This window comes from Dendrobates tinctorius, unplaced genomic scaffold (genome assembly GCF_039654945.1).
Source record: "Dendrobates tinctorius isolate UK_male_01 unplaced genomic scaffold, ASM3965494v1 ptg000152l, whole genome shotgun sequence".
In the NCBI taxonomy this organism is placed as follows: domain Eukaryota; kingdom Metazoa; phylum Chordata; class Amphibia; order Anura; family Dendrobatidae; genus Dendrobates; species Dendrobates tinctorius.
The window spans coordinates 2,792,421-2,933,262 of NW_027361819.1; the positions used below are offsets into that span (position 1 = coordinate 2,792,421).

Here is a 140,842-nt window from a genome sequence, read left to right on the forward strand (position 1 = left end):
CGGGGCGAGAGACAGGCAGGATCTGGGGTCAGCATCTGTTAGTGCCGGGTGCTGTATGGAGCGCTCACTGGGGAGGGATTGTTGTCATATCATAAGTGTATGAGCTGGTGTCCATGATGACAGGTGACTCCCTCCCGCCTCCCGCGCCCCTGCTCCGTCAGGTTTAACCATTGTGTTACTTTTCCTCACAGCGATGGCCCAGAACTGACAAGAAACTGTCCTGTGCTTCTCAGGGTTATACCGTCCACACACCGTGCCTGCCAGCTATATACAACCGTCCACACACCGTGCCAGCTATGTACAACCGTCCACACACCGTGCCAGCTTTATACAACCGTCCACACACCGTGCCAGCTATGTACAACCGTCCACACACCGTGCCAGCTTTATACAACCGTCCACACACCGTGCCAGCTTTATACAATCGTCCACACACCGTGCCAGCTATGTACAACCGTCCACACACCGTGCCAGCTATATACAACCGTCCACACACCGTGCCAGCTTTATACAACCGTCCACACACCGTGCCAGCTATGTACAACCGTCCACACACCGTGCCAGCTTTATACAACCGTCCACACACCGTGCCAGCTATGTACAACCGTCCACACACCGTGCCAGCTTTATACAATCGTCCACACACCGTGCCAGCTATATACAACCGTCCACACACCATGCCAGCTATGTACAACCGTCCACACACCGTGCCAGCTATGTACAACCGTCCACACACCGTGCCAGCTATGTACAACCGTCCACACACCGTGCCAGCTATATACAACCGTCCACACACCGTGCCAGCTATGTACAAGCGTCCACACACCGTGCCAGCTTTATACAACCGTCCACACACCGTGCCAGCTATATACAACCGTCCACACCGTGCCAGCTATGTACAACCGTCCATACACCGTGCCAGCTATGTTCAACCATCCACACACCGTGCCAGCTTTATACAAACGTCCACACACCGTGCCAGCTATATACAACCGTCCACACACCGTGCCAGCTATATACAACCGTCCACACACCGTGCCAGCTATATACAACCGTCCACACACCGTGCCAGCTATATGCAACCGTCCACACACCGAGCCAGCTATAATAATAATAATAATCTTTATTTTTATATAGCGCTAACATATTCCGCAGCGCTTTACAGTTTTGCACATATTATCATCACTGTCCCCGATGGGGCTCACAATCTAAATTCCCTATCAGTATGTCTTTATATATACAACCGTCCACACTCCGTGCCAGCTATATACAACCGTCCACAAACCGTGCCAGCTATGTACAACCGTCCACACACCGTGCCAGCTATATACAATCGTCCACACACCATGCCAGCTAAATACAACCGTCCACACACCGTGCCAGCTATATACAACCGTCCACACACCGTGCCAGCTATATACAACCGTCCACACACCGTGCCAGCTATATGCAACCGTCCACACACCGAGCCAGCTATATACAACCGTCCACACACCGTGCCAGCTTTATACAACCGTCCACACACCGTGCCAGCTACATACAACCGTCCACACACCGTGCCAGCTATATACAACCGTCCACACACCGTGCCAGCTATATACAACCGTCCACACACCGTGCCAGCTATATACAACCGTCCACACACCGTGCCAGCTATGTACAACCGTCCACACACCGTGCCAGCTATGTTCAACCATCCACACACAGTGCCAGCTATATACAACCGTCCACACACCGTGCCAGCTATGTACAACCGTCCACACACCGTGCCAGCTATGTACAACCGTCCACACACCGTGCCAGCTAAATACAACCATCCACACACCGTGCCAGCTATATACAACCGTCCACACACCGAGCCAGCTATATACAACCGTCCACACACCGTGCCAGCTTTATACTACCGTCCACACACCGTGCCAGCTATATACAACCGTCCACACACCGTGCCAGCTATATACAACCGTCCACACACCGTGCCAGCTATATACAACCGTCCTCACACCGTGCCAGCTATATACAACCGTCCACACACCATGCCAGCTATATACAACTGTCCACACACATAATTTTTTTTTCTTTTCTGTTTATAATTATTGTTTATGAAACAGTGTGATCAGCAGTGCTAAATGGGTGTGGTTGGGGTGTGGATATGGGTGTGACTACTAAAATGGGCGTGGTTAGGGGGTGTGGCCTAAAATTTGCCGCTACGCGCGCCGCAGTCTCTGTCCCTCTTTCCCTTCTTCAAAAGTTGGGAGGTATGTAATAAGGGGTTAATGTCACTTTTGTATTGTCCGGTGATATCAAGCCCAAGGCTTAGTAATGGAGAAGCGTCTGTAAGACACCCATCCATTACTGATCCTATAGTGATATGGTAAATAAAGACACAGAATAAAGTATTTATGAGAAATATATCAAAACACGCTTTTCCATTTTTATTTCAAAATAACAATCACCGATATACTCACCGAACGCTGAATTCCACCGAAGCACGAACAAGAAACAATCTGAGGGGCTGACAAGGGGGAAATACTGACATCGACAGTGTCAGAGCAGCTCCAAAATGTCAGCTCTTGTGGGGGGTCTCCGGTATACAGAGGTGGGGTGTTACTGCTATATGGAAGGTCTTGTGGGGTGTTCCCGGTATATGGAGGGTCTTGTAGGGTGTTCTTGGTATACAGAGGTGGGGTGTTACTGCTATATGGAAGGTCTTCTGGGGTGTTTCCAGTATACGGAGGGTCTTGTGGGGTGTTCCCGGTATATGGAGGGTCTTCTTGGGTGTTCCCAGTATACGGAGGGCCTTGTGGGGTATTCCCAGTATATGGAGGGTCTTGTGGGGTGTTCCCGGTATATAGAGGGTCTTGTGGGGTGTTCCCGGTATATAGAGAGTCTTGTGGGGTATTCCCAGTATATGGAGGGTCTTGTGGGGTGTTCCCGGTATATAGAGGGTCTTGTGGGGTATTCCCGGTATATGGAGGGTCTTCTTGGGTGTTCCCAGTATACGGAGGGTCTTGTGAGGTGTTCCCGGTATATGGAGGGTCTTGTGGGGTGTTCCCGGTATATGGAGGGTCTTGTGGGGTGTTCCCGGTATATGGAGGGTCTTGTGGGGTGTTCCCGCTATATAGAGGGTCTTGTGGGGTATTCCCAGTATATGGAGGGTCTTGTGGGGTGTTCCCGGTATATAGAGGGTCTTGTGGGGTATTCCCAGTATATGGAGGGTCTTGTGGGGTGTTCCCGGTATATAGAGGGTCTTGTGGGGTATTCCCAGTATATGGAGGGTCTTGTGGGGTGTTCCCAGTATATGGAGGGTCTTGTGGGGTGTTTCCGGTATATAGAGGGTCTTGTGGGGTGTTCCCGGTATATAGAGGGTCTTGTGGGGTATTCCCAGTATATGGAGGGTCTTGTGGGGTGTTCCCGGTATATAGAGGGTCTTGTGGGGTATTCCCAGTATATGGAGGGTCTTGTGGGGTGTTCCCGGTATATGGAGGGTCTTGTGGGGTGTTCCCGCTATATGGAGGGTCTTGTGGGGTATTCCCAGTATATGGAGGGTCTTGTGGGGTGTTCCCGGTATATAGAGGGTCTTGTGGGGTATTCCCAGTATATGGAGGGTCTTGTGGGGTGTTCCTAGTATATGGAAGGTCTTGTGGGGTGTTCCCGCTATATGGAGGGTCTTGTGGGGTATTCCCAGTATATGGAGGGTCTTGTGGGGTGTTCCCGGCATATGGAGGGTCTTGTGGGGTGTTCCCGGTATACGGAGGGTATTGTGGGGTGTTCCTGGTATATGGAGGGTCTTGTGTGGTGTTCCCGGTATACGGAGGGTCTTGTGGGGTATTCCCGGTATACGGAGGGTCTTGTGGGGTATTCCCGGTATATGGAGGGTCTTGTGGGGTGTTCCCGGTATACGGAGGGTCTTGTGGGGTGTCCCCGGTATATGGAGGGTCTTGTGGGGTGTTCCCGGTATACGGAGGGTCTTGTGGGGTGTTCCTGGTATATGGAGGGTCTTGTGGGGTGTTCCTGGTATAAGGAAGGTCTTGTGGGATGTTCCCGGTTTATGGAGCGTCTTGTGCGGTGTTCCCGGTATACGGAGGGTCTTGTGCAGTGTTCCCGGTATATGGAGGGTCTTGTGGGGTGTTCCTGGTATATGGAGGGTCTTGTGGGGTGTTCCCGGTATACGGAGGGTCTTGTGCAGTGTTCCCGGTATATGGAGGGTCTTGTGGGGTATTCCCGGTATACAGAGGGTCTTGTGGGATGTTCCCGGTATATGGAGGGTCTTGTGGGGTATTCCTGGTATACAGAGGGTCTTGTGGGATGTTCCCGGTATATGGAGGGTCTTGTGGGGTGTTTCTGGTTTTCGGAGGTTCTTGTGGGGTGTTCCCAGTATATGGAGGGTCTTGTGTGGTGTTCCCGGTATATGGAGGGTCTTGTGGGATGTCCCCGGTATATGGAGGGTCTTGTGGGGTGTTCCTGGTATACGGAGGGTATTGTGGGGTGTTCCTGGTATATGGAGGGTTTTGTGGGGTGTTCCCGGTATACGGAGGGTCTTGTGGGGTGTTCCTGGTATAAGGAGGGTCTTGTGGGATGTTCCCCAGTTTATGGAGGGTCTTGTGCGGTGTTCCTGGTATATGGAGGGTCTTGTGGGGTGTTCCTGGTATACGGAGGGTCTTGTGCAGTGTTCCCGGTATACGGAGGGTATTGTGGGGTATTCCCGGTATACGGAGGGTCTTGTGGGGTTTCCTCGGTATACGGTCTTGTGGGGTGTCCCCAGTATACGGAGGGTCTTGTGGGGTGTCCCTGGTATAAGGAGGGTCTTGTGCGGTGTTCCTGGTATATGGAGGGTTTTGTGGGATGTTCCCGGTATATGGAGGGTCTTGTGGGGTTTCCTCGGTATACGGAGGGTCTTGTGAGGTGTCCCCAGTATACGGAGGGTCTTGTGGGGTGTCCCTGGTATAAGGAGGGTGTTGTGCGGTGTTCCCGTTATATGGCGGGTCTTGTAGGGTGTCCCCGGTATACGGAAGGTCTTGTGGGTGTTCCCAGTATATGGAGCGTCTTGTGGGGTGTCCTCAGTATTCGGAGGGTCTTGTCGGGTGTCTCCGGTATATGGAGGGTCTTGTGGGGTGTTCCCGGTATACGGAGGGTCTTGTGGGGTGTCCTCAGTATACGGAGGGTCTTGTGGGGTGTCCCCGGTATACGGAGGGTCTTGTGGGGTGTCCTCAGTAAACGGAGGGTCTTGTGGGGTGTCCCCGGTATATGTAGTCTTGTGGGGTGTCCTCGGTATACGGAGGGTCTTGTGGGGTGTCCCCGGTATACGGCAGGTCTTGTGGGGTGTCCCCGGTATATGGAGGGCCTTGTGGGGCGTCCCCAGTATAAGGATGGTCTTGTGGGGTGTCCTCAGTATACGGGGGTCTTGTAGGGTGTTCCTGGTATACTCAGGGTCTTGTGGGTTGTCCCCGGTATACGGAGGGTCTTGTGGTGTGTCCCCGGTATATGGAGTGTCTTGTCGGGTGTCCTCAGTATACGGAGGGTCTTGTGGGGGTGTCCTCAGTATACGGAGGGTCTTGTGGGGGGTGTCCTCAGTATACAGAGGGTCTTGTGGGGTGTTCTCATTATAAAGTGTTTATTACCCACGAAAAGTTTCCAAGAACAGAGAAATGATGAAGCAGCGATCTGGTCATGGGCTGATCGATGTGTGAGGAGTAAAGGTGTATCTTAGAGAAGTGTCTGTTCCCCAAATTACTGACAAATGTGTCAGGACCCGCAGAGCATCGCAGCTATAATAGAAATGTGTCAGGACACGCAGAGCATCACAGCTGTGATAGAAAGGTGTCAGGACCGGCAGAGCATCGCAGCTGTGATAGAAATGTGTCAGGACACGCAGAGCATCACAGCTATGATAGAAAGGTGTCAGGACCGGCAGAGCATCACAGCTATGATAGAATGGAGTCAGGATACGCAGAGCATCGCAGCTGATAGAAATGTGTCAGGACCCGCAGAGCATCGCAGCTGTGATAGAAAGGTGTCAGGACCCGCAGAGCATCGCAGCTGTGATAGAAAGGTGTCAGGACCCGCAGAGCATCGCAGCTGTGAGAAATGTGTCAGGACCCGCAGAGCATCGCAGCTGTGATAGAAAGGTGTCAGGACCCGCAGAGCATCGCAGCTGTGATAGAAAGGTGTCAGGACCCGCAGAGCATCGCAGCTGTGATAGAAAGGTGTCAGGACCCGCAGAGCATCGCAGCTGTGAGAAATGTGTCAGGACCCGCAGAGCATCGCAGCTGTGATAGAAAGGTGTCAGGACCCGCAGAGCATCGCAGCTATGACTGAAATGTGTCAGAACCCGCAGAGCATCGCAGCTGTGATGGAAAGGTTCTTATAACGGGCACACAAGCATTAGCACTGGACCGTGAGGACATCGGGCCGGTTTTCTGCATCACCTGTGACCATGGTATTAGGCAGCTGGTTTTATTGTTATGGCTGATGGGTTTATGACCGCCGGGCGTGCGGCAGATAAATCTTTATTTGCATTTCAGGAGGAGCAGACGATGATTCGGGATTTGTGTTTATGATGAAAGACGAGGAAGCTGGGAGTATAATTAGACGGAGGATCGCGGTCGGTGCCGGCCTGGAGTTATGGAAGTGATGACATCACCAGCGCCGTCGTCTCATCTGTGACCTCATAACGTTCAAGCAGCCGCCTCACTGCAGAACAAGGGTGGGAGCCCCCCGATTTGTCAGCCAGCTTGGCTCCGGGCGGTAGGAGCAGTATCTGATGTGCAGCAGCCATTTTTTGGGCGCTGTCATATTTTCACAGTCACTCGGACTTTGTAGGAGCGCACGGCCCCCACTGCGGTCAGTGTAATCTCTCATCTATGGAAGAGAGGGCACAAAAGGGAGAAACCGCAGGTTCATTACTACAAGGGACACCACAGAATGGAGGACCGGACCTGGATTCCCCCTTTAAAGTTTAATGGCTCCAGGTAGCCAGAGCCATGGGACATGACATTTCACCGATTACCCACCAGGTGGCGCTGCGTTACATACCAAATTGTGACTCCATAGTTTTGGGACTAGTCTGTGTGAGAGCTCCTCCTCATCGGCTCAGCACGCGGGCCCGCTTCCTACAACACCTGCCATAGGCCGGGAGCTGCCCCTCCAACCCAAATTAGATCTGGGACCCCATAAAAATAAGTGAGACGTGAGGTTCATCTACCTGCTTTATTGAGGTTTCACCAGCAGTGACACAAGTTTGACGTGACTCAGAGCCGAGGACAGAGACATGAGCGCACTCGCTCTCTGCACTCACCATTCACACCCTATGCACTGCCACCCATCCGCCAGCAGAGCGGCAACACTCCGCCGGCCTCTATCGTTTTCTCCAGCAATGGGAAGGTTAACCGTGTAATACTCTGCAGATGGGAACAGCAGTTAATGGCTAGAGGTGGGGGGTTCACACTACAATACACAGAAACAGCATCCAGTGACACCAACACGAAGAATGGAGGAGACGACGTCTAATAGGCATGGTTGGACACGAACAGAGACTCTCCAGCTGCGGCCCCTGCCTGGCCGGTGGACACGTACTTGCCTTGGCAAGCCAAGCTGTTAGCCTAAAAGAAAAGAAAAGTAAAGGCTAATTAGTGCAGGTCCAATCAGTAGGCTGCAGAATTGGGAGTGCAGCTCTGGAGGTGTGCTGGGCAGGAGACCCCTAGTGGACACATGCAGTACTGCAGCGGTGGACCCTTTCACGTACCAGTGCGCGCTTGGTGTACTCCTCTTGGGCGTTCTTGACGTTTTCCTTCTTGCCACCCCAGGCTTTGAGGGCAGAGGCCTGCAGGGCGCGGCCGTAGGAGAAGGTCAGGGGCCAGGGCTTGTGCAGGGGGCACTTGTTGATGGCGTTCAGGTGAACTGTGGCTTCCTCCTCGCTCTGACCTCCAGACAGGAAAGTGATACCTGCACGAAGGGGACGCCATGACTCACGGCCAGGACCGCGTCATCGGATCACACGACCGCCTCTGCCATTTCCCCCCCCCCCCTTACCAGAGACGGCGGGCGGCACGGTGCGCCTCAGGGCGGTAACTGTTGCCATGGCGACCTCCTCGGGGCTGTACTTCTTGGTGCAGGCATGGCCGGGGGTCACCATGTTGGGCTTCAGCAGAGTTCCCTCCAGGTAGATGTGGTGGTCGCTGAGGGCTTTGTACACGGCAGCCAGGACCTAAAACCATACAGACGGCATTGAGACGTTGTGACGTCAGCCGCGGTTCCACCGCCCGCTCTGCCGCCACCGCGCTCACCTTCTCAGTGACGTACTGGCACCGCTTCAGATCGTGGTCACCATCGGGGAGGACCTCAGGCTCCACAATGGGGACAATGCCGTTCTATGGGAACAGGAAGAAGCTCACAGGTCCTGCACTGATAACGGGGGGGGAGACTCCGATAACCCTTTATAGGCCTATGTGGCGGTACCTGCTGGCAGATGCTGGCATAGCGGGCCAGGACGTTGGCATTCTCTAGGATCGCGAGATGGGAGGGCGTGTGATCGGAGATCTTCAGCACGCAGCGCCATTTGGCGAAGTCGGCGCCATCCTTCTTGTACTGTGCGCAGCGCTCCATAAGGCCGTCCAGTCCTGTAAGAATGACACTAGGTAAGATGCACGGGAGACCACCGGGGGGCGCTCAGTCTATGGGGCTGGTATTCCGATAATCACCGCACCTAGCGTGCCGGACGTCTCACCCAATGTCATCCGATTCAACAAAGCAAATTACAACTCTCCACAAGCCCGTGGTTGTCAGGGAATGCTGGGAGTTGTAGTTCTGCAACGGTTGGAGAGCGGCAGCGTGGAGGCTACCATCTTGAGCAGGCGGGATGCCATCTAGGGATCACCCGTGCCCTGGATGTTGCCGGTCGCACCGCTCCTTACCTTGTGTCGTGGTCTCTCCATTGGTTCCGGCGAGAGGGACAACACCTTTGTCCACCTGAAGAAGGAGAACAACCATGGATGACCCGGCCGTTGGAGGACTCGCTAGGCGTGCCGCCCGCGGGCCCCGCTTACCTTAATGCCTACGATCGCCCCCTTGTCCTTGATGACCTTGGTGAATGGCGTGCCGTCGTCCGTCTTGTGGTACAGCGTCTCGTGGAACAGGATGACGCCGCCGATGCAGGGGTTGACTCTCTCGTCAGCGGTGAAGAGCAGCTGGCGGTAGAAGCGGCGGTTCTCCTCCGTGTTCTCTGCTCCAATGGAGTTCAGGCGTTTGGCGATGCTTCCTGCGGAGAGAGGGCGGGGTCAGTCTGCGCCGTCACATGGGCGGAGTCTATGAGAACAAGGGGCGGAGCACTGGCAGCTCACTGCCAAACACGTTTTTTGGTGACTTTCTCCTTTAATGGGAATCCGTCAGCAGCTTTTTGCCACCTAAGAGCAGCATAAGGTCGGGGCAGAGACCCTGAAGACCTCGGCTCCCGGGAAGGCAGACCCTCATTAACCCTATATCTGCTAGTAAACAGCATTTTTTTTTGCACATGACTGTTTCCCTTTAAGGAAGGCCGACTCATTTCACGCCAGACTCCAATATGGCCAACTTTTGTTTGCGGTTGCTACGGTGATGGATTTAGAATAAACATTCCGTTAAAGTGGTTGTGGGAGATCAGAAATACACGGGCGTGGGGCGGCAGGCACGACACTCACCTGTGGACTCGTCGGCCGCAAGGATCCCCTTGCCGGTAGCCACGATGCGCTGGGCGATGTCATGGAGCTCCTTCTTCTGCTCAGCGGTGAAGGCGGGGTATTCGGTCGGCATGGTGATGCGTTCTGCAGAGACAGAGCGGAGGATGGGGGTTGTTGTCAGGGGATAGTCTTAAAGGGACAGTGCTCCCAATTCTTTAGCACCCGATTTCAGGCTGCACCAGTACAGATCACACGAGGAATGTTAACCCCAGCATCGCCAGGACATCGCACCTCAAGCACCAGGTTACTAGTCACACTAAAGAGTCACTGGAGTGGTAATATACTGCACCCCTCCCACATAAATGGAGGCCACAAGATACGCAAGACAAGAAGTGCCGCAGCAGCAGACGCCCTGACAGTGAAGGATACTTAGAGGACAAGCGGGGGAACAGCAGCACACGGGGGGTTAATGATGCCACCAGACAGGAAATGATAAAGCAAAAAAAGGTTGCAGAATCCCTGAGGTCTGTAAGGGAAACTGAGCGTCCAGCACTGTGCACACCGGCCTTCACCCCGCCGGGCCGCCCAGCATCCCTCACCTCTGGAGCACCTGCCCTGCAGCAGATGCGGACACAGGGCCCCATAGTGTTCACCCACCACGTGCCAGAAGCCCAGGCATGGACGCTGCGCCAACGCTGCCGAAGTCACATCACAGTACGGTGTACGTCCCACCAAACAGCCCCCCAGGACCCCCCTGCTCTACACGCCTGTCACCGTCACAGCAACACCCAAAACACATCCCCTGGATCCTTCTCGTCATCACCCTAGTCCCTTTCCAATGGCCCCTGACTCCTAGGATCCCCCCAAACTAGCCCCCTCATCATCAGCCCCCCAACCCCCAGAACCCCACCTCGCCATCCGCCTCCCAACCCCCTACAGTGTAAGGCCGACATCATCGGCCTCCAGAACACGACCATTGGCTCCCCAAGACCACCACCCCTCACCGTCAGCCCGACTATTACCCCCCCTCATCATCAGGCCCCAGGATCCAACCTCACCCTCCGCCCCACAGAACCCCAACCTTGCCATTGGGCTCCAAGACCCAACCGTTGACCCCCTCCAGTCCACCACCTCGCCATCAGCCCCTGGGACTCGGCCTTGCCTGCCTCCTTCCCCCCTCATCACTGGACCCCGGAACCCGACCTTGCCATCAGCCCCCTGGGGATCAACCATTGAACCCCACCCCACGAGCCTACCTCGCCATCGGCCCCCTCAACTCTCCCCCCTCATTATTGGAACCCACAATCCCACCTTGCCATTGGCCCCCCAACACCCCCCCCCCCCCCACCATTAGCCTCCAGGAATCAACCACTGGCCCGCAAATAGCCAGGACTCCACCATGCCATCGCTACCCCACCTTGATATCAGCCCACCAACCAAGCCCCCCTCACCATCGGCCTCTGGGATCTGAACATTAGCCCCCAAACTCCCTGGGTTCCCATTGGCTTTTGACCCTCATACGACCTTCCTGATCATCACCCCAACCTTACATCCCTTGGGCCTGTCTTGCCATCGCCCCTTCACCCCACAGCACTATGCGTTTCCTCGCCCTCCATCAGGGGCCTCCCCTCTCTGCAGCTCTACTCTCCCCAGCTCTCTCCTCTGCTCTCAACCCTCTCCGCAGCTCTATCCTCTGCTCTCTCCCCTCTCCGCAGCTCTCACCTCTCTGCTCTCTACCCTCTCCGCAGCTCTCACCTCTCTGCTCTCTCCCCTCTCAGCAGCTCTCACCTCTCTGCTCTCTCCCCTCTCAGCAGCTCTCACCTCTCTGCTCTCTCCCCTCTCCGCAGCTCTCACCTCTCTGCTCTCTCCCCTCTCCGCAGCTCTCACCTCTCTGCTCTCTCCCCTCTCCGCAGCTCTCACCTCTCTGCTCTCTCCCCTCTCCGCAGCTCTCACCTCTCCGCAGCTCTCCCCTCTCCGCAGCTCTCACCTCTCCGCAGCTCTCACCTCTCCGCAGCTCTCACCTCTCTGCAGCTCTCACCTCTCTGCTCTCTCCCCTCTCCGCAGCTCTCACCTCTCTGCTCTCTCCCCTCTCCGCAGCTCTCACCTCTCCGCAGCTCTCACCTCTCTGCTCTCTCCCCTCTCCGCAGCTCTCACCTCTCTGCTCTCTCCCCAGCTCTCACCTCTCTGCTCTCTCCCCTCTTCGCAGCTCTCACCTCTCCGCAGCTCTCACCTCTCTGCTCTCTCCCCTCTCCGCAGCTCTCACCTCTCTGCTCTCTCCCCTCTCCGCAGCTCTCCCCTCTCTGCTCTCTCCCCTCTCCGCAGCTCTCTCCCCTCTCCCCTCTCTGCTCTCTCCCCTCTCCGCAGCTCTCACCTCTCTGCTCTCTCCCCTCTCCGCAGCTCTCACCTCTCTGCTCTCTCCCCTCTCCGCAGCTCTCCCCTCTCTGCTCTCTCCCCTCTCCGCAGCTCTCACCTCTCTGCTCTCCTCCTGCGCACTGACACTCGGGGTTCTATGGTAGAACGTCAAGTAACAGGCTGAGGGCGGGGCTTCCACTTAAAGGCGCAGACACCGAGGCCTTCTCTGCAGAGGCGGAAGGTCAGGCAGGATGTGTGAAGCAGGCGCCGTCATCCTGCGGCTGGGGTGGGGCCGGCGCACATTCACCAGGGCTGGCTGTGACCTGTAGTCCCACCTAGAGCAGCAGACGAGGGCGGAGCATGGAGGGATGGAGACGTGACACAGATACAGCCAGTGGTGACGTCACCAGCCGTACGTGACAGCAGGGAGGAAACTCCAGTCATCTCCCCCCTCCCCCAACCTTCCGGTACCCGGAGACATCCCCCCTGCAGAGCATCTCACCGAGACAGCAGAGCATCTCACCGAGACAGCAGAGCATCTCACAGACAGCAGAGCATCTCACCGACAGCAGAGCGTCTCACCGAGACTGCGGAGCGTCTCACCGAGGCAGCAGAGCATCTCACAGACAGCAGAGCATCTCACCGAGACTGCAGAGCATCTCACCGAGACAGCAGTGCATCTCACCGAGGCAGCAGAGCATCTCACCGAGGCAGCAGAGCATCTCACCGAGGCAGCAGAGCATCTCACCGAGACAACAGAGCATCTCACCGAGGCAGCAGAGCATCTCACAGACAGCAGAGCGTCTCACCGAGACAACAGAGCATCTCACCGAGGCAGCAGAGCATCTCACAGACAGCAGAGCATCTCACAGACAGCAGAGCATCTCACCGAGACAGCAGAGCATCTCACCGAGGCAGCAGAGCATCTCACAGACAGCAGAGCATCTCACAGACAGCGGAGCGTCTCACCGAGACAGCAGAGCATCTCACAGACAGCAGAGCATCTCACCGAGACTGCAGTGCATCTCACAGACAGCAGAGCATCTCACCGAGACTGCAGTGCATCTCACCGAGACTGCAGAGCATCTCACCGAGGCAGCAGAGTATCTCACAGACAGCAGAGCATCTCACAGACAGCGGAGCGTCTCACCGAGACAGCGGAGCATCTCACAGAGACTGCAGAGCATCTCACAGACAGCAGAGCATCTCACCGAGACAGCAGAGCATCTCACCGAGACTGCAGAGCATCTCACCGAGGCAGCAGAGTATCTCACAGACAGTAGAGCATCTCACCGAGACAGCAGAGCATCTCACCGAGACAGCAGAGTATCTCACAGACAGTAGAGCATCTCACCGAGACTGCAGAGCATCTCACAGAGCATCTCACCGAGACTGCAGAGCATCTCACCGAGACTGCAGAGCATCTCACCGAGACTGCAGAGCATCTCACCGAGACTGCAGAGCATCTCACAGAGCATCTCACCGAGACAACAGAGCATCTCACCGAGACTGCAGAGCATCTCACCGAGACTGCAGAGCATCTCACAGAGCATCTCACCGAGACTGCAGAGCATCTCACCGAGGCAGCAGAGCATCTCACAGACAGCAGAGCATCTCACCGAGACAACAGAGCATCTCACCGAGACAACAGAGCATCTCACCGAGACTGCAGAGCATCTCACCGAGACTGCAGAGCATCTCACCGAGACTGCAGAGCATCTCACCGAGACAACAGAGCATCTCACAGACAGCAGAGCATCTCACCGAGACAGCGGAGCATCTCACCGAGACAGCGGAGCGTCTCACCGAGGCAGCGGAGCGTCTCACCGAGACTGCAGAGCGTCTCACCGAGACAGCGGAGCGTCTCACCGAGACTGCAGAGCGTCTCACCGAGGCAGCGGAGCTTCTCACCGAGACAGCGGAGCGTCTCACCGAGACTGCAGAGCGTCTCACCGAGGCAGCGGAGCATCTCACCGAGACTGCAGAGCATCTCACCGAGACTGCAGAGCATCTCACAGACAGCAGAGCATCTCACCGAGACAACAGAGCATCTCACAGACAGCAGAGCATCTCACCGAGACTGCAGAGCATCTCACCGAGACTGCAGAGCATCTCACCGAGGCAGCAGAGTATCTCACAGACAGTAGAGCATCTCACCGAGACTGCAGAGCATCTCACAGAGCATCTCACCGAGACTGCAGAGCATCTCACCGAGACAACAGAGCATCTCACTGAGACTGCAGAGCATCTCACCGAGACTGCAGAGCATCTCACAGAGCATCTCACCGAGACTGCAGAGCATCTCACCGAGGCAGCAGAGCATCTCACAGACAGCAGAGCATCTCACCAAGACTGCAGAGCATCTCACCGAGGCAGCAGAGCATCTCACCGAGACAACAGAGCATCTCACCGAGACAGCAGAGCGTCTCACCGAGACTGCAGAGCGTCTCACCGAGGCAGCGGAGCGTCTCACCGAGACTGCAGAGCATCTCACCGAGACTGCAGAGCATCTCACAGACAGCAGAGCATCTCACAGACAGCAGAGCATCTCACCGAGACTGCAGAGCATCTCACCGAGACAACAGAGCATCTCACAGACAGCAGAGCATCTCACCGAGACTGCAGAGCATCTCACCGAGACTGCAGAGCATCTCACCGAGGCAGCAGAGCATCTCACCGAGACAGCAGAGCATCTCACCGAGACAGCAGAGTATCTCACAGACAGTAGAGCATCTCACCGAGACTGCAGAGCATCTCACAGAGCATCTCACCGAGACTGCAGAGCATCTCACCGAGACAACAGAGCATCTCACCGAGACTGCAGAGCATCTCACCGAGACTGCAGAGCATCTCACAGAGCATCTCACCGAGACTGCAGAGCATCTCACCGAGGCAGCAGAGCATCTCACAGACAGCAGAGCATCTCACCAAGACTGCAGAGCATCTCACCGAGGCAGCAGAGCATCTCACCGAGACAACAGAGCATCTCACCGAGACAGCAGAGCATCTCACCGAGACAGCAGAGCATCTCACCGAGACAGCAGAGCATCTCACAGACTGCAGAGCATCTCACCAAGACTGCAGAGCATCTCACCGAGACAACAGAGCATCTCACCGAGACAGCAGAGCATCTCACCGAGACTGCAGAGCATCTCACCGAGACTGCAGAGCATCTCACCGAGGCAGCAGAGCATCTCACCGAGGCAGCAGAGCATCTCACCGAGACTGCAGAGCATCTCACCGAGACTGCAGAGCATCTCACAGACAGCAGAGCATCTCACAGACAGCAGAGCATCTCACCGAGACAGCAGAGCATCTCACAGACAGCAGAGCATCTCACCGAGACTGCAGAGCATCTCACCAAGACTGCAGAGCATCTCACCGAGGCAGCAGAGCATCTCACCGAGACAGCAGAGCGTCTCACCGAGACAGCAGAGCATCTCACAGACAGCAGAGCATCTCACCGAGGCAGCAGAGCATCTCACAGAGGAGCAGAGCATCTCACCGAGACTGCAGAGCATCTCACAGACAGCAGAGCATCTCACCGAGACTGCAGAGCATCTCACCAAGACTGCAGAGCATCTCACCGAGGCAGCAGAGCATCTCACCGAGACAGCAGAGCATCTCACCGAGACAGCAGAGCGTCTCACCGAGACAGCAGAGCGTCTCACAGACAGCAGAGCATCTCACAGACAGCAGAGCATCTCACCGAGACTGCAGAGCATCTCACAGACAGCAGAGCATCTCACAGACAGCAGAGCATCTCACCGAGACAGAGGAGCATCTCACCGAGACTGCAGAGCATCTCACAGACAGCAGAGCATCTCACCGAGACTGCAGAGCATCTCACCGAGACAACAGAGCATCTCACCGAGACAACAGAGCATCTCACCGAGACAGCAGAGCATCTCACCGAGACTGCAGAGCATCTCAACGAGGCAGCAGAGCATCTCACCGAGACAGCAGAGTATCTCACAGACAGTAGAGCATCTCACCGAGACTGCAGAGCATCTCACAGAGCATCTCACCGAGACTGCAGAGCATCTCACCGAGACAGCAGAGCATCTCACCGAGACTGCAGAGCATCTCACCGAGGCAGCAGAGCATCTCACCGAGGCAGCAGAGCATCTCACAGACAGCAGAGCATCTCACCAAGACTGCAGAGCATCTCACCGAGGCAGCAGAGCATCTCACCGAGGCAGCAGAGCATCTCACCGAGACAACAGAGCATCTCACAGACAGCAGAGCATCTCACCGAGACTGCAGAGCATCTCACAGACAGCAGAGCATCTCACCGAGACAGCAGAGCATCTCACCGAGACAGCAGAGCATCTCACCGAGACTGCAGAGCATATCACCAAGACTGCAGAGCATCTCACCAAGACTGCAGAGCATCTCACCAAGACTGCAGAGCATCTCACCGAGGCAGCAGAGCATCTCACCGAGGCAGCAGAGAATCTCACCGAGGCAGCAGAGAATCTCACCGAGGCAGCGGAGCATCTCACCGAGGCAGCGGAGCATCTCACCGAGACAGCGGAGCATCTCACCGAGACAGAGGAGCATCTCACCGAGACTGCAGAGCATCTCACCGAGACAACAGAGCATCTCACCGAGACAGCAGAGCATCTCACAGACAGCAGAGCATCTCACAGACGACAGAGCATCTCACCGAGACAGCAGAGCATCTCACAGACAGCAGAGCATCTCACCGAGACTGCAGAGCATCTCACCAAGACTGCAGAGCATCTCACCAAGACTGCAGAGCATCTCACCGAGACTGCAGAGCATCTCACCGAGACAGCAGAGCATCTCACCGAGACAGCAGAGCGTCTCACAGACAGCAGAGCATCTCACCGAGGCAGCAGAGCATCTCACAGAGGAGCAGAGCATCTCACCGAGACAGCAGAGCATCTCACCGAGGCAGCAGAGCATCTCACCGAGGCAGCAGAGCGTCTCACCGAGACTGCAGAGCGTCTCACCGAGACAGCAGAGCGTCTCACCGAGACTGCAGAGCGTCTCACCGAGGCAGCAGAGCGTCTCACCGAGACAACAGAGCATCTCACAGACAGCAGAGCATCTCACCGAGACTGCAGAGCATCTCACCGAGACTGCAGAGCATCTCACAGACAGCAGAGCATCTCACAGACAGCAGAGCATCTCACCGAGACAGAGGAGCATCTCACCGAGACTGCAGAGCATCTCACAGACAGCAGAGCATCTCACCGAGACTGCAGAGCATCTCACCGAGACAACAGAGCATCTCACAGACAGCAGAGCATCTCACCGAGACTGCAGAGCATCTCACCGAGGCAGCAGAGCATCTCACCGAGACAGCAGAGTATCTCACAGACAGTAGAGCATCTCACCGAGACTGCAGAGCATCTCACAGAGCATCTCACCGAGACTGCAGAGCATCTCACCGAGACAACAGAGCATCTCACAGACAGCAGAGCATCTCACAGACAGCAGAGCATCTCACCAAGACTGCAGAGCATCTCACCGAGACAACAGAGCATCTCACAGACAGCAGAGCATCTCACCGAGACAGCAGAGCATCTCACCGAGACTGCAGAGCATATCACCAAGACTGCAGAGCATCTCACCAAGACTGCAGAGCATCTCACCGAGGCAGCAGAGCATCTCACAGACAGCAGAGCATCTCACCGAGGCAGCAGAGCATCTCACCGAGACAGCGGAGCATCTCACCGAGACAGAGGAGCATCTCACCGAGACTGCAGAGCATCTCACCGAGACAACAGAGCATCTCACCGAGACAGCAGAGCATCTCACAGACAGCAGAGCATCTCACCGAGACAGCAGAGCATCTCACCGAGACAGCAGAGCATCTCACAGACAGCAGAGCATCTCACCGAGACTGCAGAGCATCTCACCGAGACTGCAGAGCATCTCACCAAGACTGCAGAGCATCTCACCGAGGCAGCAGAGCATCTCACCGAGACAGCAGAGCATCTCACCGAGACAGCAGAGCGTCTCACCGAGACAGCAGAGCATCTCACCGAGACAGCAGAGCATCTCACCGAGGCAGCAGAGCATCTCACAGAGGAGCAGAGCATCTCACCGAGACAGCAGAGCGTCTCACCGAGGCAGCAGAGCGTCTCACCGAGACTGCAGAGCGTCTCACCGAGGCAGCAGAGCGTCTCACCGAGACAGCAGAGCATCTCACCGAGACAGCAGAGCATCTCACCGACAGCAGAGCATCTCACCGAGGCAGCAGAGCATCTCACAGACAGCAGAGCATCTCACCGAGGCAGCAGAGCATCTCACAGAGGAGCAGAGCATCTCACCGAGACAGCAGAGCATCTCACCGAGGCAGCAGAGCTTCTCACCGAGACAGCAGAGCTTCTCACCGAGACTACAGAGCATCTCACAGAGGCAGCAGAGCATCTCACAGAGGCAGCAGAGCATCTCACAGAGGCAGCAGAGCATCTCACAGAGACTACAGAGCATCTCACCGAGACAGCAGAGCATCTCACAGAGACAGGAGAGCATCTCACAGAGACTGCAGAGCATCTCACAGAGGCAGCAGAGCATCTCACCAAGACTGCAGAACATCTCAGAGATGTGATCGGATTTCTCCATTGTATTCTTTGTTCTATTTATGACATTTCTTGTCCGTCTTTTATTTGTAACAAAAAAAAAAACATTTCTTGCGTTGGCCGGGAATCGAACCCGGGTCAACTGCTTGGAAGGCAGCTATGCTCACCACTATACCACCAACGCCTGATGCTGCTGCTCTCTTGCTCACGGTTTCCTCCAGCCGATGTGCTGTGACTGTGTTTCTATAGTCCGTGTTTGCTGTGGACATTTCTGCACCCAAAACACATCACTTATCAGGGAAAAAGCTGCATGAAATCCGCACGGGTTTATGTATTTCAGTTATTAGAACGGGTGAAAAATGCTGAAAGAATTGACAAATTGTAGAAAAGAAACTGCTTCATATTTGGGACGGAAAATGTTTATTTCCTGGAAAAAAAAAACGCAGCATGTGAACAGACCCCGAGTGTGTGGATACTAGAAAAGTGACCCCCAGGGCGTAAGAGGCCAGACCTGTGACCCCCAGGGTGTACGAGGCCAGCTCTCCGCTCCCTAGGCACAGTGACCCCCTGGGTGTAAGAGGCCAGACCTCCGCTCCCTAGGCACAGTGACCCCCAGGGTGTAAGAGGCCAGACCTCCGCTCCCTAGGCACAGTGACCCCCAGGGTGTAAGAGGCCAGACCTCCGCTCCCTAGGCACAGTGACCCCAGGGTGTAAGAGGCCAGACCTCTGCCCCCTAGGCACAGTGACCCCAGGGTGTAAGAGGCCAGATCTCCGCTCCCTAGGCACAGTGACCCCTGGATGTAAGAGGCCAGATCTCCGCTCCCTAGGCACAGTGACCCCAGGGTGTAAGAGGCCAGATCTCCGCTCCCTAGGCACAGTGACCCCAGGGTGTAAGAGGCCAGATCTCTGCCCCCTAGGCACAGTGACCCCCAGGGTGTAAGAGGCCAGACCTCCGCTCCCTAGGCACAGTGACCCCAGGGTGTAAGAGGCCAGACCTCTGCCCCCTAGGCACAGTGACCCCAGGGTGTAAGAGGCCAGATCTCCGCTCCCTAGGCACAGTGACCCCTGGATGTAAGAGGCCAGATCTCCGCTCCCTAGGCACAGTGACCCCAGGGTGTAAGAGGCCAGATCTCTGCTCCCTAGGCACAGTGACCCCAGGGTGTAAGAGGCCAGACCTCTGCCCCCTAGGCACAGTGACCCCAGGGTGTAAGAGGCCAGCTCTCCGCTCCCTAGGCACAGTGACCCCCTGGGTGTATGAGGCCAGATCTCCGCTCCCTAGGCACAGTGACCCCAGGGTGTAAGAGGCCAGATCTCCGCTCCCTAGGCACAGTGACCCCAGGGTGTAAGAGGCCAGACCTCCGCTCCCTAGGCACAGCGACCCCAGGGTGTAAGAGGCCAGACCTCTGCCCCCTAGGCACAGTGACCCCTGGGTGTAAGAGGCCAGACCTCTGCCCCCTAGGCACAGTGACCCCTGGGTGTAAGAGGCCAGATCTCAGCTCCCTAGGCACAGTGACCCCAGGGTGTAAGAGGCCAGACCTCCGCTCCCTAGGCACAGTGACCCCAGGGTGTAAGAGGCCAGACCTCCGCTCCCTAGGCACAGTGACCCCAGGGTGTAAGAGGCCAGACCTCCGCCCCCTAGGCACAGTGACCCCAGGGTGTAAGAGGCCAGATCTCCACCCCCTAGGCACAGTGACCCCTGGATGTAAGAGGCCAGATCTCCACCCTCTAGGCACAGTGACCCCAGGGTGTAAGAGGCCAGATCTCCGCTCCCTAGGCACAGTGACCCCAGGGTGTAAGAGGCCAGATCGCCCCCTAGGCACAGTGACCCCAGGGTGTAAGAGGCCAGATCTCCGCCCCCTAGGCACAGTGACCCCTGGATGTAAGAGGCCAGATCTCTGCCCCCTAGGCACAGTGACCCCAGGGTGTAAGAGGCAAGATCTCCGCTCCCTAGGCACAGTGACCCCAAAGTGTAAGAGGCCAGATCTCCGCCCCCTAGGCACAGTGACCCCAGGGTGTAAGAGGCCAGATCTCCGCCCCCTAGGCACAGTGACCCCAGGGTGTAAGAGGCCGGCCCCCCACCCCACAGGTAAAGTGTTTGACTGGAAATGTGACAACCTTATCTCTGAACACAGAACCTGTCATCAGGTTGTCAGTTCCCTTCCCCCGCTCAATGGTCATGAGATGGACTCGCTAATTAATAATGAATGGAGGGACACTCACTTTCCTTCCCAGACTTTACCTTTAAACTTAGTCCTGGAAGGGTCTTGTCTGAGAGGAGAGGGGCGACACAGCCCCCCGGCCAGGTCACAGGGATATGATGGATGCTGGGGGTCTGGACTTAGCAGCTGTCGGGTGACAGAACCTGAGCTCATCTCCAGGGCCCAGAAATAGCTGTGACCTTTAGAGAGCGGCAGCTGCCAGCCGGGGTCGTCCGGTGGGCGAGAGTGACACCACCCTGCCATGTCTGTGCTGTTAGGAGGACCTTAGCGGGGGCTTCAGGGGTCACTATACCAGCACGCAGACCCCCACCAGGGTGGGACAGAGAGACCCCCAGCCCCCTCGAAAATGCAGGCGCCCCCACAGGGAGAATGTAGTATTACAGAACAGGCCGCCTGGAGTGGCGGGGGGTCCGGTGCACCACCCCTGCCTGCAGGCCGTATGTTGTACTGCAGCTCTGCCCCAGTCACATGAACCGAGAAGACCCAAAATACAGACACAGGCCATAGTCAGGGCGGGCGCTGCGGGTGGAAGGAAGCCGCCATGTTCTCCTGATCGCAGACAATCCCTTTAAACGTCCCCTTCACCCCCCATACACTAGGTGCGGAGGCGAGCACAGCACCCTGGGGCGGTTTGTAAGGAGACAATACGAGTGGTCTGGACTTGTCCCCGCTGTTTTGTGCTGTGGGATTATAGGCCGAATGAGGAATTTGCCAGTCAGCGGGATAATGGGGGCAGGCGGGGGGCTCCTCCTGAGCAGCTGCACTGGTGGCGGGGGTCTGCCTGTGTGACAGCGCTCACGTAGGACCGGCACCGAGGAGGGGCACCAGGGGGCACCACTAAGACCGAGGAGGGGCACAACTAAGACCGAGGGGGGGCACCGGGGGGAACCACTAAGACCGAGGAGGGGCACCGGGGGGGCACAACTAAGATCGAGGAGGGGCGCCGGGGGGCACCACTAAGACCGAAGAGGGGCACCGAGGGGGCACAACTAAGACCGAGGAGGGGCACCGGGGGGGGCACAACTAAGACCAAGGAGGGGCACAACTAAGACTGAGGAGGGGCACCGGGGGCACAACTAAGACCGAGGAGGGGCACCGGGGGGCACAACTAAGACTGAGGAGGGGCACAACTAAGACCGAGGAGGGGCACAACTAAGACTGAGGAGGGGCACCGGGGGGCACAACTAAGACCGAGGAGGGGCACTGGGGGGCACCACTAAGACTGAAGGGGGGCACCACTAAGACTGAGGAGGGGCACCGGGGGGGAGGCACAACAAAGACTGAGGAGGGGCACCGGGGGGGGGCACGACAAAGACCGAGGAGGGGCACCGGGGGGGCACAACTAAGACCGAGGAGGGGCACCACTAAGACCGAGGAGGGGCACCGGGGGGGCACAACTAAGACTGAGGAGGGGCACCGGGGGGGCACAACTAAGACCGAGGAGGGGCACCGGGGGGGCACAACTAAGACCGAGGAGGGGCACAGGGGGGGCACAACTAAGACCGAGGAGGGGCACCGGGGAGGGGCACAACTAAGACTGAGCAACCACCACAACCTAGACCCGGCCCACGAATCCAAGCCGGGCACTCGCCCAAAAAGATAAAACTGGGCAGTGTAAACTCCTGGCATACAAACGGGCGACTGTGCCCACAACGCCCTGGCAGAGGCCGACGCAGCACTTTCTACAGTGTTATTAACCCATTATCCCCAGGAATTAGAGGGATGACCTTAAGCAGCCGACATCTGTACCTCACACCAGTCACCTGACCTCTGCAGCCAATCACTGCCCCAAGCGGTCACAATATGCTGAACATGCAAAAGTCACCACTGGGACCAGTGATTGGTTGCAGCGGTCATGTGACCCCAGAGCAGCAGGAAAGGCCGTGATAACACATGGATGACACACAGGGTGAAGGCCGCCATCATGGGCAACAGACTGGCATCGAGTCACTCGCGACATCAACAGAGAGGAAGTGACCGCGAGGAAACCGAGACATGGCGCAAAGAGGAAGGAGGCGGAAACAGGGAGACATTACCAAAGAGACAGCGGATGGAGAGAGAAAAAAGAGAGATAGAAATGAGGACCGATATAGATCACAATGTGACTGCTACAATTCCTGCAGGGTCAACATCCTCAGTGCTGCAATGTCCCCCGGCCCCCCACATCGTACTCTGTGCCCCCCCAGCCCTACACATCATACTCTGTGCCCCCCGGCCCCACACATCGTACTCTGTGCCCCCCCGGCCCCACACATCGTACTCTGTGCCCCCCCGGCCCCACACATCGTACTCTGTGCCCCCCCGGCCCCACACATCGTACTCTGTGCCCCCCCGGCCCCACACATCGTACTCTGTGCCCCCCCGGCCCCACACATCGTACTCTGTGCCCCCCGGCCCCACACATCGTACTCTGTGCCCCCCGGCCCTACACATCGTACCTTGTGCCCCTGGCCTCACACATCGTACTCTGTGCCCCCCGGCCCTACACATCGCACTCTGTGCCCCCCCGGCCCCACACATCGTACTCTGTGCCCCCCGGCCCCACACATCGTACTCTGTGCCCCCCGGCCCTACACATCGTACTCTGTGCCCCCCCAGCCTCACACGTCGTACTCTGTGCCCCCCCAGCCTCACACGTCGTACTCTGTGCCCCCGGCCCCACACATCGTACCTTGTGCCCCCGGCCTCACACATCGTACTCTGTGCCCCCGGCCTCACACATCGTACTCTGTGCCCCCCGGCCCCACACGTCGTACTCTGTGCCCCCGGCCTCACACGTCGTACTCTGTGCCCCCGGCCCCACACGTCGTACTCTGTGCCCCCGGCCCCACACATCGTACCTTGTGCCCCCGGCCCCACACATCGTACTCTGTGCCCCCGGCCCCACACGTCGTACTCTGTGCCCCCGGCCCCACACATCATAGTCTGTGCCCCCCACCTCTTACCTGGTGCTCTGGAGAAGCAGGCGGTTAGTCAGTGACTCGGCTCTGAGTGCCCGGCCGCTCCGCACTGGGTGGTTTATAAAGGCGGCCTCCTTGGTATGAAGAGTTTGTCACTGACCTTCGTGGATGACCCCTGACCTTTCCCACCCGAGTAAATATAGCCCGAGTCCTCGGCATGTGAAACCGGAGAGACGGTGACATTCACAGAAGGTGAAGAGGCTCCTCGTGGTGTCGGCCCGGGCATCGCAGTATGGCATCTGTGCCCTCATTGTTATGCCCAGGGCCGATCCAGAGCAGGGCAAAAGCCCCATGAGGTGGAGACCAACTGCCCCAACAAAGGTCATGGGCTCCAGACCACCCGGGACATCGGCCCAACATGGCCGAGGGGGTCACTGTGACACCCAAGGTCCTACATGCGGCTCAGGCGTCGAGACTCAAAGGCTTATCCACCATAAGTCCCACCACAGCAGGTCATTGCCCCAGACCACCAGGGAAAGGACATTAACCTCATCACTGCCTCGACCACCAGGGAAACTGACATTAACCCCATCACTGCCCCAGACCACCAGGGAAACTGACATTAACCCCATCACTGCCCCACACCACCAGGGAAACTGATATTAACCCCATCACTGCCCCACACCACCAGGGAAACGGACAATAACTCCATCACTGCCCCAGACCACCAGGGAAAAGACATTAACCTCATCACTGCCTCGACCACCAGGGAAACTGACATTAACCCCATCACTGCCCCAGACCACCAGGGAAACGGACAATAACTCCATCACTGCCCCAGACCACCAGGGAAAAGACATTAACCCCATCACTGCCCCAGACCACCAGGGAAACGGACAATAACCCCCACCACTGCCCCAGACCACCAGGGAAATGGACAATAACCCCCACCACTGCCCCAGACCACCAGGGAAACGGACAATAACCCCATCACTGCCCCAGACCACCAGGGAAAAGACATTAACCCCATCACTGCCCCAGACCACCAGGGAAACGGACAATAACCCCCACCACTGCCCCAGACCACCAGGGAAACGGACAATAACCCCATCACTGCCCCACACCACCAGGGAAACGGACATTAACTCCATCACTGCCCCAGACCACCAGGGAAAAGACATTAACCCCATCACTGCCCCACATCACCAGGGAAACGGACAATAACCCCCACCACTGCCCCAGACCACCAGGGAAACGGACAATAACCCCATCACTGCCCCAGACCACCAGGGAAACTGACATTAACCCCATCACTGCCCCAGACCACCAGGGACACGGACAATAACCCCCACCACTGCCCCAGACCACCAGGGAAACGGACAATAACTCCATCACTGCCCCAGACCACCAGGGAAAAGACATTAACCCCATCACTGCCCCACATCACCAGTGAAACGGATAATAACCCCATCACTTCCCCGACCACCAGGGAAAGGACATTAACCCCACCACTGCCCCAGACCACCAGGGAAACGGACAATAACCCCATCACTGCCCCAGACCACCAGTGAAACTGATATTAACCCCATCACTGCCCCAGACCACCAGTGAAACTGATATTAACCCCATCACTGCCCCACACCACCAGGGAAACGAACAATAACCCCATCACTGCCCCAGACCACCAGGGAAATGGACAATAACCCCATCACTGCCCCAGACCACCAGTGAAACTGATATTAACCCCATCACTGCCCCACACCACCAGGGAAACAAACAATAACCCCATCACTGCCCCAGACCACCAAGAAAATGGACAATAACCCCATCACTGCCCCGGGCCCCAAGGGAAACGGACAATAACCCATCACCGCCCCAGACCACCAGGGAAACTGACAATAACCCCATCACTGCCCCAGACCACCAGGGAAACTGACATTAACCCCATCAGTACCCCAGACCACCAGGGAAACTGACAATAACCCCATCAGTACCCCAGACCACCAGGGAAACTGACATTAACCCCATCACTGCTCCAGGCCATCAGGGAAATTGACATTAACCCCATCACTGCCCCGACCACCAGAGAAACTGACATTAACCCCATAATTGCCTCAGACCACCAGGGAAACTGACATTAACTCCATCAGTACCCCAGACCACCAGGGAAACTGACGTTCACCTGCCAGGGCTGTGGAGTCGGAGCCCATTTTGGTGGAGTCAGAGTCATGGAAATTGAGGAGTCGGAGGTTTGGCTTAACGACTCCACAGCCCTGGTTAGCCCCATCACTGCCCAAGACCACCAGGGAAATTGATTCTGTGTACTTGACTGCCAGGACTCTTGATAACAATTTCACTCCCCTAGATCACCAGGAACACTGACATTAACCCCTTTATTTCCACAGACCACCAGGGACCCTGTCCTGATATTAACCCCATCACTGCATGCTACGGTGTATCATAAACTGCTGAAGACCAAGTCTGTAGCATGGCATGAGCGGCTGGTTCCCCGTCGTCGGTGTCAGCGAGCGGCGGCTCCAGGGAGTCATTACCGCCAGCAGCTTCCGGCTAATTACATTACTGTACAGACTGCTCGCCCCGCGCCACGTCCTGGGGGGCGACATTACCCGGGCACCAGGGAGCCGCTTCCTGCCAGCACTAATAGAATATCTATTTATATCCGATCAATACATTCATGTAAGCAGGAGGCGGCGGGCGCTAAATATACCGGGGGAAAGGTCAGCCAAGGGTAGACCCCGGGCCGCTCGTAAAGGGTACACCCAGAATCTGAGGATATAGCGGGAAGATCTAAGACACAAGGCAGGAGACATTGGATTCTGCAGGATTGGTGGCAGTGGCCCTTTAAAAAAAAGTTATAGCTTGAATATTGGGGCCGACGAGCTTCTTCTGGGGGAGGAGGTATGTGCCCCGACCCTGTTACAGCCAGACTACCCCTTTAAAGTTTAGGGCCCCCCTGTACTCTAGTGCCACCTGCAGGTCACCAGTGCCCATCACTACCAGCACTGTAACATCAGGGTTGCAAACTTGAATTTTTCTCTACAAAATTTATGGACAAATTGGAAAACATTAAAGATAATTGTAACTTTTTTTTTTTTAGGAGGGGAAAAAAATGTAATAAAAGAGCAATAAGAAATATAAAAATCATGGATGTGAGTGTCATGGTCAGCCTCCTCTCTGCAGTGCCACCTGCAGGCAGCATAGGCTCACCACATCTCACCCTCCACCATAGTCAGTGGGCCTCTCTCCATCGCCACCTGCAGGCCGCCTGCTCTCATCACATCTCACTCTCTACCCTACAGGCAGTTCTCACTTTGGCGCCATCTGGAGGCCGCCTGTGTTCTTACATCTACTCATAGCCGCCATAATCAGTGTCAGCGATATGACGCAGATTACACCGTGTCGGTATAACGGGGAGACGCAGAGGCGCTGACGCGTCTCATAGACGAGGGCTCCGCCATGGAGGAGAATAAAAAAAAAAAAATATTTTGGAGCCGCCCGAACAGGGACTTGAACCCTGGACCCTCAGATTAAAAGTCTGATGCTCTACCGACTGAGCTATCCGGGCTCCTTAAGATCCTGCTGTCACTGACGCCCTACATGTGTGCAGCCCTGCCTGGTACACTGTGACAGAAGCCCAGTACTGTATGGTCAGGGCCAGCCAGGCATATCACACATGATGACAGCGATTCCCTGCTACAGGTGGGACACAGTGACGAGTCCGAGCAACAAACAGTTAAAATTAACTCTTTAATATACAAAAAAATAATATAAAAATAGACATGAAATATATATAAGACCCTCTGGAATAGAGGGGAGCCCGACACTGGACTGGGACCACCACAGCGCACAGGACTGCACGTAATAAGAGCACTGGGAGGGGGGATGAGCGTTACACTGCCCCCTACAGGGAGCCGGGCACACCGCAGGCACTGGAGGGTTGGGGGGGGACGCAGCCCCGCTCTCCTCACCGCATCTTGATCTCGCAGCAGATGCAGTTAATGATGCTGCAGTCCGGGGGCTGGTAAACGCAGGCGAAGCCGCAGGGGCATCCGGGGACGTCGCGGCATCTGGCGCAGCCCTGCAGAAGGGGGACAAGGGGGTCACTTACTTTACTGCATCAGATCCCACAATGCACTGCTCATTAAATAGAGACTGCAGCTCTGGAGGATAAGACACAATGTAACAGCAGAATAGTGAGTGCAGCTCTGGAGGATAAGACACAATGTAACAGCAGAATACTGAGTGCAGCTCTGGAGGTGACTGCAGGATAAGACAATGTAACAGCAGAATAGTGAGTGCAGCTCTGGAGGATAAGACACAATGTAACAGCAGAATACTGAGTGCAGCTCTGGAGGTGACTGCAGGATAAGACAATGTAACAGCAGAATAGTGAGTGCAGCTCTGGAGGATAAGACACAATGTAACAGCAGAATACTGAGTGCAGCTCTGGAGGTGACTGCAGGATAAGACAATGTAACAGCAGAATAGTGAGTGCAGCTCTGGAGGATAAGACACAATGTAACAGCAGAATACTGAGTGCAGCTCTGGAGGTGACTGCAGGATAAGACAATGTAACAGCAGAATAGTGAGTGCAGCTTTGGAGGATAAGACACAATGTAACAGCAGAATACTGAGTGCAGCTCTGGAGGTGACTGGAGCATGACACAATGTAACAGCAGAATACTGAGTGCAGCTCTGGAGGTGACTGGAGCATGACACAATGTAACAGCAGAATACTGAGTGCAGCTCTGGAGGTGACTGGAGGATAAGACAGGATGTAACAGCAGAATAGTGAGGGCAGCTCTGGAGGTGACTGGAGGATACGACACGATGTAACAGCAGAATAGTGACTGCAGCTCTGGAGGTGACTGGAGGATAAGACACAATGTAACAGCAGAATGGTGACTGGAGGATAAGACACAATGTAACAGCAGAATAGTGAGTGCAGCTCTGGAGGTGACTGCAGGATAAGACAATGTAACAGCAGAAGAGTGAGTGCAGCTCTGGAGGTGACTGGAGCATGACACGATGTAACAGCAGAATACTGAGTGCAGCTCTGGAGGTGACTGGAGGATAAGACAGGATGTAACAGCAGAATAGTGAGTGCAGCTCTGGAGGTGACTGGAGGGTAAAACAGTGTAACCGCAGAATAGTGAGGGCATCACTGGAGGATAAGACACCATGTAACAGCAGAATAGTGACTGCAGCTCTGGAGGTGACTGGAGGATAAGACACAATGTAACAGCAGAATGGTGACTGGAGGATAAGACACAATGTAACAGCAGAATAGTGAGTGCAGCTCAGCAGGTGACTGGAGGATAAGACAACGTAACAGCAGAATAGTGAGTGCAGCTCTGGAGGATAAGACACAATGTAACAGCAGAATGGTGAGTGCAGCTCAGCATGTGACTGGAGGATAGAGCACGCCCAGGAAGAGGAGGAGCATCTGTGCTGAGCGTCTGCAGGCTAGGGCCTTGCTAAGCTCCTGGGAAGGGAGGATTTTTCCTGCAAGGACTTTCCATCTGCCCCCTTCCCAGGAAAGAGGACTTTCCCTGGGACTGAGCGCCGGGGCTGTGCCCCTGGCTCCCATCCCCCGGCAAGCCAGCTGGGGGTGGGGGGCCTCAGCACCATCCGGAGGCCAGGGTGCAGCCAGCCAGTCCCAGGGAGATGGGGAAGAGACGGAGCCAGGAGAGAGGGGGTCGCAGGACCCAGGAGCCCCGGGACACCGGGCCCCCCGAAGCTGGTACCGTGGCGGCTCCTCCTCCCGGAGGAGTGGCGGCCCAGAGCAGAGGTGCAGTGGCAGAGCCCCCCAACATCTGGGGCTCCAGAGCTGAGGGAGAGCCATCTACCATCTACGCCTCCTGCATCCATGCGCACCTCTGCGAATATGAGGAGGCCGCCAAACAGCTGAGAAAACTCCGGGAGGAGTTAAGGGGAGCACGAGCGGTGGCTAAGAACCGGCTCCCCGCCTCGAGACGAGCTGAGGTCTCCGCCACGGTGGAGAGGCTGAAGGGGGCTATCAGGGCCTTGGAGGAGATACGGGCGGCTATCCTGAGTGGGAGCGGCCCCTTCGCAGAGAAACTGAAAAACGATGACCGGTTTAGAGCCATGACCGGAGGGTCTCCTGGGGGGTCGGGAGGCCCCTGCCAGGTGGAGGGCCAAGAGGAGGAGGAGGAGGATGGCGGAACATCTACGCCTGCCCCACCTGAAGGCCTGGTGAGCAGCGACACCCAGGTAACATGCAGCGGGGTGGCCCCTGAGCAAGTGGCTCTCCCACCGGACTCCAGTTACTCGGAGGAAAGTGGGGGCGAGGGGGAGGCTGGTGGGAGTGGGGACAGTAGTAGTGAGGGGGGCTGCCTCGTCCTACAGCAGGTGAGGCGGATCGAGTCCCCAGAGCGGTTTGGCACACTGCTCTTTGGGGATGAGGTCTGCCCTGAGGACGAGGCAACCGGAAAGAGGAAAAAGAAAAAAAACAAGCGCAAGCCAAAAAACACCGTGGCTGACAAACTTATGTTTGTCCCTCTTTCCGGGGCCCCTCTGTCCCGCTGTATGGAACCCGCTGCCCACCCCGGCTCGGGCCCTGTGGTGGGTCCGCAGCGGGGGCGCGGGCAGAGTGATGTGTGCCTGGGCCTTACCGTCACATCTGGTGGTGGCGGTGAGGGTTCAGGCAGCGACATGGAGGTCGGTGCTGGTGCCAGTGGTGTAACAGCCGCTGGCGGTATTGGCAGTAGTGGTGTCCGGGCTCAGTCCCCGGTGGCAGGGGGGGCTGGCCTGGCGCTCAGCACGGGTACAGCCAGGACCGCACCTCCGGCGGTGAGTGCTGGGGTCTCTGGATCCCCCACGCACGGGTCCGTTAAGTCTGGTCCACTTATGGGGGTCCAGAGACCTAGAAAGGGCGTGGAGGCTGCTGTGAAGCAGCAGCTAAAAAAATGCAAGGGGCTGGTAGCTCCTCTGACGGCGCCCGTGGCAAGAGCGGGGTCCCCGGCGCGTAGACCCAAAAAGGGGTCCGTGCTGGGGGCACCGCCGCCGCTGGGCGACGAGGGGGAGTGGCCAGCCCTGCCAACATCAAGTGGTGGGTTCAGGGGCGCAGTGACAGTCCGTGAGGGGGGCGTGGCCTCCCCGAGTGTTGCCCAGCCTGCAAAGGCTGCGGCATGCGGGGGGGGCGTGTCCTCCTCGGCCGCTGTCCCGCCTGCTGTGCCCGCGTCACCTGGGGAGGGCGTGGCCTCGCAAGGGGTCACTGCTCTGCCCGGGGTGGCTGCGGCCGGCGGGGGGGGCGTGGCCTTGGCGGGCCCACTGCCTCCTGTCCCGCCTACCCCCTCAAGCAGCATAGTGCCCCCAAAAGTCGGTAGGGAGTTGTCGGGGTCCCCAGCCCGCTTACCTCCATCTGGTGGTGCGGGGGCTCTGGCGCTCCTTGGGAAGCCGGCGGGGGCGAACAGCAGAGGGCAGGGTGCGGTGGCAGTGGCCGTCCCTGTCCTCAGTGCAAAGACACCGCAAAAAGAAAAAAAAGTGGAGCCAGAGAACCCAGGAGCTGCTGCTGCTCCCAGGCTCGGGCAGGGCGTACTGAGTGCGCTCTGCTCGGAGGTATTTAAAGGGGCAGCGGCACTCCTGGACAAGAGTTGGAGCAGTGCCAGCAGCTCCAAGGAGCAGAGCACTGGCCAGTCAGGGCCCCCAGCAGGCAGACAGGGGTACTGCAACACCAAGTCTGCTAATGTAAATAGTGGTCTATCTGGAAGTGAGAGTGGGAGTGAGATAGGAGATATTTTTGAAGAGCTGTTTGAGGACATAAATGGTGATGTGAGCGATATGGATGAGGGAGTGAGTGCGAGTGTGAATGTGGCAGTAAATGCTGGAGTGAGTGCCGGAGCGAGTGGAAATAATAAAAGAGTGAACGGGAGAGTGAATGAGGGTGCTGGCACAAGTGGTGGTAGTGGTGGGAGGGCTGGCCCGTCTGCCCCCCCAGCCGCGAGGCCCCAACGTAATTATGCGGGGGTCGCGGCTGGGGGTCGGGGTGGTTCCGGGGGGGTCTCCTCGCCTCCGGGCTCCGGGGACGGCGGTTTGCACCGCCGTTTCCTGGAGGCCCTCCAAAGGGGAGAAAGATCGATCATGGTAGAGGGGAGGACAGTGGACCTGTCTTTCTGGATAGAGAGACATGGCCTAGCAGCCTTCCAAAATCAAAGGGAGGGAGGGACTGTTTGGTCTCTCCCCACAGCCGGGCAGGGGCCGCCAAGAAGGAATGTGGTCCGTCTTAGGTGGGGGGGCAGTGAAGCTTGTCCACCTAGGAGCAAGGTGGTGGAGCTCCTACTTAAGATGGGCTTCGGGGCGAATGACATCTTTGCCCTGATACACCCTTCGGCGTCCCGCTTCTTCGACGTCAGCTTCGTGCGGCCAGAGGGGCTTGAGCTCTTCTGGTCAAACTACGAGCTGGTGCGAGAAGAGCCCGGATGGCGAGACTTCGTGGCTCAAGCGGTGTCTCGCCAAAATTCCGTCAAGCGAGTGACCGTGGTTACATGTAACGAGTCACTCGCAGGCGTGGACATCATGACGTGGCTTTCCCGTTACGGGGAGGTCACCGAGGTCCCAAAAAAGAACAGGGACGAGTTTGGCATCTGGTCGGGGGGCTGGACCTTCATGGTCAAATTGAAGGTTTCCGGCGGCACGGTCACCCACATCCCTTCCTCGGCGTTCCTGGGAAGGGACAGGATCCTGGTCTTCTTCCAGGGGCAACCGAAGGTCTGCCACAAGTGCGGCGACCCCACTCACTTCAGCGCCAACTGCAAGGTGCAGAAGTGCGCGTTGTGTGGTGGGGTAGGTCACCTGGCTGCCTTGTGCAAAGACATTCGGTGCCACCTGTGTGGTGACCTGGGTCACCCTCTCAGCCGCTGCCCTCGCTCTTTCTCTAATGCCGCCACAGGCCCGGTGGGGGGAGACCGCGGGGGGGCAACCCCCGGTGGCGCTGCTTCTGCTGTGGCAGGTGGTGGCGAAGGGGGAAGGGCTGAGGGGCCAGTGAGGAAGGGCAATGCTGCAAGGGGCCCCGCGTACCAGCGGAGGCAGGAAAAACGCCAGGGAGGTAAGGGACAGGTGGAGCCTCGGGCAACCGGGGTGATGCCTGCTCCTCCCTCCAGGCCCGTGGCCAAAGCCTCTGAGGCCCTGGGGGAGAGTGCGGTGAGTGAGGAGATCAGGAGGATGGAGAGAGAGGAGAAAGCGGCTGACTCGGACAATTCCTCTCAGTATGAAAGTGTTGATGAGGATGTCCAAGAGCAGCCTACAGCACCAGGTGGCAAAACCAGGCGTGCCAAGCGCAAAGCGGTGGGGAGGAAGGCTGACAAGCCTTCAAAGTCCCCCCCGCCCCCGACCACAAGGGTGCATACGGAAGGGCCCGCTGACCCCCCTCTGATCAGACTCTCCAACCGGTTCAGCGCCCTCGGGGGTTCAGATGATGAACCGCAAGACGAGGGTACTGGGCCGGGGGTAACACCGGAGGGTCCTTCGGGGGATGGCGGAGTCTGTCCCTCAGGGGGCATTGCTCCTCCTGAGGGGGGGACAGACCTGGAACCCGGGGGCGAGGACACCAGGGGGGGTGGGATGGACACGTCGGGAGCTTCCCTGAAAAGGAAGGTGTCTGACCCCTCCCCAGGAGGAGGTAATAGCGGGGTAGGGAAGAAATTGGCCATCCAACTCGATCACCCATGATGGCTGAACTCGCCCCGTTGACGCTGGCGTCTATTAATGTCGCCAGCATTAAGTCAGATGCGGCTCGCTTCACGGCCTTTGATTTTTTCTCCCGGATTGAGGCAGAAATTTTATTCTTGCAAGAGACCAGACTAACAGACATGGGGGCCATCTATAAAGCACGGAGGGAGTGGAGGTGCGGGCCCTCATACTGGTCTCTTGCGGCCGAGCCGTATAGCGGGGTGGCAGTCCTTTTTAAGACTGCAGCAGTTGAATGCCGACGGGTTACTGAGTTGGAAATGGGGAGGTGCCTGATCCTAGATGTCTTCATGAGGGGACAAGAGCTCCGGCTCATCAACATCTACGGCCCGCAGTCCAAGTGGGACCGCAAATGTCTCTTCCTGAGGATCAAGCCCTTTCTTTTTACGAGCCGACAGGTGGTCTTCGGTGGGGACTTCAACACCATTACGAGGTCCCGTGACCGGGGGGGTCCCGGAGATCGCCTGGCTTATGATAGCGTCGCGTTGAATAGCATAGCCAGTGAAGCTCGCCTGGTGGATGCCCACATCCGGCACACCCCAGGTCACGGAGGTTTCACCTACCATAGGGGTAGCTGTAGGTCTAGAATAGACAGGTTTTTTTTGAAGGAGGACGCCATCTTTTCTGCTGTGTCCGCCGTTGAGGTGGAGTTCTCCGATCACTGTCTAATTTTCTTTTCTCTGAATGTTGCAGAGACTCCTCGGATGGGAAGAGGGCTGTGGAAGCTCAATTCGTCCCTGCTGGAAGAAGCGGAGGTGAGACAATCCTTCGAGGATTTTCTTCAGAGCCAGGTACCGCTGTTGGATCTCTGTAGTAGTAAGTCAGAGTGGTGGGAGATCTTCAAAAAGCGGGTGGCGGGGTTCTTCCGTCAGCTCTCGAGCCTCAGGAGTCTGAACAGGCACCGCTTGTACCAGGCTCTGGGGAGGAAACTCGAGCAGCTTGTCTCGACTGGAGGTGACCGAGAGGAAATCTCCAGAGTGAAATCTTTGCTCAAGAGGTGTCAGTATGATAGGCACACATCTTTGGTTTTTGAGAGGGACTTCGGGAAGTACCGCTCGCCCGACCCTTACAGAAACTGTAAGATGTCAGTGAATTGTAAGATGGTGACAGGACTGATCGACAGTACGGGGTCCCTGAACAGATCCAAATCAGGGATCCTGGAGGTGGTCAGATCCTTCTACTCACACCTCTTGGAAAAGAAGGATCTGGATCGGGACAGGATGTCGGCTTTCCTGGCTGAAGCCATCCCTGAGCCAGGGGGTGACCCCTCTCTTGGTGTTTTGGCAGAAGAAATCAGGGAAGAGGAAGTGAGACTGGCCATTGATGGGCTTCGGCTCAAGAAATCGCCAGGTCCGGATGGCTTAACATCTGAGTTCTATAAGACTTTTAGGGACTCCTTGGTCCCCCTCTTGACAGGGGTCTTTAATGAGTGTCTCTCCTCGGGCACTCTTCCCGGCTCAATGAGGAAGTCAGCCCTCATTATTCTGTCAAAGGGTAAGGATCCGTCCCGAATCGAGAACTGGCGTCCCATAGCGCTTCTCGATACGGACCGGAAGGTTCTGGCCAAGGTGCTGTTTAATCGGCTGGTGAAGTTTGCACCCCGGCTCCTTTCAGGGGCCCAGCATTGCTCTGTTCCAGGCCGCAGTACTTTTAGTGCTGTGCTCGGTGTCCGAGAGGCAGTGGAGCAGGGTAGGGCAGGTCACTGGAAGGGGTACTTGCTGTCATTAGATCAAGCGAAAGCCTTTGACCGGGTCAACCACGAGTACCTCTGGTCCGTCCTTTTGAGGTATGGTCTGCCTGGGAGGTTTGTAAAATGGTTAGAGATCTTGTACCAAGGGGCTGAGACTTTTCCGCTGGTGAATGGTTGGTCAGGTCGTCCTTTTGAGGTGGGTTCTGGGGTCCGTCAGGGCTGTCCGCTGAGCCCGCTTTTATACGTGTTCGCGATCGATCCCTTCTTAAGGAGGGTAGATCGTGGACCGTTGGCGGGAGTCGGGATGGACCGGGCGGGCTCTGGCTCCTCTCTGAGGGTGGTGGCGTACGCCGATGATGTTTCCCTGTTCGTATCCTCGAGAGGGGAGGCGGACTGGGTCATGTCGGAGGTAGTGCGCTACTCGGAGGCATCCGGGTCCATGATCAACCGGGATAAGTGTGAAAGTCTCTGGCTGGGAGGGGGAGATCCTAGTTTTGATCTCCCGGACACCCTTCCAGGGCCCCAGGCCACCGCCAAAATTCTAGGCATCGAATTTGGCCCCGGGGACTACCCCCAGCAAAATTGGGAGGGCAGACTTAAGATCGCCGCCCAAAAGGTGGACCAATGGAAGGGTTGGTCTTTAACCCTGAGGGAAAGGGTTGCCCTGGCTAAAGGCTATCTGCTACCTTTATTGATATACCTGGGCAGTGTGTGCATCTTGCCGGAACCTCTCTGGACGCGGGTCTATAGCCTGTTCTTCCAATTGTTATGGGGGAATAGGCTTAACCTAATCAAGAGGGAGGTTACATACCGTACGAGGAGACTAGGCGGGTTGGGTATGGTCAACCCGGTGGTGTTTCTAGTAAACACCTTTCTTAAGACTAACATCTCTAACCTCTGGCTAGAGAGGGCTCCTCCGTGGGTAGTCTCCTGCAAGGGTTGGCTTTGGCCTTTCTTCCAGGAATGGGAGACAGGAGGGCGGGTGAAGGACCTACGCACACCTCATGGGCATCTTCCGGCTTACGCTACCCCGGTTCTGAAGGTGATCCGCCGGTGGGGTCTGGGAATGTGGGAAATCAGGACCATGTCGAGGCAGTGCCTTGACAGGAGGGTCCTGTTGACCCATTTCCAGAAGCCCCTGGCCCTTAAGGATTGCCCAGGCCGGGATCTGGAGGTCGGGCTGGGGCTTTTAAATTCTAAGCGGATCCCCATGAAGTTTTGGGACTTGACCTGGCGTTGCTTCCACGGGAGGCTGTATGTAAGGGACAACTTGAAGTGCAGGAACTCCGATGACCGGGGTTGCCCTCGTGAGGAGTGTGGCGACGTGCTGGAAAGCATGGAGCACTTCCTGCTTCATTGTCCCTTTAATGCAGAGGTTTACAACAGGGTGGGTGCCTCCATACGTTGGCCGCGGCTGGCGTCCCTCTCCTACACTGAATGGGCCTATGGAGCGTTCAGATCCCTGGGTGGCCGGGACCCGTGCACTTTATTCCTAGTCAGTGCAGCGGTTAGGTTCCACACTTGGAATGCACGGTGCCTAGTTACGACGCGGAAAAAAACCCTCCCAAGGGATGAGGTGGTAGGAAACATCTTGGGTGACCTGGTGAAGGTCCGTTCTTTGGAGTTCGAAAGGTTGGGTGTGAGGAAGGCCTCTTGGCTTTGGAGAGGCCTCTCCTTTTAAAAACGCACTCAAGGGAGAGCTAGCTCCGTGTGAATGAGGGTAGGGATAGCATAAGTTTCACTGGGTGTGTTAGGGACAGAAGTAGGGGCAGATAGGGACAGGGAGGGACAGGCACTGAGGGACAGATAGAGAGTTAGTTATGATAAGTTAGGTAGAGTAGGGGCAGGTAGGGACAGATAGGGACAGGTTTCTTTTTTTTAGGGACAGAAGTAGGGACAGTCTTAGTTCTTGAGGGATAGGATGAATGTGTTAGTGAGGGATGGAGCCTCTAGAACCCCGTTTTCCTGGTGGTGGGCTGGTGCATGCCACCTTAGCTTTTTGTTTTAAAAACAGGACATATAATGGATATTGGGCTTACAGGTGCCAAACTTGGGCCTTGGGTATGTAAATGCTGTGTTTAGTTTGTATATTAATGCGTAAGTAGATGGGATGGTATTGAGAGTTTTGGAAAATGTCTTTTGGTTGTGCTTTGGTAAAAGGAAAAACATATAACACACGTTTTTTTTTGTTTTTTTAGTTAGAATGTGTGGATGGGGTGTAGTCAGGTTGGGAGGGGGGTGCATGGGGGGTGGTGGATGGATGACCGGATGCCAAGAGCAACATGAAGGAGCAGAGGAGCAGGGCAGGAGAAGTAGACTCTGCGGACCCTGGAAATAATTTTCGTGTGGAATCAAAAGGCCATAAACTTTCGTGGACCAGATTTTGCAGTGACAAGGCTACAAACTTGTAGGACCTGCGGTGCAAGGTGGTGGGAAAAAAAAGGCTGCGAACTTGTTGCCATGTGTGGGAGAGGAAAAAAAAAAAAAAAAAAAAAAAAAAAAAAAAAATCTTTGCTGTGTAATAGGAGGTAAGGTTTGTCGGCCAAAGTGGCAGAGTTCTTGTTTTTTTTCAAGGCGGAGGGCCAGGAAAGGGTTATTTTCGTTTGGTTTTTGTAAATAGTAAAATTGTAAATAGTAAACTAGTAAAATCGGTGAGGTGTGAATGGGGGTGAATGGGGGTGAATGGAGTGAGAGTGGGGAGAGGGGTTTATGTTTCTTTGTATTCTCTTTTAAGTGGATTCCTGCTGGGGGACCCTAAGCTGCCGAGCTCAGTGGGGGACAAGGAAAGGATTTGGACTTTCAGTTGTTTGCGCATGTTTTGCACATTTTATGTCTGTCTATGTTGGTTTTCTTTAGTTTATGTATTGTGGTTTGTTTCTGAGTGTAATTTTGATAATTTTGTAAAATAAAAGAGTTGGAGGATAAGACACAATGTAACAGCAGAATGGTGACTGGAGGATAAGACACAATGTAACAGCAGAATGGTGAGTGCAGCTCAGCATGTGACTGGAGGATAATATACGATGTCGCAGCAGAATAGTGACCGCTGCTCTGGAGGTGACTGGAGGATAGAGCACGCCCAGGAAGAGGAGGAGCATCTGTGCTGAGCGTCTGCAGGCTAGGGCCTTGCTAAGCTCCTGGGAAGGGAGGATTTTTCCTGCAAGGACTTTCCATCTGCCCCCTTCCCAGGAAAGAGGACTTTCCCTGAGACTGAGCGCCGGGGCTGTTCCCCTGGCTCCCACCCTCCGGCAAGCCAGCTGGGGGTGGGGGGCCTCAGCACCATCCGGAGGCCAGGGTGCAGCCAGCCAGTCCCAGGGAGATGGGGAAGAGACGGAGCCAGGAGAGAGGGGGTCGCAGGACCCAGGAGCCCCGGGACACCGGGCCCCCCGAAGCTGGTACCGTGGCGGCTCCTCCTCCCGGAGGAGTGGCGGCCCAGAGCAGAGGTGCAGTGGCAGAGCCCCCCAACATCTGGGGCTCCAGAGCTGAGGGAGAGCCGTCTACCATCTACGCCTCCCGCATCCATGCGCACCTCTGCGAATATGAGGAGGCCGACAAACAGCTGAGAAAACTCCGGGAGGAGTTAAGGGGAGCACGAGCGGTGGCTAAGAACCGGCTCCCCGCCTCGAGACGAGCTGAGGTCTCCGCCACGGTGGAGAGGCTGAAGGGGGCTATCAGGGCCTTGGAGGAGATACGGGCGGCTATCCTGAGTGGGAGCGGCCCCTTTGCAGAGAAACTGAAAAACGATGACCGGTTTAGAGCCATGACCGGAGGGTCTCCTGGGGGGTCGGGAGGCCCCTGCCAGGTGGAGGGCCAAGAGGAGGAGGAGGAGGATGGCGGAACATCTACGCCTGCCCCACCTGAAGGCCTGGTGAGCAACAACACCCAGGTAACAAGCAGCGGGGTGGCCCCTGAGCAAGTGGCTCTCCCACCGGACTCCAGTTACTCGGAGGAAAGTGGGGGCGAGGGGGAGGCTGGTGGAAGTGGGGACAGTAGTAGTGAGGGGGGCTGCCTCGTCCTACAACAGGTGAGGCGGATCGAGTCCCCAGAGCGGTTTGGCACACTGCTCTTTGGGGATGAGGTCTGCCCTGAGGACGAGGCAACCGGAAAGAGGAAAAAGAAAAAAAACAAGCGCAAGCCAAAAAACACCGTGGCTGACAAACTTATGTTTGTCCCTCTTTCCGGGGCCCCTCTGTCCCGCTGTATGGAACCCGCTGCCCACCCCGGCTCGGGCCCTGTGGTGGGTCCGCAGCGGGGGCGCGGGCAGAGTGATGTGTGCCTGGACCTTACCGTCACATCTGGTGGTGGCGGTGAGGGTTCAGGCAGCGACATGGAGGTCGGTGCTGGTGCCAGTGGTGTAACAGCCGCTGGCGGTATTGGCGGTAGTGGTGTCCGGGCTCAGTCCCCGGTGGCAGGGGGGGCTGGCCTGGCGCTCAGCACGGGTACAGCCAGGACCGCACCTCCGGCGGTGAGTGCTGGGGTCTCTGGATCCCCCACGCACGGGTCCGTTAAGTCTGGTCCACTTATGGGGGTCCAGAGACCTAGAAAGGGCGTGGAGGCTGCTGTGAAGCAGCAGCTAAAAAAATGCAAGGGGCTGGTAGCTCCTCTGACGGCGCCCGTGGCAAGAGCGGGGTCCCCGGCGCGTAGACCCAAAAAGGGGTCCGTGCTGGGGGCACCGCGGGGGAGTGGCCAGCCCTGCCAACATCAAGTGGTGGGTTCAGGGGCGCAGTGACGGTCCGTGAGGGGGGCGTGGCCTCCCCGAGTGTTGCCCGGCCTGCAAAGGCTGCGGCATGCGGGGGGGCGTGTCCTCCTCGGCCGCTGTCCCGCCCGCTGTGCCCGCGTCACCTGGGGAGGGCGTGGCCTCGCAAGGGGTCACTGCTCTGCCCGGGGTGGCTGCAGCCGGCGGGGGGGGGTGTGGCCTTGGCGGGCCCACTGCCTCCTGTCCCGCCTACCCCCTCAAGCAGCATAGTGCCCCCAAAAGTCGGTAGGGAGTTGTCGGGGTCCCCAGCCCGCTTACCTCCATCTGGTGGTGCGGGGGCTCTGGCGCTCCTTGGGAAGCCAGCGGGGGCGAACAGCAGAGGGCAGGGTGCGGTGGCAGTGGCTGTCCCTGTCCTCAGTGCAAAGACACCGCAAAAAGAAAAAAAAGTGGAGCCAGAGAACCCAGGAGCTGCTGCTGCTCCCAGGCTCGGGCAGGGCGTACTGAGTGCGCTCTGCTCGGAGGTATTTAAAGGGGCAGCGGCACTCCTGGACAAGAGTTGGAGCAGTGCCAGCAGCTCCAAGGAGCAGAGCACTGGCCAGTCAGGGCCCCCAGCAGGCAGGCAGGGGTACTGCAACACCAAGTCTGCTAATGTAAATAGTGGTCTATCTGGAAGTGAGAGTGGGAGTGAGATAGGAGATATTTTTGAAGAGCTGTTTGAGGACATAAATGGTGATGTGAGCGATATGGATGCTGGAGTGAGTGCGAGTGTGAATGTGGCAGTAAATGCTGGAGTGAGTGCCGGAGCGAGTGGAAATAATAAAAGAGTGAACGGGAGAATGAATGAGGGTGCTGGCACAAGTGGTGGTAGTGGTGGGAGGGCTGGCCCGTCTGCCCCCCCAGCCGCGAGGCCCCAACGTAATTATGCGGGGGTCGCGGCTGGGGGTCGGGGTGGTTCCGGGGGGGGGTCTCCTCGCCTCCGGGCTCCGGGGACGGCGGTTTGCACCGCCGTTTCCTGGAGGCCCTCCAAAGGGGAGAAAGATCGATCATGGTAGAGGGGAGGACAGTGGACCTGTCTTTCTGGATAGAGAGACATGGCCTAGCAGCCTTCCAAAATCAAAGGGAGGGAGGGACTGTTTAGTCTCTCCCCACAGCCGGGCAGGGGCCGCCAAGAAGGAATGTGGTCCGTCTTAGGTGGGGGGGCAGTGAAGCTTGTCCACCTAGGAGCAAGGTGGTGGAGCTCCTCCTTAAGATGGGCTTCGGGGCGAATGACATCTTTGCCCTGATACACCCTTCGGCGTCCCGCTTCTTCGACGTCAGCTTCGTGCGGCCAGAGGGGCTTGAGCTCTTCTGGTCAAACTACGAGCTGGTGCGAGAAGAGCCCGGATGGCGAGACTTCGTGGCTCAAGCGGTGTCTCGCCAAAATTCCGTCAAGCGAGTGACCGTGGTTACATGTAACGAGTCACTCGCAGGCGTGGACATCATGACGTGGCTTTCCCGTTACGGGGAGGTCACCGAGGTCCCAAAAAAGAACAGGGACGAGTTTGGCATCTGGTCGGGGGGCTGGACCTTCATGGTCAAATTGAAGGTTTCCGGCGGCACGGTCACCCACATCCCTTCCTCGGCGTTCCTGGGAAGGGACAGGATCCTGGTCTTCTACCAGGGGCAACCGAAGGTCTGCCACAAGTGCGGCGACCCCACTCACTTCAGCGCCAACTGCAAGGTGCAGAAGTGCGCGTTGTGTGGTGGGGTAGGTCACCTGGCTGCCTTGTGCAAAGACATTCGGTGCCACCTGTGTGGTGACCTGGGTCACCCTCTCAGCCGCTGCCCTCGCTCTTTCTCTAATGCCGCCACAGGCACGGTGGGGGGAGACCGCGGGGGGGCAACCCCCGGTGGCGCTGCTTCTGCTGTGGCAGGTGGTGGCGAAGGGGGAAGGGCTGAGGGGCCAGTGAGGAAGGGCAATGCTGCAAGGGGCCCCGCGTACCAGCGGAGGCAGGAAAAGCGCCAGGGAGGTAAGGGACAGGTGGAGCCTCGGGCAACCGGGGTGATGCCTGCTCCTCCCTCCAGGCCCGTGGCCAAAGCCTCTGAGGCCCTGGGGGAGAGTGCGGTGAGTGAGGAGATCAGGAGGATGGAGAGAGAGGAGAAAGCGGCTGACTCGGACAATTCCTCTCAGTATGAAAGTGTTGATGAGGATGTCCAAGAGCAGCCTACAGCACCAGGTGGCAAAACCAGGCGTGCCAAGCGCAAAGCGGTGGGGAGGAAGGCTGACAAGCCTTCAAAGTCCCCCCCGCCCCCGACCACAAGGGTGCATACGGAAGGGCCCGCTGACCCCCCTCTGATCAGACTCTCCAACCGGTTCAGCGCCCTCGGGGGTTCAGATGATGAACCGCAAGACGAGGGTACTGGGCCGGGGGCAACACCGGAGGGTCCTTCAGGGGATGGCGGAGTCCGTTCCGCAGGGGGCATTGCTCCTCCTGAGGGGGGGACAGACCTGGAACCCGGGGGCGAGGACACCGGGGGGGGTGGGATGGACACGTCGGGAGCTTCCCTGAAAAGGAAGGTGTCTGACCCCTCCCCAGGAGGAGGTAATAGCGGGGTAGGGAAGAAATTGGCCATCCAACTCGATCACCCATGATGGCTGAACTCGCCCCGTTGACGCTGGCGTCTATTAATGTCGCCAGCATTAAGTCAGATGCGGCTCGCTTCACGGCCTTTGATTTTTTCTCCCGGATTGAGGCAGAAATTTTATTCTTGCAAGAGACCAGACTAACAGACATGGGGGCCATCTATAAAGCACGGAGGGAGTGGAGGTGCGGGCCCTCATACTGGTCTCTTGCGGCCGAGCCGTATAGCGGGGTGGCAGTCCTTTTTAAGACTGCAGCAGTTGAATGCCGACGGGTTACTGAGTTGGAAATGGGGAGGTGCCTGATCCTAGATGTCTTCATGAGGGGACAAGAGCTCCGGCTCATCAACATCTACGGCCCGCAGTCCAAGTGGGACCGCAAATGTCTCTTCCTGAGGATCAAGCCCTTTCTTTTTACGAGCCGGCAGGTGGTCTTCGGTGGGGACTTCAACACCATTACGAGGTCCCGTGACCGGGGGGGTCCCGGAGATCGCCTGGCTTATGATAGCGTCGCGTTGAATAGCATAGCCAGTGAAGCTCGCCTGGTGGATGTCCACATCCGGCACACCCCAGGTCACGGGGGTTTCACCTACCATAGGGGTAGCAGTAGGTCTAGAATAGACAGGTTTTTTTTGAAGGAGGACGCCATCTTTTCTGCTGTGTCCGCCGTTGAGGTGGAGTTCTCCGATCACTGTCTAATTTTCTTTTCTCTGAATGTTGCAGAGACTCCTCGGATGGGAAGAGGGCTGTGGAAGCTCAATTCGTCCCTGCTGGAAGAAGCGGAGGTGAGACAATCCTTCGAGGATTTTCTTCAGAGCCAGGTACCGCTGTTGGATCTCTGTAGTAGTAAGTCAGAGTGGTGGGAGATCTTCAAAAAGCGGGTGGCGGGGTTCTTCCGTCAGCTCTCGAGCCTCAGGAGTCTGAACAGGCACCGCTTGTACCAGGCCCTGGGGAGGAAACTCGAGCAGCTTGTCTCGACTGGAGGTGACCGAGAGGAAATCTCCAGAGTGAAATCTTTGCTCAAGAGGTGTCAGTATGATAGACACACATCTTTGGTTTTTGAGAGGGACTTCGGGAAGTACCGCTCGCCCAACCCTTACAGAAACTGTAAGATGTCAGTGAATTGTAAGATGGTGACAGGACTGATCGACAGTACGGGGTCCCTGAACAGATCCAAATCAGGGATCCTGGAGGTGGTCAGATCCTTCTACTCACACCTCTTGGAAAAGAAGGATCTGGATCAGGATAGGATGTCGGCTTTCCTGGCTGAAGCCATCCCTGAGCCAGGGGGTGACCCCTCTCTTGGTGTTTTGGCAGAAGAAATCAGGGAAGAGGAAGTGAGACTGGCCATTGATGGGCTTCGGCTCAAGAAATCGCCAGGTCCGGATGGCTTAACATCTGAGTTCTATAAGACTTTTAGGGACTCCTTGGTCCCCCTCTTGACAGGGGTCTTTAATGAGTGTCTCTCCTCGGGCACTCTTCCCGGCTCAATGAGGAAGTCAGCCCTCATTATTCTGTCAAAGGGTAAGGATCCGTCCCGAATCGAGAACTGGCGTCCCATAGCGCTTCTCGATACAGACCGGAAGGTTCTGGCCAAGGTGCTGTTTAATCGGCTGGTGAAGTTTGCACCCCGGCTCCTTTCAGGGGCCCAGCATTGCTCTGTTCCAGGCCGCAGTACTTTTAGTGCTGTGCTCGGTGTCCGAGAGGCAGTGGAGCAGGGTAGGGCAGGTCACTGGAAGGGGTACTTGCTGTCATTAGATCAAGCGAAAGCCTTTGACCGGGTCAACCACGAGTACCTCTGATCCGTCCTTTTGAGGTATGGTCTGCCTGGGAGGTTTGTAAAATGGTTAGAGATCTTGTACCAAGGGGCTGAGACTTTTCCGCTGGTTAACGGTTGGTCAGGTCGTCCTTTTGAGGTGGGTTCTGGGGTCCGTCAGGGCTGTCCGCTGAGCCCGCTTTTATACGTGTTCGCGATCGATCCCTTCTTAAGGAGGGTAGATCGTGGACCGTTGGCGGGAGTCGGGATGGACCGGGCGGGCTCTGGCTCCTCTCTGAGGGTGGTGGCGTACGCCGATGATGTTTCCCTGTTCGTATCTTCGAGAGGGGAGGCGGACTGGGTCATGTCGGAGGTAGTGCGCTACTCGGAGGCATCCGGGTCCATGATCAACCGGGATAAGTGTGAAAGTCTCTGGCTGGGAGGGGGAGATCCTAGTTTTGATCTCCCGGACACCCTTCCAGGGCCCCAGGCCACCGCCAAAATTCTAGGCATCGAATTTGGCCCCGGGGACTACCCCCAGCAAAATTGGGAGGGCAGACTTAAGATCGCCGCCCAAAAGGTGGACCAATGGAAGGGTTGGTCTTTAACCCTGAGGGAAAGGGTTGCCCTGGCTAAAGGCTATCTGCTACCTTTATTGATATACCTGGGCAGTGTGTGCATCTTGCCGGAACCTCTCTGGACGCGGGTCTATAGCCTGTTCTTCCAATTGTTATGGGGGAATAGGCTTAACCTAATCAAGAGGGAGGTTACATACCGTACGAGGAGACTAGGCGGGTTGGGTATGGTCAACCCGGTGGTGTTTCTAGTAAACACCTTTCTTAAGACTAACATCTCCAACCTCTGGCTAGAGAGGGCTCCTCCGTGGGTAGTCTCCTGCAAGGGTTGGCTTTGGCCTTTCTTCCAGGAATGGGAGACAGGAGGGCGGGTGAAGGACCTACGCACACCTCATGGGCATCTCCCGGCTTATGCTACCCCGGTTCTGAAGGTGATCCGCCGGTGGGGTCTGGGAATGTGGGAAATCAGGACCATGTCGAGGCAGTGACAGGAGGGTCCTGTTGACCCATTTCCAGAAGCCCCTGGCCCTTAAGGATTGCCCAGGCCGGGATCTGGAGGTCGGGCTGGGGCTTTTAAATTCTAAGCGGATCCCCATGAAGTTTTGGGACTTGACCTGGCGTTGCTTCCACGGGAGGCTGTATGTAAGGGACAACTTGAAGTGCAGGAACTCCGATGACCGGGGTTGCCCTCGTGAGGAGTGTGGCGACGTGCTGGAAAGCATGGAGCACTTCCTGCTTCATTGTCCCTTTAATGCAGAGGTTTACAACAGGGTGGGTGCCTCCATACGTTGGCCGCGGCTGGCGTCCCTCTCCTACGCTGAATGGGCCTATGGAGCGTTCAGATCCCTGGGTGGCCGGGACCCGTGCACTTTATTCCTAGTCAGTGCAGCGGTTAGGTTCCACACTTGGAATGCACGGTGCCTAGTTTCGACGCGGAAAAAAACCCTCCCAAGGGATGAGGTGGTAGGAAACATCTTGGGTGACCTGGTGAAGGTCCGTTCTTTGGAGTTCGAAAGGTTGGGTGTGAGGAAGGCCTCTTGGCTTTGGAGAGGCCTCTCCTTTTAAAAACGCACTCAAGGGAGAGCTAGCTCCGTGCGAATGAGGGTAGGGATAGCATAAGTTTCACTGGGTGTGTTAGGGACAGAAGTAGAGGCAGATAGGGACAGGGAGGGACAGGCACTGAGGGACAGATAGAGAGTTAGTTATGATAAGTTAGGTAGAGTAGGGGCAGGTAGGGGCAGATAGGGACAGGTTTCTTTTTTAGGGACAGAAGTAGGGACAGTCTTAGTTCTTGAGGGATAGGATGAATGTGTTAGTGAGGGATGGAGCCTCTAGAACCCCTTTTTCCTGGTGGTGGGCTGGTGCATGCCACCTTAGCTTTTTTGTTTTAAAAACAGGACATATAATGGATATTGGGCTTACAGGTGCCAAACTTGGGCCTTGGGTATGCAAATGCTGTGTTTAGTTTGTATATTAATGCGTAAGTAGATGGGATGGTATTGAGAGTTTTGGAAAATGTCTTTTGGTTGTGCTTTGGTAAAAGGAAAAACATATAACACACGTTTTTTTGTTTTTTTTTAGTTAGAATGTGTGGATGGGGTGTAGTCAGGTTGGGAGGGGGGTGCATGGGGGGTGGTGGATGGATGACCGGATGCCAAGAGCAACATAAAGGAGCAGGGCAGGAGAAGTAGACTCTGCGGACCCTGGAAATAGTTTTCGTGTGGAATCAAAAGGCCATAAACTTTTGTGGACCAGATTTTGCAGTGACAAGGCTACAAACTTGTAGGACCTGCGGTGCAAGGTGGTGGGAAAAAAGGCTGCGAACTTGTTGCCATGTGTGGGAGAGGGAAAAAAAAAAAAAAAAAAATCTTTGCTGTGTAATAGGAGGTAAGGTTTGTCGGCCAAAGTGGCAGAGTTCTTGTTTTTTTTCAAGGCGGAGGGCCAGGAAAGGGTTATTTTCGTTTGGTTTTTGTAAATAGTAAAATTGTAAATAGTAAACTAGTAAAATCGGTGAGGTGTGAATGGGGGTGAATGGGGGTGAATGGAGTGAGAGTGGGGAGTGGGGTTTATGTTTCTTTGTATTCTCTTTTCAGTGGATTCCTGCTGGGGGACCCTAAGCTGCCGAGCTCAGTGGGGGACAAGGAAAGGATTTGGACTTTCAGTTGTTTGCGCATGTTTTGCACATTTTATGTCTGTCTATGTTGGTTTTCTTTAGTTTATGTATTGTGGTTTGTTTCTGAGTGTAATTTTGATAATTTTGTAAAATAAAAGAGTTGGAGGATAAGACACAATGTAACAGCAGAATAGTGAGTGCAGCTCTGGAGGTGTCCTGATAAAGTCTTCACACCCATGTGTTCTCTTGGATTTCCAGTGACAGCACTAAGTACAAGTATTTGGGACTGGAGGTTTTCTTGATTTCACTCACCGGTTTGGCCGGACAGCAGGAGTCCATACAGCGGGTGACGGACGGGACCTTGCAGTCACAGGACTGGGCGCAGCCTGCACACATATCACAGAAGCCAAAGTCACCCACCTTCTGCCACCCGAAACAGGACGGGCAGCAGCCTCGAGCCTGAAAATAAGAGGGGGGAGGGCAGCAGGTGATGAGGAGCGAGAACAACACATCCCAGAATGCCCGGAACCAGCAGCAATCAGCATCTAACCAGTCATGTCCTAGGGAAGGGGCGATGGGCCACTCAAGGGGAGGGGGGGGGGCGATGGGCCACTCAAGGGGAGGGGGGGGGCGATGGGCCACTCAAGGGGAGGGGGGGGGGGGGCGATGGGCCACTCAAGGGGAGGGGGGGGGGCGATGGGCCACTCAAGGGGAGGGGGGGGGGGCGATGGGCCACTCAAGGGGAGGGGGGGGGGGCGCGATGGGCCACTCGAGGGGAGGGGGGGGGGAGGGCGATGGGCCACTCGAGGGGAGGGGGGGGGGAGGGCGATGGGCCACTCGAGGGGAGGGGGGGGGGAGGGCGATGGGCCACTCGAGGGGAGGGGGGGGGGAGGGCGATGGGCCACTCGAGGGGAGGGGGGGGGGAGGGCGATGGGCCACTCGAGGGGAGGGGGGAGGGCGATGGGCCACTCGAGGGGAGGGGGGAGGGCGATGGGCCACTCAAAGGGAGGGGGGGTGATGGGCCAATCGAGGGGAGGGGAGGGGGGCCATCTGGACCCGGTAGTCAGAGTTCTCGGATCGCCCACCTGGAGACACTGGTGAATCATAAGGAGAAGCAGCAGCACAATGAGATACAGCGAGACGGTCAGGAAGATGACCCCCGGCAGAGGGACGCTGAGCTCAGGAGCGACCGCCGCCGAGGAAGAGACCGCAGGGAATGTCAGAGCCTGGAAAAGAAAAGAGTGAGAAACGGCAGCAACAAACAACAGAGACGGCGAGACGCCCGACACTGCGGGACGAGAACGATCCTCACCGTCACCATCAGGGGGATTATAGCACGAGAGAATGGAGACAGGAGACTCCGCAGAGGGACGAGAGACCCCGCCGTCCGCACACAGAGGGACCAGAGACCCCGCCGTCCGCACACAGAGGGACCAGAGACCCCGCCGTCCGCACACAGAGGGACCAGAGACCCCGCCGTCCGCACACAGAGGGACCAGAGACCCCGCCGTCCGCACACAGAGGGACCAGAGACCCCGCCGTCCGCACACAGGGGGACCAGAGACCCCGCCGTCCGCACACAGGGGGACCAGAGACCCCGCCGTCCGCACACAGGGGGACCAGAGACCCCGCCGTCCGCACACAGGGGGACCAGAGACCCCGCCGTCCGCACACAGGGGGACCAGAGACCCCGCCGTCCGCACACAGGGGGACCAGAGACCCCGCCGTCCGCACACAGAGGGACCGGAGACCCCGCCGTCCACACACAGAGGGACCGGAGACCCCGCCGTCCGCACACAGAGACCCCGCCGTCCGCACACAGAGACCCCGCCGTCCGCACACAGAGGGACCAGAGACCCCGCCGTCCGCACACAGAGGGACCAGAGACCCCGCCGTCCGCACACAGAGACCCCGCCGTCCGCACACAGAGACCCCGCCGTCCGCACACAGAGGGACCAGAGACCCCGCCGTCCGCACGCAGAGGGACCAGAGACCCCGCTGTCCGCACCCAGAGGGACCAGAGACCCCGCCGTCCGCACACAGAGGGACCAGAGACCCCGCCGTCCGCACGCAGAGGGACCAGAGACCCCGCTGTCCGCACCCAGAGGGACCAGAGACCCCGCCGTCCGCACACAGAGGGACCAGAGACCCCGCCGTCCGCACGCAGAGGGACCAGAGACCCCGCTGTCCGCACCCAGAGGGACCAGAGACCCCGCCGTCCGCACACAGAGACCCCGCCGTCCGCACTCAGAGGGGTGGGGGACACTCACCGCCATCACCTTCGGCTACTGGATCCTAGGAGGAAGAGAGAAGCCGTCAGTTTTGTGCGACTTCATGTTCTACAGAAAAAAAGTCGCCCCTGAGCCTGAAATGTGACCGGTCTGCGCCGTTTCCCGTACGCCGCCTGCGGAGCCCACAACGGTCATGTGACCCAATGTCACACCTGATAACCACGCCCCTTTGTCAATAACAACGACGTGACTGATTGGGGGCACATAGGAAACACTGTATCACCCACCTGGTGCCCCTCGTGCTCCGTGCTCCCCTCTTTCCTCCTCCGGGGTCCCCGCATCTCGCGAGACTCCGTTCCGCGTCCCTCGTTGCCATAGAGACCGGGCGCAGCAGTTCAGCCGTACGGCGGCCGTCAGCGGACACTCTTCCTCCGGAGCAGTCACGTGCAGGCTCCTAGAGAGGGCACCGAGCTAAGTACGGAGTCAGCACGAGGGGGAGCGGCCCGCGGGCCGCCGGTGACGGGATCAGCGCGAGGCACCGGCCATAATGGAATCATTTAACCTCTTAATGACCGGAGGGTTTTTTTCCCGTTTTCCGCTCCCCTTCTTCCCAGAGCCATCACTTTGTTATTTCTCCGGCTATTCGGCCGAGTGAGGGCTGATTATTTGCGGGACGAGCTGCACTTTTGAACGACACCGTTGGTTTTACCATTTCGTGTTCTAGAAAACGGGAAAAAGATTCCAAGTGCGGAGAAATTGCAAAAAAAACACCTGCCGCCCCCTGTGTGTTATTTGGCTTTTTTGCTCGGTTCCCTGCTGATTCTCCGGCTCATCACGAGGTCGCAGGCACCAGGACTTGTCCGGCGTCTTTTTATCTAAGTGGTGAAAAAAAATTACAAAACTTGCTAAAAAGCCAACATGGCGCCATCCTCCTCCTCGCCCGCAGCGTCTCCGTCCTCCTCGCCCCGCAGCGTCTCCGTCCTCCTCGCCCCGCAGCGTCTCCGTCCTCCTCGCCCGCAGCGTCTCCGTCCTCCTCGCCCCGCAGCGTCTCCGTCCTCCTCGCCCGCAGCGTCTCCGTCCTCCTCGCCCCGCAGCGTCTCCGTCCTCCTCGCCCCGCAGCGTCTCCGTTCTCCTCGCCCGCAGCGTCTCCATCCTCCTCCTGACCCCGCAGCGTCTCCGTCCTCCTCGCCCGCAGCGTCTCCGTCCTCCTCGCCCGCAGCGTCTCCGTCCTCCTCGCCCGCAGCGTCTCCGTCCTCCTCGCCCGCAGCGTCTCCGTCCTCCTCGCCCGCAGCGTCTCCGTCCTCCTCGCCCCGCAGCGTCTCCATCCTCCTCGCCCCGCAGCGTCTCCGTTCTCCTCGCCCGCAGCGTCTCCATCCTCCTCCTGACCCCGCAGCGTCTCCGTCCTCCTCGCCCGCAGCGTCTCCGTCCTCCTCGCCCGCAGCGTCTCCGTCCTCCTCGCCCCGCAGCGTCTCCGTCCTCCTCGCCCGCAGCGTCTCCGTCCTCCTCGCCCGCAGCGTCTCCGTCCTCCTCGCCCGCAGCGTCTCCGTCCTCCTCGCCCCGCAGCGTCTCCGTCCTCCTCGCCCCGCAGCGTCTCCGTCCTCCTCGCCCGCAGCGTCTCCGTCCTCCTCGCCCGCAGCGTCTCCGTCCTCCTCGCCCGCAGCGTCTCCGTCCTCCTCGCCCCGCAGCGTCTCCGTCCTCCTCGCCCGCAGCGTCTCCGTCCTCCTCGCCCGCAGCGTCTCCGTCCTCCTCGCCCGCAGCGTCTCCGTCCTCCTCGCCCCGCAGCGTCTCCGTCCTCCTCGCCCCGCAGCGTCTCCGTCCTCCTCGCCCCGCAGCGTCTCCGTCCTCCTCGCCCGCAGCGTCTCCGTCCTCCTCGCCCCGCAGCGTCTCCGTTCTCCTCGCCCGCAGCGTCTCCGTCCTCCTCGCCCCGCAGCGTCTCCGTCCTCCTCGCCCGCAGCGTCTCCGTCCTCCTCGCCCCGCAGCGTCTCCGTCCTCCTCGCCCGCAGCGTCTCCGTCCTCCTCGCCCGCAGCGTCTCCGTCCTCCTCGCCCGCAGCGTCTCCGTCCTCCTCGCCCCGCAGCGTCTCCGTCCTCCTCGCCCCGCAGCGTCTCCGTCCTCCTCGCCCCGCAGCGTCTCCGTCCTCCTCGCCCCGCAGCGTCTCCGTCCTCCTCGCCCGCAGCGTCTCCGTCCTCCTCGCCCGCAGCGTCTCCGTCCTCCTCGCCCCGCAGCGTCTCCGTCCTCCTCGCCCCGCAGCGTCTCCGTCCTCCTCGCCCCGCAGCGTCTCCGTCCTCCTCGCCCGCAGCGTCTCCGTCCTCCTCGCCCCGCAGCGTCTCCGTCCTCCTCGCCCCGCAGCGTCTCCGTTCTCCTCGCCCGCAGCGTTTCCATTCTTCGTGCTCTAGGGTCGGGGGCGGCTGATTTTTTCCGTGCCGGGCTGACGGTTTATTGATGCCACTTTTGTGCAGCGACGATCTTCTGATCGCCCGTTATTGCATTTTAATGCGACCAAAAAACGTAATTCTGGCGTTTTGGTTTTTTTTGCGATCGGGTTAATTCCTTTTTTTATTGATTGATCGGCCGATTCCTAATATGTGTCTGTGGGATTTTTTTTTTAAATTGTTTTATTTTGATTGAGGTGAAAGGAGGGGATGTAAAGTTTTATGTTTTTTTATTTTTAAACACTTTTTTTTTACCTTTGTCATGCTTCAGCAGCTTCCATAGGAGACGAGAAGCTCCCAGACTTGATCGGCTCCGCTACATGCTGTAGTTAGGAGGGTGGTGGGGGGGGGTCCTGTAGTTAGGAGGGTGGTGGGGGGGTGGTCCTGTAGTTAGGAGGGTGGTGGGGGTCCTGTAGTTAGGAGGGTGGTGGGGGGGGTGGTCCTGTAGTTAGGAGGGTGGCTGGGGGGGGGGTCCTGTAGTTAGGAGGGTGGTGGGGGGGGGGTCCTGTAGTTAGGAGGGTGGTGGGGGGGGGGTCCTGTAGTTAGGAGGGTGGTGGGGGGGGTGGTCCTGTAGTTAGGAGGGTGGTGGGGGTCCTGTAGTTAGGAGGGTGGTGGGGGGGGTGGTCCTGTAGTTAGGAGGGTGGCTGGGGGGGGGGTCCTGTAGTTAGGAGGGCGGCGGCGGGGGGGGGGGGTCCTGTAGTTAGGAGGGCGGCGGGGGGGGGGTCCTGTACTTAGGAGGGCGGCGGGGGGGGTCCTGTAGTTAGGAGGGTGTTGGGGGGGGTCCTGTAGTTAGGAGGGTGGTGGGGGGGGTCCTGTAGTTAGGAGGGTGGTGGGGGGGGGGTCCTGTAGTTAGGAGGGTGGCGGGGGGGTCCTGTAGTTAGGAGGGTGGTGGGGGGGGGTCCTGTAGTTAGGAGGGTGTTGGGGGGGTCCTGTAGTTAGGAGGGTGGTGGGGGGGGGTCCTGTAGTTAGGAGGGTGGTGGCGGGGGGGTCCTGTAGTTAGGAGGGTGGTGGGGGGGGTCCTGTAGTTAGGAGGGTGGCGGGGGGGTCCTGTAGTTAGGAGGGTGGCGGGGGGGTCCTGTAGTTAGGAGGGTGGTGGGGGGGGGGTCCTGTAGTTAGGAGGGTGGTGGGGGGGGGGGTCCTGTAGTTAGGAGGGTGGTGGTGGGGGGGTCCTGTAGTTAGGAGGGTGGCGGGGGGGTCCTGTAGTTAGGAGGGTGGTGGGGGGGGGGTCCTGTAGTTAGGAGGGTGGTGGGGGGGGGGTCCTGTAGTTAGGAGGGTGGTGGGGGGGGGTCCTGTAGTTAGGAGGGTGGCGGGGGGGTCCTGTAGTTAGGAGGGTGGCGGGGGGTCCTGTAGTTAGGAGGGTGGTGGGGGGGGGGTCATGTAGTTAGGAGGGTGGCGGGGGGGTCCTGTAGTTAGGAGGGTGGCGGGGGGTCCTGTAGTTAGGAGGGTGGCGGGGGGGTCCTGTAGTTAGGAGGGTGGCGGGGGGTCCTGTTGTCAGGATGTTAGGGTATGTTTACACTGGGTGTTTTTGCTGCGTTTTTTATGCTCATTTTCAGCTTCCCATTACCAGCAGCGTCTGTGAGATCTCTCTCCTGCACACATTGTTTTTTGGCATCAGGGTTTTGCGTTTTCTTGGCAGAGAGCCGGTCACCGCTTCCTGCGTTTCTCGCCCTGTGGCTGCAGTGGACGGTGAATCCGCCGCTCTCGTCACTTTCTGCCGATTCGGCTTTTTTAGCCTCCACAGAGAGACACAAGTTTGCCTGAAACACTCAGGAACAATCCGCAGCTAAACCTGCGTTTCTGCCGCCGCTTCTTTCCTGCCAAGAAACCGCCCAGTGTGAACGTCGCCTTACAGGGATGAAGACACCATGATGCCAGGAATGCGCAGTGTTTAACCCCTTCACACACTGCCTCTAGGAGAGCAGTGACGCTTTATAGCACAAGCGACCAAACGATTTGAGGGGAACGAAAGAAGTAAAAAAGGCTAAAAATTAATATAACAACCACCCCCCGTATTCAGTGTCACATTGTCCATAAAATTCCTCTCTAATATAAGAGAGTAGAATAGTAATAAAGAATGTCGTCCGGTGATCGCAGCGATCCGGAGATCAGTGCCATCCGGTCATTGTAGCCGCACTGTGACCAGTCTGTAGCTCTGGGTGCAGAACGAGCAGCAGGCACCAGAGGGCGCCATCGTCACACAGGACACCTCCCGCCACCGCTTTATATTTATTTTTTCACTCCCTTTAATAAGTTTCTGCACCCCAGAACATCACGATCTGTCAGACATGACACCTCCCCCCAGACCCGGAACAGCTGCCCCCATTACATTACTTCTGCCATTTATGGAGAGGCCGCCTCCTAATTGTGGAATAAAAAAAAAAGGACAGGGGTGCACATACTTCTCCACACCCCTCCACCTCCGCACCTCGACCCCTCCGCACCTCGACCCCTCCGCTCCCCTTCACCTCCACACCCCGACGCCTCCGCACCCCGACCCCTCCGCTCCCCTTCACTTCTGCACCCCTCCACCTCCGCACCTCGACCCCTCCGCACCTCGACCCCTCCGCACCCCTCCACCTCCACACCCCGACGCCTCCGCACCCCGACCCCTCCGCTCCCCTTCACTTCTGCACCCCTCCACCTCCGCACCTCGACCCCTCCACACCTCGACCCCTCCGCACCCCTCCACCTCCACACCCCGACGCCTCCGCACCCCGACCCCTCCGCTCCCCTCCACTTCTGCACCCCTCCACCTCCGCACCTCGACCCCTCCACACCTCGACCCCTCCGCACCCCTCCACCTCCACACCCCGACGCCTCCGCACCCCGACCCCTCCGCTCCCCTCCACTTCTGCACCCCTCCACCTCCGCACCTCGACCCCTCCACACCTCGACCCCTCCGCACCCCTCCACCTCCACACCCCGACGCCTCCGCACCCCGACCCCTCCGCACCCCTCCACTTCTGCACCCCTCCACCTCCGCACCTCGACCCCTCCGCACCCCTCCACCTCCGCACCCCTCCATCTTCGCACCCCTCCGCCTCCGCTCCTCTCCGCTTCCACACCCTGATCCCTCTACCTCTGCACTCCTCCACCACCACACCCCGACACCTCCACACCCCGACCCCTCCACCTCCGCTCCCCTCCACCTCCACACCCCAACCCCTCTGCACCCCTCCACCTCCGTCCACCTCCACACCCCTCCACCTCCGCACCCTGACCCCTGCACCTCCACACCCCGACCCCTGCACCTCCACACCCCTCCACCTCCGTACCCCAACCCCTCCACCTCTGCACCCCGACCCCTCCACTCCCAGTCTCTCAGACACCCCCCGCCACAATCTTCCGCTTCATCTTTCTTCCGATTTTGCAAATCAAAGCTTCTCTAGGCAAAAAAGAGGTTTTGCATAAATCCTCAGCCCCTCCGTATTAACTCTTTCCTTTCCCTCTTGCCAACACCTGCTGCTGTTTTCCTTTTTTTTTCTTCTTCTTTCTATAAATGGACGAATCAGGTCAAAAAGTATTTGCTTTTCCTGCAGCTCCCCCGATGGTGGTGTGGAGTATTACATGGTGACTATTGTAATCAGTGGGCCGGGTCCTCCAGAGCAATACATAGGAGTGATGGCAGGTGAGGGCGCCCCCTGTGGTTTGATGCCAAAGTCTCGAAGTGCACATTAGGTAAAGTGGGGGGTTCTGAAAATTGCCCATAAAGCAGTGAGAGCAGGAACCTGCAGCTGAGGAGCGAACAGCGGAGTAAGCAGAATCCGGAGATCGCAGCCGGCGCGGGTCCTGTATCAGCAGAAGCTGCCGATCAATGTCTGGAAAATCAATCCATAAGGAAAACTGCAGGACCCAAGGGGGAGGGGAGGACGCACCAGGCAGGGGGTCCGGAGAGCAAGGGGGAGGGCAGCATAATGTACAGTAATCCAGAAAGGATAGTGAGTGCAGCTCTGGGGTATAATACAGGATGTAACTCAGGATCAGTAACGTAATGTATGTACACAGTGACTGCACCAGCAGAATAGTGAGTGCAGCTCTTGGGTATAATACAGGATGTAACTCAGGATCAATAATGTAATGTATGTACACAGTGACTGCACCAGCAGACTAGTGAGTGCAGCTCTGGGGTATAATACAGGAGGTAACTTAGGATCAGTAATGTAATGTATGTACACAGTGACAGCACCAGCAGAATAGTGAGTGCAGCTCTGGAGTATAATACAGGATGTAACTCAGGATCAGTAATGTAATGTCTGTACACAGTGACCGCACCAGCAGAATAGTGAGTGCAGCTCTGGAGTATAATACAGGAGGTAACTCAGGATCAGTAATGTAATGTATGTACACAGTGACCGCACCAGCAGAATAGTGAGTGCAGCTCTGGAGTATAATACAGGAGGTAACTCAGGATCAGTAACGTAATGTATGTACACAGTGACTGCACCAGCAGAATAGTGAGTGCAGCTCTGGAGTATAATACAGGAGGTAACTCAGGATCAGTAATGTAATGTATGTACACAGTGACTGCACCAGCAGAATAGTGAGTGCAGCTCTGGAGTATAATACAGGAGGTAACTTAGGATCAGTAATGTAATGTATGTACACAGTGACTGCACCAGCAGGATAGTGAGTGCAGCTCTGGAGTATAATACAGGATGTAACTCAGGATCAGTAATGTCTGTACACAGTGACCGCACCAGCAGAATAGTGAGTGCAGCTCTGGAGTATAATACAGGAGGTAACTCAGGATCAGTAATGTAATGTATGTACACAGTGACCGCACCAGCAGAATAGTGAGTGCAGCTCTGGAGTATAATACAGGAGGTAACTCAGGATCAGTAACGTAATGTATGTACACAGTGACTGCACCAGCAGAATAGTGAGTGCAGCTCTGGAGTATAATACAGGAGGTAACTCAGGATCAGTAATGTAATGTATGTACACAGTGACTGCACCAGCAGAATAGTGAGTGCAGCTCTGGGGTATAATACAGGATGTAACTCAGGATCAGTAATGTAATGTATGTACACAGTGACCGCACCAGCAGAATAGTGAGTGCAGCTCTGGAGTATAATACAGGAGGTAACTCAGGATCAGTAACGTAATGTATGTACACAGTGACTGCACCAGCAGAATAGTGAGTGCAGCTCTGGGGTATAATACAGGATGTAACTCAGGATCAGTAATGTAATGTATGTACACAGTGACTGCACCAGCAGAATAGTGAGTGCAGCTCTGGAGTATAATACAGGAGGTAACTCAGGATCAGTAATGTAATGTATGTACACAATGACTGCACCAGCAGAATAGTGAGTGCAGCTCTGGGGTATAATACAGGAGGTAACTCAGGATCAGTAATGTAATGTATGTACACAGTGACCGCACCAGCAGAATAGTGAGTGCAGCTCTGGAGTATAATACAGGAGGTAACTCAGGATCAGTAACGTAATGTATGTACACAGTGACTGCACCAGCAGAATAGTGAGTGCAGCTCTGGGGTATAATACAGGATGTAACTCAGGATCAGTAATGTAATGTATGTACACAGTGACTGCACCAGCAGAATAGTGAGTGCAGCTCTGGAGTATAATACAGGAGGTAACTCAGGATCAGTAATGTAATGTATGTACACAATGACTGCACCAGCAGAATAGTGAGTGCAGCTCTGGGGTATAATACAGGATGTAACTCAGGATCAGTAATGTAATGTATGTACACAGTGACTGCACCAGCAGAATAGTGAGTGCAGCTCTGGAGTATAATACAGGAGGTAACTCAGGATCAGTAATGTAATGTATGTACACAATGACTGCACCAGCAGAATAGTGAGTGCAGCTCTGGAGTATAATACAGGATGTAACTCAGGATCAGTAATGTAATGTATGTACACAATGACTGCACCAGCAGAATAGTGAGTGCAGCTCTGGGGTATAATACAGGATGTAACTCAGGATCAGCAATGTAATGTATGTACACAGTGACTGCACCAGCAGAATAGTGAGTGCAGCTCTGGAGTATAATACAGGATGTAACTCAGGATCAGTAATGTAATGTATGTACACAGTGACTGCACCAGCAGAATAGTGAGTGCAGCTCTGGGGTATAATACAGGATGTAACTCAGGATCAGTAATGTAATGTATGTACACAGTGACTGCACCAGCAGAATAGTGAGTGCAGCTCTGGAGTATAATACAGAATGTAACTCAGGATGAGCAATGTAATGTATGTACACAGTGAGTGCAAGAGCGGAATATTGAGTGCAGCTCTGAAGTATAATACAGGATGTAACCTAGGATCAGTAATGTATGTACACAGTGACTGCACCAGCAGAATAGTGAGTGCAGCTCTGGAGTATAATACAGGATGTAACTCAGTATCAGTAATGTATGTACACAGTGGCTGCACCAGCAGAATAGTGAGTGCAGCTCTGGAGGATATTTTCCTGGTTATACAGTAATTCTTCCTCTTTCTTTTCTCTCGCAGGGAGCAGTGACCGCAGAGCTGAGTGTGAGCTCTTCAGACAAGTTCTGTCCCGCCTGCTCCCCCCGAGTTGCGGTATAGCAGTGGTCTGTCTCCTGTGTTGCTGTCTGGTGTCTCTGGCAGTGGGGGATGTAGTGGGGGCCGCTGTGACGTGAGCCCCCGGCAGCTGTCATGAGATGGGGGGCGGTGTGCTTATAATAAGGATTACACTGAAGACATGTGAACCCGGATTATGACAGCCCGGAGCAGCGTGCTGCAGACACCAAATCCATGCTGTGCCTTTAAATCCCTCCTCCTGGTGCCGTCCTCCTGTCCTTGTCACTGACAGCCCCTGTGCCTGTCTCTGGGCTGCTGGAGCGAGCGCAGCATCCACCCTCATCCCTGATCAGCAGGGTACCACTCATCCTCCATCGCCCCCTCCCCGGCCGCTCCATGCCCCCCTCCCCACTGCCTCTTTGTCTTTTCCTAGGACTCTGCCCCCTTTTGTCTGTGTGTCTGTGTGCCCCCCTCTCCGGCGTGTGTGTGTGACGGGGGTCCCCCCTGTGCGGTGTCTCTGTCTCCCCCGTCCCTGTCTCTCGTCTCCATCCTCTCCTCTGCCGCAATGGTACATGTCCTGGCCGCTGGCAGCCTCTTCTTCCCGGGTCTCTTCCTCCTCTCCAAGGCCGGACTGCGGAGGCTGAGGCTCTTCCGTGGGGAGGAATCCAACACCGTCATAGTGTCAGCCAGGTACCGGGGGGGGGCGAGGGGCGGCGGGGGGCACCGGCCGGGGCGGAGGGCTCCAGGGCAGCACTGCAGGCCGGATATACTGTATACAGAGGGAGCGCACACCTATATACAGCACCGTGCCCCGCCAATGCCCCCGCGTGCAGTGCAGCTCCACGTATGTGTGTCACCGAGATCCCCAGATACAGCGATACCTTATATACAGATGTAGCTAGTGTTACATAGGACTGCAGGTGACAGCGACTGCACCACCTGTGCTCAGGGAGTGATCACTGGTGTTACATAGGACTGCAGGTGACAGCGACTGCACCACCTGTGCTCAGGGAGTGATCACTGGTGTTACATAGGACTGCAGGTGACAGCGACTGCACCACCTGTGCGCAGGGAGTGATCACTGGTGTTACATAGGACTGCAGGTGACAGCGACTGCACCACCTGTGCTCAGGGAGTGATCACTGGTGTTACATAGGACTGCAGGTGACAGTGACTGCGCCACCTGTGCTCAGGGAGTGATCACTGGTGTTACATAGGACTGCAGGTGACAGCGACTGCACCACCTGTGCTCAGGGAGTGATCACTGGTGTTACATAGGACTGCAGGTGACAGCGACTGCACCACCTGTGCTCAGAGAGTGATCACTGGTGTTACATAGGACTGCAGGTGACAGCGACGGCACCACCTGTGCTCAGAGAGTGATCACTGGTGTTACATAGGGCTGCAGGTGACAGCGACTGCACCACCTGTGCTCAGGGAGTCATCACTGGTGTTACATAGGACTGCAGGTGACAGCGACTGCACCACCTGTGCTCAGAGAGTGATCACTGGTGTTACATAGGACTGCAGGTGACAGTGACTGCGCCACCTGTGCTCAGAGAGTGATCACTGGTGTTACATAGGACTTCAGGTGACAGCGACTGCACCACCTGTGCTCAGAGAGTGATCACTGGTGTTACATAGGACTGCAGGTGACAGTGACTGCGCCACCTGTGCTCAGAGAGTGATCACTGGTGTTACATAGGACTTCAGGTGACAGTGACTGCGCCACCTGTGCTCAGAGAGTGATCACTGGTGTTACATAGGACTTCAGGTGACAGCGACTGCACCACCTGTGCTCAGAGAGTGATCACTGGTGTTACATAGGACTGCAGGTGACAGCGACTGCACCACCTGTGCTCAGAGAGTGATCACTGGTGTTACATAGGACTGCAGGTGACAGTGACTGCGCCACCTGTGCTCAGAGAGTGATCACTGGTGTTACATAGGACTGCATGTGACAGCAACTGCACCACCTGTGCTCAGGGAGTGATCACTGATACTACATAGGACTGCAGGTGACAGCGACTGCACTACCTGTGCTCAGGGAGTGATCACTGGTGTTACATAGGACTGCAGGTGACAGCGACTGCACCACCTGTGCTCAGAGAGTGATCACTGGTGTTACATAGGACTGCAGGTGACAGCGACTGCGCCACCTGTGCTCAGAGAGTGATCACTGGTGTTACATAGGACTTCAGGTGACAGCGACTGCACCACCTGTGCTCAGAGAGTGATCACTGGTGTTACATAGGACTGCAGGTGACAGTGACTGCGCCACCTGTGCTCAGAGAGTGATCACTGGTGTTACATAGGACTTCAGGTGACAGTGACTGCGCCACCTGTGCTCAGAGAGTGATCACTGGTGTTACATAGGACTTCAGGTGACAGCGACTGCACCACCTGTGCTCAGAGAGTGATCACTGGTGTTACATAGGACTGCAGGTGACAGCGACTGCACCACCTGTGCTCAGAGAGTGATCACTGGTGTTACATAGGACTGCAGGTGACAGTGACTGCGCCACCTGTGCTCAGAGAGTGATCACTGGTGTTACATAGGACTTCAGGTGACAGCGACTGCACCACCTGTGCTCAGAGAGTGATCACTGGTGTTACATAGGACTGCAGGTGACAGCAACTGCACCACCTGTGCTCAGAGAGTGATCACTTGTGTTACATAGGACTGCAGGTAACATCTACTACATTATCTGTACTCACAGAGCTATCACTGTGCTATCTGTGGTGTTACATAGGACTGCAGGTGTCATCTACTACATTATCTGTACTCAGAGAGTTATCACTGTGTTATATGTGTTGTTACATAGTGTAGTAGATGAAACCTGCAGTCCTATCAGTACTCAGAGAGATATCACTGTGTGATCTGTGGTGTTACATAGGACTGCAGGTGACATCTACTACATTATCTGTACTCAGAGAGTTATCGCTGTGTTATCTGTGGTGTTACATAGGACTGCAGGTGACATCTACTACATTATCTGTACTCAGAGAGTTATCACTGTGTGATCTGTGGTGTTACATAGGACTGCAGGTGACATCTACTACATTATCTGTACTCAGAGAGTTATCACCGTGTTATCTGTGGTGTTACATAGGACTGCAGGTGACATCTACTACATTATCTGTACTCACAGAGCTATCACTGTGCTATCTGTGGTGTTACATAGGACTGCAGATGACATCTACTACATTATCTGTACTCAGAGATATCACTGCTATCTGTGGTGTTACATAGGACTGCAGGCGACATCTACTACATTATCTGTACTCAGTTATCACTGTGTTATATGTGTTGTTACATAGGACTGCAGGTTTCATCTACTACACTATTGGTACTCAGAGAGATATCACTTTGTGATCTGTGGTGTTACATAGGACTGCTGGTGACATCTACTACATTATCTGTACTCAGAGAGTTATCACTGGTATATAGGGGATATATATTTGTATATAGGAAGTGAACACTCCTATATAAGGGATATACATTTGTACAGTTGTGCTCAAAAGTTTACAAACCCCGGCAGAATTTTTGCTTTCTTGGCCTTTTTTTCAGAGAATATCAATGATAACTCCAAACCTTTTCCTCCACTCATAGTTAGTGGTTGGGTGAAGCCATTTATTGTCAGAGTACTGTGTTTTCTTTTTTTAAATCATAATGACAACCCAAAACATCCAAATGACCCTGATCAAAAGTTTACATACCCCATTTCTTAATACCGTGTATTGACCCCTCTAACATCAATGACAGCTTGAAGTCTTTTGTGGTAGTTGTGGATGAGGTTCTTTATTTTCTCAGATGGTAAAGCTGCCCAGTCTTCTTGGTGAAAAGCCTCCAGTTCCTGTAGATTCCTGGGCTGTCTAGCATGAACTGCGCGCTTGAGATCTCCCCAGAGTGGCTCAATGATATTGAGGTCAGGAGACTGAGATGGCCACTCCAGAACCTTCACTTTGTTCTGCTGTAGACAATGACAGGTAGACGTGGCCTTGTGTTTTGGATCGTTGTCATGTTGGAGCATCCACGTACGTCCCATGCGCAGCTTCCGGGCTGATGATTACAAAGTTGCCTCCAGTATTTGCTGATAAAATACAGCATTCATCTTTCCTTCAACTTTGACCAAGTTTCCTGTGCCTTTGTAGCTCACACATCCCCAAAACATCAGCGATCCGCCTCCATGCTTTACAGTAGGAATGGTGTTCCTTTTATCATAGGCCTTGTTGACCTCTCTCCAAATTTAACGTTTATGGTTGTGGCCAAAAAGTTCAATTTTGGTCTCATCACTCTGAATTACTTTGTTCCAGAATTTTTGAGGCTTGTCCCTGTGCTGTTTTGTGTATTGCAGCTGAGATACTTTGTGGCGTTTGCTCAGTAATGGCTTTCTTCTGGTGACTCGACCATGCAGCCCACTTTTCTTCAAGTGCCTCCTTATTGTGCATCTTGAAACAGCCACACCGCTAGTTTTCGGAGAGTCCAGTATTTCAGCTGATGTTATTTGTGGGTTTTTCTTTGCATCCAGAACAGTTTTCCTGGCAGTTGTGGATGACATTTTTGTTGGTCTACCTGACCGTGGTTTTGTTTTTACAGAGCCCCTGATTTTCCATTTGTTAATCACAGTTTGAACACTGTTGACTGGCATTATCAATTCCTTGGATATCTTTTTGTATCCCTTTCCTGTTTTATACAGTTCAGCTACCTTTTCCCGTAGATCCGTTGACAATTCTTTTGCTTTCCCCATGACTCACAATCCAGAAATGTCAGTGGCTGGATGAAAGATGCAAGAGTCTGTCTGGATCCCAGAAACTCACTCAGCTTTTATGCACACACACTGATTACAAGCAAACAGGTCACAGGTGAGGATGTTACCTTTAGTAGACAGTCAAACCCATTTGTATCAACTTCTGTGCATGTTATTAGGCCAAAATCACCAGGGTATGTAGACTTTTGATCAGGGCCATTTGGATGTTTTGGGTTATCATTTTGATTTAAAAAGAGAAAACACAGTAGTCTGACAATAAATGGCGTCACCCAACCACTAACCATGAGTGGGGAAGAAGGTTTTGAGTTATCATTCATGTTCTCTGAAAAAAGGCCAAGAAAGAAAAAATTCTGCCGGGGTGTGTAAACTTTTGAGCACAACTGTAATATATATGAGGTATCCACTGGTATACAGCCACCCATAGCAGAGGCCAACTCCACCTCCCTGATGTCTGTGTCCATCCAGAGTCGTCTCATCTCATCAGACCATAAAACCTGGGAACAATCTGTATTGGATATTTCTTCGCCCAGTTCTGATGGTTTGCTTCTGTCTTTTGCTCAGTGGTGGTCGGGCTCGGCCTCCTCTCCTCTCAGGATTGGTCTCTTTTTTGACCATTTTCCCTGAGGACAAAGAGCTGCTGATGATTCTGCACATAGAGATTAATGGGGAGATGTCTGGGGGCCACAAGTGCAGAGGCCAGACTCCCAGCAGTCAGTATCACACAGGAGAGGATTAGATACACGGCTCAGCAGTCAGTATCACACAGGAGAGGATTAGATACACGGCTCAGCAGTCAGTATCACACAGGATAGGATTAGATACATAGCTCAGCAGTCAGTATCACACAGGATAGGATTAGATACACAGCTCAGCAGTCAGTATCACACAGGATAGGATTAGATACACGGCTCAGCAGTCAGTATCACACAGGATAGGATTAGATACACAGCTCAGCAGTCAGTATCACACAGGATAGGATTAGATACACAGCTCAGCAGTCAGTATCACAGGATAGGATTAGATACACAGCTCAGCAGACAGTATCACACAGGATAGGATTAGATACACGGCTCAGCAGACAGTATCACACAGGATAGGATTAGATACATGGCTCAGCAGTCAATATAACACAGGACAGGATTAGATACACGGCTCAGCAGTCAGTATCACACAGGATAGTATTAGATACACGGCTCAGCAGTCAGTATCACACAGGAGAGGATTAGATACATGGCTCAGCAGACAGTATCACACAGGATAGGATTAGATACACGGCTCAGCAGTCAGTATCACACAGGATAGGACTAGATACACGGCTCAGCAGTCAGTATCACACAGGAGAGGATTAGATACATGGCTCAGCAGACAGTATCACACAGGATAGGATTAGATACACGGCTCAGCAGTCAATATCACACAGGACAGGATTAGATACACGGCTCAGCAGACAGTATCACACAGGATAGGATTAGATACACGGCTCAGCAGTCAGTATCACACAGGAGAGGATTAGATACATGGCTCAGCAGTCAGTATCACACAGGATAGGACTAGATACATGGCTCAGCAGTCAGTATCACACAGGAGAGGATTAGATACACGGCTCAGCAGTCAGTATCACACAGGAGAGGATTAGATACACGGCTCAGCAGACAGTATCACACAGGATAGGATTAGATACACAGCTCAGCAGTAAGTATCACACAGGATATGATTAGATACACAGCTCAGGAGTCAGTATCACACAGGAGAGGATTAGATACACGGCTCAGCAGTAAGTATCACACAGGATATGATTAGATACACGGCTCAGCAGTCAGTATCACACAGGAGAGGATTAGATACACGGCTCAGCAGTAAGTATCACACAGGATATGATTAGATACACGGCTCAGGAGTCAGTATCACACAGGAGAGGATTAGATACACGGCTCAGCAGTCAGTATCACACAGGAGAGGATTAGATACACAGCTCAGCAGTAAGTATCACACAGGAGAGGATTAGATACACAGCTCAGCAGTAAGTATCACACAGGATATGATTAGATACACGGCTCAGGAGTCAGTGTCACACAGGAGAGGATTAGATACACGGCTCAGCAGTCAGTATCACACAGGATAGGATTAGGTACACGGCTCTGCAGTCAGTATCACACAGGATAGGATTAGATACACGGCTCAGCAGTCAATGTCACACAGGAGAGGATTAGATACACGGCTCAGCAGACAGTATCACACAGTATAGGATTAGATACACAGCTGAGCAGTCAGTATCACACAGGATAGGATTAGATACACGGCTCAGCAGTCAGTATCACACAGGATAGGATTAGATACACGGCTCAGCAGTCAGTGTCACACAGGAGAGGATTAGATACACTGCTCAGCAGTCGGTATCACACAGGAGAGGATTAGATACACGGCTCAGCAGTCGGTATCACACAGGATAGGACTAGATACACGGCTCAGCAGTCTGTCACACAGGAGAGGATTAGATACACGGCTCAGCAGTCGGTATCACACAGGAGAGGATTAGTTACACGGCTCGGCAGTCAGTATCACACAGGATAGGACTAGATACACGGCTCAGCAGTCAGTGTCACACAGGAGAGGATTAGATACACGGCTCAGCAGTAAGTATCACACAGGATATGATTAGATACACGGCTCAGCAGTCAGTATCACACAGGAGAGGATTAGATGCACGGCTCAGCAGTCAGTATCACACAGCATAAGATTAGATACACGACTCAGCAGTCAGTAACACACAGGATAGGATTAGATACACGGCTCAGCAGACAGTATCACACAGCATAGGATTAGATACACGGCTCAGCAGTCAGTATCACAGGATAGGATTAGATACACGGCTCAGCAGTCAGTATCACACAGGATAGGATTAGATACATGGCTCAGAAGTCAGTAACACAGGATAGGATTAGATACACGGCTCAGCAGTCAGTATCACACAGGATAGGATTAGATACACGGCTGAGCAGTCAGTATCACACAGGAGAGGATTAGATACACGGCTCAGCAGTCAGTATCACACAGGAGAGGATTAGATACACGGCTCAGCAGTCAGTATCACACAGGAGAGGATTAGATACACGGCTCAGCAGTCAGTATCACACAGGAGAGGATTAGATACACGGCTCAGCAGTCAGTATCACACAGGATAGGATTAGATACACGGCTGAGAAGTCAGTATCACACAGGAGAGGATTAGATACACGGCTCAGCAGTCAGTATCACACAGGAGAGGTTTAGATACACGGCTCAGCAGTCAGTATCACACAGGAGAGGTTTAGATACACGGCTCAGCAGTCAGTATCACACAGGATAGGATTAGATACACGGCTCAGCAGTCAGTATCACACAGGAGTGGATTAGATACACGGCTCAGCAGTCAGTATCACACAGGAGAGGATTAGATACACGGCCCGGATTAGCTGCAGTATTCTGCCTCCTGCCCCGGCCGCTCACTATATATTTAGCTCGGTCAGGGAAGGTATTATGGGAATTCGGATCTTGTAGATTCGTCGCCTCTGACCTTTGTGGTGAATGCTAGAACTGCAGTTACTGGAGCCGAGGGCCGGCGTTCACAGCACTACAACCCCCATCATGCACAGCATACTGCCCCGATCCTCGGCTGCCTGCGCTACAGTGACTGAGTGTATACGAGTATACAGTGCGGAGTTATACAGGTTATAGCTGAATACAGGGTCATAGGAAACACTCCAAGTCCCATAATGCAACACAGCGGAGAAAGAACCAGGAGAGAAGGGAGGGCCTTGAAAAAGTTTTCACACCCTGCAAACGTTTCCCCAGTTATTCATGTTACAACCACAAACTTGCTTGTATTTTATTGGGATTTTCTGTGACACAACACTAAGTACAATTATTTGTGACGTGTAAAGGAAATGATAGAGATTTTCCAAGTATTTACAAAATATAAATCTGATAATTGTTCTGTGCATTAATATTCAGCCCACTGTTGCCCGATTCCCCTAAATAACCTACTGCGTGACCGATCGCCCTCAAAGTCACATAATTAGTACATTGCGTCCACCTGGGTGTGATGTTTTTTCTCAGTATAACTACAGCTGTTCTGTGAAGGCCTCGGAGGTAGGTGTGAGAATATTAGGAATCATACAGTATCATGGAAACCAAGGAGCCCACCAGACAAGTCAAGGATAAAGGTGTGGAGAAGAAGGACGCAGGATTAGGTTATAAAAAATAGCCCAAGCTGTGAACATCTCACGGAGCATCAATCCATCATCCAAAATGGAAGGAGTATGGCAACTGCAAACCTCACAAGACATGGCCGTCCACCTAAGCGGACATCCCAAGCAAGGAGAGCACTAATTAGAGAAGCAGCTGAGAGGCTCATGGTCACTGGAGGAGCTGCAGAAATCAAAAACTAAATGGGAGACTCTGTCCACAGGAGAACTATTAGTCATATATTCCACAAATCTTGCCTTTATGGAAGAGTGGCAAGAAGAAATCACATGTAGGGGACACAGCAAGCATGTGGAAGAAGGTGCTCCGGTCAGATGAGACCAAAGTGTTGCAGAAAACTAACACAGCACATCATTCTGAAAACGCCATGCCCACTGTCACACATGGTGGAAACATAATGCTGTGGGGAGGCTTTTCCTCAGCAGGGGCAGGGAAGCTGGTCAAAGGTGATGGGAAAATGGATGGACCTAAACTCAGTGCAATCCTGGAGGAAAACCTGTTAGAAGCTGCAGGAGGCCTGAAACTGGGACGTAGTTTACCCTCCCGCAGGACAACGACCCTAACCATCCTGCCAGAGCTACAATGGAGGGTTTAGATCAGAGCATATTCCTGTGTGTGAACGGCGCAGTCACCGTCCAGACCCAAATCCCAGAGAATCTGTGACAACACGTGAAAATTACTGATCACAGACGTATCCATCCAGTCTCACTGAGCGAGAGTGAGGGAGCAAAATGTCAGCTCTAGATGTGCAAAGCTGGAGAGACAGGCCCCAAAAGAGTGCAGAGAAAGGTGGAGAGACAGACCCCAAAAGACTGCAGGGAAAGGTGAGGAGACAGACCCCAAAAGACTGCAGAGAAAGGTGGAGAGACAGAGCCCAAAAGACTGCAGACAAAGGAGGGAGAGACAGAGCCCAAAAGACAGCATGTTAGTGTGGGTGGTCAGGAGCCGGAATCTCCAGGAGTGGATCCTCTGGACCGTGGCACTGAGGGGCCCCGGGCGAGCTGCCAGGTGGAACCGACCCCTATACAGAGACCGTTAGGAGCAGGCCCAGGGGTTCGAGTACCCCGGTAGCCGGTACCAAGAGGGGCAGCTCAGGATGGACTGGAATAGGACTGTGGGACTGAAGTGTAGATGACAGGACAGAGCTGGAACACAGGAGACAGGAATAGAGTAAGACAGTAGACTGGAATGTGGAGGGATGGCTGGAGCAGGAACACAGGAGACAGGATTAGAGGAGGACGGAAGGACTGGAGCAGGATGGAACAGGAACACCGGAGGCAGAACTGGAGTAGGATGGCAGGACTGGAGCAGGACTGAGAATACTGCAGGGAACACGGAAGACAGGCTGCAGGAAACACCGAGGATGGCACCGAGAGGCTGCAGAGAGCAGGAGGAAGCAGGGCCCAGTGTGAAAGGTAACACAACGATCAGGCGCCTCCCTCAGGGGTAGGCAACCTGATATGGCCCCGTCTGGTCTGCCATTAGTCCGAAGGTGCTTCCGGGTCAGGGCACAGCCGGAGCACAAGAAGCAGAAGGGAGGCGCGGTCTATGGCGCATTGCATGCAGAGATGGCGTCGGCCGCGAGCCTGTCAGAGGTGACCGCCGTCGGGTGGCGAGAGGCGGAGGCCGGGTGAATATGCAGAGACGGCGTGAGAGCGGAGTCCGGGTGAGTATGATGGAGCGGTGTAACAGTACCCCCTCCCCTAAGCCGCCCTCCCCGGAGATTAGCAAGAAATCTCTTGAGGATATGGGGAGCATTGATATTCTCCCGAGGTTCCCAGGATCTCTACTCAGGACCAAAGCCCTTCCAATCAACAAGAAAGAATGTCCTACCTCTAACCCTCTTCATAGCGAGAATGTCCTGCACTTCAAAGACATCATCGGCAGCCACCGGCTGAGGACCAGGATCAGGCAAGGAATGGAAGCGATTCAGCATCACAGGTTTCAGGAGAGAGACGTGAAAGGTGTTCGGGACCCGGAGCGAAGCAGGCAACCTCAATTTATAGGTGACCTCGTTGATACATCCAAGAATCTGAAACGGACAGATGTAGTGTGGTCCCAACTTGTAGGAGGGCAGTTTCAACCAGATGAATTTGGAGGAGAGCCAGACTTTGTCCCCGACACGATACGGTGGATGATCCAATCTCCTTTTGTCTGCATAATTCTTCATCTGATCAGCGGACCTCTTGAGTGACGTATTGGTCTCGGCCCAAATCTTGGAGAATTCAGAGGACAAGGCGTTGGCCGTGGGTACCTCGGAGGTAGGGGTTATCGGAAGGGGAACACCTGCCAAAGACAATAAAGAACGGAGACTTGGCCGAGGACTCGCCAGCATGGTTGTTATAAGCGAACTCTGCCCAGGGGAGTAAGTCGACCCAATTGTTCTGGTGGGCGTTAGAGAAATGACGTAGGTACCCAGTCAACGTCTGGTTGGTACGCTCTACCTGTCCGTTGGACTGTGGATGGTAGGCCGAGGAGAAGTCGAGGGAAACGTTCATGAGCTTACAAAGTGATCGCCAGAACTTGGAGGTAAACTGAACCCCTCAATCAGACACGATGCGTTGAGGTAGTCCATGGAGTCTGAAGATTTGGTGAATGAAAAATTTAGCCAGCTTCGGCGCCGAGGGAAGACCGGGCAGAGGGACGAAGTGAGCCATCTTGGAAAAACGATCCACCATCACCAAAATGACTGTGCAGCCCGAAGAGCAGGGTAGGTCAGTGATGAAATCCATGGCGATGTTTTCCCAAGAGACCGCAGGGACGGGCAACGGAAGCAACAAGCCGGACGGAGGTCTTCGTGGCACTTTGTTTTTAGCACAGGATGGACAAGAAGCCACAAAGTCGAGTACATCTTGGCGAAGCGTGGGCCACCAGTAGTGACGCGTGATAAGGTCAAGGGTCTTCTTAGTTCCGGCATGGCCAGCCAGTGTGGATGAGTGCCCCATAGGAGCACTTTTTGCTTGAGGTTCTCAGGCATAAGCGTCTTGCCTGGAGGAGGAGCAAGCCAGTTCACTGGAGCCACTGTGATGATCCTAGTGGGATCGATGATATGCGAAGGTTCCTCCGTGGTTTCGTGTGGCTGGAAGACCCTGAACAGGGTGTCGGCTTTGGTATTCTTGTTGCCAGGACGGAAGCAGAGCTCGAAGTCAAATCGGGCGAAAAATAAGGACCATCTGGCCTGACGAGGTTTGAGTCTCTGGGCAGACCGGAGATGGACCACAAGAATCTGGCCTGAGAAGATGACAAAGAGATGGACAGCTCCCTCCAGGAGGTGACGCCATTCCTCCAGGGCCAACTTGATGGCCAGGAGTTCCCGGTCGCCGATCGAGTAGTTACACTCGGATGGAGAAAAGGCCTTCGAGAAGAAGCTACAAGAGTGCAGGCGACCGGAGGCGGATCTCTGGGACAATACAGCCCCGGCACCTGTCGAGGAAGCGTCCACCTTCGGTACAAAAGGTCGATTGCTCTCAGGGCGATGCAGGACCGGAGCCGTGGAGAAAGCCTGTTTTAGGGTCAGAAAGGCCTCTTCCCCCTCAGGAATCCAATCTTTGGGGATAGTCCCTTTATGGGTGAGAGCAGAAATAGGTCTTGTGATCGCGGAGAAGTGGGAGACAAATTGCCGGTAATAATTGGCAAATCTGAGAAAGCGTTGAATTGCCCTTACTCCGACGGGGAGAGGCCATTTGAGAATGGCAGACTTCTCGGGATCCATCCTTAGTCCAGCGTCAGAGATAATGTATCCCAGAAACGGCAGAGAGGTCTGTTCGAAGAGACATTTCTCCATCATGGCATACAGGCGGTTCTCCCGAAGACGCTGTAGCACCAGGCAGACACTCTTTCTATGGGACGAGAGATCCGGCGAGAAGACGAGGATGTCGTCTAAGTACACGACCACACAAGAGTACAAGAGATCCCGGAAGATCACATTGAAGAACTCTTGAAACACCGCAGGAGCATTGCAGAGACCAAAGGGCATGATCAGGTACTCGTAATGGCCGTCTCGAGTGTTGAAAGTGGTCTTCCACTCGTCACCTGCACGGATACGGACCAGATTATAGGCTCCGCTGAGGTCCAGCTTGGAGAAGACCCGAGCCCCTCTGAGACGGTCACACAGCTCTGGAATGAGTGAAAGAGGGTACCTGTTCTTGATGGTAATCTCATTCAAGCCCCTATAGTCAATGCACGGCCGTAGAGTTCCATCCTTCTTTTTGACGAAGAAGAACCCGGCTCCCTCGGGCGAAAAGGATTTCCGTATAAAACCTTTTGGCGAGGTTCTCTCGGACGCACTCGGACATGGAGGTAGTCTCTCCGGGAGACAGGGGGTAGATTCTGCCCCTTGGAGGGGTTGAACCGGGAACAAGTTCAATTGGGTAGTCAATCAGCCGGTGTGGAGGAGGACCTCCGCTTCCTTCTTATCAAAAACATCGGCGTAGGAGCTGTAGGCTGGAGGAAGACCCGGAAGGTCTGGAGGTGACCGAGGAGCTGCTGCCAGGCGGACAGGAGTCAGACAGCGAGCTTGGCACTGGTTCCCCCAGCAGAGTATCTCCCCAGAAGACCAGTCGAGAACAGGCTGATGAGTCCTTAACCATGGAAGACCGAGTAGAATGGCGTGAGAGAGCTTAGGCAAAACGTAAAAGGCTATCTTCTCTCGGTGTAAGGCTCCGACTTGCAACTCCACTTCTTCAGTGACCAAGGTGACGGTCACCTGTAACGGTTTGCCATCCACTGCGGCAATCTGGATAGGGTTAGATAGAGTTACCACGGGAATTTGGTATTTGTCCACCTCTTCAGGTCGAATGAAGTTACCTTCCGAGCCCAAATCCACGTAGGCAACCTCGGACCCACGTCTCTCCCCTGGAACAAAAAGCACAGAAATCGTAAGAGGTTGAGAGGGAACATCATCACATAGGGAGGCCTCTCTTACCTGACCTAGGTGGAGAAGTTTGCCTGTCTCTTAGGACAGGTGCGGACATAGTGTGACGAATCACCGCAACAGAGGCACAGACCTTGTGCCCGCCTCTCTCTCTGATGCAACTCGGCCAACTTTAGGCGATCTATCTGCATGGATTCGACCGAGGAGGGAGAAGAGGACCCGGCCGAACGGGGACTGGCAGAACGGGTGAAAAGAGGAACTGGCCTGGTGGACCTCCTGTCTCTCGCTGACTCCCGAGCGCGCTCCTGGAAGCGTAGGTCTATGCGGGTAGCCAGCGAGATAAGGTCCTCTAAGGTGGATGGGGTATCTCAACCTGCGAGTTCATCTTTTATTCTGCCTGAAAGATCTTTTATTCTGCCTGAAAGATCGCACCAGAATGCCCCTACCAAAGCCGCGTTATTCCAGCCGAGCTTGGAGGAGATAGTGCGAAAGCGAATAGCGTACTGTGAGAGAACCCTGATGTAAGTTAAAGAGTGACTCAGTGAGAGAGGCTAAACGACCCGGCTCATCGAAGACCCTGCGAAAAGTAAAAACCGGGAGACTCGAGACTACAGGGTCATCACATTCCCAGAGGGGATTCAACCAAGACAGGGCCTCCCCTTCCAGATGGGACATGATGAAGGCCACCTTGGCCCCGTCAGAGGGATATTGCTGCGGTAACCATTCAAAGTGGAGGCTACACTGATTTAAAAACCCCATACAGAGCTTGGGATCCCTGGTGAAGCGAGGCGGGGCGTCGGAAGAGCTGTAGACGCGGAATGAGGAGTCGGGGCTGAGGTGGCAGCCTGGAGGGCCGACAAGCGACTGTCAAAGGAGGCCATGTAAGACAAAATGTGGGCTTGAGTATCTTATTGCTGACCCAGCTCCTGTTGGAGACTGGCCAGCTGAGTGGCATTTCCAGGATCGGCCACCTGCAAGGCCGACAAACGGGTGTCCATAGACTTCATGACCGACATAATGCATCCCTGATTCTCCCGCACGAAGAGCAACTCTTTCTGAGTAGCAGCGGTAGTACCGGCGGAGTCCATGGCCTGATCGTACTGTTAGCGTGGGTGGTCAGGAGCCGGAATCTCCAGGAGTGGATCCTCTGGACCGTGGCACCGAGGGGCCCCGGGCGAGCTGCCAGGTGGAACCGACCCCTATACAGAGACCGTTAGGAGCAGGCCCAGGGGTTCGAGTACCCCGGTAGCCGGTAAGGAGAGGGGCAGCTCAGGATGGACTGGAATAGGACTGTGGGACTTAAGTGTAGATGACAGGACAGAGCTGGAACACAGGAGACAGGAGTGGAGTAAGACAGTAGACTGGAATGTGGAGGGATGGCTGGAGCAGGAACACAGGAGACAGGATTAGAGGAGGACGGAAGGACTGGAGCAGGATGGAACAGGAACACCGGAGGCAGGACTGGAGTAGGACGGCAGGACTGGAGCAGGACTGAGAATACTGCAGGGAACACGGAAGACAGGCTGCAGGAAACACCGAGGATGGCACCGAGAGGGTGCAGAGAGCACAGGAAGAAGCAGGGCCCAGTGTGCAAGGTAACACAACGATCAGGCGCCTCCCTCGGGGTAGCGGCCTGATATGGCCCCGTTTGGTCTGCCATTGGTCCGAAGGTGCTTCTGGGTCAGGGCACAGCCGGAGCACAAGAACCAGAAGGGAGCCGCAGCCTATGGCGCATGCGCATTGCGTGCAGAGATGGCGTCGGCCGCGAGCCTGTCAGAGGTGACCACCTTGGCCGTCGGGTAGCGAGAGGCTGCGGCGTGGGAGCGGAGGCCGGGTGAATATGCAGAGACGGCGTGGGAGCGGAGGCCGGGTGAGTATGTCGGAGTGGTGTAACACTGCAGAGAAAGGTGGAGAGACAGAGCCCAAAAGACTGCAGAGAAAGGTGGAGAGACAGAGCCCAAAAGACTGCAGAGAAAGGTGGAGAGACAGAGCCCAAAAGACTGAAGAGAAAGGTGGAGAGACAGACCCCAAAAGACTGCAGAGAAAGGTGGAGAGACAGAGCCCAAAAGACTGCAGAGAAAGGTGGAGAGACAGAGCCCAAAAGACTGCAGAGAAAGGTGGAGAGACAGAGCCCAAAAGACTGAAGAGAAAGGTGGAGAGACAGAGCCCAAAAGACTGAAGAGAAAGGTGGAGAGACAGAGCCCAAAAGACTGAAGAGAAAGGAGGAGAGACAGAGCCCAAAAGACTGCAGAGAAAGGTGAGAGAGACAGAGCCCAAAAGACTGCAGAGAAAGGTGGGAGAGACAGAGCCCAAAAGACTGCAGAGAAAGGTGGAGAGACAGAGCCCAAAAGACTGAAGAGAAAGGTGGAGAGACAGAGCCCAAAAGACTGCAGAGAAAGGTGGAGTGACAGACCTCAAAAGACTGCAGAGAAAGCTGGAGAGACAGACCCCAAAAGACTGCAGAGAAAGCTGGAGAGACAGACCCCAAAAGACTGCAGAGAAAGGTGAAGAGACAGACCCCAAAAGACTGCAGAGAAAGGTGGAGAGACAGAGCCCAAAAGACTGAAGAGAAAGGTGGAGAGACAGACCCCAAAAGACTGCAGAGAAAGGTGGAGAGACAGAGCCCAAAAGACTGCAGAGAAAGGTGGAGAGACAGAGCCCAAAAGACTGCAGAGAAAGGTGGAGAGACAGAGCCCAAAAGACTGAAGAGAAAGGTGGAGAGACAGAGCCCAAAAGACTGAAGAGAAAGGTGGAGAGACAGAGCCCAAAAGACTGAAGAGAAAGGAGGAGAGACAGAGCCCAAAAGACTGCAGAGAAAGGTGAGAGAGACAGAGCCCAAAAGACTGCAGAGAAAGGTGGGAGAGACAGAGCCCAAAAGACTGCAGAGAAAGGTGGAGAGACAGAGCCCAAAAGACTGAAGAGAAAGGTGGAGAGACAGAGCCCAAAAGACTGCAGAGAAAGCTGGAGTGACAGACCTCAAAAGACTGCAGAGAAAGCTGGAGAGACAGACCCCAAAAGACTGCAGAGAAAGCTGGAGAGACAGACCCCAAAAGACTGCAGAGAAAGGTGAAGAGACAGACCCCAAAAGACTGCAGCGAAATGTGGGAGAGACAGACCCCAAAAGACTGCAGAGAAAGGTGGGAGAGACAGACCCCAAAAGACTGCAGGGAAATGTGGGAGAGACAGCCCAGAAGACTGCAGAGAAAGGTGGTCTTACAAAGTCCTGTCCCAGGGGCTGAATACAAATGCACGGCTCAATTGTCAGACATGTGAGGAGGCCAAGAGCTCGTTATCTGCATTAGTCTAAATCTGCTATTCCTCTGGAGGAAAGACTCTTCCTGTAGAGCTATGTTATGGGGGTCTCTGCTGACTAGGGGTCCTCTCAAAATGTAACATTTGGGACTCTTGCTTAGAAACTATAAAGATGGACAAACACCCTCCCTAGTTTCCCCTCTAGCCCACCCTGGCATGTATCTGACATACTTGACAGTATTAAATTTGCTGTTGTTGCAGCTGCCTGGCACTAAGGGCATTTACCATCATCCTCCAATACAGACTGCATGTTATTTTGCTCTCTGCCTCAAAATGATCCACGTTTTTCCAAAATGTCCTGAATTTTTGCTGTTCACAAAGATTTATCATTAAAGTTTCGAGACTTTATTTATTTGCACTCCACTTCTACTGTCTCTTCATATAATCCAAACTTACACACCATAAATAAGTCAGAAATTCTACCCTGATTAATGTATAAGATCCTGTCTGTAGTCACCACTAGGGGGAGCTCTCTGAGCTTTCTGTATACAGAGATACATGATGAGATCTTGACTGCAGTCACCACTAGGGGGAGCTCCCTGTATACAGAGATACATGGTAAGGTCCTGTCTGCAGCCACCACTAGGGGGAGCTCCCTGTATACAGAGATACATGATAATATCCTGTCTGCAGCCACCACTAGGGGGAGCTCCCTGTATACAGAGATACATGATCAGATCCTGTCTGCAGCCACCACTAGGGGGAGCTCCCTGTATACAGAGATACATGATCAGATCCTGTCTGCAGCCACCACTAGTGGGAGCTCCCTGTATACAGAGATACATGATAATATCCTGTCTGCAGCCACCACTAGGGGGAGCACCCTGTATACAGAGATACATGATAATATCCTGTCTGCAGCCACCACTAGGGGAGCTCCCTGTATGCAGAGATACATGATAAGATCCTGTCTGCAGTCACCACTAGGGGGAGCTCCCTGTATACAGAGATACATGATAAGATCCTGTCTCCAGCCACCACTAGGGGGAGCTCCCTGTATACAGAGATACATGATAAGATCCTGTCTGCAGCCACCACTAGGGGGAGCTCCCTGTATACAGAGATACATGATAATATCCTGTCTGCAGTCACCACTAAGGGGAGCTCCCTGTATACAGAGATACATGATAATATCCTGTCTGCAGCCACCACTAGGGGGAGCTCCATGTATACAGTGATACATGATAAGATCCTGTCTGCAGCCACCACTAGGGGGAGCTCCCTGTACACAGAGATACATGATAAGATCCTGTCTGCAGTCACCACTAGGGGGAGCTCCCTGTATACAGAGATACAATGATAAGATCCTGTCTGCAGCCACCACTAGGGGGAGCTCTCTGTATACAGAGATACATGATAAGATCCTGTCTGCAGCCACCACTAGGGGGAGCTCCCTGTATACAGAGATACATGATCAGATCCTGTCTGCAGCCACCACTAGGGGGAGCTCCCTGTATACAGAGCTACATGATAAGATCCTGTCTGCAGCCTCCACTAGGGGGAGCTCCCTGTATACAGAGATACATGATATTATCCTGTCTGCAGCCACCACTAGGGGGCGCTCCTTGTATACAGAGATACATGATAAGATCCTGTCTGCAGCCACCACTAGGGGGAGCTCCCTGTATACAGAGATACAGGATAAGATCCTGTCTGCAGCCACCACTAGGGGGAGCTCCCTGTATACAGAGCTACATGATAAGATCCTGTCTGCAGCCTCCACTAGGGGGAGCTCCCTGTATACAGAGATACATGATATTATCCTGTCTGCAGCCACCACTAGGGGGCGCTCCCTGTATACAGAGATACATGATAAGATCCTGTCTGCAGCCACCACTAGGGGGAGCTCCCTGTATACAGAGATACAGGATAAGATCCTGTCTGCAGCCACCACTAGGGGGAGCTCCCTGTATACAGAGATACATGATAAGATCCTGTCTGCAGCCACCACTAGGGGGAGCTCCCTGTATACAGAGATACATGATAAGATCCTGTCTGCAGCCACCACTAAGGGGAGCTCCCTGTATACAGAGCTACATGATAAGATCCTGTCTGCAGCCTCCACTAGGGGGAGCTCCCTGTATACAGAGATACATGATATTATCCTGTCTGCAGCCACCACTAGGGGGCGCTCCCTGTATACAGAGATACATGATAAGATCCTGTCTGCAGCCACCACTAGGGGGAGCTCCCTGTATACAGAGATACAGGATAAGATCCTGTCTGCAGCCACCACTAGGGGGAGCTCCCTGTATACAGAGATACATGATAAGATCCTGTCTGCAGTCACCACTAGGGGGAGCTCCCTGTATACAGAGATACATGATAAGATCCTGTCTGCAGTCACCACTAGGGGGAGCTCCCTGTATACAGAGATACAATGATAAGATCCTGTCTGCAGCCACCACTAGGGGGAGCTCTCTGTATACAGAGATACATGATAAGATCCTGTCTGCAGCCACCACTAGGGGGAGCTCCCTGTATACAGAGATACATGATCAGATCCTGTCTGCAGCCACCACTAGGGGGAGCTCCCTGTATACAGAGCTACATGATAGGATCCTGTCTGCAGCCTCCACTAGGGGGAGCTCCCTGTATACAGAGATACATGATATCCTGTCTGCAGCCACCACTAGGGGGCGCTCCCTGTATACAGAGATACATGATAAGATCCTGTCTGCAGCCACCAATAGGGGGAGCTCCCTGTATACAGAGATACAGGATAAGATCCTGTCTGCAGCCACCACTAGGGGGAGCTCCCTGTATACAGAGATACATGATAAGATCTTGTCTGCAGCCACCACTAGGGGGAGCTCCCTGTATACAGAGATACATGATAAGATCCTGTCTGCAGCCACCACTAGGGGGAGCTCCCTGTATACAGAGCTACATGATAAGACCCTGTCTGCAGCCTCCACTAGGGGGAGCTCCCTGTATACAGAGATACATGATATTATCCTGTCTGCAGCCACCACTAGGGGGCGCTCCCTGTATACAGAGATACATGATAAGATCCTGTCTGCAGCCACCACTAGGGGGAGCTCCCTGTATACAGAGATACAGGATAAGATCCTGTCTGCAGCCACCACTAGGGGGAGCTCCCTGTATACAGAGATACATGATAAGATCCTGTCTGCAGCCACCACTAGGGGGAGCTCCCTGTATACAGAGATACATGATAAGATCCTGTCTGCAGCCACCACTAGGGGGAGCTCCCTATATACAGAGCTACATGATAAGATCCTGTCTGCAGCCTCCACTAGGGGGAGCTCCCTGTATACAGAGATACATGATATTATCCTGTCTGCAGCCACCACTAGGGGGCGCTCCCTGTATACAGAGATACATGATAAGATCCTGTCTGCAGCCACCACTAGGGGGAGCTCCCTGTATACAGAGATACAGGATAAGATCCTGTCTGCAGCCACCACTAGGGGGAGCTCCCTGTATACAGAGATACATGATAAGATCCTGTCTGCAGCCACCACTAGGGGGAGCTCCCTGTATACAGAGATACATGATAGGATCCTGTCTGCAGCCACCACTAGGGGGAGCTCCCTGTATACAGAGATACATGGTAAGATTATGGTCTGCAGCCACCACTAGGGGGAGCTCCCTGTATACAGAGATACAGGATAAGATCCTGTCTGCAGCCACCACTAGGGGGAGCTCCCTGTATACAGAGATACATGATAGGATCCTGTCTGCAGCCACCACTAGGGGGAGCTCCCTGTATACAGAGATACATGATAAGATCCTGTCTGCAGCCACCACTAGGGGGAGCTCTCTGTATACAGAGATACATGGTAAGATTATGGTCTGTACCACTGATAGGGGGAGCTCTTGTTTTTCGTCCTATTTCCTTCATTGTCTGTCTGGACAGAGTGATCCCCATCCCATTCTCTGCCTGTTTGCAGCTTGTGGTGTGTGTGGTGCCTGCACTGTGTGTATACAGGGATAGACGGTCTCTGGCTCGATTGGTGCATGGTCTGCTCCATCACCACATTCGGGCAGGGCTGTGGCCCTGTGTGTCGCACATCTGTCGGTCCCCTGGCAGCGCCCAGGCCCCTCTGGCTGTATATTTGTGCCGCGTCCCCGTATACCGCGTCTCCTCCTCTGAGCTCCTCTCTCCTTCCATTACAGGCTGGTCTCCTCCATACAAGCCGTCCTCGCCTCCACCGCCGGATACATAGTGGCCTCCAGCTGTAAAGATGTCATCGAGGACCGGTAAGTGTCACCGCAGGGGTCACATGCGGGGGGCAGAGAGCGGCGGAGCCAGGGAACAGAAGGCGCCATTAAATATGTATATAATCTGATGTGCGGAGGAGCCGCGTCTGGAGAGCTGGGTCACATGATACCGGAGCCGGGAGCAAGACCGGGCGTCACACTGGAAGGAGACCCCCAAGCTCAGCGTCACGCCCTCACTGCAGGGTACGATCATGTGTACAGTAGATGACAGTCTGTTACTCCCTGTTATCAGCCACTTTTTTTCTTGCTTGTCACACATCTCTAGTGCTGACAGTCTCCTGACATCGGCCGCTCTCTTATAATGCTCTGTCTCCCACATGTCTGTCTCTGGGCTGGATGTGTCTCCAGCGTGGCTCTGTTTCCGAATGTCTTCATGTCCAGATGTCTCGGTCTCCAGCTTTGCTCTGTCTCCATATCCAGCGTGGCTCTGTCTCCAGCGTGGCTCTGTCTCTGGATGTCTCTGTCTCCGGGGTGTCTCAGTCTCTGCAATGGCTCTGTTTCTGGATGTCACATTCTCCAGCGTGGCTCTGTCTTCGGCGTTGCTCTGTCTCTGGCGTGGCTCTCTCCAGATGGTTCTGTCTCCGGCATGGCTCTGTATCCGGATGTCTTAGACGTGGCTCTGTCTCCAGATGGCTCTGTCCGGCGTGGCTCTCTCTCCGGATGGTTCTGACTCTGGCATGGCTCTGTCTCCGGATGTCTCTGACTCTGACGTGGCTCTTTCTCCGACGTGGCTCTCTCTACGGTGTTGCTCTCTCTCAGGCGTGGCTATCTCCGGATGGTTCTGTCTCTGGCATGGCTCTGTCTCCGAGTGGCTCTGCAGCGTGTCTCTCTCCCCTGGTGGCTCTGTCTCCGGATGACTCTCTCTGGCGTGGCTATGTCTCCGGCATGGCTTTCTTTTTTGTGTGGCTCTGTCTTCAGGTGACTCTCTCTCTGGCGTGACTCTGTCTTCGGTGTTGCCTTCTCTCTGGCTTTCTCTGTGGTGTGGCACTGTCTCCGGGTGACTCTCTCTCCGGATGGCTTTCTCTCCTGCGTAGCTCTGTCTCCGGGTATCCCGCCGGGTGACTCTCTCTCTGCTTGGCTTTCTCTCCTGAGTGGCTCTGTCTCCGGTTGACTCTGTCTCTCGGTGATTCTCTCTCCGGTGTGGCTCTGTCCAGCGTGGCTTTCTCTTGGAGTAGCTTTCTCTCCGGCGTGTCACTGTCTCTGGGTGACAGAGTAGCGTTCTCTGGCGTGGCTCTGTTTCCAGTGTAGCTCTATCTCTGGCGTGGCTTTCTCTCTGGCGTGGCTGTCTCTGCTGTGGCACTGTATCCGACGTGGCTCTGTCTCTAGTATGGCTTTCTCTCCGGCCTGGCTCTGTATCCGGCGTGGCTTTCTCTCTAGCATGGCTCTGTCTCCGGGTGACTCTGTCTCTGGCGTGGCTCAGTCTCCGGGTGGCTCTGTCTCCCAGGTGACTGTCTCTGGCGTGGCTTTCTTGCCGGCCTGGCTCTGTCTCTGGGTGACTCTGGCTCCGGCGTGGTTTTCTCTCCAGCGTGGCTCTGTCTCCCGGGTGACTCTCTCTCTCCGGAAGGCTTTTTCTCCGGGTGGCTCTGTCTCCTGGGTGACTGTCTCCGGCGTGGCTGTGTCTCCGGGCGATTCTTCTCCGGCGTGGCTTTCTCTCCAGGTGACTCTGTCTCCGGCGTGGCTTTATCTCCAGCCTGGCTCTGTCTCCGGGTGACTCTGCCTCCAGCGTGGCCTTCTCTCCGGGTCACTCTGTCTCTGGCGTAGCTTTCTCTCTGGCGTGGCTCTGTCTCTGGGTGACTCTCTCCGGATGGCTTTCTCTCCAGCCTGGCTCTGTCTCCGGCGTGGCTTTCTCTCTGGTGTGGCTCTGTCTCCGGCGTGGTTTTCTCTCCGGTGTGGCTCGGTCTCCGGGTGTCTCTGTCTCCCGGGTGACTGTGTCCGGCGTGGCTTTCTCTTCTCGTGTGGCTCTGTCTCCAGCGTGGCTTTCTCGCCGGCGTGGCTCTGTCTCCTGGGTGACTGTCTCTGGCGTGGCTTTCTCTTCTGGCGTGGCTCTGTCTCTGGCATGGCTTTCTCTTCTCGCGTGGCTCTGTCTCCGGCATGGCTCTGTCTCCGGCGTGACTTTCTCTACTCGCGTGGCTCTGTCTCTGGCATGGCTCTGTCTCTCGTGTGGCTCTGTCTCCAAGCCGGCTCTGTCTACAGCATGGCTTTCTCTCCGGCATGGCTCTGTCTCCTGGGTGACTCTGTCTCCGGCGTGGCTTTCTCTTCTTGCGTGGCTCTGTCTCTGGCGTGTCTTTCTCGCCGACGTGGCTCTGTCTCCTAGGTGACTCTGTCTCCGGCATGGCTTTCTCTTCTCACATGGCTCTGTTGTGGCGTGGCTCTGTCTCTGGCGTGGTTTTCTCTACTCGCGTAGCTCTCTCTCCGGCGTGGCTTTCTCTTCTCGCGTGGCTCTCTCTCCGGCCTCTGACTCTGGGTGGCTTTCTCTCTGGTGTGGCTCTGTCTCCAGGTGGCTCTGTCTTCAGGTGCCTCTCTCTCCGGCGTGGCTTTCTCTCTGGGTGGCTTTCTCTCCGGCATGGCTGTGTCTCCGGCGTGGCTCTGTCTCTGGGTGGCTTTCTCTCCGGCGTGGCTGTCTCTGGGTGGCTTTCTCTCCGGCGTGGCTCTGTCTCTGGGGGGCTGTGTCTCCGGCGTGGCTCTGTCTCTGGGGGGCTTTCTCGCCGGCGTGGCTGTGTCTCCGGCGTGGCTCTGTCTCTGGGTGGCTTTCTCTCCGGCGTGGCTGTGTCTCCGGCGTGGCTCTGTCTCTGGGTGGCTTTCTCTCCGGCGTGGCTGTGTCTCCGGCGTGGCTCTGTCTCTGGGTGGCTTTCTCTCCGGCGTGGCTGTGTCTCCGGCGTGGCTCTGTCTCTGGGTGGCTTTCTCGCCGGCGTGGCTGTGTCTCCGGCGTGGCTCTGTCTCTGGGTGGCTTTCTCTCCGGCGTGGCTGTGTCTCCGGCGTGGCTCTGTCTCTGGGTGGCTTTCTCGCCGGCGTGGCTGTGTCTCCGGCGTGGCTTTCTCGCCGGCGTGGCTGTGTCTCCGGCGTGGCTCTGTCTCCGGCGTGGCTCTGTCTCCGGCGTGGCTTTCTCGCCGGCGTGGCTGTGTCTCCGGCGTGGCTGTGTCTCTGGGTGGCTTTCTCGCCGGCGTGGCTGTGTCTCCGGCGTGGCTCTGTCTCTGGGTGGCTTTCTCTCCAGCGTGGCTGTGTCTCCGGCGTGGCTCTGTCTCTGGGTGGCTTTCTCTCCGGCGTGGCTGTGTCTCCGGCGTGGCTCTGTCTCTGGGTGGCTTTCTCGCCGGCATGGCTGTGTCTCCGGCGTGGCTCTGTCTCTGGGTGGCTTTCTCTCCGGCGTGGCTGTGTCTCCGGCGTGGCTCTGTCTCTGGGTGGCTTTCTCTCCGGCGTGGCTGTGTCTCCGGCGTGGCTGTGTCTCTGGGTGGCTTTCTCTCCAGCGTGGCTGTGTCTCCGGCGTGGCTGTGTCTCTGGGTGGCTTTCTCGCCGGCGTGGCTGTGTCTCCGGCGTGGCTTTCTCGCCGGCGTGGCTGTGTCTCCGGCGTGGCTTTCTCGCCGGCGTGGCTGTGTCTCCGGCGTGGCTCTGTCTCCGGCGTGGCTCTGTCTCTGGGTGGCTTTCTCGCCGGCGTGGCTGTGTCTCCGGCGTGGCTCTGTCTCTGGGTGGCTTTCTCGCCGGCGTGGCTGTGTCTCCGGCGTGGCTCTGTCTCTGGGTGGCTTTCTCTCCGGCGTGGCTGTGTCTCCGGCGTGGCTCTGTCTCTGGGTGGCTTTCTCTCCGGCGTGGCTGTGTCTCCGGCGTGGCTCTGTCTCTGGGTGGCTTTCTCTCCGGCGTGGCTGTGTCTCCGGCGTGGCTGTGTCTCTGGGTGGCTTTCTCGCCGGCGTGGCTGTGTCTCCGGCGTGGCTCTGTCTCCGGCGTGGCTCTGTCTCCGGGTAGCTGCGGCTGTGCAGCGATGATGTTGGCTGCGGTGATTCCTTTGGTCACACTATAGGATGACAGTCCGTCCATTTCCCGGGCTCCGATGCCGCCTGGTATTTTCCGTTGCTGCAGCTCTGCCCGTCGCTCAGGATCGATGCCCACGGCCTGCGATATCCCAGGCTGATGCCGACCCCCTGATCAGTGCATATGACGCCACCTGTTGGCAGCACCTGGACACTGCGCTCCTCAGGATGTCACCAGTTTTACTTACAAAAGTCTCAGAATTGTCTTTTTGCAGCTCAGGTGACGCACAGTGTGTACAGGAGCCGAGCGTCCAGCAAGACACGGCCGCGGTGCAGTCCCACGTAACGGTTAAGCAGAGGTCACGCGGCTCAAGGTTAACCCCTCCCGTACTGTAATCTGTGTTATTTGTAAGAATTAGTAAGTTTAACAGAGATTACCACTCCCATCCTCCACCCCGCACCGGCCAGCCTGGCAGATGGGGATTAAATCAGACCATCGCAGGGATTACCCTCCTGACATCTGTCTAATTGGCACAGTTATTAGGGTGTCACCTCCCGTACCCACCGACCACCCAATGGGGGTGACAAGATGGAGGAAACACTCTGCGGGACGAGCAGAAAACAGTGCGACAGTCTACAGCCAATTCACTAATGAGGACTCTTGTCTTTTCAGACACTGGTTGGCGGCCACCTACACACGCTTCGCCGTCCCATACTTTATTTATGACATCTACGCCATGTACCTCTGCTACTGGCACAAGCACAAGTTGAAAGGTCACCCAGGAGACTGGCAGCTAACCAGGGCCTACCTGTACAAGGAGTTCCTCATGGTCCTGCACCACGTCTTCATGGTGGCCGTCTGCTTCCCTGTGTCAGTGGTGAGTAGTGATGGAAAAAAGACTATAATACTGCCCCAACATACAAGAATGTAACTACTATAATACTGCCCCTATGTATAAGAATATAACTACTATAATACTGCCCTCTATGTCCAAGAATATAACTACTATAATACTGCTCCTATGTACAAGAATATAACTACTATAATACTGCCCCCTATGTACAAGAATATAACTACTATAATACTGCCCCCTATGTACAAGAATATAACTACTATAATACTGCCCCCTATGTACAAGAATATAACTACTATAATACTGCTCCTATGTACAAGAATATAACTACTATAATACTGCCCCTATATACAAGAATATAACCACTATAATACTGCTCCTATGTACAAGAATATAACTACTATAATACTGCTCCTATGTACAAGAATATAACTACTATAATACTGCCCCTATGTACAAGAATATAACTACTATAATACTGCCCCTATGTACAAGAATATAACTACTATAATACTGCTCCTATGTACAAGAATATAACTACTATAATACTGCCCCCTATGTACAAGAATATAACTACTATAATACTGCCCCCTATGTACAAGAATATAACTACTATAATACTGCCCCCTATGTACAAGAATATAACTACTATAATACTGCTCCTATGTACAAGAATATAACTACTATAATACTGCCCCCTATGTACAAGAATATAACTACTATAATACTGCTCCTATGTACAAGAATATAACTACTATAATACTGCCCCCTATGTACAAGAATATGACTACTATAATACTGCTCCTATGTACAAGAATATAACTACTATAATACTGCTCCTATGTACAAGAATATAACTACTATAATACTGCCCCTATGTACAAGAATATAACTACTATAATACTGCCCCCTATGTACAAGAATATAACTACTATAATACTGCTCCTATGTACAAGAATATAACTACTATAATACTGCCCCCTATGTACAAGAATATAACTACTATAATACTGCCCCTATGTACAAGAATATAACTACTATAATACTGCTCCTATGTACAAGAATATAACTACTATAATACTGCCCCCTATGTACAAGAATATAACTACTATAATACTGCTCCTATATACAAGAATATAACCACTATAATACTGCTATGTACAAGAATATAACTACTATAATACTGCTCCTATGTACAAGAATATAACTACTATAATACTGCCCCTATGTACAAGAATATAACTACTATAATACTGCCCCTATGTACAAGAATATAACTACTATAATACTGCCCCTATGTACAAGAATATAACTACTATAATACTGCTCCTATGTACATGAATATAACTACTATAATACTGCCCCCTATGTACAAGAATATAACTACTATAATACTGCCCCCTATGTACAAGAATATAACTACTATAATACTGCTCCTATGTACAAGAATATAACTACTATAATACTGCCCCTATGTATAAGAATATAACTACTATAATACTGCCCCTATGTACAAGAATATAACTACTATAATACTGCTCCTATGTACAAGAATATAACTACTATAATACTGCCCCTATATACAAGAATATAACTACTATAATACTGCCTCTATGTACAAGAATATAACTACTATAATACTGCTCCTATGTACAAGAATATAACCACTATAATACTGCCCCCTATGTACAAGAATATAACTACTATAATACTGCCCCCTATGTACAAGAATATAACTACTATAATACTGCCTCGTATGTACAAGAATATAACTACTATAATACTGCCCCCTATGTACAAGAATATAACTACTATAATACCGCCCCCTATGTACAAGAATATAACTACTATAATACTGCCTCTATGTACAAGAATATATCTACTATAATACTGCTCCTATGTACAAGAATATAACCACTATAATACTGCCCCCTATGTACAAGAATATAACTACTATAATACTGCCTCCTATGTACAAGAATATAACTACTATAATACAGCCCCCTATGTACAAGAATATAACTACTATAATACCGCCCCCTATGTACAAGAATATAACTACTATAATACTGCCCCCTATGTACAAGAATATAACTACTATAATACTGCTCCTATGTACAAGAATATAACTACTATAATACTGCCCCCTATGTACAAGAATATAACTACTATAATACCGCCCCCTATGTACAAGAATATAACTACTATAATACTGCCTCTATGTACAAGAATATATCTACTATAATACTGCTCCTATGTACAAGAATATAACCACTATAATACTGCCCCCTATGTACAAGAATATAACTACTATAATACTGCCTCCTATGTACAAGAATATAACTACTATAATACCGCCCCCTATGTACAAGAATATAACTACTATAATACCGCCCCCTATGTACAAGAATATAACTACTATAATACTGCCCCCTATGTACAAGAATATAACTACTATAATACTGCTCCTATGTACAAGAATATAACTACTATAATACTGCCCCTATGTACAAGAATATAACTACTATAATACTGTCCCCTATGTACAAGAATATAACTACTATAATACTGCCCCTATGTATAAGAATATAACTACTATAATACTGCCTCTATGTACAAGAATATAACTACTATAATACTGCCCCCTATGTACAAGAATATAACTACTATAATACTGCCCCCTATGTACAAGAATATAATTACTATAATACCGCCCCCTATGTACAAGAATATAACTACTATAATACTGCCCCCTATGTACAAGAATATAACTACTATAATACTGCCCCCTATGTACAATATAACTACTATAATACTGCTACTATGTACAAGAATATAACTACTATAATACTGCCCCTATGTATAAGAATATAACTACTATAATACTGCCCCTATGTACAAGAATATAACTACTATAATACTGCTCCTATGTACAAGAATATAACTACTATAATACTGCCCCCTATGTACAAGAATATAACTACTATAATACTGCCCCTATGTACAAGAATATAACTACTAAAATACTGCTCCTATGTACAAGAATATAACTACTATAATACTGCTCCTATGTACAAGAATATAACTACTATAATACTGCCCCTATGTACAAGAATATAACTACTATAATACTGCTCCTATGTACAAGAATATAACTACTATAATACTGCCCCTATGTATAAGAATATAACTACTATAATACTGCCCCTATGTACAAGAATATAACTACTATAATACTGCTCCTATGTACAAGAATATAACTACTATAATACTGCCCCCTATGTACAAGAATATAACTACTATAATACTGCCCCTATGTACAAGAATATAACTACTATAATACTGCTCCTATGTACAAGAATATAACTACTATAATACTGCTCCTATGTACAAGAATATAACTACTATAATACTGCCCCCTATATACAAGAATATAACTACTATAATACTGCCCCCTATTTACAAGAATATAACTACTATAATACTGCCCCCTATTTACAAGAATATAACTACTATAATACTGCCCCCTATATACAAGAATATAACTACTATAATACTGCCCCCTATGTACAAGAATATAACTACTATAATACTGCTCCTATGTACAAGAATATAACTACTATAATACTGCTCCTATGTACAAGAATATAACTACTATAATACTGCTCCTACAGTCATATGTAAAAGTTTGGGCACCCCTATTAATGTTAACCTTTTTTCTTTATAACAATTTTGGTTTTTGCAACAGCTATTTCAGTTTCATATATCTAATAACTGATGGACTCAGTTATATTTCTGGATTCAAATGAGGTTTATTGTACTAACAGAAAATGTGCTATCTGCATTTAAACAAAATTTGACTGGTGCAAAAGTATGGGCACCCTTATCATTTTCTTGATTTGAACACTCCTAACTACTTTTTACTGACTTTCTGAAGCACTAAATTGGTTTTGTAACCTCATTGAGCTTTGAACTTCATAGCCAGGTGTATCAAATCATGAGAAAAGGTATTTAAGGTGGCCACTTGCAAGTAGTTGTCCTGTTTGATTCTCCTATGAAGAGTGGCATCATGGGCTCCTCAAAACAACTCTCAAATGATCTGAAAACAAAGATTATTCAACATAGCTTTTCAGGGGAAGGATACAAAAAGTTGTCTCAGAGATTTAACCTGTCAGTTTCCACTGTGAGGAACATAGTAAGGAAATGGAAGAACACAGGTACAGTTCTTGTTAAGCCCAGAAGTGGCAGGCCAAGAAAAATATCAGAAAGGCAGAGAAGAAGAATGGTGAGAACAGTCAAGGACAATCCACAGACCACCTCCAAAGACCGGCAGCATCATCTTGCTGCAGATGGTGTCACTGTGCATCGGTCAACAATACAGCGCATGCATAACGCCTTTTTGTATGACCAAACAACTCAATCTTTGTTTCATCAGTCCACAGGACCTTCTTCCAAAATGTAACTGGCTTGTCCAAATGTGCTTTTGCAGACCTCAGGCGACTCTGTTTGTGGCGTGCTTGCAGAAACGGCTTCTTTCGCATCACTCTCCCATACAGCTTCTCCTTGTGCAAAGTGCGCTGTATTGTTGGCCGATGCACAGTGACACCATCTGCAGCAAGATGATGCTGCAGGTCTTTGGAGGTGGTCTGTGGATTGTCCTTGACTGTTCTCACCATTCTTCTTCTCTGCCTTTCTGATATTTTTCTTGGCCTGCCACTTCTGGGCTTAACAAGAACTGTACCTGTGTTCTTCCATTTCCTTACTATGTTCCTCACAGTGGAAACTGACAGGTTAAATCTCTGAGACAACTTTTTGTATCCTTCCCCTGAAAAGCTATGTTGAATAATCTTTGTTTTCAGATCATTTGAGAGTTGTTTTGAGGAGCCCATGATGCCACTCTTCATAGGAGAATCAAATAAGAGAACTACTTGCAAGTGGCCACCTTAAATACCTTTTCTTATGATTTGATACACCTGGCTATGAAGTTCAAAGCTCAATGAGGTTACAAAACCAATTTAGTGCTTCAGGAAGTCAGTAAAAAGTAGTTAGGAGTGTTCAAATCAAGAAAATGATAAGGGTGCCCATACTTTTGCACCTGTCAAATTTTGTTTAAATGCAGATTGCACATTTTCTGTTAGTACAATAAACCTCATTTGAATCCAGAAATATAACTGAGTCCATCAGTTATTAGATATATGAAACTGAAATAGCTGTTGCAAAAACCAAAATTGTTATAAAGAAAAAAGGTTAACATTAATAGGGGTGCCCAAACTTTTACATATGACTGTATATACAAGAATATAACTACTATAATACTGCTCCTATGTACAAGAATATAACTACTATAATACTGCTCCTATGTACAAGAATATAACTACTATAATACTGCCCCCTATATACAAGAATATAACTACTATAATACTGCTCCTATGTACAAGAATATAACTACTATAATACTGCCCCCTATGTACAAGAATATAACTACTATAATACTGCCCCTATATACAAGAATATAACTACTATAATACTGCTCCTATGTACAAGAATATAACTACTATAATACTGCCCCCTATGTACAAGAATATAACTACTATAATACTGCCCCCTATGTACAAGAATATAACTACTATAATACTGCCCCCTATGTACAAGAATATATCTACTATAATACTGCCCCTATGTACAAGAATATAACTACTATAATACTGCTCCTATGTACAACAATATAACTACTATAATACTGCTCCCTATGTACAAGAATATAAATACTATAATACTGCCCCCTATGTACAAGAATATATCTACTATAATACTGCTCCTATGTACAAGAATATATCTACTATAATACTGCTCCTATGTACAAGAATATAACTGCTATACTACTGCCTCTATGTACAAGAATATAACTACTATAATACTGCCCCCTATGTACAAGAATATAAATACTATAATACTGCCCCCTATGTACAAGAATATATCTACTATAATACTGCCCCTATGTACAAGAATATAACTGCTATACTACTGCCTCTATGTACAAGAATATAACTACTATAATACTGCCCCTATATACAAGAATATAACTGCTATACTACTGCCTCTATGTACAAGAATATAACTACTATAATACTGCCCCCTATGTACAAGAATATAAATACTATAATACTGCCCCCTATGTACAAGAATATATCTACTATAATACTGCCCCTATGTACAAGAATATAACTGCTATACTACTGCCTCTATGTACAAGAATATAACTACTATAATACTGCCCCCTATGTACAAGAATATAACTACTATAATACTGCCCCCTATGTACAAGAATATAACTACTATAATACTGCCCCTATGTACAAGAATATAACTACTATAATACTGCCCCTATGTACAAGAATATATCTACTATAATACTGCCTCTATGTACAAGAATATATCTACTATAATACTGCCTCTATGTACAAGAATATAACTACTATAATACTGTCTCCTATGTACAAGAATATAACTACTATAATACTGCTCCTATGTACAAGAATATAACTACTATAATACTGCCCCCTATGTACAAGAATATATCTACTATAATACTGCCTCTATGTACAAGAATATATCTACTATAATACTGCCTCTATGTACAAGAATATAACTACTATAATACTGTCTCCTATGTACAAGAATATAACTACTATAATACTGCCCCTATGTACAAGAATATAAATACTATAATACTGCCCCCTATGTACAAGTATATAACTACTATAATACTGTCTCCTATATACAAGAATATAACTACTATAATACTGCCCCTATGTACAAGAATATAACTACTATAATACTGCCCCTATGTACAAGAATATAACCACTATAATACTGCCCCTATGTACAAGAATATAACTACTATAATACTGCCCCTATGTACAAGAATATAACTACTATAATACTGCCCCTATGTACAAGAATATAACTACTATAATACTGCCCCCTATGTACAAGAATATAACTACTATAATACTGCCCCCTATGTACAAGAATATAACTACTATAATACTGCCCCCTATGTACAAGAATATAACTACTATAATACTGCTCCTATGTACAAGAATATAACTACTATAATACTGCCCCTATGTACAAGAATATAACTACTATAATACTGCTCCTATGTACAAGAATATAACTACTATAATACTGCTCCTATGTACAAGAATATAACTACTATAATACTGCCCCTATGTACAAGAATATAACTACTATAATACTGCTCCTATGTACAAGAATATAACTACTATAATACTGCCCCTATGTACAAGAATATAACTACTATAATACTGCTCCTATGTACAAGAATATAACTGCTATAATACTGCCCCTATGTACAAGAATATAACTACTATAATACTGCCCCTATGTACAAGAATATAACTACTATAATACTGCCTCCTTGTACAAGAATATAACTACTATAATACTGCTCCTATGTACAAGAATATAACTACTATAATACTGCCCCTATGTACAAGAATATAACTACTATAATACTGCTCCTATGTACAAGAATATAACTACTAGAATACTGCTCCTATGTACAAGAATATAACTACTATAATACTGCTCCTATGTACAAGAATATAACTACTATAATACTGCCCCTATGTACAAGAATATAACTACTATAATACTGCTCCTATTTACAAGAATATAACTACTATAATACTGCTCCTATGTACAAGAATATAACTACTAGAATACTGCTCCTATGTACAAGAATATAACTACTAGAATACTGCTCCTATGTACAAGAATATAACTACTATAATACTGCTCCTATGTACAAGAATATAACTACTATAATACTGCCCCTATGTACAAGAATATAACTACTATAATACTGCTCCTATGTACAAGAATATAACTACTAGAATACTGCTCCTATGTACAAGAATATAACTACTATAATACTGCTCCTATGTACAAGAATATAACTACTATAATACTGCTCCTATGTACAAGAATATAACTACTATAATACTGCTCCTATTTACAAGAATATAACTACTATAATACTGCCCCCTATGTACAAGAATATAACTACTATAATACTGCTCCTATGTACAAGAATATAACTACTATAATACTGCTCCTATGTACAAGAATATAACTACTATAATACTGCTCCTATGTACAAGAATATAACTACTATAATACTGCCCCCTATGTACAAGAATATAACTACTATAATACCGCCTGGTTTGTACATGTTGTATAAGGATATCATTTTTCTGTTTTTCAGCTGTGGAGAGGAGGGAAGGGAGACTTTTTCTTGGGGTGCATGCTGATGGCTGAAGTCAGTACCCCTTTTGTTTGTCTGGGTAAAGTCCTGATCCAGGTGAGTGCGGTATTAGGCGCTGCACACTGCCTCTGCGGACTGTGCGTGTAATGGCGGTGCCTTTTCTCCTTTCTCTTGCAGTATAAGAAGCAGGACACCCTTCTGCACCGGGTCAATGGCGTCATCATGCTAGTGACTTTTTTCTGCTGCCGCTTGCTGCTCTTCCCCTACATGTACTGGATGTACGGGCAGCGGGTGGGACTGCCGCTCTACAGGGTGCCCTTTCATCTCTCCCCGGAGTACAACGTTGGGGCGGCCGTCCTCATGGCTCCCCAGGTTTACTGGTTTTACCTAATCTGCCGAAGAGCTTACAGCTTGTTCCAGCAGTGTAGGATGAGCCAGCGGCCCAGGAATGGACATCCCGTCGCCGACAGCCCCTCAGCCAAAGACCAGGACTGCTCACAGTGACCTCCCATAGACGCTCCCACCCGGCCGGCTCCAGAAAGCTCACCTCCACATCTGAGACTCGGTGTGACCGCTGCGGCATTATGGACTGTGCTTGCTGGATGCATATACAGCACGGTGTCATGTACTGCTATGGAGGTCACCGGGGGTCTCCAGAGAGGAGAGGGGGCGCTAGGGCGACATCCTGACCTCTCTCTGAAGGCTCTCACCCCACAGTGTGACAGTATTAATGGATTCTAATACCGATTCCTCCTCCGCAGTCCTCTCAGTGACCACCGGGTGGCACTCATCCTTTCCACGACCGTGCAATATCCTCAGTGTCCACCAGGGGTCAGTGTTTTTGTGCAGAACACAGCACGTCTGACAGAGAGAAATCGCCCCACCTGCAAAATAGGGCACAGGGATGGTAGCAAATGCATCCTGCAGTACTCACCGCCACCACTAGGGGGAAGGGTTAGGGTTCAGCTCTGCGCTATGAACACCCCACCCTGGGGTATATAGTAACCTCCACCTTCCCCCCCTTTAATTGTGTGGGTGAGGGGTCAGCGCTTTCCGCATCCCTCCCTGTAGATATGGGAGAGTATTGGGCAGCAGCATGTTAGGGGTTAAGTCTAACTGCCCGGACAATTAGGGAATGGCTGCAATGAAATAAGCAAAAAAAAAAAAATTAAAAATAGTTAAAAAAAATATTAAAAGTTTGCTCAAAGCTGCACATTTAAGGGTTAAGCATGGCGAGATATTAGCCAATCAGCCAGCTGTGTTTGCCTTGATCAGAACCCGTCGATCGCTGAGCGCTCCGCCCCTTTTAGTTTCGTCACCGCTAATAATTTTCCATATATTTATTTTTTACGATATCTTAGAAATGGTCCGTCCCTTAAAAAAGAACACATAAAATCCCCTCCCCCTCACCTTCTGAATAATGGTTCAGTCCATAAAATGGCCGCCTCAGTGATGTCACCGAATCCCCCAGCGAACCGATAGGAATCCTTAATGTGTAGCAATGGCGGCCGCGTGCAAGGATCAGATAAACACCCCTCATTGTAGTAATGGTATAGACCGGGTTTGAGCAGGGGAGGGACTTCCCGATAAATTGGGAGGTGCTAGGGATCCAGGTGCGTTGCAATGTGTCTGTTCTCCTCCAGGGGGCGACTTCTCCTACAGAAATGATATCTATTTTTTATAGGTTGCTGCTATTCCAGGGTTTGTGGGCGGTTCTGACGGATCGGCTCCGCGCGCACACACAGACGTCTCCGTTAACCCCGCCCCCGCGGATCCCATCTTTTTCCCGTCCTCATTTATTTATTATTAATTTATTCCGCCTCTTCTGATTATTTTTGATGAATGTAAATATTTCAGCCGAGCGAAATGTTAGTAAATGTAACGCAATTTATAAAACGTGTACAAAGGTATTAACGGGATTAAACTCAAATCCAAAGAGCGGCTGTGGGGAGAGCGTCAGTGTGTGGGGAGAGCGGTGCATGCTGGGAGGAGGGCCCCCGACCTCGGCACACGAGGGGCCCCTGGAATAATGCGCCAGACAGAAGTGATTACTGCTCATAGTATTACTATAGAGATGAGCGAGCGCTCCACAAAGGGAGAGTCTCCGGTCACACCCCGAAAGCACAAAACCTGTGGGAACAAAGAGAAATCTGTGAGGTGCAAGGAACACGAGGGGAAAGGGTTAACTACAGCTCTACATCTGCCATTGGTCTGATCAGTCCACATCTTATACTCCAGTCACCTCCAGAGCTGCGGTCACTATTCCTCATTTACATCTTGTCTTATGCTCCAGTCACTTCCAGAGTTTCACTCACTATTCTGCTGTTACATTATGTCTTGTCCTCCGGTCACCTCCAGAGCTGCAGTCACTATTCTGATGTTACATCGTGTCGTATCCTCCAGTCACCTCCAGAGCTGCCCTCACTATTCTGCTGTTACATTGTGTCTTATCCTCCAACTCTTTTATTTTACAAAATTATCAAAATTACACTCAGAAACAAACCACAATACATAAACTAAAGAAAACCAACATAGACAGACATAAAATGTGCAAAACATGCGCAAACAACTGAAAGTCCAAATCCTTTCCTTGTCCCCCACTGAGCTCGGCAGCTTAGGGTCCCCCAGCAGGAATCCACTTAAAAGAGAATACAAAGAAACATAAACCCCTCTCCCCACTCTCACTCCATTCACCCCCATTCACACCTCACCGATTTTACTAGTTTACTATTTACAATTTTACTATTTACAAAAACCAAACGAAAATAACCCTTTCCTGGCCCTCCGCCTTGAAAAAAAACAAGAACTCTGCCACTTTGGCCGACAAACCTTACCTCCTATTACACAGCAAAGATTTTTTTTTTTTTTTTTTTTTTTTTTTTTTTTCCCCCTCTCCCACACATGGCAACAAGTTCGCAGCCTTTTTTTTCCCACCACCTTGCACCGCAGGTCCTACAAGTTTGTAGCCTTGTCACTGCAAAATCTGGTCCACGAAAGTTTATGGCCTTTTGATTCCACACGAAAATTATTTCCAGGGTCCGCAGAGTCTACTTCTCCTGCCCTGCTCCTTTGCTCCTTCATGTTGCTCTTGGCATCCGGTCATCCATCCACCACCCCCCATGCACCCCCCTCCCAACCTGACTACACCCCATCCACACATTCTAACTAAAAAAAACAAAAAAAAACGTGTGTTATATGTTTTTCCTTTTACCAAAGTACAACCAAAAGACATTTTCCAAAACTCTCAATACCATCCCATCTACTTACGCATTAATATACAAACTAAACACAGCATTTACATACCCAAGGCCCAAGTTTGGCACCTGTAAGCCCAATATCCATTATATGTCCTGTTTTTAAAACAAAAAGCTAAGGTGGCATGCACCAGCCCACCACCAGGAAAAAGGGGTTCTAGAGGCTCCATCCCTCACTAACACATTCATCCTATCCCTCAAGAACTAAGACTGTCCCTACTTCTGTCCCTAAAAAAGAAACCTGTCCCTATCTGCCCCTACCTGCCCCTACTCTACCTAACTTATCATAACTAACTCTCTATCTGTCCCTCAGTGCCTGTCCCTCCCTGTCCCTATCTGCCCCTACTTCTGTCCCTAACACACCCAGTGAAACTTATGCTATCCCTACCCTCATTCACACGGAGCTAGCTCTCCCTTGAGTGCGTTTTTAAAAGGAGAGGCCTCTCCAAAGCCAAGAGGCCTTCCTCACACCCAACCTTTCGAACTCCAAAGAACGGACCTTCACCAGGTCACCCAAGATGTTTCCTACCACCTCATCCCTTGGGAGGGTTTTTTTCCGCGTCGTAACTAGGCACCGTGCATTCCAAGTGTGGAACCTAACCGCTGCACTGACTAGGAATAAAGTGCACGGGTCCCGGCCACCCAGGGATCTGAACGCTCCATAGGCCCACTCAGCGTAGGAGAGGGACGCCAGCCGCGGCCAACGTATGGAAGCACCCACCCTGTTGTAAACCTCTGCATTAAAGGGACAATGAAGCAGGAAGTGCTCCATGCTTTCCAGCACGTCGCCACACTCCTCACGAGGGCAACCCCGATCATCGGATTTCCTGCACTTCAAGTTGTCCCTTACATACAGCCTCCCGTGGAAGCAACGCCAGGTCAAGTCCCAAAACTTCATGGGGATCCGCTTAGAATTTAAAAGCCCCAGCCCGACCTCCAGATCCCGGCCTGGGCAATCCTTAAGGGCCAGGGGCTTCTGGAAATGGGTCAACAGGACCCTCCTGTCAAGGCACTGCCTCGACATGGTCCTGATTTCCCACATTCCCAGACCCCACCGGCGGATCACCTTCAGAACCGGGGTAGCATAAGCCGGGAGATGCCCATGAGGTGTGCGTAGGTCCTTCACCCGCCCTCCTGTCTCCCATTCCTGGAAGAAAGGCCAAAGCCAACCCTTGCAGGAGACTACCCACAGAGGAGCCCTCTCTAGCCAGAGGTTGGAGATGTTAGTCTTAAGAAAGGTGTTTACTAGAAACACCACCGGGTTGACCATACCCAACCCGCCTAGTCTCCTCGTACGGTATGTAACCTCCCTCTTGATTAGGTTAAGCCTATTCCCCCATAACAATTGGAAGAACAGGCTATAGACCCGCGTCCAGAGAGGTTCCGGCAAGATGCACACACTGCCCAGGTATATCAATAAAGGTAGCAGATAGCCTTTAGCCAGGGCAACCCTTTCCCTCAGGGTTAAAGACCAACCCTTCCATTGGTCCACCTTTTGGGTGGCGATCTTAAGTCTGCCCTCCCAATTTTGCTGGGGGTAGTCCCCGGGGCCAAATTCGATGCCTAGAATTTTGGCGGTGGCCTGGGGCCCTGGAAGGGTGTCCGGGAGATCAAAACTAGGATCTCCCCCTCCCAGCCAGAGACTTTCACACTTATCCCGGTTGATCATGGACCCGGATGCCTCCGAGTAGCGCACTACCTCCGACATGACCCAGTCCGCCTCCCCTCTCGAGGATACGAACAGGGAAACATCATCGGCGTACGCCACCACCCTCAGAGAGGAGCCAGAGCCCGCCCGGTCCATCCCGACTCCCGCCAACGGTCCACGATCTACCCTCCTTAAGAAGGGATCGATCGCGAACACGTATAAAAGCGGGCTCAGCGGACAGCCCTGACGGACCCCAGAACCCACCTCAAAAGGACGACCTGACCAACCATTCACCAGCGGAAAAGTCTCAGCCCCTTGGTACAAGATCTCTAACCATTTTACAAACCTCCCAGGCAGACCATACCTCAAAAGGACGGACCAGAGGTACTCGTGGTTGACCCGGTCAAAGGCCTTCGCTTGATCTAATGACAGCAAGTACCCCTTCCAGTGACCTGCCCTACCCTGCTCCACTGCCTCTCGGACACCGAGCACAGCACTAAAAGTACTGCGGCCTGGAACAGAGCAATGCTGGGCCCCTGAAAGGAGCCGGGGTGCAAACTTCACCAGCCGATTAAACAGCACCTTGGCCAGAACCTTCCGGTCCGTATCGAGAAGCGCTATGGGACGCCAGTTCTCGATTCGGGACGGATCCTTACCCTTTGACAGAATAATGAGGGCTGACTTCCTCATTGAGCCGGGAAGAGTGCCCGAGGAGAGACACTCATTAAAGACCCCTGTCAAGAGGGGGACCAAGGAGTCCCTAAAAGTCTTATAGAACTCAGATGTTAAGCCATCCGGACCTGGCGATTTCTTGAGCCGAAGCCCATCAATGGCCAGTCTCACTTCCTCTTCCCTGATTTCTTCTGCCAAAACACCAAGAGAGGGATCACCCCCTGGCTCAGGGACGGTTTCAGCCAGGAAAGCCGACATCCTGTCCCGATCCAGATCCTTCTTTTCCAAGAGGTGTGAGTAGAAGGATCTGACTACCTCCAGGATCCCTGATTTGGATCTGTTCAGGGACCCCGTACTGTCGATCAGTCCTGTCACCATCTTACAATTCACTGACATCTTACAGTTTCTGTAAGGGTCGGGCGAGCGGTACTTCCCGAAGTCCCTCTCAAAAACCAAAGATGTGTGTCTATCATACTGACACCTCTTGAGCAAAGATTTCACTCTGGAGATTTCCTCTCGGTCACCTCCAGTCGAGACAAGCTGCTCGAGTTTCCTCCCCAGAGCCCGGTACAAGCGGTGCCTGTTCAGACTCCTGAGGCTCGAGAGCTGACGGAAGAACCCCGCCACCCGCTTTTTGAAGATCTCCCACCACTCTGACTTACTACTACAGAGATCCAACAGCGGTACCTGGCTCTGAAGAAAATCCTCGAAGGATTGTCTCACCTCCGCTTCTTCCAGCAGGGACGAATTGAGCTTCCACAGCCCTCTTCCCATCCGAGGAGTCTCTGCAACATTCAGAGAAAAGAAAATTAGACAGTGATCGGAGAACTCCACCTCAACGGCGGACACAGCAGAAAAGATGGCGTCCTCCTTCAAAAAAAACCTGTCTATTCTAGACCTACAGCTACCCCTATGGTAGGTGAAACCTCCGTGACCTGGGGTGTGCCGGATGTGGGCATCCACCAGGCGAGCTTCACTGGCTATGCTATTCAACGCGACGCTATCATAAGCCAGGCGATCTCCGGGACCCCCCCGGTCACGGGACCTCGTAACGGTGTTGAAGTCCCCACCGAAGACCACCTGTCGGCTCGTAAAAAGAAAGGGCTTGATCCTCAGGAAGAGACATTTGCGGTCCCACTTGGACTGCGGGCCGTAGATGTTGATGAGCCGGAGCTCTTGTCCCCTCATGAAGACATCTAGGATCAGGCACCTCCCCATTTCCAACTCAGTAACCCGTCGGCATTCAACTGCTGCAGTCTTAAAAAGGACTGCCACCCCGCTATACGGCTCGGCCGCAAGAGACCAGTATGAGGGCCCGCACCTCCACTCCCTCCGTGCTTTATAGATGGCCCCCATGTCTGTTAGTCTGGTCTCTTGCAAAAATAAAATTTCTGCCTCAATCCGGGAGAAAAAATCAAAGGCCGTGAAACGAGCCGCATCTGACTTAATGCTGGCGACATTAATAGACGCCAGCGTCAACGGGGCGAGTTCCGCCATCATGGGTGATCGAGTTGGATGGCCAATTTCTTCCCTACCCCGCTATTACCTCCTCCTGGGGAGGGGTCAGACACCTTCCTTTTCAGGGAAGCTCCCGACGTGTCCATCCCACCCCCCCGGTGTCCTCGCCCCCGGGTTCCAGGTCTGTCCCCCCCTCAGGAGGAGCAATGCCCCCTGAGGGACGGACTCCGCCATCCCCTGAAGGACCCTCCGGTGTTGCCCCCGGCCCAGTACCCTCGTCTTGCGGTTCATCATCTGAACCCCCGAGGGCGCTGAACCGGTTGGAGAGTCTGATCAGAGGGGGGTCAGCAGGCCCTTCCGTATGCACCCTTGTGGTCGGGGGCGGGGGGGACTTTGAAGGCTTGTCAGCCTTCCTCCCCACCGCTTTGCGCTTGGCACGCCTGGTTTTGCCACCTGGTGCTGTAGGCTGCTCTTGGACATCCTCATCAACACTTTCATACTGAGAGGAATTGCCCAAGTCAGCCGCTTTCTCCTCTCTCTCCATCCTCCTGATCTCCTCACTCACCGCACTCTCCCCCAGGGCCTCAGAGGCTTTGGCCACGGGCCTGGAGGGAGGAGCAGGCATCACCCCGGTTGCCCGAGGCTCCACCTGTCCCTTACCTCCCTGGCGCTTTTCCTGCCTCCGCTGGTACGCGGGGCCCCTTGCAGCATTGCCCTTCCTCACTGGCCCCTCAGCCCTTCCCCCTTCGCCACCACCTGCCACAGCAGAAGCAGCGCCACCGGGGGTTGCCCCCCCGCGGTCTCCCCCCACCGGGCCTGTGGCGGCATTAGAGAAAGAGCGAGGGCAGCGGCTGAGAGGGTGACCCAGGTCACCACACAGGTGGCACCGAATGTCTTTGCACAAGGCAGCCAGGTGACCTACCCCACCACACAACGCGCACTTCTGCACCTTGCAGTTGGCGCTGAAGTGAGTGGGGTCGCCGCACTTGTGGCAGACCTTCGGTTGCCCCTGGTAGAAGACCAGGATCCTGTCCCTTCCCAGGAACGCCGAGGAAGGGATGTGGGTGACCGTGCCGCCGGAAACCTTCAATTTGACCATGAAGGTCCAGCCCCCCGACCAGATGCCAAACTCGTCCCTGTTCTTTTTTGGGACCTCGGTGACCTCCCCGTAACGGGAAAGCCACGTCATGATGTCCACGCCTGCGAGTGACTCATTACATGTAACCACGGTCACTCGCTTGACGGAATTTTGGCGAGACACCGCTTGAGCCACGAAGTCTCGCCATCCGGGCTCTTCTCGCACCAGCTCGTAGTTTGACCAGAAGAGCTCAAGCCCCTCTGGCCGCACGAAGCTGACGTCGAAGAAGCGGGACGCCGAAGGATGTATCAGGGCAAAGATGTCATTCGCCCCAAAGCCCATCTTAAGGAGGAGCTCCACCACCCTGCTCCTAGGTGGACAAGCTTCACTGCCCCCCCACCTAAGACGGACCACATTCCTTCTTGGCGGCCCCTGCCCGGCTGTGGGGAGAGACCAAACAGTCCCTCCCTCCCTTTGATTTTGGAAGGCTGCTAGGCCATGTCTCTCTATCCAGAAAGACAGGTCCACTGTCCTCCCCTCTACCATGATCGATCTTTCTCCCCTTTGGAGGGCCTCCAGGAAACGGCGGTGCAAACCGCCGTCCCCGGAGCCCGGAGGCGAGGAGACCCCCCCGGAACCACCCCGACCCCCAGCCGCGACCCCCGCATAATTACGTTGGGGCCTCGCGGCTGGGGGGGCAGACGGGCCAGCCCTCCCACCACTACCACCACTTGTGCCAGCACCCTCATTCATTCTCCCGTTCACTCTTTTATTATTTCCACTCGCTCCGGCACTCACTCCAGCATTTACTGCCACATTCACACTCGCACTCACTCCCTCATCCATATCGCTCACATCACCATTTATGTCCTCAAACAGCTCTTCAAAAATATCTCCTATCTCACTCCCACTCTCACTTCCAGATAGACCACTATTTACATTAGCAGACTTGGTGTTGCAGTACCCCTGCCTGCCTGCTGGGGGCCCTGACTGGCCAGTGCTCTGCTCCTTGGAGCTGCTGGCACTGCTCCAACTCTTGTCCAGGAGTGCCGCTGCCCCTTTAAATACCTCCGAGCAGAGCGCACTCAGTACGCCCTGCCCGAGCCTGGGAGCAGCAGCAGCTCCTGGGTTCTCTGGCTCCACTTTTTTTTCTTTTTGTGGTGTCTTTGCACTGAGGACAGGGACGGCCACTGCCACCGCACCCTGCCCTCTGCTGTTCGCCCCCGCCGGCTTCCCAAGGAGCGCCAGAGCCCCCGCACCACCAGATGGAGGTAAGCGGGCTGGGGACCCCGACAACTCCCTACCGACTTTTGGGGGCACTATGCTGCTTGAGGGGGTAGGCGGGACAGGAGGCAGTGGGCCCGCCAAGGCCACGCCCCCCCCGCCGGCCGCAGCCACCCCGGGCAGAGCAGTGACCCCTTGCGAGGCCACGCCCTCCCCAGGTGACGCGGGCACAGCGGGCGGGACAGCGGCCGAGGAGGACACGCCCCCCCGCATGCCGCAGCCTTTGCAGGCTGGGAAACACTCGGGGAGGCCACGCACCCCTCACGGACTGTCACTGCGCCCCTGAACCCACCACTTGATGTTGGCAGGGCTGGCCACTCCCCCTCGTCGCCCAGCGGCGGCGGTGCCCCCAGCACGGACCCCTTTTTGGGTCTACGCGCCGGGGACCCCGCTCTTGCCACGGGCGCCGTCAGAGGAGCTACCAGCCCCTTGCATTTTTTTAGCTGCTGCTTCACAGCAGCCTCCACGCCCTTTCTAGGTCTCTGGACCCCCATAAGTGGACCAGACTTAACGGACCCGTGCGTGGGGGATCCAGAGACCCCAGCACTCACCGCCGGAGGTGCGGTCCTGGCTGTACCCGTGCTGAGCGCCAGGCCAGCCCCCCCTGCCACCGGGGACTGAGCCCGGACACCACTACTGCCAATACCGCCAGCGGCTGTTACACCACTGGCACCAGCACCGACCTCCATGTCGCTGCCTGAACCCTCACCGCCACCACCAGATGTGACGGTAAGGTCCAGGCACACATCACTCTGCCCGCGCCCCCGCTGCGGACCCACCACAGGGCCCGAGCCGGGGTGGGCAGCGGGTTCCATACAGCGGGACAGAGGGGCCCCGGAAAGAGGGTCAAACATAAGTTTGTCAGCCACGGTGTTTTTTGGCTTGCGCTTGTTTTTTTTCTTTTTCCTCTTTCCGGTTGCCTCGTCCTCAGGGCAGACCTCATCCCCAAAGAGCAGTGTGCCAAACCGCTCTGGGGACTCGATCCGCCTCACCTGTTGTAGGACGAGGCAGCCCCCCTCACTACTACTGTCCCCACTCCCACCAGCCTCCCCCTCGCCCCCACTTTCCTCCGAGTAACTGGAGTCCGGTGGGAGAGCCACTTGCTCAGGGGCCACCCCGCTGCATGTTACCTGGGTGTTGTTGCTCACCAGGCCTTCAGGTGGGGCAGGCGTAGATGTTCCGCCATCCTCCTCCTCCTCTTGGCCCTCCACCTGGCAGGGGCCTCCCGACCCCCCAGGAGACCCTCCGGTCATGGCTCTAAACCGGTCATCGTTTTTCAGTTTCTCTGCAAAGGGGCCGCTCCCACTCAGGATAGCCGCCCGTATCTCCTCCAAGGCCCTGATAGCCCCCTTCAGCCTCTCCACCGTGGCGGAGACCTCAGCTCGTCTCGAGGCGGGGAGCCGGTTCTTAGCCACCGCTCGTGCTCCCCTTAACTCCTCCCGGAGTTTTCTCAGCTGTTTGGCGGCCTCCTCATATTCGCAGAGGTGCGCATGGATGCGGGAGGCGTAGATGGTGGATGGCTCTCCCTCAGCTCTGGAGCCCCAGATGTTGGGGGGCTCTGCCACTGCACCTCTGCTCTGGGCCGCCACTCCTCCGGGAGGAGGAGCCGCCACGGTACCAGCTTCGGGGGGCCCGGTGTCCCGGGGCTCCTGGGTCCTGCGACCCCCTCTCTCCTGGCTCCGTCTCTTCCCCATCTCCCTGGGACTGGCTGGCTGCACCCTGGCCTCCGGATGGTGCTGAGGCCCCCCACCCCCAGCTGGCTTGCCGGGGGATGGGAGCCAGGGGCACAGCCCCGGCGCTCAGTCCCAGGGAAAGTCCTCTTTCCTGGGAAGGGGGCAGATGGAAAGTCCTTGCTGGAAAAAAACCTCCCTTCCCAGGAGCTTAGCAAGGCCCTAGCCTGCAGACGCTCAGCACAGATGCTCCTCCTCTTCCTGGGCGTGCTCTATCCTCCAGTCACCTCCAGAGCAGCGGTCACTATTCTGCTGCGACATCGTGTCTTATCCTCCAGTCACCTCCAGAGCTGCACTCACTATTCTGCTATTACATCGTATATTATCCTCCAGTCACCTCCAGAGCTGCAGTCACTATTCTGCCGTTACATCGTGTCTTACCCTCCAGTCACCTCCAGAGCTGCAGTCACTATTCTGCCGTTACATCGTGTCTTATCCTCCAGTCACCTCCAGAGCTGCGGTCACTAATCTGCTGTTACATCGTGTCTCATCCTCCAGTCACCTCCAGAGCTGCGGTCACCCACAGTGATAGCATACGGTTACATGCTCTGTACAGACAAGGAACCAGCAGGTGGCACCAAGGAGTGAACTATAAAGTTGCAGATTTGCGGCTGCAGCTTTGAGTGTGACTGGAGAGATTTCTTTGCAGCATTTCATGTCGCTTTCTGGTTGTAGCTGAGATACTCACAGGCGGCAGAAGATGTGATACAAGAGGAGGATGATGAACGCCAGCAGCGCGCCCAGCAGCACGATCCGCAGGATCTGGGCCTCCGTCACTAGAGGACACGGAGCTCACATCATCCCCAGCAACAACTCCACCAATCATGTACCCCGAGATCTACTCCAACCCCCAACATCCCTGAAGGCTCTACAATGGGCTCCTGTTGTTCCTGGGAAACCAATATGGCCACCATCAGGGCTCCTCGGGGGCCGTCCCCGGACAAGAGGGCGGAGCTTCACCTCTGTGCTAACCAGTCACAGTGCTGGGCAGGATAATGACGGCCATGTTGGTGGCCTCTGGGAGTTAACCCTTCATATTCCAGGGGGGGTACCTCTAGTTTCCAGTGAGGAGACTTCTCCGATGATGCCGGAGATCTCAGCAGCTTTAATTTTGTCATCATCAGCGTAGTCAAAAAACAGGGCGGTGCGGGGGGTGACGCCAGAAGCCTGGGGGGTGACGCTGGGGGACGCCGCGGGGTGCGAGACTGTACGAGGACGCGCCGTGCCTGTAAGAGGAAGCAGCGGCGACATTGACCAGACCGGCGGCCATTATGACATATACTGACCCCCTATGTGTGGGGGATCGGGGCGGAGCACGAGGGTCACCTGCAATCACTGTGAGGGACACCGACAGCAGCCACCAGCAGAGGGCGACACTCGCTTCCATCTTCCTGTGGATTCTGCTCCTTCACCACAGTGACATCACAGAGCAATGTGTGACATCATCACTGGCTGGGGGCGGAGACCATGGCGACCAATGGAGCGCTCTGGAGTGGGCGGGGCTAGGGGCGGGGCAAAATTGTGACATTTATGCCAGAAAAGCCCATCACAGAGCATCTGACGCCGCGGCGGACGGAGCCGCAGTCCCGGTGTTTTCCCCTCGCCCGGTGACACCGCTTTCTACATTAGTAAGACCTGTCAGTGATTGTAAGCTAAGCAGCGTTCACCCGGACCCGTCCTGCTGCCGCAGCTGAGGGCTCGTCACCATGTAGGAGTCTGGGTCTGGTACAAGGTGACGAACCCGCAGCAGTGAGTTGCATCAGGTCCGGGCAGGTTTCCAGCTATTGGATGGAAAGGGCACGCCGATTACTGGTGTCATTACTTACACACAGGACGCCCCCGTACACAGGATACTCGGCCCCCGCACACAGGACACTCCGCCCCTGTACACAGGACGCCCCGCCCCCGCACACAGGACACTCCGCCCCCGCACACAGGACGCCCCGCCCCCGCACACAGGACACTCCGCCCCCGCACACAGGACACTCCGCCCCTGTACACAGGACGCCCCGCCCCCGCACACAGGACACTCCGCCCCCGCACACAGGACACTCCGCCCCTGTACACAGGACGCCCCGCCCCCATACACAGGACACCCCGCCCCCACACACAGGACACTCTGCCCCCGTACACAGGACACCCCGCCCACAGGACACTCCGCCCCCGTACATAGGACGCCCCGCCCCCGCACACAGGACACTCCGCCCCCGTACACAGGACGCCCTGCCCCCGCACACAGGACGCTCCACCCCCGCACACAGGATGCTCCGCCCCCCGCACACAGGACACTCCGCCCCCGCACACAGGATGCCCCACCCTCATACACAGGATGCCCCGCCCCCGCACACAGGATGCCCCACCCCCATACACAGGACACCCCGCCCACAGGACACTCCGCCCCCGCACATAGGACGCCCCGCCCACACACACAGGATGCCCCGCCCCCGCACACAGGACACTCCGACCCTGCACACAGGACACTCCGCCCCTGCACACAGGACACTCCGCCCCCGCACACAGGATACTCCACCCTCATACACAGGACGCCCCACCCTCATACACAGGATGCCCCGCCCCCGCACACAGGACACTCCGCCCTCATACACAGGACGCCCCACCCTCATACACAGGACACCCCGCACACAGGACACTCCGCCCTCATACACAGGACGCCCCCGTTCACAGGATGCCCCACCCCCGCACACAGGACACTCCGCCCCCGCACACAGGACACTCCGCCCCTGTACACAGGACGCCCCGCACCCATACACAGGACAACCCGCCCCCGCACACAGGACACTCTGCCCCCGTACACAGGACACCCCGCCCACAGGACACTCCGCCCCCGTACATAGGACGCCCCGCCCCCGCACACAGGACACTCCGCCCCCGTACACAGGACGCCCTGCCCCCGCACACAGGATGCTCCGCCCCACGCACACAGGACACTCCGCCCCTGCACACAGGACACTCCGCCCCCGCACACAGGATACTCCACCCTCATACACAGGACGCCCCACCCTCATACACAGGATGCCCCGCCCCCGCACACAGGACACTCCGCCCTCATACACAGGACGCCCCACCCTCATACACAGGACACCCCGCACACAGGACACTCCGCCCTCATACACAGGACGCCCCCGTTCACAGGATGCCCCGCCCCCGCACACAGGACACTCCGCCCCCGCACACAGGACACTCCGCCCCCGTACACAGGACGCCCCGCCCCCATACACAGGACACCCCGCCCCCGCACACAGGACACTCTGCCCCCGTACACAGGACACCCCGCCCACAGGACACTCCGCCCCCGTACATAGGACGCCCCGCCCCCGCACACAGGACACTCCGCCCCCGTACACAGGACGCCCCGCCCCCGCACACAGGACGCTCCGCCCCCGCACACAGGATGCTCCGCCCCACGCACACAGGACACTCCGCCCCCCGCACACAGGACACTCCGCCCCCGCACACAGGATGCCCCACCCTCATACACAGGATGCCCCGCCCCCGCACACAGGACACTCCGCCCCCGCACACAGGACACCCCGCCCACAGGACACTCCGCCCCCGCACATAGGACGCCCCGCCCCCACACACAGGACGCCCCTGCACACAGGACACTCCGCCCCTGCACACAGGACACTCCGCCCCTGCACACAGGACACTCCGCCCCCGCACACAGGATACTCCACCCTCATACACAGGACGCCCCACCCTCATACACAGGATGCCCCGCCCCCGCACACAGGACACTCCGCCCTCATACACAGGACGCCCCACCCTCATACACAGGACACCCCGCACACAGGACACTCCGCCCTCATACACAGGACGCCCCCGTTCACAGGATGCCCCGCCCCCGCACACAGGACACTCCGCCCTCATACACAGGACGCCCCCGTACACAGGACGCCCCGCCCCCGCACACAGGACACTCCGCCCTCATACACAGGACACCCCCGTACACAGGATGCCCCCGCCCCCGCACACAGGACACTCCGCCCTCATACACAGGACGCCCCACCCTCCCGCTCACAGGATGCCCTGCCCCCCGCACACAGGACACTCCGCCCCCGCACACAGGACGCTCCCGCACACAGGATACTCCACCCTCATACACAGGATGCCCCGCCCTCGCACACAGGACACCCCCGCCCCCCCGCACACAGGACACTCCGCCCCCGTACACAGGACGCCCCGCCCCCGCACACAGGACACTCTGCCCCCGCACACAGGACGCCCCCGCACACAGGATACTCCACCCTCATACACAGGACGCCCCACCCTCATACACAGGATGCCCCGCCCCCGCACACAGGACACTCCGCCCTCATACACAGGACGCCCCCGTACACAGGATGCCCCGCCCCCACACACAGGACACTCCGCCCTCATACACAGGACGCCCCCGTACACAGGACGCCCCGCCCCCGCACACAGGACACTCCGCCCTCATACACAGGACGCCCCCGTACACAGGATGCCCCCGCCCCCGCACACAGGACACTCCGCCCTCATACACAGGACGCCCCCGTACACAGGACACTCCGCCCTCATACACAGGACGCCCCCGCACACAGGACACTCCGCCCTCATACACAGGACGCCCCCGTACACAAGACACCCCCGCCCCCGCACACAGGACACTCCGCCCTCATACACAGGACGCCCCACCCTCCCGCTCACAGGATGCCCTGCCCCCCGCACACAGGATACTCCGCCCTCATACACAGGACACCCCGCACACAGGACACTCCGCCCTCATACACAGGACGCCCCCGTACACAGGATGCCCCGCACACAGGACACTCCGCCCTCATACACAGGACGCCCCCGTACACAGGACGCCCCGCCCCCGCACACAGGACACTCCGCCCTCATACACAGGACGCCCCACCCTCCCGCTCACAGGATGCCCTGCCCCCCGCACACAGGACACTCCGCCCCCGCACACAGGACGCCCCCGCACACAGGATACTCCACCCTCATACACAGGATGCCCCGCCCTCGCACACAGGACACCCCCGCCCCCCCCGCACACAGGACACTCCGCCCCCGTACACAGGACGCCCCGCCCCCGCACACTGGACGCCCCGCCCCCGCACACTGGACACTCTGCCCCCGCACACAGGACGCCCCCGCACACAGGATACTCCACCCTCATACACAGGATGCCCCACCCTCATACACAGGATGCCCCGCCCCCGCACACTCCGCCCTCATACACAGGACGCCCCCGTACACAGGATGCCCCGCCCCCACACACAGGACACTCCGCCCTCATACACAGGACGCCCTCGTACACAGGACGCCCCGCCCCCGCACACAGGACACTCCGCCCTCATACACAGGACGCCCCTGTACACAGGATGCCCCCGCCCCCGCACACAGGACACTCCGCCCTCATACACAGGACGCCCCCGTACACAGGATGCCCCGCCCCCGCACACAGGACACTCCGCCCTCATACACAGGACGCCCCCGCACACAGGACACTCCGCCCTCATACACAGGACGCCCCCGTACACAGGACACCCCCGCCCCCGCACACAGGATACTCCGCCCTCATACACAGGACCCCCCGCACACAGGAAACCCCGCCCCCTCCCAAAGGACACCCCGCCCTCGCACACAGGACGCCCCACTCACGCACACAGGACGCCCCGCCCTCGCACACAGGACGCCCCACCCTCGTGCACAGGAAGCCCCACAAACAAGACGCCCCGCCCTCATACACAGGATGCCCCGCCCCACACACAGGAAGCCCCACAAACAAGACGCCCCGCCCTCATACACAGGATGCCCCGCCCCACACAAAGGAAGCCCCACAAACAAGACGCCCCGCCCTCATACACAGGAGGCCCCAGCCTCGTACACAGGACGCCCCGCACACAGCATGTCCCCACCTTTGCATACACAACGCTACACTGATGAGTTTGTGTTTCTAGGTTTATTAGAGATGTCTGCCCCACACTGGGCTTAAGGCACAAGTCAGAACCTGAGAATATCATGCAGGATCTCAACAGTGATTGCAACAGTGCAAGGAGGAATGGAGTGGGGTAAGGCTACAGCACAGTACATAACAGTGCTGGAGAGCAACTACCGCTGAGGAGCAGCACAGTACATAACAGTGCTGGAGAGCAACTACCACTGAGGAGCAGCACAGTACATAACAGTGCTGGAGAGCAACTACCGCGGAGGAGCAGCACAGTACACAACAGTGCTGGAGAGCAACTACCGCGGAGGAGCAGCACAGTACATAACAGTGCTGGAGAGCAACTACCGCTGAGGAGCAGCACAGTACATAACAGTGCTGGAGAGCAACTACCGCTGAGGAGCAGCACAGTACATAACAGTGCTGGAGAGCCCAGGCCAGCAGGACACACAGCAAGTAAAGGGGTGGGATAGGTGGGAGGGGGCAGAGACCAGGGGTAGCCACATGACTGGGTTGGAAGGGGGAGTTCTTTCATTTCTCGTCATCTTTCTTTTGGGGTCCGATGCCGGGAAGCCCCAGGAGTCCGGTTGCAGTGCTGAAGAGGTTGATGGGAGTGGAGCCATCTGTGATCAGTGTTGACTGGATGCCCAGACCCTGCAGCAGCTTCACCTGGGAGAACAAAGGGTTAATGGTCAGGCTGCAGACGATGACGCTGCGGCCGCAGTGCAGAGAGAAGACAGGGGCACCCACCTGCAGCTCCGGCCCGGCCAGCGCGATGTCCCGCAGGGTTCCCGCACCGATCGCCTCGGTCATTCCCCGGAACTTCTTGATGGCGATGTCGGCCAGCTCCTGCTCCTTCTCCACCTCCAGCTTGTTCTTCTCCTGCAGATACTTCAGCTCCTCGCTGCGAGCCTGGCGCAACCGCTGCAGCTCCGCATCCTGGACATGGCAGGAAGAGGGCACTCAAGAGATGACCACACCCATGAGGAAACCGCCCATCACCGCCCTACCAGGCATCGCACTGCCATCACCCAGCCCGGCACCGCCCCACCCGGCACTGCACCACCCAGCCCAGCATTGCCCCGCTCGGCACCGCCCCACCCAGCCTGGCACCATCTAACCTGGCACCGCTCCACCCAGCCTGGCACCGCCCCGACACCATCCAGCCTGGCACTGCCCCAACACCATCCAGCCTGCACCACCCCGACACCACCCAGGCACCATCCAGCCTAGCACCATCCAACCTGGCACCGCTCACCGTCTCTATGGCCAGGGCCTCCGCTCGCAGCTTGGCTTGCAGCACCGCTCCCTCGCCCTCGATCTTTGCGGCCTCCGCTTTGGACTGCGCTTCGGCTTTTGCGGCTCCGGTGCTCTCTACAACGGTGCTGATAATGGAGGACGTGGGGTTAAAGGGGCACCCCAACCACAGACATAAAGCCTCCTATTCACTATTAGGGGGCTCATCCTAGACTCATATACAGGGCCTCCCCTCTACCTTAGGGCCTCCAGCTCCAGCAGCTCCTTGCGCGCTCTCTCGGCCTCCGCCTGGTCGGTGATTCGCTGCCTCTCCAGACGACCCTTCGCCTCTTGCTCCAATCTTTCAGCTTCGTGTCTGCAGGGAGACAGCAAAAAAGAGGTTAACATCCCAAAATATCTACCGGGTGCAGTACCCACTAACACAACTAGGTGGCACTTCAGGCACAGGAAAAATCCCTGCACGGGCAGCCCTCTGTGTTAACCCTTTCGCGCCTGTTCTCGTTTTCCAACAGGCATTAATGGGGAAGGGGCAGTTTCGCCTTTGATTTTAGGATCTCTGCTTTCTGCAAGTAAATGTAAACCTTGTAAAAAAATCCCTTATACTTCTCAGAGCTGAGGCTTTGGTACAATTGTATCAAACCCTCAGCTGTGAGACGCGAGAGGTCTCTGAAAGGAAGCAGAGATCTCGGAAACGAGAGGAATCGAGACAGAGGGACGCATGGGAGGCTGCGGGGCGTCACCTGGCCGTCGCCTCCTGGGAGTTGGTGGTGATCTCGATGGCGAGCTGCACGCTCTTCTGCAGGGCGTCGCGGGTGCGCTGGTCCACGGGCTCCACCGATTGGATGTCCACGCTGGTGATCACCAGGTTGTTCTGCGGGAACTTGAAGGAGCTGCGGATCTTCACCGAGTCGTCGAAACCAAAGACGGCCGAGCAGATGATGCGGTTGGAGTTCTGGGCGCGAGAGGAGAAGAGCAGGATCAGCCATCATGGCGGGACAAAACCATTGGGGCCCCTAGAGATGGTGCTTGTGGCCCCTTATGTCTCACCTTGTGGAAGTCATCAAACTGCACCGAGGCCACGGCTCCTCTGATCCGGGAGGCGATGGCTTTACAGGCGTCGCCCACGAAGTCCGGGACGCTGAAAATGGTTGACGCCTCCAGCGGATCAGTCTTATCCTTTATCTCGAAATGCCTGTGAGACACGGAGAACACCGACATCAGCGCCTTCTGCACCGAACAGTCGCCACAGGGAGCTAGCGCCTCCCACCTGACTCTTTAAAGACAAGTCTGCGGGCACTTGACCCATCTCGGCTCTGCTGATTGGCTGTCGGAGTTCACAGGGGAGGGGCCAGACCTAATCAATCTCCATGTCGGGTGTTTGGTGCAGTTGTGGCCTCTAATTCAGGGTCATTAGAAGAGAGACCCTTCCTGCTGACTGACTCCTTTAAGAATTTGCTCCAACTCATCTCATGACTCATTTACGGTTTCCTTACCGACGATCAAAAAACGAGGAACGAGAAATTCCCCAAATATTTATCTGATGAGTAAATGCAAATAAAAGGCCGGGAAATTGGGAAATAGTCGCTGACTAAAAGGCTCCCATTACCAAGTGTAGGCGGATATAAAGGGGAAACTCATAAACAACTCCCCGCACCCCGACCTTAGCGACCTCTGACCTCAGACTCACCAGTTGTATGACAGCTGGATCTGGAGCCGCGCGTGATCCGCCGTCTCAATATTGATGAGGTCGGTGCAGAAGTCGGGCCCCAGGAGGAGGCAGATGGCCTTAATGACGTTGGAGCGTTTCGGGGTTCCTCCTGAGAGACTGAGGACTGTGAACTGCTCATCGGGGCCAAGGATCACCAGCTCGGGGCCAAACACAACCCTGCAAGACAGAATGAGATGGTTAAATACAAACCCTGCAAGAATACAAGATCACTCCCATCATCCACATTATAACAGAGTAGATAATATGATGCCTCTTGCTCCTCTCCTGGGCCTTGTATGCTTCCACACTGTCATGCAGAAGGCAAGGGCCGGGAGAGGAGCAAGAGGCAAGGGCCGGGAGAGGAGCAAGAGGCAAGGGCCGGGAGAGGAGCAAGAGGCAAGGGCCGGGAGAGGAGCAAGAGGCAAGGCCCGGGAGAGGAGCAAGAGGCAGGGGCCTGGAGAGGAGCAAGAGGCAGGGGCCTGGAGAGGAGCAAGAGGCAGGGGCCTGGAGAGGAGCAAGAGGCAGGGGCCTGGAGAGGAGCAAGAGGCAGGGGCCTGGAGAGGAGCAAGAGGCAGGGGCCTGGAGAGGAGCAAGAGGCAGGGGCCTGGAGAGGAGCAAGAGGCAAGGCCCAGGAGAGGAGCAAGAGGCAAGGCCCAGGAGAGGAGCAAGAGGCAAGGGCCAAGAGAGGCAGGGGCTTGGAGAGGAGCGAGAGGCAAGGCCCAGGAGAGGAGCAAGAGGCAAGGGCCAAGAGAGGAGCAAGAGGCAAGAGCCAAGAGAGGAGCAAGAGGCAAGAGCCAAGAGAGGAGCAAGAGGCAAGAGCCAAGAGAGGAGCAAGAGGCAAGAGCCAGGAGAGGAGCAAGAGGCAAGAGCAAGGAGAGGAGCGAGTGGCAAGGGCCAGGAGAGCAGCAAGAGGCAAGGGCCAGGAGAGGAGCAAGAGGCAAGGGCCAGGAGAGGAGCAAGAGGCAAGGGCCAGGAGAGGAGCAAGAGGCAAGGGCCAGGAGAGGAGCAAGAGGCAAGGGCCAGGAGAGGAGCAAGAGGCAAGGGCCAGGAGAGGAGCAAGAGGCAAGGGCCAGGAGAGGAGCAAGAGGCAAGGGCCAGGAGAGGAGCAAGAGGCAAGGGCCAGGAGAGGAGCAAGAGGCAAGGCTTGGGAGAGGAGCGAGAGGCAAGGTCTGGGAGAGGAGCGAGAGGCAAGGTCTGGGAGAGGAGCGAGAGGCAAGGTTCAGGAGAGGCAAGGCCTGGGAGAGGAGCGAGAGGCAAGGCTCGGGAGAGGAACGAGAGGCAAGGGCCAGGAGAGGACTGAGAGGCAAGGTCTGGGAAAGGAGCGAGAGGCAAGGCTCAGGAGAGGCAAGACTCAGGAGAGGACTGAGAGGCAAGGTCTGGGAAAGGAGCGAGAGGCAAGGCTCAGGAGAGGCAAGACTCGGGAGAGGAGCGAGAGGCAAGGCCCAGGAGAGAAGCGAGAGGCAAGGCCCAGGAGAGAAGCGAGAGGCAAGGCCCAGGAGAGAAGCGAGAGGCAAGGCCCAGGAGAGAAGCGAGAGGCAAGGCCCAGGAGAGAAGCGAGAGGCAAGGCCCAGGAGAGAAGCGAGAGGCAAGGCCCAGGAGAGAAGCGAGAGGCAAGGCCCAGGAGAGAAGCGAGAGGCAAGGCCCAGGAGAGGAGCGAGAGGCAAGGCCCAGGAGAGGAGCGAGAGGCAAGGCCCAGGAGAGGAGCGAGAGGCAAGGCCCAGGAGAGGAGCGAGAGGCAAGGCCCAGGAGAGGAGCGAGAGGCAAGGGCCAGGAGAGGAGCAAGAGGCAAGGGCCAAGAGGAGCAAGAGGCAAGGGCCAAGAGGAGCAAGAGGCAAGGGCCAGGAGAGGAGCAAGAGGCAAGGGCCAGGAGAGGAGCAAGAGGCAAGGGCCAGGAGAGGAGCGAGTGGCAAGGGCCAGGAGAGGAGCGAGTGGCAAGGGCCAGGAGAGGAGCGAGTGGCAAGGGCCAGGAGAGGAGCGAGAGGCAAGGGCCAGGAGAGGAGCAAGAGGCAAGGGCCAGGAGAGGAGCAAGAGGCAAGGGCCAGGAGAGGAGCAAGAGGCAAGGGCCAGGAGAGGAGCAAGAGGCAAGGGCCAGGAGAGGAGCAAGAGGCAAGGGCCAGGAGAGGAGCGAGAGGCAAGGCTCAGGAGAGGCAAGGCCCAGGAGAGGAGCGAGAGGCAAGGCTCGGGAGAGGAACGAGAGGCAAGGGCCAGGAGAGGACTGAGAGGCAAGGTCTGGGAGAGGAGCGAGAGGCAAGGCTCAGGAGAGGCAAGACCCGGGAGAGGAGCGAGAGGCAAGGCCTGGGAGAGGAAAGGCCCAGGAGAGAAGCGAGAGGCAAGGCATGGGAGAGGAACGAGAGGCAAGGTCTGGGAGAGGAGCGAGAGGCAAGGCTCAGGAGAGGCAAGGCCCAGGAGAGGCAAGGCCCAGGAGAGGAGTGAGAGGCAAGGCTCGGGAGAGGAACGAGAGGCAAGGGCCAGGAGAGGACTGAGAGGCAAAGACCAGGAGAGGCAAAGCCAGGGAGAGAAGCAAGAAGCAAGGCCTGGGAGAGGAGTGAGAGGCAAGGCACGAGAGGCAAGGTTCAGGAGAGGCAAGGCTCAGGAGAGACATGAGATGCAAGGCCCAGGAAAGGCAAGCCCAGGAGAGGAGTGGGAGGCAAGGCCTGGCAGAGGATGAAGCAAGGCCTTGGAGAGGCAAGGCCTGGGAGAGACATGAAAGATAAGGTCCAGGAGAGGCAAGGCCCGGGAGAGGAGCGAGAGGCAAGACCCAGTAGAGGAGTGAGAGGCGAGGCACGAGAGGCAAGGCTTAGGAGAGACATGAGATGTAAGGCCCAGGAAATGCAAGCCCAGGAGAGGAGTGGGAGGTAAAGCCTGGCAGAGGAGTGAGGCAAGGCCTGGAAGAGACATGAAAGGTAAGGTTCAGAAGAGGCAAGGCCCAGGAGAGACACGAGGTGCAAGGCCCAGGAAAGGCAAGCCCAAAAGAGTAAGAGGCAAGGCCCATGAAAGGCAAGGCCCGGGAGCGACAAGCCTCAGGAAAGGCAATGCCTGGGAGAGGCGTAAGAGGCAAGGCCCAGGAGACATATGAGATGCAAGGCCCAGGAGATGCGAGGTAAGAGAGGCGAGGCCTGGAAGAAGCGAGGCCAGAGACATAATGCCCAAGAGAGGCGTGAGATGTAAGAACAAAAACCGTTGGCACAACCCTGAAGATTAAAGGTGGTGCCCAAGTAGGATCCCAATCCGTGAATCTGATATATGTAAGAACTTGGCACACACCAAGAGCTCTGATGCAGAAAGGTGATTTTTAATAGATAACAGTACATACATACACAGACGTTTCGGTCTAGGACCTTCATCAATGTACGATATAATGCACTGTGAGATTCTTAGTGACTGGGCTCTGTGAAATGGATCAGTCCTATGAGGAGGCACATGTAGCCGTCCCACGTGGTAATATGCAGAGTGTGGACGCGGTATCCGCACCTTGGATTCGCGGCGGATACCGTGTCCACACTCTGCATATTACCACGTGGGACGGCTACATGTGCCTCCTCATAGGACTGATCCATTTCACAGAGCCCAGTCACTAAGAATCTCACAGTGCATTATATCGTACATTGATGAAGGTCCTAGACCGAAACGTCTGTGTATGTATGTACTGTTATCTATTAAAAATCACCTTTCTGCATCAGAGCTCTTGGTGTGTGCCAAGTTCTTACATATAATAGGCGTGAGATGTAAGACCCAGGACAGGCATGAGGCTACACACAGCATGTCACATGCAGTGAGCAAACATCAACTCACAGTTAAGCTATGTGCACACGGTTCGGATTCTGCTGCATTGTACAGTACCATTGTTTTCAATGGTAAAACCAAAAACGCTGTGCACATGTTGCGGTTTTTTCCACGCGGTTTTGCTGTGGGTTACAATCCGCAGCATGTCAATTCTTTGTGCGGATTCCGATGCTGTTTCACACCTTCCCATTGTGAGGTGTGAAACCGCAGGACTTTTGACCTGCGGATTTACCTGCGGATTTTTACAAATCCGCACGGAAAAATCCGCGGCTCTCCAAACTACATGTGCTCATAGCCTTACAATGTAGCGGCCAAAACTTATCACGTGAGATGCCCGGATTAAGGGGGGGGGGGAGGGAGTCAAGAGGGTTAGCAGGTTTTGCCTTTAGGTCGCAAAACGGTTATTTTGGCGGGGAGGCAGAGAAGTTGTAGACGGCTCACCTGGCCTTCTTCTCCCGGTAGTCATACACTTGGACAGCAGCATTATGCGGCACTCGGTAGGTCACCACTTTGGTCTTGTCTCGGGGTTGCGCCTCTTGTGTTCTGGCCCCACGGTTTGATCTGTCCGCCACAGGGTCCTTACCAGAGGCCAGGAGGGTCTCCACATTAGGAGGAAGCTCCTTCTCCCACTGCTCCTCATCATGTGTCAGCATGTAGGTGTGCCCGACGACCGCCCGCACCTGGTGGAGGCAAGAGCGCAGGGGAGTCATCTGTAGTGCATGGTGTAAGGCACAGGTGTGTCGTGAGGAAAGGGTTACATCTGGTGACCGACATGTTGGGGATGATGAGGGCGACCGTGCCAGTGGTCAGGATTCGGGGTGCGGCTCGTCTAGGATTTCACAGAGCGGCGTCCATGTTCTATTCCTGACCACAGTGATGACTGATGAGGATACAGATGGAACGCGGCCGCCAACGTGTCCCCAGCTGCGAGGACACATCTCCATGTGCAGATGATGGGATGATGGTGGTGGTAGTCACACTGACCTTCCCAGTTTTGATGTCTCGCACATAAATCCCTTCATTCTCATCCAGGGGGATGGACTGTCTCCGCACCACAACCTCCACCTCTACTGGGGGGACGTACTCCAGGGGACCCCTGATCATCCAGCGATCTCCAGGTTTTCGCTCAACATCGTTTCCATCCTGACAACAGAGACAATCAAGTGATGGTGGAGAGGAAGATGAGGAGCCCGAGGTCACCTCCATGGGTCATACCCACCTCGTCCTTCTCCTCCAGGACCTGCAGAGCTCTCAGGACCAGACCCTCCTCCTCCGACAGGATGTAGACATCTTGGATTCCCGACTCCAGGCTTTCTCCAGGCTGCAAGAAGAAGGACTTCTCCCCCTGTACAGGAAAACAGACACAGCTAGGCTACGCGAAAGAGGAGAAGAGGCACGAATTCGCTACGCAGCAGAGGAGCAGAGGTGAGGATAGGCTACACGGCAGAGAAGCAGAGGCACGAATAGGCTACGCAGCAGAAGAGCAGAGGCACGAATAGGCAATACTGTATATGACTTTGGCTGATCGTCATATATGTCGGATGCGCTGGGTTTTCCGTCATCGCTGTGGGACTATTAACCATTTCATCGTTACCTTCACGACTTTCTTCTGTCCGAGTTGCGGTTTGCCGTCTGCCCCCACCGGGTCCAGGATGACACAATACTGCCGGCTGTTGAGGGTGGTGATGTCCACGACTCCCACCACCTCCTCGTACACGTTGGGGATGTAGGCCTCCGTGTCCTCCATGGTGACCAGCCATTCCTCTCCAGTTCGCCGCAGGTTACGCTTCTCATCGTTGAATGTCTTGGTGGCTCGGATATGCAGAGCTTTCTAGAAGAAAACAATCATTGCTCCTCAGGGGTTCTGCCACTTTAAGAGCTTTCCCCTAAAGCAAGAAACTCTGCAAACAGGGAGTGCACAATGTCAGGTGGATTGTGGAAAGCCGCCCTCTCACCGCGCGGCAGGTGTTCCCTTATTGTAGCCGAGGTCACATTTCTACTGTGTAGGTGGAAGGGCGAGGCCTGGCACCCCCGACCCAGGTGCAAAGCGGTTACAGCGACATACAGACCTTTACACTTACTAAACAGAGCCCATAAAAGTCACAGCTTTGGGGCCCGGGAAATACAGTGGCCCAATGCCAGAAGCCACTCTGGGTCTTTTATGGTGAGAATGGAGAAAGCAACACCATTGTGGAAAGTGTTGTACCAGAACCAGTGACTAACCACAAGCCTAGGCTCCTGCTGTGTCCTCCACCATGATTTACACTGCAGCTCTGACTGTTTAAATTGCATGCAGGCAGAACAGTGTGATATGGGCAGGTAACTGTGATGTCGTATTTTACCTTGTCTGTTAGGACAAAAGCGTCTACAACATCCACGACCTCTTCATATACACCCGGAAGATACGCGCCGACCTTCTTCACCAGCCATTCCTCCCCTACAAGGAGCAGAGAAAAGTGAGACTGACACGGACTGAGCACTGCACACTGACGGGGACGCGATGTACGCAGACCGACCCCCGACCCATTATCCGCAGACCCACCCCCGACCCATTATCCGCAGACCCACCCCCGACCCATTATCCGCAGACCCACCCCCGACCCATTATCCGCAGACCCACCCCCGACCCATTATCCGTAGACCAACCCCCGACCCATTATCCGCAGACCCACCCCCGACCCATTATCCGCAGACCAACCCCCGACCCATTATCCGCAGACCCACCCCCGACCCATTATCCGCAGACCCACCCCCGACCCATTATCCGCAGACCCACCCCCGACCCATTATCCGCAGACCCACCCCCGACCCATTATCCGCAGACCCACCCCCGACCCATTATCCGCAGACCCACCCCCGACCCATTATCCGCAGACCCACCCCCGACCCATTATCCGCAGACCCACCCCCGACCCATTATCCGCAGACCCACCCCCGACCCATTATCCGCAGACCAACCCCCGACCCAATATCCGCAGACCAACCCCCGACCCAATATCCGCAGACCCACCCCCGACCCATTATCCGCAGACCCACCCCCGACCCATTATCCGCAGACGACCCCCGGCCCATTATCCGCAGACCCACCCCCGACCCATTATCCGCAGACCGACCCCCGACCCATTATCTGCAGACCCACCCCCGACCCATTATCCGCAGACCCACCCCCGACCCATTATCCGCAGACCAACCCCCGACCCAATATCCGCAGACCAACCCCCGACCCAATATCCGCAGACCCACCCCCGACCCATTATACGCAGACCCACCCCCGACCCATTATACGCAGACCGACCCCCGACCCATTATACGCAGACCCACCCCCGACCCATTATCCGCAGACCCACCCCCGACCCATTATCCGCAGACCCACCCCCGACCCATTATCCGCAGACCCACCCCCGACCCATTATCCGCAGACCCACCCCTGACCCATTATCCGCAGAATGACCCCCGGCCCATTATCTGCAGACCCACCCATCATTTGTAGACTCACCGGTGACTCTGGCGCGGTCCTCGCGGTCCTGGCACTCTTTGCGCGCCCGCAGGCGGATGGCCTGATTGTGCCGGATCACTGTTGCTTGGATGGTCTGTACCACTTCCACCTCCTTCCGGGGGATGTAGGTGCCTACATGGGGCGACGAGTCACACCTCAGTGCCCCCATATTAGAGGCTCACAGTCACTGATCATCTACATCAGATCCTACCTGGACCCTCGAAGAGCCACTCGTCACCGGCCACAAACTTCTCACTGTCATCCTCGAAATCCAGCAGAGCCTTGAGGTGAAGGGCGGTGTTGGCGAGGACCACGGTCAGCGGGATGATGCCCTGAGCCCAGGAGGAAAGAGTTAATTGTTAAATTCTGTGTATTCTAATTGGTTGTCCAACAGATTAACGAGTCACATGATGTTCCTGCCGCCTGACTCTTTGCAAACGGGAAGAAGTCAGGGGGGCGGGCACACTTCTGAGTGGCTTTAAAGGGGCGTTGCGATTCGGCAGTAGATATATATAAATTTACACACCAGCTGCTGCTGCTCCCCCGGGTACAGCGGGAACGGATCCTGGGCCAGCCGGATCTCTCGGTCTCCATGTCGCAGCTTGGCCTGTCCTACGTCATCGAACTGAACGCTGCTCCCGGCGTCCCGCAGCACTGGGTTCTGGATCACACAGTAGTGACGCGGCGGCACCATCACCATGCGGACCGGGTGGAAGAGAACCCTGCAGGACAGGACATACACGGCGCGTGCGAGTCAGCAGGGGGCGCCACAGAGCAATGGAGGAAGCGCCGTCCTGAGGCATGATGGGATATACACGCCATCGATTATAACGGGTCTTTACGACGCGGCTCAGGAGAGACCCCTTTAAACTTATACCCATGTCACTCCCCAGCCCGCAGGGGTCTCACCTCTCATTGTCCTGCCGGATGTAGGTTTTGGGTCCGGTCTCCACGCGGGAGATGTTGCTGTTCTGGTCCAGTACATGGATGTAATGATACGGTGGGATACGGATGATGGACTCTTCAGTCATTCTCAGGCCGGACACGACTGGGGGGGGGGGGGGGGGGGGGGGGAGAATACGCCATGATTAGCGAGAGCGGCACCGTAATGAACCGGATATTATAACTCGCCCATATTCTGGATATTGGGGGGCAGAAGCCGCCATCATGGGACCTCCATCATTCCCATCACTATCACCCCATAAAATACTCTTAGAGGCTCAGCCTATGACATCATCGCGGTTTCGCCATCGTCCACCAACCTACAAGAAACGCTCCGTATTCGCCGCTTTCATCTACGTGACTGGGAAGTGAAAGTAAAATCCAACATCCCCCCCCCCCCCCCCGGACAGACGGACGGAGGGACAGACGGGGGGCTGCACCGACGCAGCCTCTACCCGCGCTGCAGACCCCACGCTGCCACTTCTGCGAGACGCTCCCCTCCCCCCGGTCTTCTTTACATTTCCAGGAAGCTCTGCGCGCCCCCCTCTGCTGCCCCCCAACTGTGCACCCTGCTGGCCGCCTAGGGGCAGGCGAGACCCCCAACATTCCCCAGTAACCCAGTTACCTTCCCAGTGCTCCCAGCACAGCAGATGGAAGGAGGAAGCAGAAATCAGGAAGGAGAGGCCGTCCAGTCAGCGGCAGCCGCTCCCCTGCTCCACCTGTCATGTGTCCGGGGTGGAGCGCTCAATATCACTGCAGGGTTTATTATTACACGAGGCAATGACGCGGTTAACGCTTCTGATTCCGCCACGTTTTCCACGAGGTTTTTGATGCGTTTTGTTCACAATAATTTTTTTTTTTTTACGTGGATTTTTCAGTTGGAAGAAAATCTATGTGCAAAACAAAGCGGCGGATCTTGGCGCAGTTTTGTAAAGACTCGCGTCTTAAGCGCCGTTTTTAGGGGGCTCATTTATCCCTCTTTAATATTAATGTGGAGAGTAATAAGATTGTGGGATTCTGCTGCGTTTCTGGAATAAAAACCTTTGATGAAACCTAATGGAAAACCGCGTGCAGAAAATGCGCCAAAGAATTGATGCGACGCTTTCTCTCTGTGTTTTTTCTCATACAAGTGAATGATTTAGCAGATTTGAAGCATTTTTGGACCTGTATTTTGGTGTCCGTGCTTCACTCTCCTGCACTGAGACACTGTAACGAACACTCAGCTGTGATTTTTGCACCAAAAGGTTCCTAAAATAAGTTAAAAACTTGGGATCCGCCTCCGCTTTTATGGTGTGGACACATCTGAGACGAAGATCAGCTGCGGATTTAACTGTAAATTCCCCATCTGAACACGGCCCAAAGGGTGCAGTCTGCCCCGGGAAGTGACAGGCGCACGCTGGGAGTAGTAGTGCACTCAGGAGAGTGCGGGATGTGTGCTCAGTGTGGGACGGTCGGGGCGCGTCCGTTATTCTGGGGATTATGGCGTTGACTTTCCCCAGGTGATTGTGGCGCTGAGCCGGAGGCGCCGGGGGAGAAGGAGCCGGTTCTTCCACATATCAGGTTTAGGTGGAGATCGGAAAGACAAAGGTCTGAGATAAGGAGCGTACATGGCCACCCGAGGAGGGCGTTATATAGGGTATATATGTATACGTGCGGTCACTGCGATGTCACCGTGGTCAGACCGCAGCGGTGGTCAGTGTCAGTGAATTATGCCAAGTACTGCCCATACAGTGGGGTTGGGGGCCCACCGGGGGATTGCCCTGTTCCCCCACAGGCCAGTCCGAGTCTGGCAGTGTTTATTAGGGGCAGGCAGGTTTTCAGACTCTGAATGTAAATGTGAATATTTCCATTCGCTGACAGCAAGCAGAGAACAGGAACAAAGAAACAGAAAGGTGAACATTTAGGAGACTGTCTGTGTTGCCCCTAGCAACCAATCACTGCTCAGCTTTCATTTCAAATGCTGCGCTGGTAAAATTAAAGCTGTGCTGTGATTGGCTGCTACGGGTAGTAATGCTATCTTTGTGGCAGCGGTGACTTTTCACATCACCGTCACCACAGCCTGCCGCCCCCGGTGTATCTGCCGCTGTATTTACTGTTACCCGGATGCTAATTACCCTACACCTTATCTGCACTGTTTTCCATACAAGTACTTAGCCCTTTTATTGCCGTCTAGGCCTCAGCAGATGAAGAACTGGGTGCAGCCGTAACAGGACAGCGCCCCCTGCGGTCCAACGAGAATCACTACAAGTTCTGGGGTGCGGGGCTCTCCCTCCTCTGTTCTGGGGTGCGGGGCTCTCCCTCCCCTGTACTGGGGTGTGGGGCTCTCCCTCTATATTGGGGTGCGGGGCTCTCCCTCCCCTGTACTGGGGTGCGGGGCTCTCCCTCCCCTGTACTGGGGTGCGGGGCTCTCCCTCCCCTGTACTGGGGTGCGGGGCTCTCCCTCCCCTGTACTGGGGTGCGGGGCTCTCCCTCCTCTGTACTGGGGTGTGGGGCTCTCCCTCCCCTGTACTGGGGTGTGGGGCTCTCCCTCCTCTGTACTGGGGTGCGGGGCTCTCCCTCCTCTGTTCTGGGGTGCGGGGCTCTCCCTCCCCTGTTCTGGGGTGCGGGGCTCTCCCTCCCCTGTTCTGGGGTGCGGGGCTCTCCCTCCCCTGTACTGGGGTGTGGGGCTCTCCCTCTATATTGGGGTGCGGGGCTCTCCCTCCTCTGTACTGGGGTGCGGGGCTCTCCCTCCCCTGTACTGGGGTGCGGGGCTCTCCCTCCCCTGTACTGGGGTGTGGGGCTCTCCCTCCTCTGTACTGGGGTGCGGGGCTCTCCCTCCTCTGTTCTGGGGTGCGGGGCTCTCCCTCCCCTGTTCTGGGGTGCGGGGCTCTCCCTCCCCTGTTCTGGGGTGCGGGGCTCTCCCTCCCCTGTACTGGGGTGTGGGGCTCTCCCTCTATATTGGGGTGCGGGGCTCTCCCTCCCCTGTACTGGGGTGCGGGGCTCTCCCTCCCCTGTACTGGGGTGCGGGGCTCTCCCTCCCCTGTACTGGGGTGTGGGGCTCTCCCTCCTCTGTACTGGGGTGCGGGGCTCTCCCTCCTCTGTTCTGGGGTGCGGGGCTCTCCCTCCCCTGTACTGGGGTGCGGGGCTCTCCCTCTATATTGGGGTGCGGGGCTCTCCCTCCCCTGTACTGGGGTGTGGGGCTCTCCCTCCTCTGTACTGGGGTGCGGGGCTCTCCCTCCCCTGTACTGGGGTGTGGGGCTCTCCCTCCCCTGTTCTGGGGTGCGGGGCTCTCCCTCCCCTGTTCTGGGGTGCGGGGCTCTCCCTCCCCTGTTCTGGGGTGCGGGGCTCTCCCTCCTCTGTACTGGGGTGCGGGGCTCTCCCTCTATATTGGGGTGCGGGGCTCTCCCTCCCCTGTTCTGGGGTGTGGGGCTCTCCCTCCTCTGTACTGGGGTGCGGGGCTCTCCCTCCTCTGTACTGGGGTGCGGGGCTCTCCCTCTATATTGGGGTGCGGGGCTCTCCCTCCCCTGTACTGGGGTGTGGGGCTCTCCCTCCTCTGTTCTGGGGTGCGGGGCTCTCCCTCCCCTGTTCTGGGGTGCGGGGCTCTCCCTCCCCTGTTCTGGGGTGCGGGGCTCTCCCTCCCCTGTTCTGGGGTGCGGGGCTCTCCCTCCTCTGTACTGGGGTGCGGGGCTCTCCCTCTATATTGGGGTGCGGGGCTCTCCCTCCCCTGTTCTGGGGTGTGGGGCTCTCCCTCCTCTGTACTGGGGTGCGGGGCTCTCCCTCCTCTGTACTGGGGTGCGGGGCTCTCCCTCCTCTGTACTGGGGTGCGGGGCTCTCCCTCCTCTGTACTGGGGTGCGGGGCTCTCCCTCCTCTGTACTGGGGTGCGGGGCTCTCCCTCCTCTGTACTGGGGTGCGGGGCTCTCCCTCCCCTGTTCTGGGGTGTGGGGCTCTCCCTCCTCTGTACTGGGGTGCGGGGCTCTCCCTCCTCTGTTCTGGGGTGCGGGGCTCTCCCTCCTCTGTACTGGGGTGCGGGGCTCTCCCTCCTCTGTACTGGGGTGCGGGGCTCTCCCTCCTCTGTTCTGGGGTGCGGGGCTCTCCCTCCTCTGTACTGGGGTGCGGGGCTCTCCCTCCTCTGTTCTGGGGTGCGGGGCTCTCCTTCCCCTGTTCTGGGGTGCGGGGCTCTCCCTCCTCTGTACTGGGGTGCGGGGCTCTCCCTCTATATTGGGGTGCGGGGCTCTCCCTCCTCTGTACTGGGGTGCGGGGCTCTCCCTCCCCTGTTCTGGGGTGCGGGGCTCTCCCTCCTCTGTACTGGGGTGCGGGGCTCTCCCTCCTCTGTACTGGGGTGCGGGGCTCTCCCTCCTCTGTTCTGGGGTGCGGGGCTCTCCCTCCTCTGTACTGGGGTGCGGGGCTCTCCCTCCCCTGTTCTGGGGTGCGGGGCTCTCCCTCCTCTGTACTGGGGTGCGGGGCTCTCCCTCCTCTGTTCTGGGGTGCGGGGCTCTCCCTCCTCTGTACTGGGGTGCGGGGCTCTCCCTCCTCTGTACTGGGGTGCGGGGCTCTCCCTCTATATTGGGGTGCGGGGCTCTCCCTCCCCTGTTCTGGGGTGTGGGGATCTCCCTCCTCTGTACTGGGGTGTGGGGCTCTCCCTCCTCTGTACTGGGGTGCGGGGCTCTCCCTCCTCTGTACTGGGGTGCGGGGCTCTCCCTCCTCTGTTCTGGGGTGCGGGGCTCTCCCTCCTCTGTACTGGGGTGCGGGGCTCTCCCTCCCCTGTTCTGGGGTGCGGGGCTCTCCCTCCTCTGTACTGGGGTGCGGGGCTCTCCCTCTATATTGGGGTGCGGGGCTCTCCCTCCCCTGTTCTGGGGTGTGGGGCTCTCCCTCCTCTGTACTGGGGTGCGGGGCTCTCCCTCCTCTGTACTGGGGTGCGGGGCTCTCCCTCCTCTGTTCTGGGGTGCGGGGCTCTCCCTCCTCTGTACTGGGGTGCGGGGCTCTCCCTCCCCTGTTCTGGGGTGCGGGGCTCTCCCTCCTCTGTACTGGGGTGCGGGGCTCTCCCTCTATATTGGGGTGCGGGGCTCTCCCTCCCCTGTTCTGGGGTGCGGGGCTCTCCCTCCTCTGTACTGGGGTGCGGGGCTCTCCCTCCTCTGTACTGGGGTGCGGGGCTCTCCCTCCTCTGTACTGGGGTGCGGGGCTCTCCCTCCCCTGTTCTGGGGTGCGGGGCTCTCCCTCCTCTGTACTGGGGTGCGGGGCTCTCCCTCTATATTGGGGTGCGGGGCTCTCCCTCCCCTGTTCTGGGGTGCGGGGCTCTCCCTCCTCTGTACTGGGGTGCGGGGCTCTCCCTCCTCTGTACTGGGGTGCGGGGCTCTCCCTCCTCTGTTCTGGGGTGCGGGGCTCTCCCTCCCCTGTTCTGGGGTGCGGGGCTCTCCCTCCTCTGTACTGGGGTGCGGGGCTCTCCCTCTATATTGGGGTGCGGGGCTCTCCCTCCCCTGTTCTGGGGTGTGGGGCTCTCCCTCCTCTGTACTGGGGTGTGGGGCTCTCCCTCCTCTGTACTGGGGTGCGGGGCTCTCCCTCCTCTGTACTGGGGTGCGGGGCTCTCCCTCCTCTGTACTGGGGTGTGGGGCTCTCCCTCCTCTGTACTGGGGTGCGGGGCTTTCCCTCCCCTGTTCTGGGGTGCGGGGCTCTCCCTCCTCTGTACTGGGGTGCGGGGCTCTCCCTCTATATTGGGGTGCGGGGCTCTCCCTCCCCTGTTCTGGGGTGTGGGGCTCTCCCTCCTCTGTACTGGGGTGTGGGGCTCTCCCTCCTCTGTACTGGGGTGCGGGGCTCTCCCTCCTCTGTACTGGGGTGCGGGGCTCTCCCTCCTCTGTTCTGGGGTGTGGGGCTCTCCCTCCTCTGTACTGGGGTGTGGGGCTCTCCCTCCTCTGTACTGGGGTGTGGGGCTCTCCCTCCTCTGTACTGGGGTGTGGGGCTCTCCCTCCTCTCTTCTGGGGTGCGGGGCTCTCCCTCCTCTGTTCTGGGGTGTGGGGCTCTCCCTCCTCTGTACTGGGGTGCGGGGCTCTCCCTCCCCTGTTCTGGGGTGTGGGGCTCTCCCTCCCCTGTTCTGGGGTGCGGGGCTCTCCCTCCCCTGTACTGGGGTGTGGGGCTCTCCCTCCTCTGTTCTGGGGTGCGGGGCTCTCCCTCCTCTGTACTGGGGTGCGGGGCTCTCCCTCCTCTGTTCTGGGGTGCGGGGCTCTCCCTCCCTTGTTCTGGGGTGTGGGGCTCTCCCTCCTCTGTACTGGGGTGCGGGGCTCTCCCTCCCCTGTTCTGGGGTGCGGGGCTCTCCCTCCTCTGTTCTGGGGTGTGGGGCTCTCCCTCCTCTGTTCTGGGGTGCGGGGCTCTCCTTCCTCTGTACTGGGGTGCGGGGCTCTCCCTCCTCTGTACTGGGGTGTGGGGCTCTCCCTCCTCTGTACTGGGGTGCGGGGCTCTCCCTCCTCTGTACTGGGGTGCGGGGCTCTCCCTCCCCTGTACTGGGGTGTGGGGCTCTCCCTCCTCTGTTCTGGGGTGCGGGGCTCTCCCTCCTCTGTACTGGGGTGCGGGGCTCTCCCTCCTCTGTACTGGGGTGCGGGGCTCTCCCTCCTCTGTACTGGGGTGCGGGGCTCTCCCTCCCCTGTACTGGGGTGCGGGGCTCTCCCTCCTCTGTTCTGGGGTGCGGGGCTCTCCCTCCTCTGTACTGGGCTGCGGGGCTCTCCCTCTATATTGGGGTGCGGGGCTCTCCCTCCCCTGTTCTGGGGTGTGGGGCTCTCCCTCCTCTGTACTGGGGTGCGGGGCTCTCCCTCCTCTGTTCTGGGGTGCGGGGCTCTCCCTCCTCTGTTCTGGGGTGCGGGGCTCTCCCTCCCCTGTACTGGGGTGTGGGGCTCTCCCTCCTCTGTATTGGGGTGCGGGGATCTCCCTCCTCTGTTCTGGGGTGCGGGGCTCTCCCTCCCCTGTTCTGGGGTGTGGGGCTCTCCCTCCTCTGTTCTGGGGCGCGGGGCTCTCCCTCCTCTGTTCTGGGGTGCGGGGCTCTCCCTCCTCTGTTCTGGGGTGCGGGGCTCTCCCTCCCCTGTTCTGGGGTGCGTGGCTCTCCCTCCCCTGTTCTGGGGTGCGGGGCTCTCCCTCCTCTGTTCTGGGGTGTGGGGCTCTCCCTCCTCTGTTCTGGGGTGCGGGGCTCTCCCTCCCCTGTTCTGGGGTGCGTGGCTCTCCCTCCTCTGTTCTGGGGTGCGGGGCTCTCCCTCCTCTGTTCTGGGGTGCGGGGCTCTCCCTCCCCTGTACTGGGGTGCGGGGCTCTCCCTCCCCTGTTCTGGGGTGCGGGGCTCTCCCTCCTCTGTTCTGGGGTGCGGGGCTCTCCCTCCTCTGTACTGGGGTGCGGGGCTCTCCCTCCTCTGTACTGGGGTGCGGGGCTCTCCCTCCTCTGTTCTGGGGTGCGGGGCTCTCCCTCCCCTGTACTGGGGTGCGGGGCTCTCCCTCCCCTGTACTGGGGTGTGGGGCTCTCCCTCCCCTGTACTGGGGTGTGGGGCTCTCCCTCCTCTGTTCTGGGGTGCGGGGCTCTCCCTCCTCTGTTCTGGGGTGCGGGGCTCTCCCTCCCCTGTACTGGGGTGTGGGGCTCTCCCTCCTCTGTTCTGGGGTGCGGGGCTCTCCCTCCCCTGTTCTGGGGTGTGGGGCTCTCCCTCCTCTGTTCTGGGGTGCGGGGCTCTCCCTCCTCTGTTCTGGGGTGCGGGGCTCTCCCTCCCCTGTACTGGGGTGCGGGGCTCTCCCTCCTCTGTACTGGGGTGCGGGGCTCTCCCTCCTCTGTTCTGGGGTGCGGGGCTCTCCCTCCCCTGTACTGGGGTGCGGGGCTCTCCCTCCTCTGTTCTGGGGTGCGGGGCTCTCCCTCCTCTGTTCTGGGGTGCGGGGCTCTCCCTCCCCTGTTCTGGGGTGTGGGGCTCTCCCTCCTCTGTTCTGGGGTGCGGGGCTCTCCCTCCCCTGTACTGGGGTGCGGGGCTCTCCCTCCCCTGTACTGGGGTGCGGGGCTCTCCCTCTATATTGGGGTGCGGGGCTCTCCCTCCTCTGTACTGGGGTGCGGGGCTCTCCCTCCCCTGTACTGGGGTGCGGGGCTCTCCCTCCTCTGTACTGGGGTGCGGGGCTCTCCCTCCCCTGTTCTGGGGTGCGGGGCTCTCCCTCCTCTGTTCTGGGGTGCGGGGCTCTCCCTCCCCTGTTCTGGGGTGTGGGGCTCTCCCTCCTCTGTTCTGGGGTGCGGGGCTCTCCCTCCTCTGTTCTGGGGTGCGGGGCTCTCCCTCCCCTGTTCTGGGGTGTGGGGCTCTCCCTCCTCTGTTCTGGGGTGTGGGGCTCTCCCTCCCCTGTTCTGGGGTGCGGGGCTCTCCCTCCCCTGTTCTGGGGTGCGGGGCTCTCCCTCCTCTGTTCTGGGGTGCGGGGCTCTCCCTCCTCTGTTCTGGGGTGCGGGGCTCTCCCTCCCCTGTACTGGGGTGCGGGGCTCTCCCTCCCCTGTACTGGGGTGCGGGGCTCTCCCTCTATATTGGGGTGCGGGGCTCTCCCTCCTCTGTACTGGGGTGCGGGGCTCTCCCTCCCCTGTACTGGGGTGCGGGGCTCTCCCTCCCCTGTACTGGGGTGCGGGGCTCTCCCTCCTCTGTACTGGGGTGCGGGGCTCTCCCTCCTCTGTACTGGGGTGCGGGGCTCTTCCTCCCCTGTTCTGGGGTGCGGGGCTCTCCCTCCTCTGTTCTGGGGTGCGGGGCTCTCCCTCTATATTGGGGTGCGGGGCTCTCCCTCCTCTGTACTGGGGTGCGGGGCTCTCCCTCCCCTGTACTGGGGTGCGGGGCTCTCCCTCCTCTGTACTGGGGTGCGGGGCTCTCCCTCCCCTGTACTGGGGTGAGGGGCTCTCCCTCTATATTGGGGTGCGGGGCTCTCCCTCCTCTGTACTGGGGTGCGGGGCTCTCCCTCCCCTGTACTGGGGTGCGGGGCTCTCCCTCCCCTGTACTGGGGTGCGGGGCTCTCCCTGCTCTGTACTGGGGTGCGGGGCTCTCCCTCCCCTGTACTGGGGTGCGGGGCTCTCCCTCCTCTGTACTGGGGTGCGGGGCTCTCCCTCCCCTGTTCTGGGGTGCGGGGCTCTCCCTCCTCTGTTCTGGGGTGCGGGGCTCTCCCTCCTCTGTACTGGGGTGCGGGGCTCTCCCTCCTCTGTACTGGGGTGCGGGGCTCTCCCTCCTCTGTACTGGGGTGCGGTGCTCTCCCTCCCCTGTACTGGGGTGCGGGGCTCTCCCTCCCCTGTACAGGGGTGCGGGGCTCTCCCTCCCACATCTGTACTGGGGTGCGGGGCTCTCCCTCCCACATCTGTACTGGGGTGCGGGGCTCTCCCTCCCCTGTACTGGGGTGCGGGGCTCTCCCTCCTCTGTACTGGGGTGCGTGGCTCTCCCTCCTCTGTACTGGGGTGCGGTGCTCTCCCTCCCCTGTACTGGGGTGCGGGGCTCTCCCTCCCCTGTACTGGGGTGCGGGGCTCTCCCTCCTCTGTACTGGGTGCGGGGCTCTCCCTCCCCTGTACAGGGGTGCGGGGCTCTCCCTCCTCTGTACTGGGGTGCGGGGCTCTCCCTCCTCTGTACTGGGGTGCGGGGCTCTCCCTCCTCTGTACTGGGGTGCGGCGCTCTCCCTCCTCTGTACTGGGGTGCGGGGCTCTCCCTCCCCTGTACTGGGGTGCGGGGCTCTCCCTCCCCTGTACTGGGGTGCGGGGCTCTCCCTCCTCTGTACTGGGGTGCGGGGCTCTCCCTCCCCTGCATTGGGGTGCGGCGCTCTCCCTCCTCTGTATTGGGGTGCGGGGATCTCCCTTGTCTGCTCTGTACTGGGGTACGGGGCTCTCCCTCCTCTATATTGGGGTGCGGCGCTCTCCCTCCCCTGTACTGGGGTGCGGGGCTCTCCCTCCTCTGTACTGGGGTGCGGGGCTCTCCCTCCCCTGCATTGGGGTGCGGCGCTCTCCCTCCTCTGTATTGGGGTGCGGGGATCTCCCTTGTCTGCTCTGTACTGGGGTACGGGGCTCTCCCTCCTCTATATTGGGGTGCGGCGCTCTCCCTCCCCTGTACTGGGGTGCGGGGCTTTCCCTCTGTACTGGGGTGCGGGGCTTTCCCTCCTCTGTACTGGGGTGCGGGGCTCTCCCTCCTCTGTACTGGGGTGCGGGGCTCTCCCTCCTCTATATTGGGGTGCGGCGCTCTCCCTCCCCTGTACTGGGGTGCGGGGCTCTCCCTCCCCTGTACTGGGGTGCGGGGCTCTCCCTCCCCTGTACTGGGGTGCGGGGCTCTCCCTCCCCTGCATTGGGGTGCGGCGCTCTCCCTCCCCTGTACTGGGGTGCGGGGATCTCCCTCCTCTGTATTGGGGTGCGGGGATCTCCCTTGTCTGCTCTGTACTGGGGTACGGGGCTCTCCCTCCCCTGTACTGGGGTGCGGGGCTTTCCCTCTGTACTGGGGTGCGGGGCTTTCCCTCCTCTGTACTGGGGTGCGGGGCTCTCCCTCCTCTGTACTGGGGTACGGGGCTCTCCCTCCCCTGTACTGGGGTGCGGGGCTTTCCCTCCTCTGTACTGGGGTGCGGGGCTCTCCCTCCCCTGTACTGGGGTGCGGGGCTCTCCCTCCCCTGCATTGGGGTGCGGGGCTCTCCCTCCCCTGTACTGGGGTGCGGGGATCTCCCTTGTCTGCTCTGTACTGGGGTACGGGGCTCTCCCTCCCCTGTACTGGGGTGCGGGGCTTTCCCTCCTCTGTACTGGGGTGCGGGGCTCTCCCTCCCCTGTACTGGGGTGCGGGGCTCTCCCTCCCCTGTACTGGGGTACGGCGCTCTCCCTCTTCTATATTGGGGTGCAGCCCTCCCTCTTCTCCACGGTTTTCCCTCTGGTGCAGGGTTTCCTGGTATAAGAGATGTTTAGAGGCCCATGCACTTGATTTGGGCTCTGCCACCTTGTGGACATCAGAGGTACTGCAACACTGATCTCAGAGCTTCTGCGTCTGATCGTGCAGATTCTCTTGCTGCCGCCGCTCATTGATTTCTATGGAACATTATATATTGATGGATAAACCGGATGAAGGAAAGGGTCTCGTCCTAGAGAATGTATTGACTTCTTTCCCACGGCAGCAGACATTTTATTACTATTTTTATCTGCACTTCTTCCAAGACCCATAACTTATTTTCTGCCATGAGGACTTGTTTTTTGGGGGCTGAGTTGTAGTTTTGAGTGACACCGTCATCTTACCGTATAATGTACAGAAACATGAAAAACATTGTGTTGAGGGAAACACAGATACATGACTTCTGCCATTGTTTCCGCTGCGGTCAGCACACATTCCCACAGGACGTATCTGCCGGGAACTTTTCTTGTGTTTTGTCAGCCTTAGCAGAATTCTGCGCCCATGTAGAAGGTGCAGGATAAACCGTTAGTAATTAATCTCCAGACCCTTTGGCCACCATGATCATTTGCAGCACAGACACAAAGCGTAAACCAGCCCCTACTGAAGACTGATCCTGGAGCGGGGGGGAGATGCTGGTGACGACACTCTGGTTATCTGATGGAGGTGACGCCCCTCGTGAAGAGCAGACACCCCCCACACCTGTCCTCAGACCATTACATCCATGACTAATGTGGGGCCGGTCCCGGCCATTAATACCAGTGTGGACAGGGCCGCAGGATGATTGACAGTTCTGCCCCAATCCTAATTGCGGATCACTGACGATTCTCGGCCACTCACCCTGAACAGAAACGTCACGATCAGATTTTAAAGGGGGAAAAAAAAGTCTTTATTTACATATGACGAGAAGCAGAAAACTGAGGGGGGCAGAAAGAAACTTCTGGGGCAGTAATCATCCCAGGCCGTCCTCTCGGCACATCCTCCCCAACTCTACAACTCCAAGTCCCAGGTATCCGGGCAGTCAAGGCATGCTGAAGTCTGTCACTTTTTGCAAGAAATGTGTGTGAGCGTGAAATAGTTAAATACATAAAGCAGCCGATGTTGGGACTTCAGATTGTGGGTGACCGGAGAAGTGTCCACAAGATGGCGCTCTGCTCAGTTCTGCCGCAGTTATAGTCCAGCTGTTGGCGCTCAGTACTTCCGCTGGCGAGGAAAGATGGCGGATGAGCGCTTTGGGGTGGGCACAGAGTCAGGGTCCATATCGAACAGATCGCGGCCAGTCTTCAGGATCTGCTCCTCGATCTTCTTGTGTCGCTTCATGTCAGACAGCACCTTGTCCATCCGCGCCTCTCTCTTCTGACTGCGGCTCGAGCTCCCTGGCAAACAGAAAATAAAGAGTTAGATATATCTATCACCAGAAGCCCAGGCTGTGCCCTGTCTCATCAGAGGCTGCGGCCACTACTCCCTCCACCATGCTTTACACTGCAGTCCTGCCCGATCACTGTATACAGTGGCCTGATGAGCTAAGAGCAGGCGCGTCCTTTCTCCATCACTTACCGGACGTCCGCCGCCTGTCAATTAACGAGTTTTTCGGAGTGATCGGTTCATCATTGAAATCAAACTCTGTGGGGATGGACGGCCTGCGGGGGCAAAAGAGAGACGTCCAATCAGCTCCGGTATCGTATACGGTAATTTATCACTTTCAGGATTCATCGTCTGATCAAAGCAACAATCTCACAGCTGAAGGTTCGGTACAATGGATCCAAGCACTGAAGACGCTGCATCTACAGCAGTGAAACATGGCGGGCAGGAGCAGATGCTGCAAAGTCATTAACCCCTTGCCTCCGCAGAACTTTTTTTTAGAGCTCATATTTTTGGAATCCCCCCCCATATAAAATGCTAAAAATAAAATATCCAACTGCAGTGAAATTAGCTGTAACTCCACTATTATCCTGGGTTCCGTTTGTGCTGTAGTAAAAGGCGGCAGGTGACGCCGCTCCCCCTGCAAGAAAAGGCTTTTTTTTTTTTTTTTTGCTTTTTTACATTTAAGTGGGAAAGAAAACGAGTCGCCATTTTCCACTTTCTCAGACCCTTTATTTTCCCGTCTAGATCGCTGGATCAGAGCTCAGCTTTTGTGCGCCATTTACTGAGACCACTTTGGGTGCCAGAGACCCTCTGATCACTTATTACTGTACTTGTGCAAAAAAAAAAAAAAGCAGTTCTGGGGTTTCTGGTTTTAATTTGCCATTTAACTTGTGGTTTAAAGTTTATATTCCGAGGGATCAGAATATTAACCCCTTAACCCCCAAGGGTGGTTTGCACGTTCATGACCGGGCCAATTTTTACAATTCTGACCACTGTCCCTTTATGGGGTAATAACTCTGGAACGCTTCCATGGATCCCGGTGACTCTGACAGTGTTTTCTCCTGACATATTGTACTTCATGTTAGTGGTAAAATTTCATTCAAATAACTTGCGTCTATTTGTGAAAAAAAAATGGAAATTTGGCAAAAATTGTGAACATTTCGCAGTTTTCCAACTTTGAATTTTTATGCCCTTAAATCACAGAGATACGACACAGAAAACCCTTAATAAGTAACATTTCCCACTTGTTTACTTTAAATTTTTTTTTGTTAGAAAGTTATAAGGGTTAAAGTTGACCAGCGATTTCTCATTTTTGCAACACCATTTTATTTTTACGGACCACATCACATTTGAAGTCACTTTGAGGGGTCTATATGATAGAAAATACCCAAAAGTGACACCATTCTAAAAGCTGCACCCCTTAAGGTGCTCAAAACCACATTCAAGAAGTTTATTAACCCTTCAGGTGCTTCACAGGAATTTTTTGAATATTAAAAAAAAAAAAAAAAAAAAAAAAAAAAAAAAAATGAACATTTAACTTTTTTTCACAAAAAAATTACTTCAGGTTCAATTTTTTTTTATTTTACCAAGGGTAACAGGAGAAATTGGAAATTGTGCAATTTGTCCTGAGTACGCTGATACCCCATATGTGGGTGTAAACGACTATTCAGGCGCTCGGAAGGGAAGCAGCGCCATTTGACTTTTTTGGCTGGAATTGAGATCGGACACCATGTCGTGTTTGGAAAGCCCCTGATGTACCAAAACAGTGGAAACCCCCAAGTGAACCCATTTTGGAAACTAGACCCCCCAAGGAACTTATCTAGATGTGTGGTGAGCACTTTGAACCCCCCACTGCTTCACAGAAGTTTATAATGCCCGGGCGTGAAAATAAAATTTTTTTTATTTTTTCCACAAACATGATCTTTTAGTCCCCAATTTTTTTATTTTTCCAAGGGTACCAGGAAAAAATGGACCCCAAAAGTTGTTGTCCAATTTGTCCTGAGTACGCTGACGCCCCATATGTGGGAGAAAACTACTGTATGGGGACACGTCGGGGCTCGGAAGGGAAGTAGTGACGTTTTGGAATGCAGACTTTAATGGATTGGTCTGCGGGTGTCATGTCTTTGGAGAGCCCCTAATGCAGGGGTCCCCAACCGCCGGTCCGCGGCCCAGCACCGGGCCGTTGCAGTGCCCTTGCCGGTCCGCGGACACAAAGGGAGCCGGGGGGCGGTGCAGCAGCTGATACTCACCCTGCATCCCGCGGCGGCTTCATCCCGCGGCGGCTTCATCCAGCGCTGAGCGGTCACGTGCTACCGCTCATTTAAGGTCATGAATATGGACGCCACTCATCTCCCATAGGCGTGGCGTCCATATTCATGGACCTTAATGAGCGGTATCACGTGACCGCTCCGCACAGGAAGAAGCTGAAGCGCCGCGAGATGCAGGGACGTGCAGCGACGGGAAGGAAGTTCAGCGACGTGAGGGTAAGTATGATGGGGAGGATGGGGGAGCCGAGCGGAGCCATAAGGGAGGGAGAATGGGAGCGGAGCCATATACACAGGGGAGGGAGAGTGGGAGCAGAGCCATATATACATGGGAGGGAGAGTGGGAGCGGAGCCATATATACAAGGGAGGGAGAGTGGGAGCGGAGCCATATATACAAGGGAGGGAGAGTGGGAGCGGAGCCATATATACAAGGGAGGGAGAGTGGGAGCGGAGCCATATATACAAGGGAGGGAGAGTGGGAGCGGAGCCATATATACAAGGGAGGGAGAGTGGGAGCGGAGCCATATATACAAGGGAGGGAGAATGGGAGCGGAGCCATATATACAAGGGAGGGAGAGTGGGAGCGGAGCCATATATACAGGGGAGGGAGAGTGGGAGCGGAGCCATATATACAAGGGAGGGAGAGTGGGAGCGGAGCCATATATACAAGGGAGGGAGAGTGGGAGCGGAGCCATATATACAAGGGAGGGAGAGTGGGAGCGGAGCCATATATACAAGGGAGGGAGAGTGGGAGCGGAGCCATATATACAAGGGAGGGAGAGTGGGAGCGGAGCCATATATACAAGGGAGGGAGAGTGGGAGTGGAGCCATATATACAGGGGAGGGAGAGTGGGAGTGGAGCCATATATACAGGGGAGGGAGAGTGGGAGCAGAGCCATATACACAGGGGAGGGAGAATGGGAGCGGAGCCATATACACAGGGGAGGGAGAATGGGAGCGGAGCCATATATACAAGGGAGGGAGAGTGGGAGCAGAGCCATATATACAAGGGAGGGAGAGTGGGAGCGGAGCCATATATACAAGGGAGGGAGAGTGGGAGCGGAGCCATATATACAAGGGAGGGAGAGTGGGAGTGGAGCCATATATACAGGGGAGGGAGAGTGGGAGCAGAGCCATATATACAGGGGAGGGAGAGTGGGAGCAGAGCCATATACACAGGGGAGGGAGAATGGGAGCGGAGCCATATATACAGGGGAGGGAGAGTGGGAGCGGAGCCATGCATACAGGATGGGACAGGGGAGCCATGTATACAGGATAGAAGAGTGGGAGCAGAGCCATGCATACAGGATGGGAGGATGGGAGCGGAGCCATGTATACAGGATGGGAGAGTGGGAGCAGAGCCATGTATACAGGATGGGACAGGGGAGCCATGCATACAACAGGGGGAGCCACACAGAGCTGGACGGGGGGGACCACACATACATTTTCTGATGATTAGAAAATAATCAGCATGTACAGTACTCCAGTACAATTGTTCTTAAGTGCTCAAAGCTCCATTTCCTTGTAGGTTCCAATCATCATTAGCAGTGACGGTCATCAGTAGAAGTAGCCCAGTGCTCCCACTGAAACAGAGAAACAAGCCAGGTGCTCCCACTCATTCAAAACCTATGGTGAGTTGAGTCACATTAAAAATGTTATAATTAAATGATAAATATGCACTGCTAAACTACAACCGCGTCCATAGCCCCGCCCCCTTATGACCAAAGCCCCGCCCCTGTCACACCTCCATCCCCGCCCTGCCGGGCCATGGAAGAATGGTCTTGGTTCAAGCCGGTCCCTGGTGCAAAAAAGGTTGGGGACCACTGCCCTAATGTACCTAAACAGTGGAAACTCCCCACAAGTGACCCCATTTTGGAAACTAGACCCCCTAAGGAACTTATCTAGATGTGTGGTGAGCACTTTGAACCCCCAAGTGCTTCACAGAAGTTTATAACGCCGGGCGTGAAATTAAAAAAAATCATTTTTTTCCATAAAAATGATATTTTTGCCGCCAATTTTTTATTTTCCTAAGGGTAACAGGAGAAATTGGACTCGAAAAGTTGTTTTGCAATTTGTCCCGAGTAGGCTGATACCCTACATGTGGGAGTAAAACACTGTTTGAGCGCATGGCAGACCTTGGAAGGGAAGGAGCACCGTTTGACTTTTTCAGCGCAGAATTGGCTGGAATTGAGATCAGACGCAATGTTGCATTTGGAGAGCACCTGATGTGCCCAAACAGTGGAAACCCCCAATTCTAACTCCAACCCGAACCTCAACACACCCCTAACCCTAATCTCAGCCCTAACCCTAACGGGAAAATGGAAATAAATACATTTTTTTATTTTATTATTTTTCCCTAACTAAGGGGGTGATAACGGGGGGTTTGATTTACTATTTATGGCGGTTTTTATGTTTGGCAGCTGTCACGCTAAAAGACGCTTTTTATTGTAAAAATAGTTTTTGCATCACCACATTTTGAGACCCATAATTTTTCCGTATTTTGACCCACCGAATCATGTGAGGTCTTATTCTTTGCGGGACGAGTTGACGTTTTTATTGGTACCATTTTCGGGCACGTGACATTTTTTGATCGCTTTTTATTCCGATTTTTGGGACGCAGAATGAACAAAAACCAGCGTTTCATGAATTTCTTTTGGGGGGGGGTGCGTTTACACCGTTCCGCGTGCGGTAAAATTGATAAAGCGGTTTTATTCTTCGGGTCAGTACGGTTACAGCGATACCTCATTTAGGTCATTTTTTTATGTTTTGGCGCTTTTATGCAATGAAAACAATTTTATATAAAAAATGATTGTTTTTGCATCACTTTATTCTGCGAGCTATAACTTTATTTTTTCGCTGATAATGCTGTGTGGCAGCTCGTTTTTTGCGGGACAAGATGACGTTTTCAGCGATACCATGGATATTTATATGCGTCTTTTTGATTGCGCGTTATTGCACTTTTTGTTCGGCAGTATGATAAATCATTTTTTGCTTCGTTTTTTATTTTTTAAGGGGTTCGCTAAAGGGGTTAACTAAAGGGGTTAACTAATGGGACAGTTTCATAGGGCGGGTCGTTACGGACGTGGCGATACCTAATATGTGTACTTTTATGGTTTGTTTTTTTTTATTTCTAAAAAGCGAATTAGGGAATTTTTTTTTTTTTTAAATTTATTTAGCGATTTTTTTAAAAATTATTTTTACTTTTTTTTCTTTTACATTGTCCCAGGTGGGACATCACTGTCCTGTGACAGATCGCTGATCTGTCACATCACAGATCACTGTGACAGATCAGCGATCTGTCACAGGCAGTGCTGCAGGCTTCCTTCTTGCCTGTGCTTTGCAGGCATGAAGCCAGCTCCCTGCAGGCCCCCGTCGCCATATTAGATCCGGGGACCTGCAGGGAAGGAGACCCCCGCAGCAGCGCTGCACATTGCGCTGCCGTGGGGGGCTCAGGGAAGCACGGAGGGAGCCCCCTCCCTGCCGATGCTTCCCTTTAACCCCCGGTACACCGCGATCATGTTTGATCGCGGTGTGCCAGGGGTTAACATGTCAGGGGCGGTCCGTGACCACCCCTGACACATTGTGCCGGGTGTCAGCTGTGATAATCAGCTGACACCCGGCCGCGATCAGCGGCGCTCACCACGTGGGCGCCGCTGATCGCTATGACGTAATATTCCGTCCATGGGAATTAGGTCCCAGGTCACATGGACGGAATATTACGTCCATTGTAGGAAAGGGGTTAAAGAGATTAACGCTTTATCCATTTTTAGTTCACCTAAAGGACCTGGATTTTCTTGCAATATTTGTGTATACGGTGTTGATCTAGAAGGCTCAGTCTGGGGCTAATATGGCAGCCAGGGATGTGGGGGGGGGGGGGATCTTCAGCAGCCCCCAAGCTGTCAGTGATGGACTCCGCCATGCAGCTGAATAACAGCAGTGATGGGAGCTCAGCTCTGACAGCACCAATGGCACCTGGTAAGGCACAGCCTCAGCTCCTGATCCCGCAGCGACACCTGGTACGGCACAGGCACAGCTCCTGCAGCCACACCTGGTGCGGCGCAGCCTCAGCTCCCGATCCCGCAGCCACACCTGGTGCGGCCCAGCCTCAGCTCCCGATCCCGCAGCCACACCTGGTGCGGCCCAGCCTCAGCTCCCGATCCCGCAGCCACACCTGGTGCGGCCCAGCCTCAGCTCCCGATCCCGCAGCCACACCTGGTGCGGCCCAGCCTCAGCTCCCGATCCCGCAGCCACACCTGGTGCGGCCCAGCCTCAGCTCCCGATCCCGCAGCCACACCTGGTGCGGCCCAGCCTCAGCTCCCGATCCCGCAGCCACACCTGGTGCGGCCCAGCCTCAGCTCCCGATCCCGCAGCCACACCTGGTGCGGCCCAGCCTCAGCTCCCGATCCCGCAGCCACACCTGGTGCGGCCCAGCCTCAGCTCCCGATCCCGCAGCCACACCTGGTGCGGCCCAGGCTCAGCTCCCGATCCCGCAGCCACACCTGGTGCGGCCCAGGCTCAGCTCCCGATCCCGCAGCCACACCTGGTGCGGCCCAGGCTCAGCTCCCGATCCCGCAGCCACACCTGGTGCGGCCCAGGCTCAGCTCCCGATCCCGCAGCCACACCTGGTGCGGCCCAGGCTCAGCTCCCGATCCCGCAGCCACACCTGGTGCGGCCCAGGCTCAGCTCCCGATCCCGCAGCCACACCTGGTGCGGCCCAGGCTCAGCTCCCGATCCCGCAGCCACACCTGGTGCGGCCCAGGCTCAGCTCCCGCAGCCACACCTGGTGCGGCCCAGGCTCAGCTCCCGATCCCGCAGCCACACCTGGTGCGGCCCAGGCTCAGCTCCCGCAGCCACACCTGGTGCGGCCCAGGCTCAGCTCCCGCAGCCACACCTGGTGCGGCCCAGGCTCAGCTCCCGCAGCCACACCTGGTGCGGCCCAGGCTCAGCTCCCGCAGCCACACCTGGTGCGGCCCAGGCTCAGCTCCCGCAGCCACACCTGGTGCGGCCCAGGCTCAGCTCCCGCAGCCACACCTGGTGCGGCCCAGGCTCAGCTCCCGCAGCCACACCTGGTACGGCCCAGGCTCAGCTCCTGATCCCGCAGTGACACCTGGTACAGTGCAGGCTCAGCTCCTGCAGTTAAGAGGTACATGACAGATCGTTATAGGTTTGTTAATTCCACACTTTTCCTGTGGGGGGCGCTGATCCCTGGCTGCAGACCTCCCCTCGGCACAATCTCCTGATGGCTCCGGCGTGACCCTGAGGTCACACGTTTCAGCCCCGGTCACTCACGTCTCATCTTCCTCCTCCTCTTCCTCCTGCTCCTGATCTGACTCCTCGTCCAGGGGGTCCGGCTCGGGGGTGGGTGGCCGGCGCAGCAGGAGGTCCACCTGCAGGGGCAGCGTCTTCTCGCTGGCGATGAGCTCGTACAGGCGCTTGATCTCCTCGGGGGCCGGCATCCATCCGTCCGTCTCGTCCAGGTCGTCGTCACTGCAGGGGATGCACCAGTCCTCATCGTCCTCCTCC

At 55.2% G+C, this 140,842-nt stretch overlaps 6 protein-coding genes and 2 non-coding genes across 10 annotated transcripts in view; 2 read left to right on the forward strand and 6 right to left on the reverse strand.

Annotated features, from left to right (window-relative positions):
• Positions 1–7,195: 7,195 nt before the first annotated feature.
• On the reverse strand, positions 7,196–23,832 carry ALDOA (aldolase, fructose-bisphosphate A). 2 transcript variants are annotated; one of them, XM_073547356.1, is made up of 9 exons: positions 23,727–23,832; positions 9,675–9,797; positions 9,045–9,256; positions 8,913–8,967; positions 8,458–8,618; positions 8,286–8,369; positions 8,032–8,206; positions 7,745–7,944; positions 7,196–7,601 (listed from the first exon to the last, which is right to left on the reverse strand). In XM_073547356.1, exons 2-9 carry the CDS (start codon positions 9,784–9,786, stop codon positions 7,506–7,508), a joined length of 1,095 nt encoding a protein of 364 aa, XP_073403457.1. In that variant the 5' UTR covers positions 9,787–9,797; positions 23,727–23,832; the 3' UTR covers positions 7,196–7,505. The 2 variants fall into 2 exon arrangements, with proteins under 2 accessions (XP_073403457.1, XP_073403456.1); XM_073547355.1 differs by lacking the exon at positions 23,727–23,832 and adding an exon at positions 12,124–12,290.
• TRNAG-UCC (transfer RNA glycine (anticodon UCC)) lies at positions 18,675–18,746 on the reverse strand. Its single transcript has one exon. It is a non-coding gene; the product is annotated as a tRNA-Gly (tRNA).
• Positions 23,833–27,194: 3,362 nt separating the features above from the next.
• On the reverse strand, positions 27,195–27,267 carry TRNAK-UUU (transfer RNA lysine (anticodon UUU)). Its single transcript has one exon. It is a non-coding gene; the product is annotated as a tRNA-Lys (tRNA).
• LOC141050760 (uncharacterized) lies at positions 27,268–49,640 on the reverse strand. 2 transcript variants are annotated; one of them, XM_073547401.1, is made up of 5 exons: positions 49,379–49,640; positions 49,131–49,155; positions 47,946–48,086; positions 47,173–47,319; positions 27,268–27,780 (listed from the first exon to the last, which is right to left on the reverse strand). In XM_073547401.1, the coding sequence occupies exons 2-5, from the start codon at positions 49,134–49,136 to the stop codon at positions 27,667–27,669; spliced, it is 408 nt and encodes a 135-aa protein (XP_073403502.1). In that variant the 5' UTR covers positions 49,137–49,155; positions 49,379–49,640; the 3' UTR covers positions 27,268–27,666. The 2 variants fall into 2 exon arrangements, with proteins under 2 accessions (XP_073403502.1, XP_073403501.1); XM_073547400.1 differs by lacking the exon at positions 49,379–49,640 and having other exon boundaries at positions 49,131–49,318.
• A 3,418-nt stretch (positions 49,641–53,058) lies between these two features.
• Positions 53,059–55,340, forward strand: LOC141050737 (uncharacterized). The gene has a single exon (XM_073547354.1). It carries the CDS (start codon positions 53,808–53,810, stop codon positions 54,909–54,911), a length of 1,104 nt encoding a protein of 367 aa, XP_073403455.1. The 5' UTR covers positions 53,059–53,807; the 3' UTR covers positions 54,912–55,340.
• Positions 55,341–58,198: 2,858 nt separating this feature from the next.
• TLCD3B (TLC domain containing 3B) lies at positions 58,199–94,529 on the forward strand. The gene is made up of 5 exons (XM_073547393.1): positions 58,199–58,730; positions 79,383–79,466; positions 84,117–84,321; positions 92,591–92,686; positions 92,768–94,529. Exons 1-5 carry the CDS (start codon positions 58,606–58,608, stop codon positions 93,092–93,094), a joined length of 837 nt encoding a protein of 278 aa, XP_073403494.1. The 5' UTR covers positions 58,199–58,605; the 3' UTR covers positions 93,095–94,529.
• A 15,126-nt stretch (positions 94,530–109,655) lies between these two features.
• MVP (major vault protein) lies at positions 109,656–121,602 on the reverse strand. The gene is made up of 17 exons (XM_073547340.1): positions 121,467–121,602; positions 120,809–120,947; positions 120,426–120,621; positions 120,111–120,231; positions 119,900–120,031; positions 118,746–118,840; positions 117,998–118,234; positions 117,623–117,748; positions 117,388–117,546; positions 116,845–117,083; positions 112,600–112,797; positions 111,960–112,104; positions 111,653–111,864; positions 111,151–111,267; positions 110,914–111,040; positions 110,406–110,594; positions 109,656–110,324 (listed from the first exon to the last, which is right to left on the reverse strand). The coding sequence occupies exons 2-17, from the start codon at positions 120,928–120,930 to the stop codon at positions 110,187–110,189; spliced, it is 2,553 nt and encodes an 850-aa protein (XP_073403441.1). The 5' UTR covers positions 120,931–120,947; positions 121,467–121,602; the 3' UTR covers positions 109,656–110,186.
• A 10,952-nt stretch (positions 121,603–132,554) lies between these two features.
• Positions 132,555–140,842, reverse strand: part of PAGR1 (PAXIP1 associated glutamate rich protein 1) — an 8,753-nt gene continuing 465 nt past the window's right edge. Inside the window, exons 2-4 of the mRNA XM_073547398.1 lie at positions 140,609–140,842; positions 133,247–133,329; positions 132,555–133,065 (exon numbers count right to left, since the gene is read on the reverse strand). The exon at positions 140,609–140,842 is cut by the window's right edge and continues 155 nt beyond it. Coding sequence (XP_073403499.1) covers positions 132,881–133,065; positions 133,247–133,329; positions 140,609–140,842 — 502 coding nt within the window. The 3' untranslated portion in view covers positions 132,555–132,880. The remainder of the gene's footprint in view (positions 133,066–133,246; positions 133,330–140,608) is intronic.

What these genes read in the sequence shown, in the direction of transcription:
- ALDOA (XM_073547356.1), bottom strand. Translation starts at nt 9,786, where the DNA reads ATGCCGACCGAATACCCCGCCTTCACCGCTGAGCAGAAGAAGGAGCTC. An exon ending in TGCGGCCGACGAGTCCACAG is followed by an intron (nt 9,257 to 9,674) that starts GTGAGTGTCGTG and finishes CTCTCTCCGCAG; the next exon opens with GAAGCATCGCCAAACGCCTG. An exon ending in GGGCGATCGTAGGCATTAAG is followed by an intron (nt 8,968 to 9,044) that starts GTAAGCGGGGCC and finishes CTCCTTCTTCAG; the next exon opens with GTGGACAAAGGTGTTGTCCC.
- LOC141050760 (XM_073547401.1), bottom strand. An exon ending in TGATTCACCAGTGTCTCCAG is followed by an intron (nt 47,320 to 47,945) that starts GTGGGCGATCCG and finishes TCTTATTTTCAG; the next exon opens with GCTCGAGGCTGCTGCCCGTC. An exon ending in CCTGCTGTCCGGCCAAACCG is followed by an intron (nt 27,781 to 47,172) that starts GTGAGTGAAATC and finishes CCCCTTCTGCAG; the next exon opens with GGCTGCGCCAGATGCCGCGA.
- LOC141050737 (XM_073547354.1), top strand. Translation starts at nt 53,808, where the DNA reads ATGACACCTCCCCCCAGACCCGGAACAGCTGCCCCCATTACATTACTT.
- TLCD3B (XM_073547393.1), top strand. Translation starts at nt 58,606, where the DNA reads ATGGTACATGTCCTGGCCGCTGGCAGCCTCTTCTTCCCGGGTCTCTTC. An exon ending in ACCGTCATAGTGTCAGCCAG is followed by an intron (nt 58,731 to 79,382) that starts GTACCGGGGGGG and finishes CTTCCATTACAG; the next exon opens with GCTGGTCTCCTCCATACAAG. An exon ending in TGGGTAAAGTCCTGATCCAG is followed by an intron (nt 92,687 to 92,767) that starts GTGAGTGCGGTA and finishes TTTCTCTTGCAG; the next exon opens with TATAAGAAGCAGGACACCCT.
- MVP (XM_073547340.1), bottom strand. Translation starts at nt 120,930, where the DNA reads ATGACTGAAGAGTCCATCATCCGTATCCCACCGTATCATTACATCCAT. An exon ending in CTTTTGTCCTAACAGACAAG is followed by an intron (nt 118,235 to 118,745) that starts GTAAAATACGAC and finishes GTTTTCTTCTAG; the next exon opens with AAAGCTCTGCATATCCGAGC. An exon ending in TCCCAGGAGGCGACGGCCAG is followed by an intron (nt 111,268 to 111,652) that starts GTGACGCCCCGC and finishes GTCTCCCTGCAG; the next exon opens with ACACGAAGCTGAAAGATTGG.